The sequence below is a fragment of the Odocoileus virginianus genome, chromosome 7, assembly GCF_023699985.2.
Source record: "Odocoileus virginianus isolate 20LAN1187 ecotype Illinois chromosome 7, Ovbor_1.2, whole genome shotgun sequence".
NCBI classification, from domain to species: Eukaryota; Metazoa; Chordata; class Mammalia; order Artiodactyla; family Cervidae; genus Odocoileus; species Odocoileus virginianus.
In genome coordinates, this window is record NC_069680.1 from 47,272,132 (window position 1) to 47,415,553 (window position 143,422).

A 143,422-nucleotide genomic window follows, 5' to 3' on the forward strand; every position below is an offset into this window, starting at 1 on the left:
ATTGATCTTTCTCCTGGCAATCTTGATTCCAGTTTGTGCTTCATCCAGCCTGACATTTCACATGATGTACTCTGCATATAAGTTAAATAAGCAGGGTGACAATATACAGGCTTGGCTTACTCCTTTCCCAATTTGGAACAGTCTATTGTTCCATACCCAGTTCTAACTGTTACTTCTTGACTTTCATACAGATTTCTCAAGAGGCAGGTCAGGTGATCTGGTATTCCCATCTCTTTAAGAGTTTTCCACACTTTGTTGTGATCCACACAGTCAAAGGCTTTGGCATAGTCAATAAAGCAGAAGTAGATGTTTTTCTGGAACTCTCTTGCTTTTCCAATGGATGTTGGCACTCTGCTCTCTGGTTCCTCTGCCTTTTCTAAATCCAGGTTGAATATCTGGAATTGAACATCTGTAATTCAATCCTATACCCCAACACTAATGCCAAAGAAGCTGAAGTTGAACAGTTCTATGAAGACCTACAAGGCCTTCTAGAACCAACACCCAAAAAAGATGTCCTTTTCATAATAGGGGACTGGAATGCAAAAATAGGACGTCAAAAGATACCCAGGGTAACAGTCAAGTTTGGCCTTGGAGTACATAATGAAGCAAGACAAAGGCTAACAGAGTTTCGCCAAGAAAACATATCGGTCATAGCAAACGCACTTTTCCAAAAACACAAGAGAAAACTCTACACATGGACATCACCAGATGGTCAACACCAAAATTAGATGATTATATTCTTTGCAGCCAAAGGTAGAGAAGCTCCCTGCAGTCAGCAAAAACAAGACTTGAAGCTGACTGTGGTTCAGATCATCAGCTCCTTATTGCAAAATTCAGAGTCAAGTTAAAGAAAGTAGGGAAAACCACTAAGCCAATCAAATCTCTTATGCTTATACAGTGGAAGTGACAAATAGAGTCAAGGGGTTAGATCTGACAGATTGCCTGAAGAACTATTGACAGAGGTTCTTAACACTGTACAGGAGACAGTGACCAAAACCATCCCCAAGAAAAAGAAATGCAAAAAGGAAAATGGTTGTCTAAGGAGACCTTACAAATAGCTGAGGAAATGAGAGAAGCTAAAGGCAAAGGAGAAAAGGGAAGATGCACATCTGAATGCAGAGTTCCAAATAATAGCAAGGAGAGATAAGAAGGCTTTAAGTGAAGAGTGCAAATAAATAGAGGAAAACAATAGAATGGTAAAGGCTAGAGAGCTCTTCAAGAAAAATTAGAGATACTAAGGGAATATTTCATGCAAAGAAGGGCACAATAAAGGATAGAAACAGTATGGACATAACAGAAGCGGAAGACATTAAGAAGAGGCGGCAAGAATACACAGAGGAACTATACAAAAAAGGTTTTAATGACTGGGATAACCACAATGGTATCATTACTCACCTAGATTCAGACATCTTGGAGTGTGAAGTCAAGTGGACCTTAGGAAGCGTTACTACATACAAAGCTAGTGGAGGTGATGGAGTTCCAGCTAAGCTGTTTCAAATCTTAGAAGATGATGCTGTTTAAGTGCTGCACTCAATACGCCATTGGAAATTTGGAAAACTCAGCAGTGGTCAGAGGACTGAAAAAGGTCAGTTTTCATTCCAACCACAATGAAGGGTAATGCCAAAGAATGTTCAAACTACCACACAATTTCACTCATTTCACATGCTGGCAAAGTGGTGCTCAAAATCCTTCAAGCTAAGCTTCAACAGTTTGTGAACAAAAAACTTTCAGATATACATGCTGGGTTTAGAAAAGGCAGAGGAATCAGAGATCAAACTGCCAACATTCATTGGATCATAGAGAAAGCAAGGGAATTCCAGAAAAATATCTACTTCTGCTTCATTGCTAAAGCTTTTGACTGTGTGGATCACACCAAACTATGGAAAATTCTTAAAGAAATGGGAATACCAGACCACCTTACCTGCCTCTTGAGAAATATATATGCAGGTCAAGAAGAAACAGTTAGAACCAGACATGGAACAATGGACTGATTCAAAACTTGGAAAGGAGTATCAAGGCTGTTTGTTGTCACCCTTCTTACTTAACTTATATGTAGAGTACATCATGTGAAATGCTGGGCTGGATGAAGCTCAAGATGGAATAAAGATTGCCAGGAGAAATATCAATAACCTCTGATATGAAAATGTTACCACTCATACAGCAAAAAATGAAGAGGAACTGAAGAGCTTCTTGATGAAGGTGAAAGAGGAGAGTGAAAAAGCAGGCTTAAAACTCAACATTCAAAAAATAAGGTCATGGCATCCAGTCCCATCACTTCACAGCAAATAGATGGGGAAAGAAAGGAAACAGTAACAGACTTTATTTTTTTGGACTCCAAAATCACTGCAGCCATGAAATTAAAAGATGCTTGTTCCTTGGAAGGAAAGGTATGACAAATCTAGACTGAGTATTAAAAAGCAGGACATCACTTCACCAATAAAGGTTCGTGTAGCCAAAGCTATGATTTTTATAGTAGTCATGTACAGATGTGAGTTGGACCTTAAAAACGGCTGAGTGCCAAAGAATTGATGCTTTCTAACTGTGGTGCTGAAAAAGACTCTTGAGAGTTCCTTCTACTGCAAGGAGATTAAACCAGTCAATCCTAAAGGAAATCAACCCTGAACATTCATTCACTGGAAGGACTGACACTGAAGCTGAAACTCCAACACTTTGACAACCTGATGCAAAGAGCTGACTCATTGGAAAAGACCCTGATGCTGGGAAAGATTGAAGGCAGGAGGAGAAGGGGATGATAGAAGATGAGATGGTTGGATGGCATCACCAATTCAATGGACATGAGATTGAGCTGACTTCCAGAAATAGTAAAGAACAGGGAAGTCTGTTGTGCTGCAGTTCATTGGGGTGCAAAGAGTCGGACGTGACTGAGCGACTGATCAGCAATAGCTGATGAACAATATTGTGATAGTTTCAGGCGACCAGTACAGGGATTCAGCCATAACATACACATGTATCCATCCACTCTCCCCCAAACCTCCCTTCCTATCCAGTGCTGCATAACATTGAGCAGAGTACCATGTGTTATACAGTAAGTCCTTGTTGGTTATCCATTTTAAACATAACAGTGTGTACAAGTTCATCCCAAACTCCCTAACCAGCCTTTCCCTCAGCAGCCATGCCTCATTTTCTAAGTGAGTCTCTTTCTGTTTTGTAAGTAGGTTTGTTTGTATCATTTCTTTTTAGATTCTGCATGTAAGGGATGTCATATGATATTTCCTCTTCTCTGTCTGACTTACTACACTCAGTATGAGCTTTCTATGTCCATCCATGTGGCTGCCAATGGCATTATTTCATTTTTTTTAATGGCTGAGTAGTATTACACACACATACACATACCATATCTTCTTTATCCATTCATCTGTTGATAGACATTTATATTGTTTCCACATCTTGGCTGTTGTAAACAGTGCTCCAATGAACATTGGGATGCATGTATCTTTTCAAATCATGTTTTTCTCTGGATATATGCCCAGGGGTGGGATTGCAGGGTCATATGGTAGCTCTCTGGAGAAGTGAATAGCTACCCCCTCCAGTATTCTTGCCTGGAGAATTTCATAGACTGGTAGGCTACAATCCTTGGGGCTTCAAAGAGTTGGACATAACACCTTATCTAATGGTAGCTCTATTTTTAGTTATTCAAGGACCACCATATTGTTCTCTATAGTATCTGTACCAATTTACATTCCCACCAACAGTGTAGGAGGGTTCCATTCTCTCCACATCCTCTCCAGAACTTTTTGTGGATTTTTTTGAAGATAACCATTCCAGCTGATGTGAGGTGATATCTCATTGTATTTTTATTTTCATTTCTCTAATAATTAGTGATGCTGAACATCTTTTCATATGCCTATTGACCATCTGTATTTTTTTAAAGAAATATCTATTTAAGTCTTCTACACATTTGTTGAGTGGATTGTTTGCTTTGATGCTGTCCTTCTAAGCTGTTTGTAAATTTTGGAGACTAATCCCTTACCAGTCAAATCATTTGCAAATGTTTTCTCCCAATCAGTGGGTTGTCTTTTCATTTTGTTTATTGTTTCCTTTGCTGTGCAAGAAAAATTTTTGAGTTTAAGTAGGTCCCTTTTGTTTATTTTTCTTTTTATTTCCATTGTCCCATTAGATGGATACATATCCCTGATGGCTCAGACTGTAAAGCATCTGCAGTTTGGACACTGGACACAGATGATTTTGCTGGTTTCTCTGTAACCAGAGCTGGTATCCCCTCATCAAGACATTCCGGTTGGACTTGAGTGAGTAAGGGGCTAGGGACCAAAGGCAAAATTCTGGGTAAAGTATGAACCCCCCCCCACCTCCCTGAACCTCAGGTACTGGCTTCTTCTGAGGCAATAACTGCCCCAGTACTGTGATTTCCCAAATTCTTCCCCCAGTAGCTGAGGAAGCTGTTGAAACCTCTCTTTTCACACTTTCTTCTTCCTCCTTATGATTGTACCAGTGCTGGCCAAGGGTGTTGGTGACCAGCGCTTCCCTGCAGAGCGCCCTCGGTCTCTCTCCTCAAGGAGGAAGCCTGCGCTCAGCCTTCAGTGTGGCCCCCACTGGCCCTCACCGTTGCTTGGTTGGGTTTGCATATGATGGCCATTGACTACTTGTGAGTGGCTGTTCTCTGCCTGGGGTGTCTGGCTTTCCTTGCCCCTAGGGTGCGGTGTGTTGAGCTGCTGCCTGACTATGGTCTTCTGACTATGCTGCCTATGTGTTAGCCTGTGGGTTTGAGATTTTTGGAAGAGTCGTGTTTGAATCGTTGCTGTTTCCCCAGGTCTTCCATATATGCCTTTAGACCCCCCAGAACCTGATGTTCCTGCACTACGTCAGCCCTCTGAACCTGAGCACGGTTCCAGCCTTGGACAAGATGCTTCATGCCAGGGCAAAGCTGATGGGCTTCACCCCAACCTTCTGGACTGGTCCAGTTACTACAGTTGTATAGGGGGGTGGTTGTGCCAGCAAAGCAACCTGAGGAGCCTGGTGTTCAGCTCCTCTTGCAACTCTGCACCTGGAGTTGAGTCTCCAAGGCCCCTTCAGCCCCAGCACCTGAGCAAGGCCCAGGGCTGTTCCACAGCCCACCTCCCGAGCCCTCCCTGGCGGCTAGAGTTGGGCTTCTTGCGTCTTTCCTCATCCAAGCATTCTGTTCTCAGCCTTGGGCAGCTCTGTCAGCAGTCCCGTTCTGCTCTTCCTGGGCTGCCTTAGTTTACTTGAAAAATAAATCTTTGGTTTGAACCTCACTGTCCTCAGATGTGACAATTTACAGAGGCTATCTGAGCACTGTTAGTTCAAAACTTACCCTGAGGAAGTCAGAGAACCAAGGGTGGGAGGTGACAAAAGGTATGCCTAGGTCAGAGCCTGGTGAGAAGGGTGGTCCATTCAGGATATGTCAGGTTCTGCTCTAGGTCTCTCCTTGAAGACTCCGCTTTCCAGTGGGCAGCTTCCAGGGTATAGATGACTGCATGTGAGGCACGGCCCTGGATCTGACCTGTTATTCACTGGCTCAGAAGCCTTTGGAGAGAGCACTTTTCCTGGTAACCTCCACTCAGGTGTTAGTCCCAAGACGCACACTAGATGGCAGCAGAAAAGAGCTTTTCCCTGCCTTAAAGGCTCTGCTCACGGAGAAGACAATGGCAACCCACTCCAGTACCGAGCCAGACACGGCTGAAGTGACTTAGCTGCAGCAGCAGCCAGTACTCTTGCCTGGAAAATCCCATGGACGGAGGAGCCTGGTAGGCAGCAGCCCATGGGGTCGCTAAGAGTCGGACACGACTGAGCGACTTCACTTTAACTTTTCACTTTCATGCATTGGAGAAGGAAATGGCAACCCACTCCAGTGTTCTTGCCTGGAGAATCCCAGGGACAGGGGAGCCTGGTGGGCTGCCGTCTATGGGATCGCACAGAGTTGGACACGACGGAAGTGACTTAGCAGCACAGGCACTCTGCTTTAGAATGAGAATCCAGACCCCCTGCTACTAAGCTCTTTTGCCAGATGTGTGCACTCAGTCATGTCTGACTCTTTGTACCCTTTGGATTGTAGCCCTCCAGGCTTCTTGTTTATAGGATTTTTCAGGCAAGAATACTGGAGTGGGTTGTCATTTCCTCCCTCAGGGGATCTTCCCAACTCAGGGATCAAAACCTTGTCTCCTGAGCCTCCTGCTTTGCAGGGAGATTTTTTACTCCTGAGCCACTGGGGAAGTCCTAGTTGCCAGATGAGTCTGGGTCAATTATTACCCTCATTGTACAGGTATTTAAACTGAAGACTTATTGTAACCCAGTTCTGAGACCAGAACAAAGGCTCAAGTCGACCATATGGGACAGAAGGGCCTGCGCGCACAGTGTGCTGGGCAAGTGTGCGTGCTTAGTTGCTCCAGGCAGTTCAGTTCAGTCTGACTCTTTGCGGCCCCATGGACTGCAGCACGCCAGCCCTCCCTGTCCAACATCAACTCCCAGAACTTGCTTAAACTCATATCCATCGAGTTGGTGATGCCATCCAACCATCTCATCCTCTGTCTCCCCCTTCTCCTCCTGCCTTCAATCTTTCCCAGCATCAGGTTCTTTTCCAGTGAATTAGTTCTTTGCATCAGGTGGCCAAAGTATTGGTGTTTCAGCTTCAGCATCAGCCCTTCCAATGAATATTCAAAACTGATTTCCTTTAGGATTGACTGGTTGGATCTCCTTGCAGTCCAAGAAACTCTCAAGAGTCTTCTCCAACTCCACAGTTCAAAAGCATCAATTCTTTGGTGCTCAGCTTTCTTTATAGTCCAACTCTCACATCCATACATGACTACTGGAAAAACCATAGCTTGACTAGATTGATACTGTTGGCAAGGTAATGTCTCTGCTTTTTAATATGCTGTTTAGTTTGGTCATTAACTTTTCTTCTGAGGAGCAAGTGTCTTAATTTCATGGCTGCATTCACCATCTGCAGTGATTTTTGGACCCCCCAAAATAAAGTCTGTCACTGTTTCCATTGTTTTCCCATCTATTTGCCAAGAAGTGATGGGAACAGATGTATGATCTTAGTTTTCTGAATGTTGAGTTTTAAGCCACCCTTTTCACTCTTCTCTTTCACTTTCATCGAGAGGCTCTTTAGTTCTTCTTCACTTTCTGCCATAAAGGTGGTGTCATCAGCATATCTGAGGTTATTGATATTTCTCCCGGCAAACTTGATTCCAGCTTGTGCTTCTTCCAGCCCAGCGTTTCTCATGATGTACTCTGCATGTAAGTTAAATAAACAGGGTGACAATATGCAGCCTTGGTGTACTCGTTTCCCAATTTAGAACCAGTCCATTTTTCCATGTCTGGTTATAACTGTTGTTTCTTGGCCTGCATACAGGTTTCTCAGGAGGCAGGTCAGGTGGTCTGGAATGCCCATCTAGTTAACAATTTTCCACAATTTAATGTGATGCACACAGTCAAAGTTTTGGTATAGTCAACAAAGCAGAAGTAGATGTGTTTCCGGAACTCTCCTGCTTTTTCGATGATCCAACAGATGTTGGCAACTTGATATCTGGTTCCTCTGCCTTTTCTAAATCCCGCTTGAACATCTGCAAGTTCATGGTTCACATACTGTTGAAGCCTGGCTTGGAGAATTTTGAGCATTACTGTGCTAGCGTGTGAAATGAGTGCCATTGTGTGGCAGTTTGAACATTCTTTGGCACTGCCTTTCTTTGGGATTGGAATGAGAACTGACCTTTTCCAGTCCTGTGGCCAATGCTGAGGTTTGAAAATTTGCTGGCATATTGAGTGCAGCACTTTCACAGCATCATCTTTTAGGATTTGAAATAGCTCAACTGGAATTCCATCACCTCCACTAGCTTTGTTTGTAGTGATGCTTCCTAAGGCCCGCTTGACTTCCCATTCCAGGATGTCTGGCTCTAAGTGAGTGATCACACCATCGTGGTTATCTGGGTCATGAAAATTTTTTTTGTATAGATCTTCCATGTATTCTTGCCACCTTTTCTTAATATCTTCTGCTTCTGTTAGGTCCTTACCATTTCTGTCCTTTATTGTGCTCATCTTTGCATGAATGTTCCCTTGGTATCTCTAGTTTTCTTGAAGAGATTTCTAGTCTTTCCCATTCTATTGTTTTCCTCTATTTCTTTGCATTGATCAGGGAAGAAGGCTTTCTTATCTCTCCTTGCTATTCTTTGAAACTCTACGTTCAGATGGGTTTATCTTTCTTTTTCTCCTTTGCCTTTAGCTTCTCTTCTTTTCTCCACTATTTGTAAGGCCTCCTCAGACAACCATTTTGCATCTTTGCATCCCCTTGGGGATGGTCTTGATCACTGCCTCTTGTACAATGTCCTGAATCTCTGTCCATAGTTTTTTGGTACTCTATCAGATCTAATCCCTTGAATCTATTTCTCACTTCCACTGTATAATCATAAGGGTTTTGATTTAGGTCATATCTGGATGGTCTAGTGGTTTTCTCTACTTTCTTCAATTTAAGTCTGAATTTTACAATAAGAAGTTCATGATCTGAGCCACAGTATCTCCTGGTCTTGTTTTTGCTGCCTGTATAGAGCTTCTCCATCTTCGGCTGCAAAGAATATAATCAATCTGATTTCAGTATTGACCATCTGGTGATGTCTGTGCGTAGAGTCCTCTCTTGTGTTGTTGGAAGAGGGTGTTTGCTATCACCAGTGCATTCTCTTGGCAAAACTCTATTAGCCTTTGCCATACTTTAGTTTGTATTCCAAGGCCAAATTTGCCTAGGTATCTCTTGACTTCCTACTTTTGCATTCCAGTCCCCTATGATGAAAAGAACATCTTTTTGGGGTGTTAGTTCTAAAACTTCTTGTAGGTCTTCATAGAGCCATTCAACTTCAGCTTCTTTGGCATCAGCGGTTGGGGCATAGACTTGGATTACTGTGATATTGAATGGTTTGTCTTGGAAACAAACAGAGATCATTCTGTCATTTTTGAGATTGCACCCAAGTACTGCATTTTCAACTGTTGTTGACTATGATGGCTACTCCATTTCTTCTAAGGGATTCTTGCCCACAGAGGTAGATATAATGGCCATCTGAATAAAATTTGCCCATTCCAGGACATTTTAGTTCACTGATTTCTAAAATGTTGGCGTTCACTCTTGCCATCTCATGTTTAACCACTTCCAATTTACCTTGATATATGGACCACTTACCTAACATTCCAGGTTCCTTAGCAATATTGTTCTTTATAACATTGTACTTTACTTCCATTGCCAGGCACACCTACACCTGGGTGTTGTTTTCACTTTGGCTCCATCTCTTCATTCTTTCTGGAGTTATTTCTCCATTCTTCTCCATTAGCAAATTGGGCACCAATCAGTTGTTCAATCATGTCCAACCGAGTGCCTAAGCACACACTTTTGTTCAGGATACTAATCCTTGAAGCTAGTTCTTGAAGCTTTGGGTTGAATCTTGGTCATTCTATTTGAATAAAATCTGCATAATTCACTTAACCCAATGGTCCATTTTGTCGTGCCCTTACCCACAGCTGTTTTTGGGGCAGGACTCAGGGAGGCAGTTAAGGATGGAGACAGGTAGGGGGAGAGATGAGCTGACTCTTTGCATGGGTACAAGCAGCACCAGATCCCTTGGGACAGTGACTTCCCCTCTATTCCCTGCCTGTCTTCAGGCCTTCTGAAATCTGCTCTTCTTCAGTCCAGAGCACAAGTCTGCTTTTGCCCGTGTTCCTTCCTCTGAGGTCTCAACTGAGACTTAACTACCTGCTCAGAATGGAGTGTAGAATGGAAGTCTCCTCATGGCAGGGGGAGCACCCGGCAGGAGCAGAGCTGACTTCCTGCCCCACCACCTACTAGTCGTGGGGGTTTAGGCGAAGAAATGGGAGCTCCGTGTCCATGTCCGTCGGGTGGGGACAGCCTCCTCCTGTCCGGGTGGGTGAGGTCAACGTGATCAGCACCGCCTCCCCCCAGTCTTCACACTGGGCTCTCTGCTTCTCGTACTTCTCCCAGCCAGTGCAACCTCCGCACTGCGACTAGCTGATCTCTCTAAATTAGGAATCTAACCCTGTCATCTCCCATGCCCAAGAACTACAAACAACTTCTTCCTGTCTAAAGAATAAAGTGTCAGGTGCCAAGACCTTCCATCAGGCAGCAGTCTCTTCTCCTGTTCTCACATCTATTGTTCCACTCCAGTTTGGTTGCCATGCACCCCAGCAGTCAGTGCTAGCCTCAGACATGCCAGCTTCTCATACGGGGGCCCCAGATGTCTACCATCATATGTCTATGTCTTCCTAAAATCTGAGCCGTTGCCCCATAGCAAATATTGCTTTAAGCAAGACTGTCTGTTGATCCACCAGTCTGCCCCACCCATCCACCCCTAATTTTATAAACTAGGTGATGCATCCTTGAATGGAGCAGGCCTTTGAAGTCTGGTGCAAATGCTGCCTGAAATGTTAGAATTTGCTTGTCTTTGAGCAACACAGCTTGTATGAAAAGGAATTTGGGTCACTTATGCTTTAGTGGCTTAGCCCATGAGTTGCTGTTAGATCACTCCTCCTAACAGCAGTGACCACTCTGAGCCCCTAGAGGAGTTCCTCTGGTCTTCTCTCTGAGCATACTCTGAGCATTCACCACCACATCTAATACGTCTGCTGGAACAGGTAAATCCTCAACCCCTACCCAACCGGGACCCAGCTCTTGGTGGGCCCACAGTATTGTCCCAACATTATCTACTTCTGACTGTACCACACCTTACCTGGACCCACGGAAACTGAAGCACTATTGTCTTTATTTGGTTCAAATTATGAAATTTACCACATGAGCAAAAGAGTGTTTAAAATATGAATGTTAGTATCTTCCAGAAATCAATCACAGGAGGTAAGGAAACAACATTACCAGGAACTTTGAAGCTGCTCTTGTGCCCATCTTTAGTACCACACTCTTCTAGCCAGACTTTGGTTAGTCATTCCTTCTTTTTTGTTACAGTTTTACCAACTGTGTTTATGTTCCTAAACAAGATATTGTTTAGTCTAGCCATTTTTGAACCTTAAATAAACAGAAACACAGGTGTGGTAGCTTCTGTGGCCCACTGCTGATGCTTCCCAGAGCTGGAACCCAGGCTTCTTCACTGCTCTGCAGTATTCCATTACGTAACTATACCACAACTTACACACACTGCTGTCAATCGGCACTTTGGGTTGCTTCCAGCTTTTGGCCAGTGTGGACAATACTGGTATGAACACTCTTGAGCATGACTTGTGATGAGTGTGCACAGGGTGTGTCCAGGACTTAATCGGACATGAAGCATGTTGAGCATGGCTTTTGATGAGTGTGTATAGGTTGTGTCCAGGACTTGACAGCACCTGAGCCATGTTGAGCATGACTTCTGATGAGTGTGTATAGTGTTGTGGCCAGGACTTGATAAGACTTGAGGCATGTTGAGCATGACTTTTGCGGAGTGTGATTAGGGTCTGTTCAGCACTTCATAGGACCTGAGGCATGTTGACCATGACTATGGCTGAGTGTGTATAGGGCATGTCTAGGACTTGATAGGACCTGAGCCATGCACAAGTTCATTTTTACTGGGTGCTGGTGAATGCTTTTCTAAAGTGATTATACAAGTTTTTCCTCCCATTTCATTTACATTGCCTTCAATCCTTTCTACCAATCCAAGAAGTGCAAACAGGTATCTCACTGTGGTTTATATTTGCATTTTCATGACTACTCATTATTTTACCATATTTTCCTGTGTCGTAAGCTATTTGTATTCGTTCTTTTGTGAATAGAGTGAGTGTCTCTTGCCCATTTTTCTGTTGGGTTGTTTATCTCTTTCTTATTAATTGTAGGAATTCTTTACATATTCCAAACACGGATCCATAAATCTTTACAAATTCGACTATATTTTTCTCCCAGTTTGAAGCTTGGCTTTTCATTCTTCTTGTGTTTGCTGGTTGCTCAGTTGTCCAACTCTTTTGACCCCATGGACTGTATTAAGCTAGTCTCTTCTGTCCATGGAATTCTCCAGGCAAGAATACTGGAGTGGGTTGCCATTCCCTTCTCCAGGGTATCTTCCTGACCCAGGGGCCGAACCCGGGTCTCCTGCATTGCATGCAGGTTTTTTAGCATCTGAGCCACCATGGAAGCTCCATATCTTGGTCCCCCATCTCGGTAGATGGAAGAGTAAATCCTTCTGTTTTCTGTTTCAGGAGTGTCTTGGCTATTTTTAACTCTTTCCATGTACATGTTAGAATCATTTTGCCAAATTTCATTAAAAATTCTGTTTAGGTTTTATTATGAACTACATTGAATTTATAGGTTAGTTTAGGGAGAATTGGTATTTTTATTGTTTCCTATTCTAAAGACATAGTATATCTATTTAGTTTTATCTTCTAAAACATAGCTCAATAAAATTTTGTAATTTTCTTCATAAATATCTTATACATTTAATATGATACTTATTCCTAGGTTTTTAATTTTTGATAACTTTTATCCTTTTTAAAAATTAAAAATTTTCATTAATTGTTGCTAGTGTATAACAATGTCAGTGATGTTTGAATATAGATGTTGTGCTCAGAAACTTTTCCAATCTTCTTATTAATTTCAGTGAAAGTTCTATGTGGACAATCATATCGTCTCCATGAATGTTTTGTGTATTCCAAACCTTATGACCTTTGTTTAATTTTCTTGTTGTCTGCACCTCCAGTACAATGGTGAATAAGAACAGTGACAGTGGGCATCTTTATTTTGTTTCTGGCCAGATAGGAGGTGTTGGCAACAGTCAATCTTAAGTATGCTATTTATTGTAGGGTTCTTGTAGATCCCTTTTATAAGACAAAGGGAGTTTCTTTCTATTCCTAGCTTCCCAAGAGTTTTCATAAAGAAGGGCTGTGATGCAAAATAAATGAGTCACCAGTATAAAATGTACAGTGTCAATAACAATGTTTTATCTTTGTATGGTGACATATCATAATGACTTATTATATGATCATTTTGAAATATATAGAAATATCAAATCACTATGTCACTTAATGGGAACTAAATTAGTGTTGTAGGTCAATTATACATCAAAAACACCCAAACAAACTCACAGAAAAAGAGTTCAGATTTGTGGTTTTCAGGGGCAGGACCTTGACAAGATGGTGGAGTAGAAGGATGTGCACTCATCTTCTCCTGCGAGAACTTCAAAGTTACAACGCACTGCGGAACAGCCATCAACAGGAGAATGTTGGATCCCACCAAAAAAGATACTCCATGTCCAAGGGCAAAGGAGAAGCCCCAGCAAGGTGGTAGGAGGGGCAAAATCGAGTTTAGAATCAAACCCCATACCCACCTGAGACGTTCAGAGGGCTCAAACAAAACCTTGTGCTCACCAGGACCCCACAGAGACCGAGCCAGACCTTCCTTTGAGTGTTTGAGAGTCTCCTGCAGAGGTACAGGTCAGCAGTGACCTGCCACATTGGCAGGGGCTCTGGGTGGATCAGATCTGAATCACACAGCGTGTGGTACAAGCCCTCTTCAAGGAGGTCACCATTAACCCCACCATAGAGCTGCCAAGCAGATAGTCCACAAACTGCAGAACAATTATGCCAAATAAATTCTCACACTGTTAAGAAAGTTCTAGGACCCACAACCAGTTTCCCAACCTGGAGATCTGGCAAAAGGACTGAAAATCACCAGGGAATTTGACATTGGAGGCTGGTGGGATTTGATTACAGAACTTACACAGGACTCGAGAAACAGGCTTTTAGAGGGCACAAACAGAACCTTGGGCACACCAGGACCCAGGAGAAAGGATCGGTGAGCTCACAAGAGACTGACCCAGACTTGCCTGTGAGTGCCCAGGAGTCTCTGGCAGAGACATGGGTCGGCGGTGGCTTGCTGCGAGGTCGGGGGCACTGAGTGCCGCAGTGGGTTCACGGAGCCTTTTGAAGGAGGTCACCATTATCTTCATTACTTCCATCATGGTTTGATCTCAGGTCAAACAACAGGGAGGGAACACAGCCACCCATCAATAGAAAATTGGATTAAAGATTTACTGAGCATGGCCCTGCCCATCAGAACAAGACCCAGTTACCCCCTCAGTCAGTCTCTCCTATCAGGAAACTTCCATAAGCCTCTTATCCTGATCAGGGGGCAGACAGAATGAAAACCACAATCACAGAAAACTAATCAAACTGATCACATGGCCCACAGCCTTGTCTAACTCAGAGAAACCATGAGCCATGCTGCGTAGTGCCACCCAAGAGAGACGGGTCATGGTGGGGAGTCCTGACAAAACACGGTCCACTGAAGAAGGGAATGGCAAACCACTTCATTATTCTTGCCTTGAGAAACCCATGAACGGTATGAAAAGACAAAAAGATAGGATACAGAAAGATGAACTTCCCAGGTCAGTAGGTGCCCAATATATTGGAGAAGAGTGGAGAAATAACTCCATAAAGAATGAAGAGAAGAAGTCAAAGTGAAAACAGTGCCCAGCTGTGGATGTGACTGGTGATGGAAGTAAAGTGTGATAGGAACCTGGAAAGTTAGGTCCATGAATCTCACGGTAAATTAGAAGTGGTCAAACAGGAGATGGCAAGAGTGAACACCAACATTTTAAGAATCAGTGCATTAACGTGGACTGGAATGGGCAAATTTAATTCAGATGACCATTATATCTACTAGTGTGGGAAGAATCCCTTAGAAGAAATGGAGTGGCCCTCATAGTCAACAAAAGAGCCAAAAAAAAAAAAAAAACAAATGCAGTAGTTGGGTGCAGTCTCAAAAATGACAGAATGATCTCTGTTCATTTTCAAGGCAATATCACAATAATCCAAGTCTATGCCCCAACCAGTAATGCTAAAGAACCTGAAGTTGAATGGTTCTATGAAGACCTACAAGACCTTCTAGAACTAACACCCCCAAAAGATGCCCTTTTCATTAAAGGGGACTGGAATGCCACAGTAGGAAGCCAAGAGATACCTGCAGCAACAGGCAAATTTGGCCTTGGAGTACAAAATGAAGCAGGGCAAAGTCTAATAGAGTTTTGCCAAGAGACCCCACTGTCATAGAAAACACCCACTTCCAATAACATAAGAGACAACTCTACACATGGACATCACCAGATGGTCAATACTGAAATCAGACTGATTATATTCTTTGCAGCTGAAGATGGAGAAGCTCTATAGAGTCAGCTAAAACAAGACCTGGAGCTGACTGTGACTCAGATCATGAACTCCTTATTGTAAAATTCAGATTTAAATTGGCAAAAGTTGGGAAAACCACTAGACCATTGAAGTATGACCTAAATCAAATCCCTTATTTGATATAGTGGAAGTGAGAAATAGATTCAAGGGGTTAGATCTGATAGGCAGAGTGCCTGAAGAACTATGGACAGAGGTTCATGACTTTATAGAGGAGGCAGTGATCAAGACCATCCCCAAGGGAAAAAAATACAAAAAGCAAAATGGTTGTCTGAGGAGGCCTTACAAATAACTGTGAAAAGAAGACAAGTGAAAGGCAAAGGAGAAATGGAAAGATATACCCCTTTGAATGCAGAGTTCCAAAGAATAGCAAGGAGAGATAAGGAAGTCTTCCTAAGTGATCAATTCAAAAAAATGGAGGAAAACAATAAAATGGGAAAGACTAGAGAGCTCCTCAAGAAAATTAGAGATACCAAGGGAATATTTCATGCAAAGATGGGCACAATAAAGGACAGAAATGATATGGACCTAACAGAAGCAGAAGATATTAAGAAAAGGTGGCAAGAATACACAGAAGAACTGTACAAAAAAGATCTTCACAACCCAGATAATCACAATGGTGTGATCACTGACCTAGAGCCAGACATCCTGGAATGGGAAGTCAAGTGGGCCTTAGGAAGCATCATTACAAACAAAGCTAGTGGAGGTGATGGAATTCCAGTTGAGCTATTTCAATTCCTAAAAGATGATGCTGTGAAATTGCTGCACTCAATATGCCAGCAAAATTTGAAAACTCACCAGAGACCACAGGACTAGAAATGCTCAGTTTTCATTCCAATCCCAAAGAAAGGCAGTGCCAAAGAATTTTCAAACTACCGCACAATTGCACTCATTTCACACGCTAGCACAGTAATGCTCAAAATTCTTCAAGCCAGGCTTCAACAGTATGTATACCATGAACTTGCAGATGTTCAAGCTGTATTTAGAAAAGACAGAGGAACCAGAAATCAAATTGCCAACATCTGTTGGATCATCAAAAAAGCCAGAGATGTGGATCACAACAAACTGTGGAAGATTCTTAAAGAGATGGGAATTCCACACCATCTTACCTGCTTTCTGAGAAATCTGTATGCAGGTCAAGAAGCAACAGCTAGAACCGGACATGGGACAATATGCTGATTCCAAATAGGGAAAAGAGAACATCAAGACTGTATACTGTAACCCTGCTTATTTAACTTATATGCAGAGTACATCATGCACAATGTTTGGCTGGATGAAGTGGGAGCTGGAATCAAAATTGCTGGGAGAAATGTCAATAACCTCAGATATGCTGATGATGCCACCCTTATTGCAGAAAGCAAAGAAGAACTAAACAGTGTCTTGTATGAGAGTGAAGGAGGAGAGTGGAAAAGTTGGCTTAAAACCCAACATTCAAAAAACTAAGATCATGGCATCTGGTCCCATCACGTCATGGCAAATAGATGGGGAAATAATGTAAACAGTGACAGAGTATTTTTGGGGGGTTCCTAAATCACTGCAGATGGTGACTGCAGCCATGAAATTTAAAAACACTTGCTCCTTAGAAGAAAAGTTAATGACCAAACTAGACAGCATATTAAACAGGAGAGATATTACTTTGCTGACAAAGGTCCGTCTAGTCAAAGCTATGGTTTTTCCAGTAGTCATGTATGGATGTGACAGCTGGGCCATAAAGAAAGCTGAGTGCTGAAGAATGGATGTTTTTGAACTGTGGTGTTGGAGAAGACTCTTGAGAGTTCCTTGGACTGAAAGGAGACCAAACCAGTCAATCTTAAAGAAAGTCAACCCTGAATATTCACTGGAAGGACTGATGCTGAAGCTGAAACTCCAATACTCTGGCCAACTGATGCAATGAACTAATTCCCTGGAAAAGACCCTGATGCTGGGAATGATTGAAGGCAGGAGGAGAAGAGGAAGACATTGGATGAGATGCCTGGATGGCATCACCTACTCGATGGACATGAGTTTGAGCAAGCTCCAGGAGTTGGTAATGGACAGTGAAGCCTGGCGTGCTGCAGTCTATGGGGTTGCAAAGAGTCAGACATGATTGAGGGACTGAACTGAACTGAGTGAGGCAGGGATGGGGGAAGAGGGAATTAGATGAAGACAGCCTAAAAATATAAACTTCCAGTTATAAGATAAATAAGTACTGGGGATGTAATGTACAACATGATAAATATAAATAATACTGCTCAATGTTATATATGAAAGTTTAGAGAATAAATCCTGAGTTTATCACAAGGAAAATATTTTTTGTATTTATAGCTTTGTACCTGTGTGAGATGATATTCACTAAATTTTTTGTGATAATTATTTCATGATGTAGGTCAAATCATTATGTTGTACACTTGTGTACAATGCTGTATATCAATTATATCTCAAAGTTGTAAGAAAAAATCTAAGGAATAAAGCTGAGACATTGTAATAATCTAGAAAATAAATAGAAGGGCTGTGAGTTTTATCAGATGGTTTTCATTCATAACAGCTTTTTGCTTTTATTCTGTTAACTGTTAACATAGTAAACATATGACTGTTAACATAGTAAACAACAGTCCTCAATTGCATCACTATTAAGTTTATCTTGAATTCTCAGGGTAAATCTGAGTCGTGATAGGTTATAGCTTTTATATACTGCTGGATATGGTTAATATTGTCTCATGTTTTTGCACTTACTTATTAAAAAACTAGGTGGGCCTGCATGTTTTCTTTCTGACATTCTAGGATGTCCTTGCCATCTCTTGCTGCCTTCTAGGCTTACAGTAAACTGAATTTTGCTAAACTTATAAGATGAGTTGGGGAGGTTCCATCTTTCCACTCTCTGAGTTTTATTGAAGGACTCATCTGTTTCTTGAATGCTGGCTCCATACTTTCATAGAGGATGATTTGTAACTGCTAATTAAATGTCACTTTGTGGTTACAGGACTGTTGAATTTTCTAGTTTTCCTTGAGTAGATTGATGGCTGGAACTCTATTACTCTCTGGGCCAAAGTTCTTCCCTTCCTCCTCAGTGAATCTAAGGGTTGTATCTGGTGGCACTAGAACCTGCTTTTATTTACTCAGAATTCAGTGTCCTTGTGCTCCTGGTACAGCCTTTATTTGAGATAAAGTTGGGGAGGCTACTGGTTCTCTCTTCCCATCTGTTCCAAGCAGCCCTGGAGAGGATTCGGTCAGGTTGTGCACCCATAATCTCAGAAGTCAGTGGAGTGGACTCAGATTGTTGAAGGTCCCATGGATAGTTACAAGCCTCCTGGAAAGGCAGTTAATCTAGAGGCACCATCCTTACCTTCTCCCATAAGGAGTTCTCAGATACCCCCCAGGGATATCCAGGGGGTTCAGGTTCAAAGAACTAGTTTGTTCCATGCCTCTCTGCCTCCTTCCTTTGCCCTGACCCCAAGCCCCACCCACAAGGCAAAAGCCTCTGGATGCCACTCTCCCTACAGTGTAAGACTCTCACCTGGGAAACAGCTGCAGTTCCCTTGACCCTAGGGCCTGTTATTGCTGAGTTTGGGGAAAACTGGAAGGGACTGTGGCTGAGGGATTGGCGCCATGAGAATTACAAATGGAGAGGTATGGAAAGGCATTTTAGATAAAGCTGCCTCTAAGAGGCTAGCGGAGGGCATATCAGGAGTTGGGGGCCGCTAAGGGACCCCTGGACACCCCTGCCATGTCACGCTGCCCGGGCAGCTATTCAAACAGCACTTTTGCTAAGCATCTTCACTGGATGCCACCATGCAGGTCAGTGTGGAATCCCTGCTAACAAGCCCTCCTGGAGTTCATTCCACCTTCCCCTGCTGTTAAAAAAACCCATTTCCTCAGGATGGGGAACACATGTAGATCCATGGCTGATTCATGTCAATGAATGAAAAACCACTACAATATTGTAAAGCAATTAGCCTCCAACTAATAAAAATAAATGAAAAAGAAAAGAAAAGAAAAGAAAACCCATTTCCTCATGTTCAGATCTTGGTGCAAAGTGAAAATAGCCAGTCATATATTAATTAAGTCAGTAATTAGCTCAGTCATTCAGACAAAAAAGTGTTTTTTAAATACATCTCAAGTAGAAAAGCATAGCTTCTGAAAGCTGACTGACTGTTCAAATTCTCTTGGGCCTTACCTCATTTTATTTGGCACAGGGAATAGGGAGAAGCAAACATACAGACTTTCCTGGCACTCCCCCTCTCCTCCTTGGCCCCCGCCATATGGCATGTGAGATCTTGGGAGTTTAGGATGGTCCCAACGTCATCCACTTCAGAGTGTCTTTGCTATTTCCAGCTGTTGACCGAGCCAATAGCAAACTGACAGCTCAAAGCAGCCGGGAGCCCAGCCTCAGCTGAGGATGTCCTCCCAGTCCTCCCATCCTCTCAGCCCCTTCATTTCCTGGAGACCACACTCCAAGAAAGGACACCGAAGGGGCAACCTCAGAAGGAGAGGTACCTAGACGGAAAGGACAGAAGGACTCAGTGTCCATAACTTCCATCGTCACTATGACTTGCCCTTGGCTTTCCTCTGAGACAAAACAGCTGTGGTACTGAGGAGCCAGACCAGTCTAAACCAGCTCAGACCACAGGCCTTGGGTCTTGTTTTCCTTAAGCTCCTTCCTAGCATTAAATATGAGAGCCTGGAGCTATAGCAATAATTCAAGTGACCTTTTTTGGACCTCTGTAGGTTTGGAAACCTTCACCCTCAATTTGCTTCTCCATGTCCATGTGTAAGTCTTGGGTTCTCTTCCAGTGTACAACCCAAGGCTCCTTCACTCACCCTTGCCCCACTGAAAGGCAGACTTCAACTATGAGGAGCTCAGACTGTGTAATATGAGCCAGGGCAGGATCTGGATCCAGACGTCTGGAACCCCTAAAGTCAGAGTACGGAGAGATTGCTCCCCCATCCTGTTCCTACCACCGTCACCCTGAAAAGTGACTCGATAAGGAAGAACGTATACTAGGCTTTACTTCGGCCTCCCTGTGTGGCCTTGTGCAAGCCACCTCTGATCCTGAGTCATTAGTGTCCTGCTGTATGGCCGGTGGGTTAGACTTACTGGTCACAACCAGCCACCACCAACCACTGCACACCTCTTCCCAGGAAACATCATGGGGAGGCCAGAATCTCCTTTTGGCTTAAATATTTCCCCCTCACCCTGTTGTCCCAACTGAAAGGCCACTTTTAATATAAGTCTTGAGCTGAATGTTAGGGGTGTGCTCTGTGAATTTCCCCTACACACACACACACACACACACACACACACACACACACAGGAAATTTGTGCTTCCTTGGCCAAGCAAAGGAGCTACAACATAGGATGGGGATTTTCCATTACTCTTCATGCCAGAATCTGTCTTTACATATTTCTCAGGGTCTCCATCTTCACTAGCAGACTTCAACCAGGCCTTCCTTGCCCTTGCCTCTGCCCTGTTCCACATCTGCAGGAGCAGCCTCAGAGCCAAAGCCAGCCAACAGCTGAGCATAATGTTCTGGATGTTTTCCAGAGCATCCTTGGAGTGATTCTGAGGTCACTGGCCTCTGGGGGACATCCAGATCTCCACTCCCCAGTGGTGGAGAGATCTCTCAGCACACCAGTCCTCAAATGCCTTGAAACAGTCTCTGTCCAATCCTTTAATCCAGTAGGTTGGGCCATTTTCTATTAAGAGACAGTGACCTCAGTGGAAAAAACAAAACATCCGTGGGTCATATAATCAAATAAAATTGCTTAAGTTAGGTGAGGATGCTGCTGCTGCTCCTTTTTAACTTAAACAGATGTATAAGCATTAAACACACCTACTTTTAAAAGGTAAACAAAGCTATACTAAATAATCAATATTTTAAAATATGTCTTTAATCCAAAGTTTGGTCAGTTGAGATGATATGACTTGAAATAATGTGAAAGTGAAGTGAAGTCACTCAGTCGTGTCCGACTCTTTGAGACCCCGTGGACTGTAGCCTACCAGGCTCCTCCGTCCATGGGATTCTCTAGGCAAGAATACCAGAGTGGGTTGCCATTTCCTTCTCCAGGGGATCTTCCCGACCCAGGGATCGAACCCAGGGATTGAACCCAGGTTTCCCGCATTGGAGGCAGATGCTTTAACCTCTGAGCCACCAGGGAAGCCCCGAAATAATGTGAAGGAAAGCACAAATAAGAAATTTGTGATGGAAGAAAAGAAAGAAAGATAAAGGGTAAGAAAAAAGGTGAAGGAGTGAGAAAAGGCAGGGAAGAAGAGGGAGATGGAATTAGGAGAGAGCAGGAAAGACTTAGGGCAGCTGTTAACGCGTCACCTTCAGAGCTTCATATTCCTGGTCGTCCCTAATCTTATTAAGCTTGTTTCCAAGTTATTACCCAGATTATAACTTACCATTTGTAAAGAGTCAACATGGTAGATGCTTGTTTCTCTCATATCATTTAATTTCACAAAAACTCTAAAAATGAGATCTTTTACAAATGAAGAAATTAAGACCCAGAAAACTTGTCCAAGTTCAACACCACTCATAATTAGAGCCAGGACTCAAATTCATCCTTTGTTCTAAAGCTCTAAATACTGTGCTGTCATTTATGGGCTATCTCACTATCACCTCCCTACTGAACACTTGTTTCCCATGACCCAGTCACTCTCCCCTCCTTCCAGTCCCCACACCCTTTAAACTCACTCCATCTCTCTTCCCACCTTCCTCAATCTCGAAGCTTTGTGTCCCCTCACGACTGCTCTCGCTCAGCCTTTCTGTGGACACTTGTGCTCATCCTTCAGCTCTTTCCTTAAGACCCACTTCTTCAGAAAGCCCTGTCAATCATTTCCCAGTCACACTATCACATCATTCTGACTTATTTTTTATCATGGCACTTACCACTAAGTGATGTTTTCCTTGCTTATCACCTGTTTTGCTGGGTTAGAACAGAATCTCTACCTGAGTAAGAACTTACCAGTCTTATTACTCTATTTCCAGTATCTAACATTATTTCTGGCACATGGCAGATGCTTGATAATTGTTTGTTGAATGAATGAATGGATGTTATCCCTTTATATACTGCTTTTAGCAGAGGCAAATTTTCCCCAGAGAACCAATAAAATTAAGTCCTAGGCTTCATTTCCCACATCATTTTAAGTTTCCTCCTACAACTTTAATCAAAACTCATTCATTCCACAAACTTTACAGGATCTTTGCTGAGACTGTGGATGGAGACAAATGAGATTTGGAGCTCAGACTCAAGGCTTGATCTCCTGGAGTTTATAAAGTGTAGAAGGGGCAACATGCATGCCTGAAGCATTATTCAAGATTAAAATGCCAGAAAGCATGAAAGAGGAACAAACTAAATATGTTCAAAGGAAAGAAATTTTCTTTGGTAGGGTGATGGGTGAGGGCTTTAACAGAGGTGCCAGCACTGAGACTGAGCCTTGGAAGTGGGTTCAGATCCTCCTCAATCTCAGAGGCAGAGCATTACCCAGGCAAGGACTGAGTGCCAAGATCCCCAGGGCATAGCCAGCCTGACTGGACATGGCCCACGCGAAGGAGGCACACACGAGACAATGATGGGTAGAGGTTGGGGCCAGACTGTGCAAGTTCGTGTACTGAGCATCGCCAAGGGAGAGTGTGCCATGCGGGGCCTTGACCCAGAAGCAAAGTGAGCAAGTGCAGCCAGGCTCCCTTCCCCCAGCAGCGGATGGGTGGGGGGCGGGCAGAGGAGGGTCTTCATCTGCAGTCATGCGGGGCTGAACCGGCTTTTTTCTGAGTTCAGTGAGACACTTTTCTCTTTTCTTCAAGCAGTGTGAAAAACAAGTTGGTCAACATACACAATTTCTCAACAGTAGGATATTAAGCAACAGTTTTTGAGACAACATCCTGCCTTGACAGAGGGCAAGGCACCAGAGTAATTTTGATCTGTAGTCAATCCTGTTTTTGAAAGCAGTTTTCGTAAGGATGCTAGCCTGTCTGGGAAGGGGTGGAGACCTGGGGGCTGGAGACAGGGGTGGAAACTAGGAGTGATCTGTATGGACTTGGCATGGACAGTGGATATTCTGGTGGAAGAAGACTAGGCTGTAGAGGGCAGGGGAGAGGTGAAGTTGAAGGTGAAGTTGAAGTTCAAGGAGACTCAGGGAGTCTCATGGGAGATCCACCAGATCGGGAATAATTCCAAGTCTGTACATCCTTTCTCTTCATCTTCCAGAGGCTCACGGCCCCTCCCATAGACTCAGTCATACTCCCCGTTTCAGAGACCAACAGACATTTTCAGCTCCTTCTCCTGGGTCCATCTGTGACTATTGTACCACACTGTACTGCAATTACAGCCTCATACACACGCTCACACACACTGTGAGCTCCTTGACGGCAGGGGCCTTGTCCTACTCCGCTGGTGTCTCTAGCATCTGTGCAGCCGAGCCTGTAGGATGGATAAGGTGTTTGGCTGAATGGAGCAGCTCCAGCTGCACCTGCCTGGCTCCACCATTTCTACCTGATCTCTAACCATCACAGGGCTTGGACAGGGGCTTGCTGCCCTTCCATCCCTGGAAGATCTCATCCATCCTCATGGCTTTAAATAGCATGTTTATGCTAACGACTCTCATACTTCTATATCTCTAGTCCAAGTCTCCCCTCTGAGCTCCAGACATATATATCCATAAGCCTTCTTGTTATTTCCACTCAGAGGAAGTATAAACAGCTCATCTTTACTATGTCTGAAACAGAACTCTTTACTCTAAAACCTATCCTCACCCCAAGTATTCCTCACTTTAGAAAATTACTACAATCCTCTCCAAGTTGCTAGAAGAAGTCCAAGGTGGTTCCTTCCTGATTCCTTCTTTTTCCTCATTTGTTTACATCCAACTCATCAGTAAGTTTGTTAATTCCCCTCCAATAAATGTCTAGAATCTCCCTGCTTATCTCCATTTCCATCTCTACCAGCCTGTTGCAGGCCTTGACGTCTCTTGCTTGGACTCTTTAATAGCTATTTATGTTCTTACCTCTTTCCACTCTGCATCTATTCTTTACAGAGCAATGAGAGTGGCTTTTTAAAACACAAACCCTATCACACACCTCCTTGCTTAAACATTCAGTGTCATCTGATTGCACAGAGTAAAATACCTCCAAGGGCTACAAGGTCCCCCTGACCCAGAGCTTCCTCTCTCTCTCCACTGGGCCCCCTGCCTCTCTGCCCCTCGGCTCAGTCTACCCTAGCCACAATGACTGTCTCTTTCTCCTACTTTAAAAAAAAATATCCAAAGCTGTTTCTCACCCCTGGGACTTTGCATATGGTATTCTTTATCTAGCTCACTTTCCCATTTCTTGGCATGGCTAACTTCCTATCCCTCAGATTTAAGCTTAAGCTCACCTCTCCAGAGAGACCTCCCTGGCCATGCAAAGTAAAGTAAGTTCCTCCACACACTCATCACTCCCACCCACACTGCTTAGCCCAGGATTTGGCACCTAATAGGGCTCAGTAACTACTTCCTGAAAGGATGGTAGGTGCAGCCCTGTGTCCCATCGCCTGTGAGATCTTTTCTTCCTCCTTCCATACCAACAGGGATTCAGCACTCTCCCCACATCTTTACAGTTTCTCAAAACTGCCCACACAAGCACCATATTGTAGGATTTCTTTCTCCTCCAAAATTAGCTGCAAAATTGGACAAAGACTCCTTTGCTATCTGCTTCCTGGGCGTCACCTTCAGTTTCAGGTTTAAAAACTAGTCACTGCAGGGGAACAGTGGGGAGAATGGAAAATCACCAACAGGGAGAAGTGGCTGAGTCCAGAGCCTGAGGCAGTTCCCGGAGACGTGGTCGTTCTCTATAGTTAGCTCCTGACTGCCTTTCTTGGCAAGATCTTACCAGTTATCTAGGACAGCCCTGATTTCCACCATTCTGCTCTAGTGTTGGACTATGTGCCATGAGTCTCTTACCATATGGTCATTCTAACCTTCTCTTCCTGCTCTTCTCCCAAGACAGCAGCTTTCTTAAACCAGCCCCACTCTCAATAGTTGAAAGGCCACAGTCTCGTCCAAGTCCTTGTTCTGCCACATAAAATCTGAGTGACTTTGGGAAAATTACTTATCCTCTTCATGTCTCAGTTTGCTTATTTGCAAAATAAGGATAAGATCAACACCTCCTTTCCAGAAACTGCCAAAGTGGTGACTGGCTTATTATAAGTGTCAAGTATTTGGAACCCATTAAAAAAATCCCCCCATTTCCCTCGGAATGGATAAATAGTATGACAGAATCCTTGGCTCCAGTGAACAATTTAGTGCTTTAACCAGTGTACACATGAAACTGTTATGGCATTGGGTGACCGGTGCATTCCTGTGGGCTGGACTGTGAGCCAGGTCACATCTGTAGGGCAGGAGCTCAGTCTCCCTGAGGAGAGGAAGAAAGTGCAGGGACTTTTTCTTCTAGGGACTCAGGTTTTGCACTTTAGTGGGGAAAGGGCAAATCTTTAATGGCAATCAGAGCTCCTAAGACTGGTCTTAGGCAGAGAGTAGAGGCTCTCCAGCCTCTTGGGTCTGGTTCTCCTAACCCCAGCTCAGGAACAGGAGTGCATCCCTGAAAAGCGGTTGTGAGATGGCAGCCCTCATGCCGCATCAGCGGGAGACCGTAGCTGGAAGGTCTGCTTCTTCTGGTATCCACTGCGTGGTGCGCACTTCCCTTTGACACCCCGGAGCTGCCCCTAACGTCTTAGTTGAATGCAGTGGCTCAGACCCAACCGCAGAGGGAAGGTGTGCCACCTCCTGGGCTAGAGTATTTACTGAGGGACAACCAGTGTCGCAAGGCCACTTTGGTGATAGCCTCTCAAGCTGGGATCACGTGTGCAGCTGCCCTTCCCGTGTACTAATCCTTCTTCCAGCGCCAACCTGCCTGAGTTTGTTTTTATTAAGGGAGCTGCAATGGCCCCCTCAACATTCCAGGGGTCTTCATTTCACACCGTGCAGGTTTTACCTCCCAAGGCTTTGCAGGAGAACCCTCACTTTCAGGCACGGCCTCACAGCCCCTGAGCTCAGGTCTGCTTTAGGCTGAGCCTGTCGAAACAAAGCCGGTCTGGGCTCTAGGGCAGGCTCTGTCAGGAAATTCACCTATTCTCAGCTTCCTTGTTGCTAGTTGGAGAAAACAACCTCTGTGTTAGTTTCCTACTGCTTCTGTAACAAATTACCATAAACTTTAGTGGCTTAAGGTAACACATATTTATTCTCTTATAGTTCTAGAGGTAAATTTTGTGAAGCTAAAATCAAGGTGTCAGCAGGACTGTATTCCTTCTAGAGGCTCTGGGGTAGAATCCATTTTCTTGCGTTTTTACCGTCAAGGAGCCACCGCATTCCTGGATCTGTGGCCCCTTCCTCCATCTTCAGAGCTGATCGCTCCAACCTCTGCTTCCATCACCAGATCCCCTTCTCTGTGTCTGAAAGATTATTGTGATTACATCAGGCCCACCCAGATAATCCAGAGTAATCTCCCCATTGCAAGATTGTTGACTTAGACACATCTTCAAAGCTCATTTTGTATGTAAGGTGCTGTATTCCCAGGTTCAAGAATCAGGACATGGGTATGTTTGGGAACCCATATTCTGTCTATTGCAATTGTCTCAGTGTATAAGCTATTCTTTTCAAATTTCATCTATTTCCCAGGCTCCAAAAGAGACTTTGTTATCTCAGTCCAAAGTGCTTGGCTGAAGATTCTAAGAATGGAAGATCTATAGATGTTTCTAGTTGCCTGTTTTAGTGTTGAAAGCCCTTAAAGGAACCATCTCCCGGCTATGGTATAAGAGATCCCTGTAGCTCTGCATTCACTCTCTCACACAAATTGATTGAATATTACACTTAGGTAAAAAAGGCTCCAGAATCCTAACCCATTTTTGATTAACCAGAACCATGTAATCTTATTATTACAGATGATTTATTAATCATAATTACAAATTAGTTTTCCTTGCATCTTCTAAAGTCCCCTGCTATAAGCCGAAAAATCAGAAATTCAGTCTTCTGAAAGAAATAACTAACAAAGGAACATCAATTAAAAAAAAACAAACCTGAATCTGGTACTCTTGACTTGAATACCATAGGATATGCACTGACAGGTACAGACCTCCCTAAATAAATGGACATCCTTACCATGGACCTATCAGACTGAACCAAGTCACTGAGTCAGACTCTCTGGAGTGACTTTGGTCTAGATTTGAATAAGGGTCAGCAAACTGTGGCCCTCAGGACAAATCCAACTAGCTGTCTATTTTTGTTAATAACACTTTTTAGGAACACAGTCATGCACATGGAGGGGTTTTCCTGGTAGGTCAGTGTTAAACAGAATCCCCCTACCGTGCAAGAGGCACAGGAGATGCAGATTCGACCCCTGGGTAGGGACGATCCCCTGGAGGAGGAGATGGCAACCCACTCCAGTAGTCTTACCTGGAAAAATCCCATGGACAGAGCAGCCTGGCAGGCTACAGTCCATGGGGTTGCAAAAGAGTTGGATAGGACTCAGTGATTAAACAACAACATGCTCATTGAGTCACTATTGTCTATGGCTCACTTCCCACAACAGCAGAATTCAGTGGTTACATACAAGGTATGCAGCTCACTTAAAAGTATAAAACTTTGTAGAAATAGACTGCTGCTGTGGCTAAGTCACTCGGAGTAACCAGCTCTTTGCAGTCCTATGGACTGTAGCCCATCAGCGGTCCATGGGATTCTCCAGGCAAGAAAACGGGAGTGGGTTGCCACTTCCTTCTCCAGAAATAGACTACCTAACCCCAGATCAATAAAATCAAAATGAACTACCTACAACTAAATGGACTAAAGGGACTGATTTCATATGATTAATATTTATATTAATTGGCATAAGGATAAAACCTTTCTTTTTAATCTATTTATTACCTTCAACTTAGGATATACTTAATTTTTTAAATAATATATTTTATTTAACCTTATTTAATCCATAATATTAACATTCCAACATATAATCAATACAGAAAAATATTACAGATAGCTTATATTTTAAATTCTTTGTCTTCAGTTTTATTTTAAATCTAGTGTTTATTTTTACACTTTAGAGCCTACTGAATCACATTTTGAATGTCATTTTGTCCCAGTTGAACTTTCAGATTTCAAAAGGAAAAAAAAAATAATCCCTGAGTGATCTTAAAATATATTATAAGCTGATATATCATTAGCACAATTTAAAAAGAAAAATTCCACTTAATTAGGTGTGATAAGCCCTTTTTAAAGGAACAAAGATTACATTTTACATGTAAGGATGGCATCTATGAAGTCTTCCCAGGAAAACTTTTCTGGGACAGCTTTATGACTTGTGAAATTCCAAAATTTCATTTACTGGCAGACATATTAACAAATATGGGAATTTAAGAGAAAATAGTGCTAATAAGGATGGTAAAATTTCTCTGACACAGAAAAGTAATTCCCAGCCCAGGAGTTTCACAAGCCTCCAGACAGAAGTTCATTATATGGCAATAAATCAAAAACAACAGGCTATCCTGACTGGTGTCAGACTCCAAAGTAATAAATTCTGACTATTGCTCATAAATATGGACTCTTTGACAAAAACTATTTTCTCCTTGATTTTTACCATGCTAACAAGTGAAGATAAACTGAATATAATGGACATGTAGAAAGCTGCTGACTTCTACCATGAACATGGTAGCCTTAGTCATCTTTTTTCACTTTTAAATACGTATTGCGATTTGTATTTAACAAAGCTTTCTTTCTGAAGTTACTTTTGCAATTGTTTATTTGTCCAAATGTTTCTGTCTCTGAGTCTTTGACAGCATTTACTATGTGCTGGAGCTGAGGATTTGGAAATGAATTTGAGGAAGAGACCTCCCTGTGAATAAAGAACTTCCCCTCAAATATTTGGTAGGATGTTAACATCACCTTCATTTGTTCTGATGCTCCATGCAAAAGGAAAGGACCTCAAAACAATTATGCCTGAGAGGCTATCCCTGGGATCCAGAAAGTTGTCCTCTGACCTGGTTCTGTCTGCCCACAGCCTCCTGATCCAGCCTTATCTGTGCCTCCCTTGCCCTCCTTTGTTCTTCAAAGTGAAAGAAAGAAAGTGAAAGTTGTTCAGTAGTGTCCTACCCTTTGTGACCCCATGAACTGTAGCCTGCCAGGCTCCTCTGTCCCTGGAATTCTCTGGGCAAAAATACTGGAGTTGTTATGTTAGCCAATCCCTTTTCCATGGGATCTTTCTGTCCCAGGGATCAAACACAGTTCTCCTGCATTGCAGGCAGATTTTTTACTGTCTGGGCCACCAAGGTGCCTCCCTCACCCTACTTCATGCTTCAACCTCTTAAATCCATCCGGACCCTGAAACATGGCAGCCTCGTCCCACCACGGGCTTTTTCTGTTTCTCCTGCCTCATATGTTTTTGCCAGGTTAGCACCTGTTTTTCCCCTTTCAACTGAAACATCATTTCCCAAGGAAGACTTCCCTGACCACCCACAGCATTTATAAACTCTCCTAACCCTCAGAAGTACTTTGTTGAACTTTTCACGGTTGTAATAAATTACTGATTTATATGAGCCATTGTTTAACGTCTATTCTTTGCCAGCCCACGTACTTCATGAGGACAGGCACTGATTCTTTGTTTGCACTCAGTTTTCTGCCTCCAGCACCTCCCACAGCACAAGGCAACTGTGAGTGTTCAGTTAGCACTGATTGAATGAGTACATGAATGATAAGAGCAGACTGAGGGATTACAATGATTGGATCAGTAAAAAACTCTCAGGGTGCTTTCTTTGGGATTTCATTGTACCTCCCGAGTTGGTTATTCACAAGGGGACATAACTGTTGAAAAAGACGAAATTTCTAGCACCTCAGGTTCCAAACTCAGAGCAAGAGAGTTTGGAGTTTTGTACCATCCTGAGATCACGTCTTCATTTATTCAGTCACTTAATAAATACTTTACTAAGCATCTACTATGTGTTAGGCACTAGGGATGAACACAAAGGTGAGTAAAACAGGACCCCGTCTTTGCCTTTACTGAGTTTATAGACTAGTGAGGGAGGCAGACATTAATGACATCCTCACTCACACGCAAGATGTAAAATTATAACAGAATCATGTGCTAGGAAGAGAGGTACAAAGTACTCTGACAGTCCCAGTAGGGATTTTCCCTCACAGGGGAGTCTGCCTTTTCTGAAGGTGCTTGCTGAGCTGCAGTCTGAAGGATGAGTAAGTGTGTTAAGTTGAGAATATGCAGGTTATGACCTGCAGAAGGAAGAGGCACAAACCATACGCACGGGGTGGGCATGTGGCTCCTTCATTATCAGCTTTGACTTTGGGGAAATGAAAACCCTGGGGCTGTTTTGATTGAAGGCACAGTTTCAATACACAAAGAAAGTAAAGTGACAGGATTACATACAGAGTCCAGAAACAGAGGAGGGAATTGTGCAATGAGCTGGGGGTAGGAGCAGTGCTCTGTCCTAGGTCACAAGCCAGCAGGAGACAGAGAGCAAGCATCTTTTACTTATAAGGTGGTTGAGGAGCACCACTTAATTTTCAAGGACTCAACTTTAAAAATGTATTTTAAAAGGTGCCCGGGGAAATGCGAAGCAGGACCTTGTGGCTGGAATCCTAAACTCAGGTTCTTATCTAAATTGCCAGATTCTGGGTATGAGTAGAGTTGTCATACTGTAAAATGCTTAGGCAGCAACTCAAAATAGCTGCCTCGTCACAAGAAATGATGCAAACACGAAGTTCATGCTTCTTGTTGAGACATGAAAAGTCCTTTGTCTCTGCCCTAAAGTTCTGTGTTTTCTGCCAGAATCCATGAGGCTGTGGCTGTCTATCTCATTATCTTGCAAGGAGTATAAAATCTCAGGCCCTTCATAGTTATTGACAGGCAAGTAGACGGCATATACAAAAGCCGTGTGGTGGAACAAAGCAGAGCAAATATAAGAAAGTACAAGAAAGAAGGCATCGGGACTTCCTTGGCGATCCAGCAGTGAAAGTTCTGTGCTTCCACTGGTTTCAAACCCTAGTCAGGGAACTAAGAGCCCACATGCCACGTGGTGCGGACAAAAAGTTAAAAAAGAAAGATGGAATGAATGGATGGGTTATGAGGGGTGAAGGGGACAGGACATAAGATGAGGTTGGGAGGTGCCTTGGGACCTCAGCCAGTCATGCTGGGGCAGCCCCAGGGAATGTCTTGGCCACTTTTTAGGACAGCCACTTTCATGCAGGACATGTGGAACTAATAAACTGGGCTTAGGGGAGCACAGGATAAAGCTTGGGCCAATCTAAGCCGATGAAATAATTTTTAACAAAGGAAAAGATTGAAAGTAGGTGTTTTCTTAACATCCTGCACCCTGTTATGAAAATTTTTACATACCTGCCACTGTAATATTTCTATTAGACATTAGAAGAAGTCTACTTCCCAGTGCCCCAAACAAAGAAAGGTTATTATGAACTATCATTTCCGTCAATTATCTAGGGTACAAAAGAAGGCTATTTGCCTTAAAAGGGTGAAGCAATGACCCTTTAGGGCTTCCATTATAGCTCAGTTGGTAAAGAATCTTCCTGCCATACAAGAGACCTGGGTTCAATACCTGGGTCAGGAAGATCTCTTAGAGAAGGAAATGGCAATCCACTCCAGTATTCTTGCCTGGAGAATGCTATGGACAGAGGAGCCTGGCAGGCTATAGTCAGTCCATGGGGTCGCAAGTGTTGGACACAACTTAGCGACTAAACCACTACAGTGATCCTTTAGTATTCATGAGTATGACTCTGGACAAACTGCTCTCTGACCGTTTCTTTCAGTGAAGCGTTATTTCAGTTTTACAGGGAGAGGAAGGAAGAAAAAGGCACAGAGGGACAGACCTCACCAAGCCAGTGTGGCTAAGATCGGATTAGTACCTAATGTTAGTGCAAAAGTAAAGATATCTATCCAGAAGCCCTCTGACCTATTCCAGCAACTGGAGTTCTGAATTTTCACTCCCTGCCTATTAATTAATTTATAGCCTACGAAGAATGGAGTCGTCCAGGATCTTTGGCTCAAAATGTATCCACAAGTAGGACAAATCATGCAGAGCCTTGTTAAGAAGTTTTGTTCTTATCTGAAGAGTGACCAAAAAAAAAAGAAAGAAAATCACCGACGTATCTAGAAAGGGGTGGTATCATTACACTTGGGCTTCAAAAGAGAGGAGCTGAGGGAATGGAGATTATTGATCTTCTGAGATTATCTGCTCCCTGGGGGAAATTGAGCTGTCTGCATTTTTACTTCTTGGTAATTCACCGGAGCCGCAGACTTGCCAAATTCTTTCTCATTCATTGTAACTGGCATTTTGAAAGGATGGAAAGCAGCAGCAGGCCTCAGAGTGCCGCTCAGCTTCCCACTCCTCTCTAGCTTTTCTTGTTAAACAATCCTCAATTGGTGAAAGGCTCTCTGGCCCTCACCTTGACCTTCAGGCTGCTATGGGAAACAGGCTTGGAGAGGAGGAGAGGAGGTCGGGCAGGGTGATGCTGGAGTCGGGAGAGAAAAAATAACAGCCTTGTGTGGAGGTGCTGTGGGTTGCAGAATTCAATTGTGCCCGGTTTCAGCCTGGCCAAAGGCCTGGAGGGAGGGCTGGAGAGGCAAAGGTAGGGGTTGCCAGAAAAGCTGGGGAACTGCTGACTTTTGGAAAAAAGTGAGTGGGAGGCTGAGTCACTGGCCCCAGGAGCCCCCAGATCATCCCTCTAATGGCTGTTCTACCGGCAGATGCCTCAGGAAGACCTGGCCCAAGTTTTCAAGACTGTCCACGGTTTCCCAATCCGCCTCTAGTGGCCCACAGCGCCCTTCCCCCGCCACTTCACAGTCTGCCAGCTCCTTCACTGACACGCAGCTCGGTTCCTGTAAGCGGAGGATTGCGGTGCAGGGGAGTGGTGTGGGGTCCGTATAAGAGGAAGCTGGAGGCGCAGGAAGCGTCCTGCTCAGGCAGCTGGGAACCTGAAGGCAGAGGAAGAGGCCACGCCATGCCCTCCTCTGCCGCGGCCAGGATGGGGCTGAGGGCGGCTCGGACAGGTCTCTGGGTTGGCCACAGAGCTAGTGGCCTCCACTGCTGAGGGGAGAGGCAGTGGGCGGGAGAAGGGGCGGTGCCGAGCCAGGGGACAGAGAGGAGGTGCCTGGTGTGAGGAGGCCCTGGATTCCGGGGAGGCGGCGGGGGCGGGCGCAGGGAGCAGGAGGGAGGGCCCGAGGTGCTCGCAGGGGGTCTCATCCTGGATTTACCCTCAGGTTTTGTGGTCCTGGTGCTGCTCCAGAGCTGTAAGTAACCTTTTAAGTCACGGAAAGTGGGGGCGTGGTGGGGGCTGTATGGAAGGGACCTTGGCACTTTTCCCCAGTTTCTTCTATGATTCAAATGTCTCAGAAATATTAGCATTTGTTAAACCAAGGTGATGAGTATATAGATGTTTATTATACTACTCTCTACTTTTCTGTATATTTAACATTTTTCAAAATTAAAAACTTTTAAAGGTTTAGCTTCAGTGAAGGCTTCAACTCATAGCCTAGTGGGAACCACTAACGGGAGCCCAGGAACAGCGTGGATGAGTGATGCCCGCTCGTCTTCCTCCACAATCAAAAGGGCAAAAGAGGCCTGCTCCGAAACAGCAGAAATTAGAAAAAGAAGAGAAAGGGAACTTTCTGGTCCACTGGGTTATTGTGTGCCAGCTAGGGGGATGGACTGAGGGGCCCGGAGACTGCCGTTCTGGGTGGGTTACAAGTTAGGGGTACCTCCCCCATGAAGGCAGAAAAGAGGCAGGCCAGAGCCTCTCAGATCAAGGGCTCCGTAAAGGCAAAGGTCTTCTAATACTGGCTGTTTGGGGCTAGGTCACTCCTCTCCTTCAAAGCCTCCAGGAAACCCTCCTTACTTGCACCAAGCCCCATCTCATCTTTATTCATCAGAGCCCCCTCCCTCCACCCAGTGTTCTGTTCTTAGTCTGCAGTATATTTACCTACCATGTTTGATCTTTCCTAAGCATTTTCAAAATAGGTTTTATTTTCACCAGACAGAGAACTCCCTTGAGCCAGTCCTTTCACTGAGAATTTTCACTTTGCTCACGATTCTACCCATCCATCCCACCTCTCCCCCAAACCCCACTGGTGCTCAGCTTAGGGCTCAGCCAGAGGGTCCCTGGCTCAACCTTGACCCAGGGCCCACCCTAGCCTTCTCCTCAGGTGCTGCATACAAGCTGATCTGCTACTACACCAGCTGGTCCCAGTACCGGGAGGGTGATGGGAGCTGCTTCCCAGATGTCATCGACCCCTTGCTGTGCACCCACATCATCTACAGCTTTGCCAACATAAGCAACAATGAGATCGACACCTGGGAGTGGAATGATGTGACGCTCTATGACACGCTGAACACACTCAAGAACAGGTTGGGCCACTGACTAGCTAGGGCAGGAGACAGATGGGGGATTAGGAGGGCTGGTTTCAGGGTAGAGTACGCCTGCTCAAGGGGATGGGCAAGGTCCCCGGGACTCACTTCTGGGTGGAGAATTGGAGGGCCTTGGCTCAAATGGGAGGAAGTGATGAGGGCAGAGGTCAGGGTATAGAAGAAGCCTGCAGAAAAAGGCATAGCTGAACTCCCCTGGGAGAAGGAACTCTCTCTGTCCCCTGAAGGTGCTGCTCCACAGAGAAAATATTCATGGTTCTATTTTGCCATATCATGGCTTCCCCACTGGAGGGAAGAAAAATGGGCAACACCTCTCAGGATAAGTGCCACAAATACTTAGAAAATCTTAGAATAGTGAATTTCAAGGTTGGGAGGGCTTTGCAGGCCTGACTCAGCCTCTATCCAAAGCTAGCAGCCTACTACGGCTTCCTAAACATGGGGCCGCCCCATGTTACAGCAACTCCACTCAACCCCAGCCTTCTTGCCTCTTTGTGCCCCATAGGAACCCCAACCTGAAGACCCTCCTATCTGTTGGAGGTTGGAACTTCGGTCCTCAAAGGTAGGACGCATCCTCTAGAGGATTATGGGATAAGAGGAAGTATAGGTTTCTCTACACCCATGGGATGAAGGTCACAGGGACCCCAGTATGGTCAGGCACAGGGACATGAATGGTTGTCAGGAGTTTGCATCATGTGCAATCATGAAATCGGAGCCCAGAAAGGGGAAGGAACTTGCCAAGAGACACACAGCAAGATGGCAGCCAATGTTCTGATTTCTTGCCAATGCTCTTTTTACTACTTCTCAGACATGAAAAAGAAATTTGAGGGGATACTGCCTTAAGGGTTGGAAGGAGCAAGATGGAACGAATGGGAATTTGGGAGTGGAGACCCTGGGAGGACTTCCTGGAGTGGGTAGAGTTGGAGCAGCTTTAAAAAGAGTTAAAGTAATGGCTATAACAGCTCTCATTTATTGAGTGGTTACTGTGTGTCAGGCATCCTGTCCAACCACTATCACTTGCAATCCTCATAATAGCACTGTGAGATATTACACTTATGCCTGTTTTCCAGATGAGGAAACTGAGGCTCAGGTTATAATCTGCTCAAGATGGCTTGGCTGCTAGGTGATAGAGCCAGGAATAGCTGATTATAATGCATGTGTTCTTTCTATTAATAAGATGATTAGAAGTGGGTCCTGTCCCAACCATGCCCTCCTATAGCTGTGTGGGTTCAGGCTCCCAGCTGCACATGCCCCAGAGACCCCTCCAGAGGGCCAAGGCACCCAGCATTTTGGTGCTGATTACTGTGGTTTTGGTTCTAGATTTTCCAAAATAGCTTCCAAGACCCAGAGTCGCAGGACTTTCATCAAGTCAGTGCCACCATTTCTGCGGACCCATGGCTTTGATGGACTGGATCTAGCATGGCTCTACCCTGGGTGGAGAGACAAGCGGCATCTCACTGCTCTGATCAAGGTGCTGGTCGGGTTGGGAAAAGGGGCAGGGAGGTGGGGAGCACCAAGGAGTGGGGAGGGCAGAAGCTATCTTCGGGCATGTTCTCCTGAGGCAGGCAAAGGGAGACTAAAGCCTCCTTGCTGCAGAGTCCTGAGATCTGGACCAAAGGTAAAACAAACAGGCCTGTGTCCTGAGATCTGACACAGCAGGGAAGACATACTCCGAAAACAGTGGGAGGTGGGCTGGGGTTCTAAGAGGCAGCATTCACTAACCAGAGCACCTACTCCTCACTGCCACTTAGTCGAGCATCATTGTCGTCTACTCATTCTCAAACTGACACTGCGCACTCCCGAGCATGCAGTAAATCAGGGATACTCGACTCCATCTGGGGGCAGCCCAAGCATCTCTAGTTACCTTAGGGGCAGAGCAATCAAACAAGTTGTTCACAGTATCAGTAACATTTGCTGGATCATAGAGAAAGCAAGGGAATTCCAGAAAAACATCTACTTTTTTTTTCCATTGACTACAATAAAGCCTTCCACTGTGTGAATCATAATAAACTGTGGAAAACTCTTAGAGAGATGGGAATACCAGACCATCTTACCTGTCTCTTGAGAAGCTATGTGGGTCAATAAGCAACAGTTAGAATCTGAACAACTGAATGGTACAAAATTGAGAAAGGAGTACGTCAAGGCTGTATATTATCACCCTGCTTATCTTATTTATATGCAGATCACATCATGCGAAATGCTGGGCTGGGTGAGTTACAAACTGGAATCAAGATTGCCAGGAGAAATATCAACAACCTCAGACACGTGATACCACTCTAATGGCAATAAGCAAAGAGGAACCAAAGAGCCTCTTGATGAGGGTGAAAGAGGAGAGTGAAAAGGCTGGCTTAAAACTCAACATTAAAATAAAATAAGATCATGGCATCTGGTCCCATCACTTCATGGCAAACAGAAGGTGAAAAGGTGGAAGCAGTGAAAGATTTCCTCTTCTCGAGCTCTAAAATCACTGTGGATGGTGACTGCAGCCATGAGATTAGAAGATGGTTGCTTCTTGGAAGGAAAACTATGACAAACCTAGACAGTGTATTAAAAAGCAAAGACATCATTTTGAGGACAAAGGTCCATGTAATTAAGGCTATGGTCTTTCCAGTAGTCATGTACAAATGTGAGAGTTGGACCGGAAAGAAGGCAGAGCACTGCACTGAAGAACTGATGCTTCAAATTGTTGTGCTGGAGAAGACTCTTGAGAGTCCCTTGGACTGCAAGGATATCGAATCAGTCAATCCTAAAGGAAATTGATCCTAAATACTCATTAGAAGTACTGACACTGAAGCTGAAGCTCCAATACTTTGGCCACCTGATGTGAAGAGCCAACTCGTTGGAAAAGACCCTATGCTGGGAAAGATTGAAGGCAGAAGGAGAAGGGGGTGACAGAGGATGAGATGGATGGATGGCATCACTGATTCAATAGACATAAACTTGGGAAAACTCCAAGAGATGGTGAGGGACAGAGAAGCCTGGCATGCGGCAGTCCATGGGGTCGCAAAGAGTCAGACACAACTTGGCGACTGAACAGAGTAGAACAATAGACTGAACAACACTCAATATAAATCACTTTAATTTTGTGTCCTCATTTACTAGCTTAAAGAAAGCACAGACCAACCGGCAAATGTCTTCCAGCCCTATCTGTGTACTAAGTGGGGTCACTATTCTCATGGTCCCTCCAGGATAAAGAAAAACTGAATATTGATGAGTATGCATGGGGTGTAGGGATGAGATCAGCCCAAACCTTTTTTTAAGGAAAAGGATGGGTGAGCCTGCGGATGGGACCACTTTATCATTCCCACTAAGCTCCCATCTGGTTGGAGATTACAGCAGACAGGGAAGGCCAATGACATGCTCAAAGATCTTTCTCCACAAGGCTTGCTGTCACTTACCTGCCTCTCTCCCAACCAGGAAATGAAGGCTGAGTTTGTAAGGGAAGCCCAAGCAGGCACAGAGCGACTCCTGCTCAGCGCAGCCGTGCCTGCAGGGAAGATTGCTATTGACAGAGGCTATGACATCGCCCAGATATCCCGGTGAGTCTCCTGACCTACTCTGCCTTAGCAGTCTATATTCAATCAGAAGACTGGGCTTTTGGTCCAAATTTCTCCTGAGATGCATGACCTTGAGCAAGTCACATTGCCTCTCTGTGCCTCAGCCTTCCCATCTGTCAAAAGGGGCATAATAATCCCTATCTTTCCTTTTCACTTGGGATGTTGTGCTGACCAATTGAGAAAATTGTTATGAATATATGTTTGTGGGAAAAGAAGTAGAGAAAGTTATACAAACGAGCCAGTCACTAGTCTCTGGAAAGGCAAACCAGCAGTTACCAATACCTTTCATTTCTAGGCCGCTGGAGAGTCCTCAAGGGACTCTGTCTTGCAGAGACTCCCCTTTCTTGTCCACCTGTCCCTTCTCCTCACCTTGCCTCCTTATGTATGTGGCGATGAGCAGTTTCCAGTCAAGCAGCTTGATTTCTTGGTGGAACAAGACATGGATCTTAGGAAACCCAAGAGTAAGAAACAAAGACTCTTCACTCTGACTAGAATCTTTTTTAGGGTCTCAGGCACATGTAGACTCATTGCTTTAATTGCTTTAATTGATCATTTCAGTTCAGTTGCTCAGTCGTGTCTGACTTTTTGCAACCCCACTGACTGCAGCATGTCAGGCTTCCCTGTCCATTACCAAACTCAGGTCCATCAGGTCGGTGATGCCATACAACCATCTTCTGTCACCCCCTTCTCCTCCTGCCTTCAATCATTCCCAGAATCAGGGTCTTTTCAAACGAGTCAATTCTTCCCATCAGGTGGCCAAAGTATTGGAGCTTCAGTTTCAGTGTCAGTCCTTCCAGGGAATATTCAGGACTGATTTCCTTTAGGATGGACTGATTGGAACTCCTTGAAGTCCAAGGGACTCTCAAGAGTCTTCTCCAACACCACAGTTCAAAAGCATCAATGCTTCAGCACTCAGCTTACTTTATAGTCCAACTCTCACATCCATACATGACTACTGGAAAAAACAGCTTTGACTAGATGGACCTTTTTGGCAAAGTAATGTCTCTGCTTTTTAATATGCTGTCTAGGATTGGTGATAGTTTTTCTTCCAAGGAGCAAGCGTCTTTTAATTTCATGACTGCAGTCACCATCTGCAGTGATTTTGCAGCCCCAAAATATAAAGTCTGTCATTGTTTCCATTGTTTCCCCATCTATTTGCCATGAAGTAATGGGACCAGAGGCCATGATCTTAGTTTTTTTAATATTGAGTTTTAAGCCAACTTTTTCACTCTCCTCTTTCACTTTCATCAAGAAGCTCTTTATTTCTTCTTCATGGGTGGTGTCATCTGTATACCTGAGGTTGTTGATATTTCTCCCAGCAGTCTTGATTCCAGCTTATGCTTCATCCAACCCCACATTTCACATGATATATTCTTCATATAAGTTAAATAAGCAGGGTGACAATATAGAACCTGACATACTCCTTTCCCTATTTGGAACCAGTCTGTTCCATTTCATGTCTGGTTCTATTGCTTCTTGACCTGCCTATAGATTTCTCAGGAATCAGGTCAGGTGGTCTGGTATTCCCACCTTTTTAAGAATTTTCCACAGTTTGTTGTGATCTGCAGAGTCAAAGGCTTTAGCATAGTCAATAAAGCAGAAGTAGATGTGTTTCTGGAACTCTCTTGCTTTCTTGATGATCCAACAGATGTTGGCAATTTGATCTCTGGTTCCTCTTCCTTGTCTAAATCCAGCTTGAACATCTGCAAGTTCACAGTTCATGTACTGTTGAAGCCTGGATTGGAGAATTTTGAGCATTACTGTGCTAGCATGTGAAATGAGTGCAATTGTGCGGTAGTATTAACATTCTTTGGCATTGCCTTTCTTTTGGATTGGAATGAAAACTGACCATTTCCAGTCTTGTGGCCACTGTTGAGTTTTCCAAATTTGCTGGCATATTGAGTGCATCACTTTCACAGCATCATCTTTTAGGATTTTAAATAACTCAACTGAAATTCTATCACCTCCACTAGCTTTGTTCATAGTGATGCTTCCTAAGGCCCGCTTGACTTCATATTCCAGGATGTCTGGCTCTAAGTGAGTGATCACACCATGTGGTTATCTGGGTCATGGAGATCTTTTTGTACAGATCTTCTGTGTATTCCTGCCACCTCTTCTTAATATCTTCAGCTTCTATTAGGTCCATACCATTTCTGTCCTTTATTGTGCCCATCTTTGCATGAAATGTTCCCTTGGTATCTCTAATTTTCTTGAAGAGATCTCTAGTCCTTCCCATTCTATTGTTTTCCTCTATTTCTTTGCATTGATCACTGAGGGTGGTCAAGTGATCAGTGATCACTTAGAGGGTGGGAATGAGGTGGCTGTCAATCATTTGCCCCAAACACCTAAAGCTCATAGTCATGCAATCCACCTGGAGACCCCTAATCTGTGTGTGTAGAAACCTTACTCCCTCTTACAAGGAATCATAGTTTCAGGCCATCCTTTGGTCCTGCTCTTTCCCCACAAGGCTAGTCACTGATGACATTAATCTGCTTTCTCAAAGATGACTATGGTTGGAGAGTAGGGATTGAGGTGTGCTGGAGGGCAGCTCCCGGCTGTGTCCTGGGAGCAGATAGCAAGAGCCCTGTTTTGCTTTGAATGCTCCTGTGGGACCCTGAGCAGGAGCCGAGGTCCAGCAGCCTAGTCTGCTCACTGGGTTCTACCAGATTTTGGATTAATGGCTGCCTGTTTTTCTTGCTCACATCCTGTTGGGGTGGTGTGCTTTTAAGCTTTTCTCCTGCATCCACTCTTCTATAGGCACCTGGACTTCATCAGCCTTTTGACCTATGACTTTCACGGAGCCTGGCGTCAGACAGTAGGACATCACAGCCCCCTGTTTCGAGGCCAGGAAGATGCACATTCTGACAGATTCAGTAACGTTGTGAGTGTCCCAAAGGAGGGGAAGCTGAGAGGGGGCCACAGAGACCTGCCGCCTGCTGGAGCTCACACACCAACCTCTCCACTCCTTGGTAATCCTGTAAGGGAGGGGTTAGGGGCCCACTTCACAGATGAGGAATCTGAGGCGCAACGTTCATGCATTCTCCATGGCTCTGGGAACTGAGGAGGTGATGCTTACATAAAGAATCAAGATATCTCCTGACGGGCCTATAGGGTGAAGGCACAGGGCAGATGGGAGACAGCAAAAGAGAGATGGGGGCTGAGAAGCCAAGAGTCTAGTCCAGCCCTGCCATTTGCTTGCTATGAAACTTGAGCCAGTCACCTGATTTCTGCAACTACCAAACAGCAACTTCCTAAACCTAAGAGGATTTCTTTGAGATGGAAACTGTACAGTGCTTTTTAGACTGACATTATAAGTTCCCAGAAGGAAGGGAATTCCAGATGCATCTAGATCTGGAACTCTTTTCAAGGCAGCAGTGGGAATTGCATGACCTTTTCTCTCCTAGACTAACTGATCAAACTGTCCTGCCCTTTCCACACCCAGGACTACGCTGTGAGCTACATGCTGAGGCTGGGGGCTCCAGCCAATAAGCTGGTGATGGGTATCCCTACTTTTGGAAGGAGCTTCACTCTGGCCTCTTCCAAGACAGATGTGGGAGCCCCCATCTCAGGGCCAGGAATACCAGGCCAGTTCACTAAGGAGAAAGGGATCCTTGCCTATTATGAGGTATGAGCTAGGAAGAAGGTAAGATCTCCCACAGCATCAGCAGCCCTGGGGAAATTGACCCTCCAAATCACCCCAAAACAGTTTACTCCTTTAAAAAAAAAAATTCCAGCAGACCTAGCACTCTGGAGAAGTGGGAGGAGGAGGGCAGGCACATCACGTCTTCATCCCCTCTGGCCACCAAATTGGGGCCTTCCTTTTAGCCAAGGAAAAAGCAACGGCCAAGAGGTAGGTTCTTTTGTTTTGACCCAACCTCTGATGCTCTGAGTTGCCTTGGCCAGTCCTCAGTCTCAGTGCAGAGCAGCCACAGAACCCCGGAATATTTGCATCTGTTTTAAGTAAATTTGCATGAAACCTGCAGGTTCTAGGGGCAGGTGCAACCTGCAGGATGAAGCAAGGGTCAGGAATAGATTTGGGGAGTAGCATCCCCCCAGTGACTGGCAACCTCTCAGCACAGCTCCACAGCCACCCCTGCCTTGTTCTCTGTTCAGATCTGTGACTTCCTCCATGGAGCCACTGTCCATAGATTTCGTGACCAGCAGGTCCCTTATGCCACCAAGGGCAACCAGTGGGTAGCATATGACGACCAGGAGAGCGTCAAAAACAAGGTATGTTCACAAGGCCACACCCCCCAGATGAAGAGCGGGAGGGACGCCCCCTGCACTGAGGGTGGGGCTTGGCTACAGGGGTGTTTCAGGTCCCGGGTGTCTGCTTTTCTCTTCCCTGCGGAGGCATCTAGATAGCATGCCCTGCCCACGTGCACCCTGGCACAGGGAACCCAGCCACACCGGCCTTGGGTCTCCCTACCAGGCGCGGTACCTGAGGAACAGGCAGCTGGCTGGCGCCATGGTGTGGGCCCTGGACTTGGACGACTTCCGGGGCACCTTCTGTGGGCAGAACCTGCCCTTTCCTCTCACGAGTGCCATCAAGGATGTGCTTGCTGGGGTGTAGCCGTCTGCCCTTGGGCTCACGGTGGGCAGAGATGCCGCTCACACTTGGCCCTGACTGACCGGAAGCCTGACCTCCTGCCCTGCTGGGGCCCCGCTGAGCACCCCCCTTCCTTGGGCCCGTGTGAGGGCCACGGCTCTGCCATCGGAGCTCAGCTCTGGTGCGGGGGCAGGCTGGGGTGGGGGCTGCGGGGCAGCACAGTGCACGGTGCAGGGTCAGCAAGCAGGTGCTGACGAACGAGAATGCTCAGCAATGCCAAGCCCAACACTGGGAGATTTCTTCCCCTCGCTTACTTCTGGGGCCTGATGCCTAAGGACGCCATTTTGGCAAGCTCTGCCGACACACAGCTTTACGAGAAGCAGCAGCCACACTAATTACACCGTCTGCAAAGCCCAGCTTGAAACCTTTTCCCGGGAACATAACTGTGTCCCCATCCCACTTCCCCTTCCTGGTTCTGCACCTGCTCAATAAAGCAGCAGGGCTCACCTGTTAATGGCGCTTGCTTCAGCATCTGTGGTCCCACTGGGCTCACCTCCCGCCTCTCTTCAGGATTCCTTTCTCTCAGACTTGGGAGCCCTGAGGGGCAGAAAGTGAGACCACCCTGTCCTCTGCTGTCTCCAGGGCATCCCCCGAAAGGGCAAGCATCACCAGATCCATCAGTTGTGGACTTAACCCAAGAGTGCTGGAGGCCTTCTAGATCTTAAAGTCATTGTCATCCAGACTTCTCTATACGGTTCTTTGTTGAAAGAAGCCTTTTCTGTTTCCAGGAGCTAGCAGGAAGGAAACCCTTTAATCCCAGCCCTTCATCTCTTCTCACTCTGGGGAGGGATAGGAGCCAATATAGGGCCAAGTTAGACAGAGCCCTGACCCGGGACTCAGAGTTAGAAGGAGACGCCAATGTTACCTCACACATTTTCCCACAATCTCAGATCTAGAATCTCTGCAGACCTTGAGAACTGGCCTTCCAAGCTCCCCTAACACTTTCAGTGACCAGTTGCTTATTACCTTAGAGGAGCCTTTTTCATTGCTGGACTGAAATTGGTCAGATGTCGTAGGGATGTAGCCTAGCCCTCTTGTCTCTCCCCTCTCAGGACACACTCAGCCCTCAGCCCATGCAGAAATCAAGGCTCCTTGGCCCAGCCTGGGACATGGGGTGGGGGCTGGATGGGACAGTGTGGGTCAGACAGGACGAGCTCAAAAGATCAGCCAGGCTTCCAGCCTTCATGAAGTAGAGATGTTCTTAACAGTTCCTGCACACTCCAAGAGCCTCAGACAAGCTTTTGTATCCAAAGAGAGTTCATCTACATGCTCCAAAATCAAATAGAATTTATTTGTGGATTCCCAGATGTTTGAATTATCTGAGACTTGGCCCAGTGGTTTGTGGCACTAGTGAGGTGTGGGGAAAGGAAATACCTATCGGCCTCCCTGAAATCTGAACTAGCTGGAGCAGGGCAGGAGCAACTAATCCCAAGGTCACTGCCAAGCTAAAGGCAAAGAGAGTGAGAACTTGGCCAGAGCTTCAAGGGTGCCTGGCATTTCACTGCTGGCCAGTGGACCCAGCATTCCCAATCTGTGCCCACAGCCCTCCTACCACACGGGGGGCTCTGAAATCCCAGGAGCTGTGAGTCCTCCAGTGCAGCTAACCCCCTCTCCACCTCCCCCCAGCTACCCTTCCCCCATCCTGGGACAGGCTCTGCAGGGCTGACTCAGGGTCCTGCTGTGTTAGTCACATTCACTTATAGCTGCAGAGTCAGAGGCCAGGGATGGGGATCGGGTCTCCAGGACCTGCATCTCGCCTGGCAGGACTCTGACTCACCCAGCAGAGGGCTCGGGCACCCGAGCAGGGCAGGATCAAGAGGCTCCTGAGGCCCTCCACTGCCCTTCCCAGCAAGGACAGCCACCGTGGGACGTGGCCACATTCCTGTGCCCCCGGCCCTGGGGAAGGGGCAGAGTGTGAACGCGACTGATGGCTTGAAATAAATTACACAGGCATTGTTTTTAAAATGGTAGGATATAGCATACATGCTGAAGAGCGCACAAAATGTATTTTTTTTTTATTTAAAGAATTACTATATAGTGAAAGCCTGTATAACTACTACCCAAGGACAGGAAACAAGACCTCATTTGTGCCTCTGAAACTCCATATCTCTGTCCCTCCACCCAGAGGCAAGCATTATCCTAATCTTCCTTGCCTTCTTTTGTGGTCTCATCTCCTAGAGATGCCCCTTGAAGAAGAGAGCTGTTGCTGCCCATGTTTGGATTGAGTATGAGTGGGGTCACATCACTCTCTGTGCCCAGCTTCTTTGGCTCCCCGTTATATCTGTTAGACCAACCGTGCAGCTGAAGTTTGCTCATTTTATTCCATTTTTGGTTTATAGGTACACATACACGCCACTTATTTATGCATTCCTCTGTTGAGGCAGAGCTGTGTTCTCCAGGTTTAATGTTATAAACAATGTTGCTGTGAATGTTTACATGCATGTTTCCGGGACCAACTGCTGGGTCACACATTTTCAGTTTGACTAGATACCATCTCACTTTTTTCAGAGATCGCTCCCATCTACACTCCCGCCAGCAACAAATCTTAATGTTTTATTGGATGAATAACTCAATGACTAGAAATTTGGCCACACCTGCCTCATTTCCCCCATGGCATGCAAATGTCCATGCCATATTCTGCTTCAAGGACTCTAGAAGTCTCCGAGTGCTGTCCTCCTCCAATATCTCTTCCAGATCTGTCTTACGACTTGATTTCACCCCAAGGACTAGGGGACTGTCATAGTGCCCTCTGTAACAGATGAGGAAACTGAGGTCCAGAGCAGGAATTTGAGAGGCTGGGTAACCTGGGGCCTTGGACTCCCTTTCTGGGGTCCCATTGCTAGGAGACTTCCTGCAATCCAGCCCACTTTGGGCATCTCAGTTCCCTCTTTCTCTAGGCCCTCAGCCTCATACAGCCCAAATGAGAATTCCCAAGGAATGTGAGGACTAGGGGAGTGTGCGACCCCAGGAACAAAGTTGGGAGTGCTCTAAGAGAAGGCTGCTTCGGGCTGTGTGCACCCAAGCGAGAAGCCCTGAGCACCAGTGGCCCCACAGAGGCCAAACACACACAGCCTGATCTGGGTTCATTATCCAGATGGAAGCTCTTGTTCCCAATGCCCTGACCCTTGGCACAGGCTCCTGGCAACATCCCATCTCACTGATCTGTGCCCTCCTCCCATCTGGGCACAAGAACCCTGTCTCTAAGATTCAATCGGGATGATGGACAAGGTTGTGCGCTCCTCAAGGGACCCTTGCAGTTCCTCCCCCAGAGCTATTCCTGGCCTAGGCGCCTCCCTCTCCCTTCAGTCCCCCTGCCTGACCTGACCCCACAGCTGGGAACATTTGCTTGGGGGTGGGGCAGCCCCCTGACTATATAAGACTGGACCTAGGTAGTCCCGGGCACCCTGGAAGCTCAGCTCCTCCAGTGCTAATACCTGCACACTCCAGCTTGACCCTCCAGCAGGCACTGCGATGACAGAACAAGCCACCTCGGAGGCCCCTGCCTGTGGTCTGGAGGAGACCGCCTCTGAATCTGCACATGTGCCCCCCACAGGGCCCTCTGGAGACACGGCAGCTCCGCAGGCTCCTGGCGGGAAGCAGGCTCCCGGGGGAGAGCGGGCTTCTGAACCACAGGAGTCTGCCCCTCAGCCTCCTGAGCCCGAAGCGTCTGCAGCCCCCGCAGCCCCCACAGCCACTGACCCTGCACTTCCACGTGAAGGTGATGAGAGCTGGGGCGGGTGGAGGGGGGAGGCAGTCATGCCAGGGAGCGGTGGGGGGCGAGGGCTCGGCTGCAAGCCCCTTCACCACCACCCCCGCCCCCGCTTTTCCCTCAGATGTCCCCAGTGCCCCGCTGCTGCTGGCCGTGGAGGATGTGAGTGACAGCTCTGTGACTGTGAGCTGGGAGCCTCCAGAGAGCCTGGGGAGGCTGGGGCTCCAGGGCTATGTGCTGGAACTCCGTCGAGAGGGAGGTGAGCTCCGGGTTAAGCCCTCATACACGGAGGGGAGGTGGGCCTGGGGGGCAGTAGGGACAAGCCCTCCAGAGGGAGATGCAGAGAGGGAGTGGAGGCAGTCTGCTTAAGCCTCACGGACAGCGTCTTGCTCACCTACACACCTCTGAAAGCAGAAGGGTATCCAAGGGACCTCAGCAGGTGCCTTGTCCTCCAGCTCCAGGAAGCCTCTGTGTAACGAGAATAAAAGGGTCGGTGACACTGGGGTTCTCCTCTGTAGGAACTAAGAAGGTGCTGAGTCTCAGAGGACCCTGCTTGTAGAGAAGCTGGGGAAGAGGGCTAAGTTAGAACAAGAGACAGTGAGGAAAAAGAGCCAGGCTGTGGCCAAACTCCTGATGCCGCCACCTCGTCCGCCGCCGTCTTGTCCACTTCCGCAGCAGGCAAGTTCAGGCTGGCTCCTGCCTTTGGCTCTGCCTTGCTGTGCGACTTGGCGAATGTGTCCAAGCCTCTCTGGGCTTCAGCAACCCCATCTCTGGCCACCATTCAAGGGTTCTGACACAAAGTGTCACTGATGCCATTTGACACATGAGAAGTCAGGGAGGGGGAGCAAAAGGAAAATAAGGCCTGGAAAGGGAGGCCCTCTTCCTCAGACCATCAGTGAGAAGGGAAGCTCCACTGAGAAGGGTGCCCGCAGCCACGGGGCCAGGGCCTTGTACTGTCTTCATTCCTCTCAGCCTTGGACTGGGAGCCTGTGAATGTCCGGCCCATGATGGTGACCCAGCTGACTGTGCGGAACCTGGCTGTAGGTGACAAGTTCTTCGTGCGCGTGGCTGCAGTGAGCTCTGCAGGGGCTGGCCCACCAGCGGTGCTGGAGCAGCTTGTCCACATCCAGGAGACCATCGGTAAAGCCAATCCCTGCTCCCCAGCCCTTCCCAAGCACCTTAGCTAATGGACGGAGAAAAGGAGGCCGAGGGGTAGTCGCTTCCCCACACTCACATGCACAAGCCACCTGCTAGTGCCATCTTGCCTTAAGAAAGTTCCAGGTTCCTCAGCAGCAAGGAGTCTCTGGAGGTCAAAGAGGCCAATTTTCTGGGTGGTCCAGCTCGCAAGCATTGGAGGAAGGGCTTCACGACCCCCAGAAACAAAAGCTCACGCTGCCCTGGTCACCTGCCTCAGAGTCCCAACACTTAGTCATTTCATTCTTCCTATCTAATCATAATCCCTTCAGCAGCCATAGAAGCTCATTTTCTGCTCATTTCCTATGACCTGGGTTCCAGATTCTCCCAAAGGGTCTGGAACAGAGAAAAGTCTTTGTTTGCCTCTTACTGTACCACGTCCCTAGTGGAAAGAAGATGAACACCCTGCAAAAGACCTGTGAAAGTTTCTCCATCCCCAGAAGCCAGTGCTGAACTGGAAACCTGGGAGCCCAGCTGCTGTCTCCTTGCTAAGATTTCTATTTGTAGGGTGCATTAGCCTCAAGCCTACCCTTGCTCCCCTCCCGGGGCTGATCGGGTTTCAGTCTGTTAATGGCAGTGAGTCATTTGGTCTGATCCAAGATCTCTGGGGACAGCCCAGAGCCCCAGAGTGACAAGAGACATGGGCCAGCAGGTGGCCCGAGGCCTCTTCCACCTTCCTGCTTGTCCTGCCCTCCTATCTCCCAGAGGCAGAGGGGCACCCCACAGCTCCGGACAAGGCCTCCAGAAAGAGGGACTTCATGGCCACAAAAGGGAGTCAAGTTTGAATTCAAGGAAATACTTTCACCTTTAAGGCCTGAGAGATGTGGGAACCACAGGGCTAAGCAATACAGAATTATTGTCACGGCTGGTCCATCCAAGCCAAGGCACCCCAGGACTCCCTTGAGGTCACCCAGACTATTAGTGGCAGTTTCAGAACTGACTCCCACACAAGACCATTCCTGTCCCACCAGGTGGCAAGCAATCTTTTCTGGTGAATTTCAAAACTAGAGGACATGTCCATCCTTTGAGTCTAGGTGAGACATAGTCCCACCTGGCAGCTCAGTATGATTCTAGCCTGGAAGTGGCAGGGAGCCCCCCTGGTGGGGAAAGGGGCGTTGGCAGGCATCCTGGACCCTCCCTGACGGCACAGGGAGCTTGGACTCTGAGAACCTGCAGGGGCCAGGACCCTCAACCGCAAGGCCTAACATTGGAGGAGTCAGCTAGACTCAGCACCCACTACTCCATTAAAATGCCTCTGGCAAGAAAGAAGGGGATTTCCTGGAGAGAGGAGAGCAGGAGGAGGTCGTGAGTAAACAGGGAGCAGCCAGGCCCTTCTCAGGGGCAGGGCAGGGTGGGGACCCTGTCTAGAGTCCTCAGCTGCTCAGCTGTCCCTCTTCAGCCACCTGGAACTGCCAAGCATTCCTGGCCCCCTGCAGCTGCCTCTGGAACATTCCACCCCTGGTGCTCCCAGGGCCAAGTGCCTGCACAGCTAATCCTCAGAGACACCGTGTTCCTTCTCACTGCCTCCTCCCTTCCTGCCCTGCACGCCACTAACCGACTGTGGCCACCTGCTTGCCACGGAGGAGCCTCAGCCACCCCACCCCGCCCGCCTAGGCAGAGAGCCGCGGGGCTGTTCCAGCTCCCCGGGGACACCCAGCAGCTCCAGCGGTTGCACCCAGTGAGGCGATGGTCGGGAAGGTGGTTCTCCACCAGAGCATGGGTTGGAAGTTAGGTGTCAGGAAGGAACTCCTAACCGCAGACTGAAAGGTAGTGGGAGGGAAAAGAGAAGGAAGGGGGTGTGCCTGCTCTGGCTCCCTTTAGCAAGGGAAAGGCCCCAGTCCTCTCACCTGGTTTGGGGACAGGGCAATGAGCAAACAGGTCTCAGAGGGGCCTCTCTGAAGGCAGAGGCATTAGGAAGGAGACAGAGTTGGGCACCCTTCCTGGGAACGCGGGCGACAGGTGCACACGCGCTCCCCACCAGGGGGAGCCAGGGAGCCAGCAGGGACCATCTGGAGTCAGGAATGCCAGGGCTGCAGGACAAATCCCAGCCTGGCAGGGTTGGGGCACCAAGGGAGTGCCTAGGATGCCTACCAGTTCACACCGTGGAGGCCCTGCCCTCCTGGAACCTCCTGTCTCTCAACTCCTCAAGGGCCTCAGGGGATTCTGGCCCTTGAACTTTGGAAGTGAGCTTTGCCCTGCCCACAAGGGGGCAGCCTCAGAGCGTCCCAGGAGTCCTCCTGCAGGGCGCAGCCTCACTGTGTGTCCAGTCCCCTGCTGTACTAAGCCTAGACTTCGGTTCTAATGCAGAGGCCCCCAAGATCCGTGTTCCCCGCCACCTTCGTCAGACCTACATTCGCCAGGTGGGAGAGTCGATTAACCTGCAAATCCCCTTCCAGGTGGGTATGCCTCCCTCCCAGGTTAAGCACTTGGGTGGAAATACAGGGCCCCCCTGAGGTGTATCAGAGGAGCCCAGGAAATGTCAGGGTTCCCTTGGAGGTCTGCTGAGACCCACCCATCAAGATGCACATGACTCAGTCGATTCCCCAGCCGGCAAATAGGACAGGTGGCCCCGGGGCCAGCTGGACAACCGGACAGTGAGGCTCTAGGAGGCACCTGTGGCTCTAGCCACTGCTGCCCTTCCTAGGCAAGGCTAGTGTGGCCAGCTCCCTTGAGCACAGCTCCAGAGAACCCTGGAGCAGTGGGAGTGGGGGCCTGGCACCTTCTGCTCCCACTCAGCGAGTTCCTCCCTCCCAGGGGAATCCCAAGCCTCAGGTTTTGTGGACCCACAATGGTCATGCCCTGGACAGCCAGCGGGTGAGCGTGCGCACCGGGGACCAGGACTCCATCCTCTTCATCCGCTCAGCCCAGCGCTCCGACTCGGGCTGCTATGAGCTCACTGTGCAGCTGAAAGGCCTGGAGGCCAAGGCAGCCGTCAACATCCTGGTGATTGGTATGGGACCAGGGGAGGCAAGGGCTGAGCTTCCTCCTGCCCCAGGACTGATGGTCAAGAGGGTCAGGCCCAGAGAGAGCGATAGGAGCCCGATCGTGTTGGGGGTGGGGTTGCCGCGAGCCCAGCCCTCCTCCTCACTCTCTGGTCCTGCAGAGAAACCTGGACCCCCCAGCAGCATCAGACTGCTGGATGTCTGGAGCTGCAACGCTGCCCTCGAGTGGACACCGCCCCAGGACACAGGCAACACAGAGCTCCTGGGCTACACAGTGCAGAAGGCAGACGAGAAGACGGGGGTGAGGCTGGCTTGAGCAGGGGGGCGGGGCTGGGGGAGGAAGCGGCCGAGCGGTGGGGAAGGCCTGCCCGCAGAGGGTGAGGGTACGGGGACCGAGGACTGCTGGTCTGCCCGCTGCCAACCGGACTCGCTGTGTGGGTTTTGGCAAATCTCTTTCATCTCTGGACTTCGGTTTCCTTCTGAAGACTGCAAGGGCAGTTCTCTGGGGCACTTCAAGCTCTAAAGCAGTGCTTCTGGAAATGTAATGTACATGTGAATTACCTGGGAATTTTGCTAAAATGCAGGTCTTAATTCAGTGGGTCTGAGGTGAGGACTGAGATCCCACACTTCTCTGAAGGTCCCAGGTGATTCTTACTTTGCAGGTCATCTGGCCACACTTTGACCAGTAAGGTTCTAGAATTCTCTGAGGTCCCCAGAGAGATCACCTTCTCCCAGGAGTTCCTTCTCCGCATTCCAAGTCCCAGGGACGGGACCTGGAGCAAGCCCCTCGGAGGAGGAGGCCCCGGGGGCGCAGGGAGGGTGAGGGCGTGTGCAGGTGGGGATGACGGGGCCGGCTCTTGCAGCGATGGTTCACGGTGCTGGAGCGCTACCACCCCACCACCTGCACCGTCTCCGACCTCATCGTGGGCAACTCGTACTCCTTCCGAGTTTTCTCAGAGAACCTGTGTGGGCTCAGCGCCTCAGCAGCCGCCACCAAGGAGCTTGCCCACATCGTAAAGACAGGTGGGTCTGGGCCCAAGACCAGAAACCGAGCCAGGCATCGCCATGCTGACGCTTCTGCCCATCTCTTCCCTTCCCCTGGAGTGTCAGCTCCGCTCCCTGTGTTACGTCTCACGGGAGTCCACTTGCCAGAACTTTTGCTGCTTCTCCACACCCAGGCCACCGCTACGCACACACACACGTTAATAGAGTGACTGAGAAATGGATGTGGTTGATTGATTGTAACAAACACATCAGAGTAAACCACGCAAATGAGCAGCACCCCTTGGGAGACTGCACTTATACTAAAGATGCCACATGGCTGCCAACATCATAGCAGTCACTGGGTCTCACGTACAGTGTCCCAAGAACCACTCTGAAGGACAATGTGTGTGGTTAGGTAGACTGGTGAGTTTGCTAAAAGCAAACTCCCAACCCTAATATAGCACCACATAGATGGACAACAGAGATATGGGTATTTACTGCTTCTACATACACACATGGTCCTCTTGCATCAAATGTGAAATTACCAGTCCTTTCTCCCCGTCACCTTGCATGTCACCTGGATGTTGGGCCTAAGGGCCGCACATAGTCTGTGTGGGCCGCAGAAAGCACACTTTTAAACACCAGCCTAAGTTGCACAGAATTAAGAAAAAGCTTTTGTTTAAAAATAGAAAGCCAGTAAAGTCTCCAAAGACAAAGAGAAATAAAATGTGGACTCGCTGGGTTTTTAGTCTCCACCCTCAGTCAGTATCACTCCCCTCCCTGCCTCCCTCTGTGACTCACCCAGCCATCGTTTTGGCTTTTCTATGCCTCTCTGAGATACTCTGTCTCTAAGCTCCTGCATGTTGGCTGTGCCTGGCTTCCCAAAGATCTCAGGAGTCTGGGGTCCTGCCATGGGGCTCCAGAGGTGGAGGCAGGGATGAAATGGATAGTCACCTGCCCTCAATCTTCCTCCAGACCACCAGCTCTCTGCTTAAAGAGCCATGATCATCATGTGACCTTCCACCTCTTAAGCCACAAACTCACTATGTGAGATTGGCAAGTCCCTCATCCATGAAAGGTCTTAATTTTCCATCTGTTAGCTGGGGTGATAAATGTATCCTTCCAAAGGAATGCTGTGTAGATTAAATGGGATACCTAGGTGTAAGCTATAGTGATTATTTCAGGAAAACAGATGAGGTCAGTCTTAAGAGGTCTTCTCCTGTAACCTCAAATTCATCCCCTTTTTCTCCCGAAACCAGATGTTGTTGCCAAACCCAAAAGCTTTGTTGAGCGAGACTTCTCAGAAGCGCCCTCCTTCACTCAGCCCCTGGCCGACCACACCTCCACACCCGGCTACAGCACGCAGCTCTCCTGCAGCGTCAGAGCTTCACCCAAGGTGAGGGCAGGGGCACTGGGGCTGCAGTCTTTCCAGACAACTCTGCCTAAGCCTGAAGGTGGCCTTTGGGGGCTTCATCCTGGCCCACACCCTTCCCAGCTCTCTCTGACCTTGCTCCCCCAGCCCAAGATCATCTGGATGAAAAACAAGATGGACATCCAGGGTAATCCCAAATACCGAGCTCTCTCTGAGCAAGGTGTCTGCACCCTAGAGATCCGGAAACCCAGCCCCTTTGATTCCGGAGTTTACACCTGCAAGGCCATCAATGTGCTGGGGGAGGCGTCTGTGGACTGCCGGCTGGAGGTGAAAGGTGAGGACTAGAGAGGTTGCTTTTTAGGAATCTTCTGATGCATGGGAGACCAGGAGAAGCCATGTTTTCTCCTTCTGGACTAGATGAGGCTGAGCACTGAAAATCAAGGCAAGATGAGGGTAGTAAAGATAGAGGTCAGGCTCTTGGGAGGACTTTCCAAGAGGGAGGATGGCCCAGTGCGGGAAAAGGAGGGCTGGAGTCTGCCTCGCAGACACACAGCTCACTGGGGTGAGGGTGTGAGATTCACTGTCTCCCACCCTGCACTTGGGTCCCCAGCAGACACCCGCCCCCTCCCTGAGTTCTAACCTTCAGGTTTGTCCCAGCCTCAGCCACACACTGAGGAGCCTCTGGTGGAAGCTGTGAAGAGGAGAAAGGTAAGTAACTGCTTGCACCCCCTCTCCTGCCTCTGGGGGTGGAGGCCTGGGGCAGGGGTGGGCTTAAGAAGGGAGGGTGGCAGTCAGCTCTGAGCATAAATCTGCAGCCACAGGCAAAGGTACCTGCGCAGTCCCGGTGGTGCTCTGAAGACCCAGCACAGTAGGGTGATGCTGGCAAGGCCTGGAAGGCATGGGCATCCAGGGGACGGGCACAGGGCAGGCTCTAGTCCTGACTCTGAATGGCCTCAGGCCAGGGCATCCCCACGGGGTAATTTCCTCAGCCAGAAAAGTAGCAGCAACAACCGTGCCCTGACTGCCCTTCCCAGGTGGATCTGAGGTTCTGAAGGGTGAGGGTGTACCCTGGAGTTGCGGGGGCAGAGCTGGAGCCTGGGCCGCGGGTCTAAAGCCTGAGGGGAGGGGGGCGGGGAAGGGAGGTCTTCTCCCTCATATCACCTCTTCAGCAGGCGCATGTCGCCGAGCTCTGTCTGACAGCGGGGCTCATGAAATGTTCTCTGCCAGGTGCCGCAGGCCTGAGGGGTCAGGGCCCCAAGGCCCAGAGTCGAGCGCCTCAGAGGCCCGAGATCTTCACGTCATAGCGACAGCTGATGGCTTTGCTCCTTGGTACCTGCCTCGCCTCTGGGAGCAGGCCTAGCAGGCCCCTGGACAGGCTTCCTAGACACTAGGAGCCCTGGAAGGTGCAAAGATCGGAGCCCTCCTGCAGAGTCATATGCTGGGTTGGAAGCACTTGAATAAAGGTGTTTGGTGTTATGGTGCAGTGCCTCTGTGACAGTGAGGTCAGCGTGATGGGCACTGTGTCCCCAGGAGGGTGGGCTGAATATGTCCCCATGGGGGAGTCTCCACCTCTGACACCATGAGGAAGGTTCAGTGGGAGGGGACCCATGATCTCATGGGGGTTTTCCAGATATGAGATCTTTTAGGATCTTGTTTCACATTCAGAGTTTGCTGCCCTTAGAGGATAATTACAGGAACAGACACCCTCTTCTCTGGAACCCTCCTTGCTCCAAACGCCTGCATGCCCTTCCCATCCCCTTCATTTCTCCCCGGACACCACCACTGATTTCTCTCTGTTAAGGTTGTCTGTTTCCCTCAGTGGTGGGGTGCATTCTCCATGAGGGCTGACAGTCTTTTATTAGTCAAGTGACCCTCCCTGGGAGCCAGGGGACATCCCGCCTGAGAGAGGGAAGGGCCTGGAATCAGCCCTGGAGCTACTGTTCACACTTAGAACCTGGCCCCTCACTCCTCTGTATGAGGAGCTTTGGTTTGGGCCAGGAGGAGACCCTTTCCGAAAGGTCTAGTGTAAAGGCCTAGACTCTGCAACAGATCCTCAAAGCCCGTGAATATAGTGCTAAGTGCCAGGGGTGCTGAGGGTACTTAAAATCTGGTAAGACCTTCCTGTCCACGCACTCCAGAGGGGAATCTCCTCCGGCCTGAGCAGCCTGTCACACTCATCCCACAGTGCCCATGGCAGCTCACCTTCTCTTGTTTGCCTCCTCCCCAGGCAGGCAGCATGTTCCCAAGAGTTGACAGGTCTGGAGTTCCCCTCGCTATTTGGCCCAGAAGCAGCAAAGAAGGGTGTCACCTAGGAGGGTGCCCAGCACAGAGGACTGGTAGGGCTGGTGGCCCAGGTGACAAGCCGTGACACTTCATTCTCTTACTTGGGATGCTCAGGGCAAGAATCAGGGCTCAATGCTTCTGCCTTGTGGCTGTTTGAGACCCACACCTACCATTCCACACTAGCTCCAGGGGGCGTGGAGCCCCCACTCAGGGCCCAAGGGCTAGTGGAGAATAAAGCAAATACTGGAAATTGTTTCTGGACCCGTTCTTTCTGCCTCTCGCAAGTATAACCTTGGAATCCCTGTGGTGAGGAGAGCAGGCCTCCTGGCAAGCATCATGGCCAGGAACACAGGGTTGTGGGAGGTGGGGACTAAAGGCGTCTTGATTCCTGCCTGTCAGTGGCTCTGGCCACCTTCTCCTGCAGAACAGGAGAGAAAACAAGGCCAGGACATCCACTTTCTCTCTTTCTCTCCTCTCCGTCTTGGTAGGGAGCTTCTCTCCTTAAGCTAGGTCCCAGGGCTGCAACCCCAGCACCTAAGTCCGACAAGCCGCTGTCCTGCCTGCTGTGGGGGTTGAGCTTGCTCTTCTGGCCTATGTGGTCCCAGGGCAGTCTCAGGGTCTCAGGCCGGCTCAGGCTGCCTTGGGTTGATCTTGCAGATGGGGAAGCACGAGCCACTTTCCTCTTTCCCTCAGGTTACCTGGCTCTTTCCCCATGGACTGACCTCCCACACCTCCCCCAGGACCGTGAGGGGCGGGTCACAACCACAGCCCACAGCCCGCAGCAGGGAGAGACAAGGGGGACGAGTGGGATAGCAGGGAGGGGAGCCCTGGGCTGAGACGCCCCAGACACGGGCAAGGGGGGGCGGGAGGGGGAGTCTAGTCATCGGGCCTCTCTGCTGGGGCATCCTCGTCAACAGGGGGTGCAGGCTGGCAGCGGAAGTGGTCATTCCAGATCTTAAGGAAGGTCACTCGAAACTTCTGGATGCGGAAGGCGTAGACGATGGGGTTCATGGCCGAGTTGCCGTGTGAGAGGAAGATGGCGATGTATATGAGGATCCTGGGCATGCGGCAGGAAGGGCAGAAGAGGGTGACGCAGTTGAGGATGTGCAAGGGCAGCCAGCTGAGGGCAAAGAGGAAGAGGATGAGGGCCAGCGACTTGGCGATCTTCAGCTCCTTCCCATAGTACTTCTGCGGGTCTCCAGAGGAGGCCGACACCTTCTTGTTGAGCTGCTTGCGGATCAGATAGAAGACCTCCATGTAGATGAGGACCATGAGCAGCAGTGGGGGCAGCACCCACACAAAGAAGTTGAAGTAGACCATGTACTCCATGCTGATGACCTTCTCGAACTGGCACTCGATCACAGGCTCGCCCACGCTGCCATTGGCCAGCCAGTCCCGCTCCACCACACTCAGGTTGTTCCAGCCGAACATGGGCGTCAGGCCCACCACAAAGGAGAGAACCCAGCAGCCAGTGATGGCCACCACAGCCCTTCGAGGAGTCACCACTGTCTTGTACCTGAGGGAGAGGAGGGCAGAGTGTGAGGGCCCCTCCTCGGTTCACCCAGCCCCGGGGGTCTCTAAGAGGAGCTCCTTGCCCAGCCAGGGCCCAGTAAGTGGGGAGGTGCATGTCTTTGGCTAGAAGGCAAAGTCTTTGGGATCTAAAATTTAGGCCAGGACTTGCAATGCATTGGCTCATGTCGCCTGCTGAGGATGGGAAAAATCTAGAAGAGAATAACAGATGAACTCCTTTAGGAGTTTTACTAAAATTGCCAAAGTAAAAATTGTTCATATGCACTTGGCACACCGCCACTGGTGACCTTATCATTGCTTCATGACAGTCCCCATGTGGTAGAAAAGCACCATCAGAATGAGGGCCCGTTTGACAGCTGAGAAAATGATGTGCGAGGTATGTCCTTCCTGAAGCCACATGGAGGGTGCAGGCTATCCTGTGCTTGCTACTGACCACACAACAAATGATTAACAAACCACCTCCCTCCCTGGACCAGCTGACTCACTATCATAAAAAGCTCCCCCACACCCACCTCCCATGGCTCCGTACCGTCTCCCCCACCTCCATCCTTACCTCCCCTCCTTTTTCAGTCATTGTACAATGCTTATCTCCTGAAGGGTTCATCTCAAGAACCAGCTCTCCCATCCAAGTACTAACCAGGCCCGACCCTGCTTAGCTTCCGAGATCAGATGAGATCGGGTGCGTTCAGGGTGGGGAATACATGTAACTCCATGGCTGATCCATGTCAATGTATGACAAAACCCACTGCAATGTTGTGAAGTAATTAGCCTCCAACTAATAAAAATAAATGAAAAAAAAAAAAAAAAACTCAACAGTCAAAAAACAACAACAACAAAAAAGAACCAGCTGTCCTCCCCCAAACTAATTGGGAAATATTCTCAAGAAAGAAAACTGATGGTCACCGAGGACTGCATGCAAGGGACTCCAATTCAGGTATGCTTGCATGGGTGCATTCATTTGTTTGTTGAGTGCTTTCTGTGCCAGGCATTGGTCTCTGTGTTGGGAGTAAGATAAAGAATCCCTTCCTCTATTGCAGCTCACATTTTGAGTGAAGAAATAGAAAACATAAAAGTAAGAAATAAATAATACAACTACAGGTTGTGATATGTCCTTTGAAGAAAATAAACAGGACCATGTTAAGGGGCAGAGTCCCCAACCCTTTTCAGGCCATAACACACACAGATATGAAAACATTAGGATGGCACAGAAAATGGATGTGGCTGCCCGTGGGCCATGCCTCTCTCCACCGCTATCCCCAAGGTTGAGGAGATGCAGTCTAGAGGGGCTCCCCGCTTCCCTTTAAACCAATTCAGCCAGCAGCCGGCATGTCCTTGGCCCACGCACTGGCCTTGAAGTGAGTGCCAAAAGCTGGGGCCTGCCTGGCTCTGGGCCAGCAGCTTGCCCAGTTGTTATTTTCCAATGCCGCTTCTGAGATGGATGGAGTGGCCTCCTGAACATGTAAACAGCTACTGAGGCCCATGGGTATGAAGGCGGAGGCCTCCTTCTAGCTCCGTTTTCTTCTGTCCTGTGCCTGGAGAATCTGCAGCTTTATCCTCCACAGCAATATTTAAGGACTCTCTCATCTTGAACCAAAGCCCCCCTCTCCTTAAAGACTTTTCTGCAGTGGAGAAGGGAATGATTTGGGGGATGCGAGAAGCTGGACCCACCTCCACCCCAAATAAAAATTGAGCACTAGAAGGGAACCTCATTTCCAACCTCATCATTCCAGTGGGGAAACTGAGGCCCTTGGAAGACTCCAACTCCACAGCGTGGTACCCCTCCCCTACTCTGTATTCTTGTGTCCCCAGAGCTCCAAGGAGTCTTGAAAGCTGCCCAGATTGCTTGTGCCTATCTGAAGCTATGGTTTTTCCAGTAGTCACATATGGATGTGAGAAAGAACTTGGACTAGAAAGAAACCTGAGCACCAAAGAATTGATGCTTATGAACTGTGGTGTTGGAGAAGACTCTTGAGAGTCCCTTGGACTGCAAGGAGATGCAACCAATCCATCCTAAAGGAAATCAGTCCTGGGTGTTCATCGGAAGGACTGATGCTGAAGCTGAAACTCCAACACTTTGGCCATCTGATGGGAAGAAGTGACCCATTTGAAAAGACCCTGATGCTGGGAAAGATTGAAGGCGGGAGGGGAAGGAGACGACAGAGGATGAGATGGCTGGATGGCATCACAGACTCAATGGACATGAATTTGAACAAGCTCTGGGAGTTGGTGATGGACAGGGAAGACTGGAGTGCTGCAGTCCATGGGGTCATAAAGAGTTGGACACGACTGAGCGACTGAACTGAACTGAATCCTTGCATTCTTGCTGTAACTAAAGCCCATTTCCGCCTCTTGAATCCCCAGCAGAATAGCAAGCCTGGTGCATACTTTGGCGTCAGAGATCCATATCTGAGTCCCGGGCCTGCAACCTACTAGGTCAATTCTTCCTCTGTAAAATGAGACTATGGGCCCTGCTTCAGATGAGTTAATATATGTGAAATGCTCTGTAAGCACCCCACCAACATTCCTGTGCCTGAGTTCCTACCCCTCCAAAGCCCCTGAAAACACACACACCTTGGAAACCCTGCTATCTCTAGATGTTCAGCAAACGTAGCCCAATGTGTCTGCAATCATCTGGCTCAGGATTTGTTTCTGATGAGCTCAAATTGCTTTCCCACGTGTCCCATGGTGAAAGGAGTTCTGGGAGAGTCTGTGGTGTGACTAAAGGAGTGCAGATCATTCTACAAAAGAGAAAGGCACTCTGTCACAGCTGTCACAAGTTGGGGGCAGGGCCCTAGGGTGAGACTCAGCAGGGCCAAATGGGGCTGCAGCTGCAGAAGGAAGGATGGAGGCAGGCATCCCCTGTCACAATCTGTCACCTCTATGGTTCACATCATGTGTATCATTTATAAAGTCCTTTCACATTCATGTCTCAGGTAATCCCCACGACCACTCTGCAGGTTGACTATGGGTTGTTTAGTTGTGGATGATAAGCAGATTGGGAATATCCCTTTCCTACAAACTTTAAAATGGGAATGCCTACACCCTGTCCACAGGCGTTACTACCAGGAGAAAGAAGGGTAGACACGGTGAGCTCTGGTATTGCCATCCAGCCTGAGGACTGGAGGAGAGGGTGCCTAGCCCAGGACCCACATCTGGGCAGTGATGACCCACCAAGAGAGGAGGTGAATTCTGACAGTGTCCCAGCTGGGAGACAAGGAGGAGGCAGCTTCTGGCTAAAGAGGTGCCCCCCTTTCCTCCTCCCCTCACCCTTCTCAACTGCCGGGAGCCCTGGGGTTAAAGCTTTCCTGGGGTTTCTCCAGGACCAGGTCCCAGCAGACCCTGCAGCCTAGGGTATCAGTTCTCATCTGTTTTTCTTGCTATTTTTTCCGTAGTGGGAAAGAATTAGATTCAGAACCTTGGTGGGGTAGGGGCAGGCATTCACAGGAAGGGCTACCTCCCAGGGCTGGGAGAAAAACTCACCTCTCCTTACACGTGGGAAAGAGCAGCAGAGGCTGCAAGTTCTGGGGTGCACATGGGGTGGGGCTTGTCCCCCCCAAGTCACGGTCTAAGGCCTCATCACCCCTGGGGCTATGCTGAGAGCCAGTCAGAGAGATGGCTGCCCTTAGCGTGCAATCTCACACGGACAAAGGGGAAGCAATAGCACGGAGGCAGTGAAACACCATGTGGAGCTCTGTCCGCAGGCTCGCAGGGCAGGCAGCCCTTCGGAGGCATCACTGAAGGACCCAGCGAGAGCCCTGCCCGCCCCTGTAGCCTAGTGAGGGCAAGACTCAGGGCAGGGCAGTCAGAGCTGTGGCCTGGGGCGGCCCCCTGGGCCGGGCAGGTCACAGGAAAGATTTCAAGGTTTTGTTCTTGTGCAGGGAAAGCAAAGGAAGAATATAATCCAATTTCTGTTTTTAAAAGATGCCTCAGGCTGCGGTGTGGAGTGGCTTTGTACAGCGGGAAGCAAGACCACAGGGGGCCGATTTCAGCCGTCCAGGCGGGGTTCCCTACGCTCTGGTGGCTCAGTGGGAAGGAGCTCACCTGCTAATGCAGGAGACACAAGAGACATGGTTTGACCCCTGGGTCAGGAAGATCCCTTGGAGGGCATGGAGCCCACTCCAGTGTTCTTGCCTGCAGAATCCCACGGACAGAGGAGCCTGGTGGGCTACAGCCCATGGGGTCGCAAAGAGTCGGACACGACTGAAGTGACTTACATGCAGGAGGGCAAGAGGTGAGGCAGTGACCTCGGGTAGGTGACGGTGGGGGGTTGGGAGGAGCTCCTGGCTGTCTGAGGTGTTGGGAGCAGAGCCCACAGGACCTGCTGCTGAGTTTGGATGTCCAAGTGAGAGGGTACCATCAGGCCGAGGCTCAGTTTCTGATCCCAACCACTGAGGGGACAGTGGCACCCTCCCTGAGCCTGACCCCTCTCTCACCAGGGGCCCTTCTCCTCTCCCAAGTCCTCAACGTGAATAAATACACGTAAAAACGGACACATGAATGCATATATCCATTGATTCAATCTTTATGATTTATGCAATGGCAACCACATTTTATTCAGTGATAAATAAAAATGACTTATTTGACCGTTCATGATTGGTTGAGGATGGGGGCCTCTTCTGAGCAGTATGAGTGAGTGCCACCAGGCCGCCGGCCAGGCTCCAAAACACACAGCAGCCCTTTTCCCAACACACAGTGAGACCAGCAGAGGCTTCCCCAGCCAGAACCAGCCTCCCCAGAGCCTCCCAGGGCAGAGGCATTTCCATCTCAGGCTAAACTCCAGCAGGAGCGACGAGTGTGCCTGAGCTCGGCATTGGCCCTTTGCATTGTGAATGAGCCCTCCTCATGGGTTAGAGACCCGACTGCACAGAGGGCCGGCCTCTGCCTGCCTACAGCGTCATGGGACGACTCTTCAGGGACACCACTGTGGAACGATGTTTAGGCAGACTCCGAGACCATGAACAATAAGCTCCTTAGAACAGGAAACGCTCAGAATGCCACCAGGTGATAAAGAGACCAGGGGACCTAGGCAGGAAAGACGCATTTGACAAAGAAAAGAGAAGGGAGGGAAACAGATCCTCAAAAACTCTTTGGTGGACAAAGAACTGGTCAGCAGAGCAAGGTGCTCAGAGAAGCTGCTCCATCCCTGCACAGACAAGACTGGGGGTGCTGGTCCTCAAGCTGGGCACTCCCCCGCCAACCCTGCCCTGCTCTGAGTCACAGGGGACCGGGGGTTCATTCCTGCAGCCTGCATCTCCCAAGGTCCTGGGTTCATGGAAGGCATTGGACTGCTGGAGGGAGGAGACAGAAGGATGTTTTCACCCCTCCTGTGTCACAGGCCGGTCTCAGGCAGCGGTTAAATCGCTCCCTGGGCTCTCCCTCCCACTATCACGCCCACTGGGTTCCAGCTTCCACTAACCGCCCGCAGCCCCTCGGTTTCAGGACCACCTCCTGCTTTTATCCTTCAGCCTAGGGGTAGCTTCTTGTTATTGCTAATGTCTGAGTTACCTCACTATCCCCTCTTTGACTTTTCAGATGCTTCATGACCTATGTTACCAGTTCCTAATGAGGGGATTAAAAGCCCTCAGTTGTTATTATTATTATTAGCCCACACCTAATTATTTCTGTGTTCTGAGTTAGATCCCAATGGTTCAGGAGTGAAGCTGGAGCAGGAACAATTGAGTGTAGTTATCACAAAGAACTCCCTGCTGGAGAGACAGGAGACCTGACCAGACTTTTAATAAATATGTGTTAACTCAAAAAAAGAGAGAGATAATCCACAGAATGAGTGTGGAAAAGGCTAGCATGGTTCTGTTTGGAGGCAGGGGTTGATGAAGTGTCCTGTGAACCGCTGAGACCAGGGCAGGGTCCTCAGGCCTGGCCATACCTGTTTACCTGCCACCTGCTTCTCACCAAGGCCCTGGGCATGCAAACTGAGTAGGGGACTGGAAGGGGCCCACACCTTTCTGCAACATGCAGTTCGGATAGTCTGAGGCTGAACCCTCCATCTTCTCTTCCCTTTCTTGCCGTCTGAGAAGGAGTGATATTCCACAGCTCGGGTTACCTCCTTCCTTGCCTCCCTTCTTATCATAGATCTCAGCTATTTATAAATGGAAACTTGGGTCTCAAAATCAGGGACGTAAGACTTTCAGACTATTAAACTACTTCCTGCAGAGAAATTCTCCCTTTCAAAGGAAACAGGAAACCATATACAATCAAAAGCACACTCCAGGGGCAAAATATTTAATAGCAACATTCCCCACGGGAGTCTGGATCAGAAGCCCCAGGGAAGGACCAGGAAGTCTCGGTCCTAATTATCCTGCCTTGAGTATTGTGGCATTACCCACTACCTCTGAGTATCAGTGTCACTAATCCCTAAAAGGGGGATCCATCTGACACCCTCTGGGCTACTTTGCAGAGCTACAGACAGTGGGGAGGACACTAAACTCCTTGAAAGAACAGAGCTAGATAAATTAATTATACTGGCAGTGTGATGGGCCTTGGAAATACTCCTGGTCATGTTCTGGGAACAAACAATTCAACAGGCTAGTAGGAAAAACAATTATATCTACTTATGTGACCCAGTAACGTCCTCTATTCTGAACAACTTCCCCACCCTCTCTGCTTCAGATTCAGAGCTTCCTTGAATCTGGGAGTGAGTGGAAGACACACGCTGTTCTCTCTGCCCCAAGGGAGCTCCCCTTCTGATAGGGGAAGTATAGCTCCTGAGTCTCTGATGGAAGAGCAGTCCGGGCGAAATAAAGCATACGAGGCCACAGTTCCTGGCCTCAACCCCAAACTCAAGAGTAGTCCAGGTAACTGACATCACAAGCTCCTCTAGAGACCTATGAGCCTGTGACAAAGCCCCTCTCCTCTCTGGCTGTGTCCTCTCATCCTTACGAAGAGGGTTTGGGATTTGTTCAGAGCATCTGATGCAGAGGACGCTTCAGGGGGTGGGATGTAGGCAGGGAGGTTCGCAGATTCAGGGAAGGCATGCTCTCAGAGTATGAAAGTGAAAGTGTTAGTCACTAAGTCGTATCCTACTCTTTGTGATCCCATGAACTGTAGCCCGCCAGGCTCCTCTCCATGGGATTCTCCAGGCAAGAACACTGGAGTGGGTTGCCATTCCCTTCTCCAGGGGAGTCTTCCTGACCTAAGGATTGAACCTGGGTCTCCTGCAGTGCAGGCAGATTCTCTACTGTCTGAGCCCCCAGGGAAGTCCCAACCTTACCTACATCCCCAACCCTTTCCCCCAGTCCCAGGCATATCAGAACATCCCCACACAGGCAACAGGAGACCCAGAACTGTGCTCTGACACAGTTCCCTGGGTGACTTTGAGATGCCATCACTTCCTCCCCAGCCCAGTACTCTGACTCCTGAGACCAGTGAAGCCCCACATCCCAGGAACAGGGTGGTCTTCAGGGAGGAGAATGTCTCACCTGAACTGCAAACTCAGGAAAACAAGACCTAGACCTCAGCATTCCTGGCCATTTCCTGCTCTCAGATTTGATTCTCTCCAGTTCTTGGGGTAAGGCCAGGATGGTGAAAACACCAAGGCCAAATAACTTGACCTACTGTGGGAGACTTTCTGACACATTTGGTGGCATGGGGGAAAAAAAGAAAGAAAAAACATCCTGTCTGCATATAGATTTAATAACCTATGAGTGGTTGGCACGGTGCTAAAGGGTGTCGAATTTCTTTTCCAACGGAGTGGAAAGACCTGACGTTATAGGAAAACAGAGCTGAGTTCTGATCCAGGCTTTGCAGCAGGGAGTGAGCTTGGGTGAAACTCTTCTCCAATGAATGAAGAATGCTATGGAGTCAGATCTGAGTTTAAGCTTTGGCTCTACCAGTTAACAGTCTGTGGCCTTGGCCAAGTAACAATTCCTTGAGCCTTGCTTTGTCCTCAGCACATTGGCATGAGAGGACCTACTTGGCAAGCTCACTGTGACCACAAGGCCCCTCTGTGAATAGTAGCAACTGGTGCCTCCTCTCCCAAGGACACCCCTGACTCCACCAGAAAACACAGGCAGCTCCTGAAGAGAAACAAAACAGGTTGCAGCAACTCAGACAAACAAAAAGTTGCTTGTTTCATGTCAGCTCCCCTCCTGAATTCAGCCTTGGTACAGAACTAGTCTGTGTCCCCTGATCTGACTAGTGTCTGAGTCTTTGGATGCGGAGCAGATAGAGATGGGGAGCTTGCTGAGCCCAGCACTACACCCCACACAGGACCCTGGAGAAAGCTTACTTCCTGGCTAAGTCCAGCAATGCTCTCACGAGTAAGTGGCCAGTGCAGCGTGGAGACGGGGGGACAGTCTCGGGGGGCTCCAGCGCTGTCTCCCACCTACCTCTGCTCGTCTTCTAGTCTGTCTGGAACCGTGGCGTACTCAACATCCGCCTGAGGGCTGGAAGGTTTCCCTCAAGGGGCCATGACCCACTCTGGGTAGAGAGACAGTGAGCAGAGCCCAGAGCAGCCCGAAGGTGGTAGCCCACTGAGATCAGAGAGCAGACCAGGGCGTGGAGTCACAGGGGCGCCCCCCAGGCCTCCCCTGGCCTGGGAGGGGGGTGCCCGCCCCGCAGAGGCCGCTGCTCTCAGAGGACTGGGGTCCTCACTCTGCTTTAGCCCCCTGGGCCTTGCTGGTGTTGTTAAGTTGTTTAGTCAGTAAGTCGTGTCCAGCTCTTTTGTGACCCCATGGACTGTAGCCCACCATCCTCTGTCCATGGGATTTCCTGGGCAAAATTACCAGAGTGGGTTGCCATTTCCTTCTCCAGGGGATCTTGCCAACCCAGGGATCAAACCCAAGTCTCCTGCAGTGCAGGCGATTCTTTACCATCGAAACACGAAGAAAGTGCTTGGGCTTTCAGGGTTCCCTAAAGTCACAGCATCAGCCCTCTACTCTAGGAAAGACACAACAGACATGGAGGAGGACGGGAGAACAGGGAGACCCCTCCTCTGTGGAAATCTTTCCAAAGAGAGGGCCCGTCTCACCTGCAGGCCTCTATTCCATAGCTTGTACTTTTACACCAGAAAGTCCTACCCAGGATCTAATTTCAGTCCCTCCTGCTGTATCCCAACCCAAGGAAGTACTGTTCTTGGGACCTGGAAGAAGCTGCAGTCATATTTTCCCAGGTCCTGTCCTTGCTACCATCTCCCGTTCAGGTTGGTGGAAATTTGGAGCCCAAATCACAGTGGTAAGAACTCCAGCACCTAGCAGCTTCCCATCACCCCTCCTTTGCCTATTCCCCTGACCTCACCACAGGCCTACTCACTGACCCCCACGTGGGCAGGACCGCCACATGAAGCTGCAGGCCAGGCCCAGGCCAGGAACCAGCGCAGCCACCCAGGCAGCAGCACACAGAAACGTTTAGCAACAGCTGTCAGCTCTGAACCCTGCCCACCCTGCCTTTCCAACTTCTTGGATTTGAGGCTTTTCTCCTCTTTTCTGTAGCACCTCCAGAGATGGGCTAGGGAGAAGGAGGGTCCTGATGCAGTGCGAGATGGGGAAGCACCCAGCATTGCCCAGGTAGGCGCAGGCCAAGCATAGAGGCCCCTTCCCAGGCCTTCTCATAGTCGGCTCACCTGGGTCAAGGTGGAGGCTGATTCCCTCCTCTTCCCCATGTGGGACAGTCACTAAAACTATGTTTTCCTCCCTAAGCGCATAAGTGCAAGTTCCCCAATGGCGGGAGTCAGGTCCGGTTCAATGTTGTGTTCCTAGCACCTGCCATGGCACCTGGTACACAGTAGGCACACAATAATATTTTTAGAAAGGAAAATGGATTCACATAAAATGCTCAATTAAAACCAGAGAAGTCAGAAAAAAGAGAAAGTGGGAGAGAAACAATTAAATCCAATGAATAGAAAACAGTCACTAACATGGTAGATGGCCAGTGATATCACTGACCATTTTAAATGGGAATAAAGCAGGAAGGCGGGGAAGAGGAAGCTGCTCTGAGGCTTTCTGCTTCTTGCCACAACATCCCTCCTGGAAGGAGAAGAACAGAACATGCACCCAGCCCACACAGCTGAGGAACCTCCCATAGACTCCGTGAGATTTCCAATCCTAAATTTCTGCCCCAGTTATCCAGCCCACTTTCCATTCTAGGTCACCCAACTTAGTACATTAAGCTACTTAATTAGGTAGTTCTAGCCTATTTAGGGCTTCCCTCATAGCTCACTCAATAAAGAGTCTGTCTATGGTGCAGGAGACCCGGGTTCAATTCCTGGGTCAGGAAGATCCCTGGAGAAGGAAATGGTAACCCACTCCAGTATTCTTGCCTGGAAAATCCCATGGACAGAGGAGGCTGGTAGGCTACAGTCCGTGGGGTGACAAGAGTCGAACATGACTTAGCGACTAAACCACCACCACCAGCCTATTTAGAGTCTAACTACACTTCCTCCCACTGCAAGACTAGACTTTCTCCTCACAGCTGCTCCTGGGTGGAAGTAGGGGACAGTCTGTTCTCAGCAAGCTGGCCTACATCCCCGTGACTTGCATCAGGATAATGGAGCAGCATGGAGCCACGGGCAGCATCCCAGAGCAGGGACCTGGTGAGGCAGCTTCTCAGAGCCTTGATCAGTGACCTCATTTTCAGTCACTTCTGCCACTTCTGCAAAGCCTAATAAATCACACATCTGCCACAACCCTGGATGAGGGAACCTCACATTATGATGTATGTGGGAGAGGAGGAAGTTTATTAAAAATCAAAGCCTTTTTCCCCATCTACCATTCACAAAAACTTCAAAGTGCTGGGCTCAGAGCCGCAAAAAGTAAAGGCAGATTGTGGGCAATAATGGACCCTGGGGACTCAACCGGGCAAGAATTAAGTAGGAAAGGCATACCAGGCATGTGCTGGGAACACCAAAGTGGCTTTCCTCTCCCAGCTAATACTAATATCAGCAATCTGGGCCATTTGGAAGGTCTAACTCAAGCGCCCCCGACTTTCAAATCCCACAAAGGCCTGACCACCCACCACTCCTCCTCTCCTGGGGGAGCCGGTACCAGTATCCGCAACAGAGTCACACCAGTTGGCCAGGGAAGCAAGAAGCTCAAGGTAACAAAGCACTGGCAGGCATGCGACAGGCGTCACGGGGCCTGGGTTCGAATCAGACTCAAACTTGCTGTATTAGCGGATTACATCACCTTTCAGAATCTTAGCTAGGCAGATATCAAATGGAGCTGAGAGCTGCCTAGCCCACCTTCCAGTGTTTCCATGGTAACCACTTGGCACTGAGCTTTCCATGCAGTCTGTCCTTTCCTCTTTTCACAGTCCTGCCAGGAAGAAGGCAGCGTCTCCACAGATGAGACTGGGTAACTCTTTCAGAGTCACACCACTGGTGGCCAGAATTGGGACTGCAACTCCGGTCAGCTCCTTCCAAGACCAGGGTTTTGTGTCTCACACAGTAACATCCCCATGAGGCAATGCGGACCTCGAGAACAGGGACTGTAGCCTTACGTCCCCAGTGTCCCTCACTGTCCAAGCTTCTCAGACTTCACTGTGTGTCGAAGGAGCAAGGCCCAATGGCATTCAGCCGAATGGTTGGCACAAAAGTAACCCTTCCCACCCTTGTTTGCACAAAAGCCTGTCTGAGGAGCCCAGGAAAAAGAAAGGCATTGTCTTGAATCCTGTAGGAAATAGGAACTCAAGTCCATGCCAAGTCCTTGCAAACCACCTGTGTGACATGCTTCTCTTTATGGAGAGCCACCTCCACCATATGGAGGCAGGAAAGGCAGGGAGCCAGAACAGGAGAAAGAAGGGCAAGAGGCTTCCACCTCAGCAAATGACAGTGGGGCGGAACCTTTCTCCTCACAAAGCACTTCCAACCAAGGATCCTCCCTGTTGCACACATTATCTTGCCTGACAGAAAGAACAGCATTTGTTGTTGACATTTCACAGGTAGGGAAACTGAGGCCTAAGAGGGTTCAGCCATGCAAGACAGGTATAAACATCATTTCGACAAATAAGTACTTAACCAGGTTCCTCTGACTGTGGCCCAGTGCTTTTTGCAGGGTGCATGCTACCAGCGGGTGGCAGAGAAAGTCTCCCGGAACCTCTCACAACACTACACCCTAGGACCAAGCCCAGCGCCTGCTGTGCTGCCTCTTTAGCCCATCACCTCCATTCTCGCTTCCACAGACCTCACTGGACTGTTTCTACTGCCATGATGCTAGCAACACCTCCTGATTTAGCTTCCTTGCACTTGTGACTGAAGTAGCTGTGCAGATGAGCGCATGCAGGCTCTGGAACCTGAGAGGAAGCAGACAGGGCCTAAAGGAAGCCAGATGGCAGGGCAGGCCAGGCCTGTGTCCACTGCTAGCAGCCCCTGTCCTGGAAGTCTCAGTCCTCTTACCAGTTTCTCTTTTCTGAGAAATCTTGTGTGTTCTAGCTCCATCTCAGCCTAGAAGCTCTCTGAGGACAGGGACTGCGGTTCCCCATGACCTGGAAATCCCTGAGGACAGTGCCCGGGTGAGTGGGTGTATCATAAACAGCATTCACTTTGGCGTCTGGCAGGCAGGTGTTCAAGCTCCACTTTTGCTAATTACTAGTTGGATAACAATTTTCAAGCTCCTTTACCTCCTTGGTTCTCTATTTCTTTATTTGTAGAAATGATGTTTATACCAGCCTTGCACGGCTAAATAAAATTAAATATGCTGCCAAAGAAGTCACTCAGTGCTGCTCCTGACATACTCAGCACGCAGCTGCCTCCCCTTCCCTCAAGACCACATGCCTCCTTCCTGGGGACCCTTTGTCAGACAGCCTTGGGGCTCATGGAGGAGCTTCGAGCAGAGGGAGGAGCCCCGGGCACTGTACCCAGGACAGTGACAGGGTACCACACACTCAGCGCGCCTCCCGGCCTGCTGCAGCCACCTCCCCAAGGTAAACACGGCAAGCTTGTGAAGGAGCCCTCAAGACACATTGGAGCAGGCATGTGTTAACTGTCCACCCCGTTTGCAACAGAGAAAGACAGACAGACAGACAGACAGACAGACACACGCACACACACACACACACACACACACACACACACACACTGCTATCCGTCCATTCTCCTCCCTTCCATGAAACAGCAGGAAAAGGGAAGAATGAGCCCTGTGGTACCAGAGAAAGATGGTGAGTTTACATTATTTTCAAGTGTAATCTTCTCAACAGTTCAGTGAGATAGATATCCTTATGTTCATTTTTCAGATGTAGGAACTGAGGCTCAGAGCGTTCTGCCAAGATCCCAGAACAAGTGAGCCACAGAATCAGGATGGGGAAACCAGCCCTGCCAGCCTGACTCCTGAGACACGCAGTTCTGCGCCCCTCAGCCTGCCTTCTTTCTTTAGACTCAGCACACACGCTGTCCCCTGGGTCCTTGCAGCCACTCTGAGAGGTAAGTAGGGGTGGCAAGTCCCCACTCCTGTGGGGATATGGGGCCAGAGAAGCAGGGTGGCTTGTCCAGATGGTGCAATCTGATGATGGGTGCAGTCTGATGATGGGTGCAGTCTGATGGTACAGTCTGATGGGCGCAGTCTGATGGTACAGTCTGATGGTACAGTCTGATGGGTGCAGTCTGATGGGTGCAGTCTGATGGTACAGTCTGATGGTGCAGTCTGATGGGTGCAGTCTGATGGTACAGTCTGATGGGTGCAGTCAGATGGTGCAGTCAGATGGTGCAGTCTGATGGTACAGTCTGATGGGTGCAGTCAGATGGTGCAGTCTGATGGTGCAGTCTGATGGTACAGTCTGATGGTGCAGTCTGATGGTGCAGTCTGATGGGTGCAGTCTGATGGTGCAGTCTGATGGGTGCAGTCTGATGGTACAGTCTGATGGGTACAGTCTGATGGTACAGTCTGATGGGTGCAGTCTGATGGGTGCAGTCTGATGGTACAGTCTGATGGGTGCAGTCTGATGGTGCAGTCTGATGGGTGCAGTCTGATGGTACAGTCTGATGGGTGCAGTCTGATGATGAGTGCAGTCTGATGGGTGCAGTCTGAGTTCCAGCCTCAGGGCTGCTGGCTTCCAGTCTTTCTCTGCCCTGGGAAAATAAGGAGATCAAGTCTCCTTGGTTGGGGAGAGGTTCCCCTGTCCTTGATTCTCCTCCCAAGTGTATCCTTTCTTTTCTTCAAATCAACAGTAGGCTGAGCTCAGACTCAGGCCGTGTTCTGACCAGAAGACGGGGGCCTACAGAGTGTCCCCTCCTTGCCTCTGTGGATAGCAGCAGTGACGGGTGGGGGGTGACAACTACTCCTGTGCAGATGCTTGAGGCCCTAGAGCTGCTCGACACTGAGGACCTCAGGCTCCATGCTGGCCTGCACGTCCCGTGGCTGAGCCCCCCACCAGCCCCACGTCGCCCACCGACCTCGTGTGGTCGGGGCGCTGTTGGTGTGGAGCTGCCAGTCCACGGCGTGCTGGAGGCGGATGGCCGTCTCCCAGCAGTCAGAAGCTGTGTGCACTCTGGCAAGGGGGAGACAGCACGGCAAGACACCCGAGAAGGAAGAGGTGCTCTTTCTAAACGTTGACTCCAGAGACACACGAGGCCCCTCAGCCAGGCGCGGCAGCACCTGCCTCCTGAGCCTTCTCGCCGCCCAGTGCAGCTGCGTCTGCCTGTCTGCCTCGCGGGCTCCTGTCTCCTCTCACACCACGGGCCTGCCCCCAGCGTTAGCTCCTCCTGCCCCTTCTGCGCGCCCGGCTGCGCCAGCTCATGGGTCTTCCTCTGCGCTGCAGCCAGAGGACAGGTGGGGCTGGAGCACTGGGGGTCCTGCCTCCCCCAGACACACTCAGAGCCAGCTCACTCCTGAGCAAGGAGCCTGTTCCTCTTCTGTTCTGAGAGCACCTCTTACAGACAGCTCTCTGCAGTACGGTTAGCAGTTGCATCCATTCTATACATGTGGGAACTGAAACCCAAAGAGGTAAGTGATTTATCCAAAACCACCCAGCACTGACGGTGGAGTCAAGGCTCAGAGACAAGTCTTTTCATTCATCTGTTCAGTTGCTCATTCAACAACCCCAGTTACACTTTGCTGCTGTGTGACTCATATCAAGCTGTTTAACCTCTCTGACCCTCAACTGCCTGAGAAAAGGAGGAAAAGCAGAACACATTATAACTATTACTATAAAATACTATTAGCTCCTCTTCATAAAATTGTGTAAGGACTTAAATAAGAGAATCCATTCAAAGCATTTAGCACAGGGCCTAGCAAATATTAGGTGTTCAAGAGTCACTTGCTACTATTACCATTCATTTATTGATCAGGCATTGGATACCAAAAATGGGCAGAAACTATGCTGGACACTGAAGGAGAGATGAATAGGCTTGGACCCCACCCTCAAGTTGCTCACTAGCCAATTAAGGAGGTTACCTCAGCGCAATCTGACAAGGGCTGTGTAACAGGGGAGCATGGGGAGCTATAAACATGACAAAACAAGGAAGGTGTCATCTGAGTTGACTATTAAGGAATGAGCAGGAATTAAAAAAGAGAAGGGAATAGTTTTCTGAGGGGTGTGTGTATTTGTTTAAGACATGGTCTTATATGTTAAATATCCTTTTATATTTCTCCTCAACTCCAAGGCTTGGACAAATTAAGCTGTAACTGGCTAGGAGGCAAAGAAAATAAGTTTTGAGCACAGGTAAAAAGAGGGATGGGGCTGAGCATCCTAGGCTGGGGGAGTAACCTTGGACCTGTGTGCTTGTGTGTGAACCAGGCTGCTTAGGCCTCCTGCTGTGTGCAGCTGGCAAACTGCCAGTCTCACCCATGAGACTATGGGGCTGTGCCCTTGAGGGCAGGACTTGTGTTGTCAGAAAACATTTCTTGACTTGAACACATTGTATTTACAGATCAGGAAGGTGGGGGTGAGGCATGAGGATTGGGTGAGGGCACAAACAGAAAGGAGATTAGCTTGCTGGGCCTCTTCCCTAGGCCTTGAATGGAGGACTAGAATGGGAGGGAGCAGGGGTGAACAAGGAGAATTGAATGAAAGGGCTGCAAATCCAGAACATAATTCCTTGACCATAAAAAATAAAAAGCTATAGCTCCCTACACACACACACACACACACACACACACACACACACACACACACACACATACACCACTAAGAGCCTAAAACCACCGTGGCCTCTTGTCATGACTAATGGTGATGATGGCAGGGGTGTCATGCCTTCACACCCCTTGCTGGCATGCTGGTTGCTCCCAGACTGTCAGCCCCTGGGCCTGAGTGGTGACTGCGGCTCTCCCCAGCCCTGCTGGACCATCCACATCAAGGCGGCACCAGCAGCCCAGAACACGGGGTGCGGGGTTGTGTTTATTCCTCAGAGGATAGGGCACCACATCAGGTGTGTCTGCTGAGCACAGTGGGACTCTAACACACTGAATGTTTTCCTCCCCAGAGAGGATTTGTGGACCTGCCAGCCCTCAGGGGAGCCGTTGCTGCAGCTCTCTCAGAGGCCAGACCTCCAGAAGGGGAAGGATGAGGACTTGGGAAGGTAAATGGAGCTCAGGAGGGACTCTCCACACCCTTTCCTCATAGAAACAGGAGCATGGAGACCAACGCAAGCTGAGCTGGGGATCAGGATGCCAGAACACTCCCCCTAACTTGCCAGATAAGTTTGATGAGACCCTTTACTCCTCTAATCTCCTGGGGATGTTTTAATAAAATAACACTTCACTCTCCAGTACCTGCATTTGCACTCTGTGGGTGAATATAAAATATCCAACTGACTTCTTCTCAATCTAGCTACTCGAAATGCCCCACTAACGCTTCCTCCCCCGACCAAACACTGATTCAGCCACCTACTAAGTGCCAGTCAGGCATGCGTTGTTAGGTCCTGAAATAATCAGTGAGGCAGGTGAAGAGAACCACATCCTTCTCTCACAGAGCAGGCAATGCATCTCAGCAAGAGCTTCCTCCCTGTGGGGCCACAGTGGCCACAGAAGAGCAAGTGTAAGTGAAACCAAGTTTGGGTTATTTGACAATAGTAACAGCCACCATTAATCAGAAAGGTTGAGTAGTTAACCTTAATTAAAGTTAAGTAACCTTAATCAGAAAGGTTAAGTAGCTACTCCAAGAAGACTAGTTTAAGTACCTGAACTATCTGTCTGGGGATACTGCTCTTGCCCCTCATTCCACTCATGTACCACCATAAAGCAGAACCCGAGAGATGTTTCTCTGAAAAGGTGATCATTAAAAATATCTGGGATAGAAGCTGTGGTGCATATATACAATGGAATATTACTCAGCCATAAAAAGGAATGCCTTTGAGTCCATTCTGAGGTAGGTGAACCTAGAGCCTACTATACAGAGTGAAGTCAGAAAGAAAAAAACAAACATCGTATATCAATGTGCACATATGGAATCTAGAAAGACAGTAGTGATGAATCTATTTGCAGGGAAGCAGTGGAAATGCAGACATAGAGAACAGACTTATGGACATGTGAGGGGCAGGGGAGGAGAGTGGGAAGAATGGAGAGAGAAACATGGAAACATACACATTACCATACATAAAACAGCCAATGGGAATTTGCTGTCTGACTCAAGGAACTCAACCCAGGGCTCTGTAACAACCTAGAGGGATGGGATGGGGCAGGAGGTAGGAGGGAGATTCAAGAGGGAGGGGATATGCATATACTTATGGCAGATTCATGTTGATATATGGCAGAAACTAACACAATATTGTAAAGCAATCATCCTCCAATTAAAAATTAGTAAAATTTAAAACAATACAATATTATAAAGCAATTATCCTTCAGTTAAAAATAAACAAAATTTTTAAATATCTTGGGTAAAAATAAGTCATGGGAATGTAATATACAACACAGGAAATATCATCAATAATAGGGTAATAATTTTGTATGGTAAAATATCAACTAGATTTATCCTGGTGATTATTTTATAATGTATAAAAATATCAAATACTATGTTGTACACCTGAAAGTAAGAGAATCTTGTAAATCAATTATACTTCAATAAAAAATGAAATATATCTGGGCTAAGAGATGCTTTTCCAAGAGACCTTTCCCTCTGGTGCCCCTAAGAGAATCATGGCCTGATACGTTCCCACTCCAACTGGGTAGGTATGCATCAGAGCACTTGGTTCCACTGGGCTGGAAAAACAAGGGCTAGGAAGTAACTCTTGCCCTCCTGTAGTCTTTGTCCCTGCTTCCCCAGAGGTGGGAAGCAAAGAACTGGAAGTCTGTGGACTCTAAGAACAAGCTGCATGGTGAGAGCTACAAGGTCTGGCCCTCAGGGCCAGCACCAACCCAACAAACTGTACTGCAAAGCTTTCTCTGCTACACAAGGCTAAAGGAGATTGTTTCTGCATAGAAGAATTGACAGTGCTCCACCAAGCAGCACATGGCAACAGAGACCCTGTCCCTGTGTGACCTATGCCAGCCTTGGGGTTTCCCCAGCCCTCCTGCTCTGCCCATCAGGGCTAGTCTGGAGCTGATAACTGCCTCCTTACTGGTTGACCATCTCCTTTGCTGTGTTAGCTAAAACCAGGCCCCCAGTGCCCAATATAGCAGCTGTGAGAGGACCCTGCTGTGGAGTGGGAGAGGAACAACCGTTGTGCAGAGGATTAGCACAATCTACAGTGCCAGACCTGGAGAAGAAAGTGGCAACCCACTGCACTATTCTTCCCATGGACAGAGGAGCCTGGTAGGCTACAGTCCATGGGGTCGCAGAGAGCTGGACACGACTGAGCGACTGAGAACCAGCAGCACAGTGCAGGTCACTGGTGGGCTCCAGCGATGAGGGTGGGAGTGAGGCCATGGGGGCGCACAGTATCTACGGAGAGCGCCCACCTGACTGAGGATCAGTAGAGACTTGAGGTGCCTTCGCTATCACAGAAGCCTCTGTGCCTCATTCTAATAAAGTCTGGAAGGAGGACAAACCCCCAACTCTGCCATCTCCTTCTGGAAGCTTTAGGGAGTCCAAAGTCACATGTCCTTATTTCTGGGGTTTCAGCCTAAGAAAGCCACCCCCCCCCCCAAGAAGTGAGGCGGGAACAATAGATGCAGCAGCTGGAGGCACCCAGGAAGCTTGCTCTATGTTTGAGGAACTCCTTAAAGAAGGCTGTTTGAGGCCAAAAGGCTGTTTGTTGGACCACATGAAAAGGACAGAAGCTGGTGAATCAGCAAGAGAGAGACCACCACTAGACCTGCCATTGCATCAATTCTACTTGAACACCTGCTAGGATCTGACTCACCCCCGCAATTCCTCCCTTCCTCACCATTCACTGTGTCCAGAAATGGCACCACAATCCACCCTGTGGCTTTAGCCTTCATCTTGGGGAGTGACACTTGATCCTTCCCCCACTTTGCAATCCAGTTCTTTACCAGTTGGTTCTAAAGCTAACATGCCTGCAATCTCTGCAGTTCTCTCCATCGCCACTGCCTCCTTGGCTGCCTGCCTGCCCCAACCCCCGCCTGAGATGTGCTCTCTTACTGTTTCCTCTTATCCGCTCTAAGCCATTCTCCACACACCAGGCAGAGTGACCTTACATTAATGTGGTAAAGATATTCATATTTTTCAAATGTTAAACCAAACCTGCATACTTGGGATAAAACCTGTTTGGTTGTGATATATTACCCTTTTTATGTATCACTGGATCTGATTTGCTTCTCTTTTGTTAAGGACTTGACATTTTAAAAATGTAATCTGGATTATGTCATTCCCTGCTTAAAGTACTCAAAAGCTTCACTGTGTACCTAGAATCCAAACCGAACTCTTGACCATGAACCACCTGGGGCCTACAAGATCCTGCCTTAGTTCTTGGACCCCAAGAGAGCTGCACTGACACAAAGTCTGCAGAAGCCAAAGACAAGTGCCAGCTACAGTGAACTCCAGGATGGCTTCCTTCCTCAAATTCTTTTCAAGTTGCAATTGTAGCCACCTGCTTGTTTTTGCTTTTTAAATTTTTTATTGGCATATAATTGCTTTACAGTGTTGTATTTATTAGTTTCTGCTGTACAACAAAGTGGATCAGCTATGCAAGTGAAAGTTGCTCAGTCACATCCAACTCCTTGTGACCCCATGGACTATACAGTCCATGGAATCCTCCAGGCCAGAATACTGGGGTGGGTAGTCTTTCCCTTCTCCAGGTGATCTTCCCAACCCAGGGATCGAACCCAGGTCTCCTGCATCACAGGCGGATTCTTTACCAGCTGAGCCACAATGGAAGCCCAAGAATACTGGAGTGGGTAGCCTATCCCTTCTCCAGAGGATCTTCCTGACCCAGCAATCGAACCAGGGTCTCCTGCATTGCAGGTGGATTCTTGACCAACTGAGCTACCAGGAAAGCCGAATCAGCTATATGTATACATATATCCTCCCTTGAATCTTCCTCCTACCCCTCTAGTTCATCACAGAGCACCGCGCTGAGCTTCCTGTGTCATGCAACAGCTTCCCACTACCTGTTTTACACATGGTAGTATATACATGTCAGTGCTACTCCTCACTTCGTCCCACCCTCTTCTTCCCCGACCCATACCCCATGTCCAGAAGTCTGCTCTATACATCTTTGTCTCTATTCCTGCCCTGCAAATAGGTTCATCTGTACCATTTTTCTAGATTCCATATATATGCATTAATACTATCTGGGTCTTGGTTCACTCCCACTAGTCTCTAAATTCCACAAGGGCAGGGATCAGGGCTGATGTCTTGGCCACTGTAAGATACACAATGCCTGGCAAGGAACCTGGCACTTCTGATTAAGTGAAAGAATGAATTCTTCACCTGCTCTATGCCTGCGGCCATGCAGCTGAACACTCAAATTGATCACCATGAATTTCAGGTGGGCCCTTAACACTGCCTCCAATTGTACTAGACTTTCTGAATCTGGTCATTTTCCCATTTCCTAAAGAATTATTTCACACTTTCAACTCTCTCCAACACCTCCTCCCTCTCAGCTGATGACCTTGCTTCCCACTGTACTAAGAAAACTGAAACACTCAGAATAGAACTTCACCTACCAGCACCCACACCCTGCCTTCCTGCCTGTTATATGACTTCCATGCTCCTCTATAGCCAACCCCTCTGAGTTTGCCTTAGGTCCCAGCTCTGCTCGCCTAAACAACATCAATCCAGAAATTCTCTTCTTTGTCCTATTGTTAGTTTTGCACTCTCTACTAAATTGTCTCAATAAGTACACAGACATACCAATGTCCCTCCTTAGCAAAAACATAGCAAAATGCCTTGCTCCCATTTCCCCTGGCAGCTCCTGCCTCCTGCCTTTGCACTCTGCTACAAAATTCCTCAAAGGAGTAATCTATGCCAGCTGCCTTCGATTCCGTTCGTCTTCTCTCCAGAGTCCTCTTCAGTTAGACATCTTTCTCCCACCGTCTATTAACATTGCTCCTGCTAATGATAGTTCTGTCTTCACCTCCCTTGCCGCACTGGCAACGTGTGGCAGCCGGCCTCCTGGTCCCCCTTCACCTGCTGTCTCTAGCTGGCCTTTGGGACACCACGCTAGGGACTTGAGGTTTCTTCCTATATCTGTGGCTCTCCTTTAGTCTCTGCTGCTGGCGTCACATCTCCCCAATCTCTTAATGCTCAATCCTTGGTCCTTTCCTCTTCTTTTTTGAATTAAAAAATATATATATTTATACAATTTTGAAAGGTTGCTTTCTATTTATAGTTATTACAAAGTGTTGGCTATATTCCTTTTGCGATGCAATACACCCTTAAGTCTATCTTATGCCCAACAGTTTGTGCACCCCACTCTCCCACCCCTATGTTGCCCTCACCCCTCGTGCCTCCCACACTAGAAATCACCAGTTTGTCCTCTGTATCTGTGAGTCTGCTTCTTTTTTGTTATGTTCACTAGTTTGTTGTATTTTTTAGATTCCACATATAAGTGATATACAGTATTTGATTTTCTCTGTCTGATTTATTTCACTTAGCATAATGCCTTCCAAACCCATCTATGTTGCTGCAAATGGCAAAATTTTGTCTCTCTTTTATGGTTCAGTAGTATTCCATTGGGTTTCCCTGGTGACTCAGACAAAAGAATCTGCCTGTAATGCAGGAGACCCAGGTTCGATTCCTGAGTTGGGAATTTACCCTGGAGAAGGAAATGGCAACCCACTCCAGTATTCTTCCCTGGAGAATTCCATAGACAGAGGAGCCTGTCGGGCTACAGTCCATGGGGTCACACAGAGTCAGACACCACAGTGACCAACACTTTCACAGTATTCCAGCTTATATGCAATACTGAATGTGAATACTGAAAGTGAAAGCGTTTTGTGTGTGTGTGTGTGTGTGTGTGTGTGTGTACCACATCTTTATCCATATCTGTTAATGGACACTTAGGTTATTTCCCTATCCTGGCAATTGTAAATAATGCTTCTGTGAACTTTGGGATACATGTATCTTTCTGAATTAGTGTTTTTGTTTTTTTCAGGTATATACTCAGTAGTAGAATTGCTGGTTCAAATGGTAGTTCTATTTTTAGCTTTTTAAGAAACCTCCATGCTGTTTTCCACAGTGGTTTCACCAATTTACCTTCCTACCAAAATGTAGGAGGATTCTCTTTTCTTCACACCGTTTCCAACATGTGAAAATCCAACATCAACAATTGCTTTTTTGATGAAATCCATTCTGACAGACAAACAATTTAACATCACAGTAATCCAAGTCTATGCCACAACCACTAATGCCAAAGAAGCTGAATTTGAATGGTTCTATAAAGACCTACAAGACCTTCTAGAACTAACACCAAAAAAAAAAAAAAAATCCTTCTCATCGTAGGAGACTAAAATGTAAAATCAGGAAATCCAGAGATACCTGGAGTAACAGGAAAGTTTGGCCTTGGAATACAAAATGAAGAAGGGCAAAGCTAACAGAGTTTAGCCAAGAGAATGCACTAATCATAGCAAACATGCTCTTCCAAACAAAAGAGATGACTCTACATATGGACATCACCAGATAGTCAATACCAAAATCAGATTGATTATAGTCTTTGCAGCCGAAGATGGAGAAGCTCTATACACTCAGCAAAAATAAGACTTTGAGCTGACTGGCTCAGATCATCCACTCCTTATTGGAAAATTCAGGTTTAAAATGAAGAAAGTAGTGAAAACCACTAAACCACTCAGGTATGACCTAAATCAAATCCCTTATGATTATACAGTGGAAGTGATGAATAGATTGAAGGGATTAGAAGTGGTAGACAGAGAGCCTGAAGAACTATGGATGGAGGTTTGTAACACTGTACAAGAGATGGTGACCAAAACCATCCCCAAGAAAAAGAAATGCAAGAAGGCAAAATGGTTGTCTGCAGAGGCCTTACAAATAGTTGAGAAAAGAAGAGAAGCAAAAGGCAAAGGAGAAAAGGAAAGATATACCCATTTGAATGCAGAGTTCCAGAGAATAGCAAGGAGAGATAAGAAAGCCTTCTTCACTGATCAATGCAAAGAAATAGAGGATAACAATAGAATGGGAAAGACTAGAGATCTCTTCAAGAAAATTAGAGATACCAAGGAAACATTTCATGCAAAGATAGGCTCAATAAAGGACAGAAGCAGAAGAGATTAAGAATAGGTGGCAAGAATACACAGAAGAACTCTACAAAAAAGGTTTTAATGACCTGGATAACTACAGTGCTGTGGTCATTCACCTAGAGCCAGACATCCTGGAGTGTGAAGTCAAGGGGGTGCTTAGGAGCATTGCTATGAACAAAGCTAGTGGAGGTGATGGAATTCCAGTTGAACTATACTTCAAATCCTAAAAGGCGATGCTGTGAAAGTGCTGCGTTCAATATTCCAGCAAATTTGGAAAACTCAGCAGTGGCCACAGGACTGGAAAAGGTCAGTTTTCATTCTAATCCCAAAGAAAGGCAATGGCACAGAGTGTTCAAATTACTGTACAACTGTGCTCATTTCACATGGTGGCAAACTCAAAATCCTTCAAGCTAGGCTTCAACAGTACATGAACAGAAAACTTCCAGATGCATAAGCTGGATTTAGAAAAGGCAGAGGAAACAAAGATAAAATTGTCAACATCCACTGGATCATAGAAAAAGCAAGGGAATTCTATAACAATATTTACTTCTCCTTCACTGACTACACTAAAGCCTTTGACTGTGTGGATCACAGCAAACTGTATATAATTCTTAAAGAGACTGGGAATACCAGACCATCTTACCTGTTTCCTGAAAAACCTGTATGCAGGGCAAGAAGCAACAGTTAGAACCGGACTTGGAACAATGTGCTGGTTCAAAATTGGGAAACGAGTACAACAAGCTGTATATTGCCACCCTGTTAATCTAACTAATATGCAGAGTACATCATGTGAAATGTTAGGCTGGATGAATCACAAGCTGGAATCAAGATTGCTGGGAGAAATATTAACAACCTCAGATATGCACATGATACCACTCTAATGGCAGAAGGTGAAGAGGAACTAAAGAGCCTCTTGATGAGGGTGAAAGAGGAGAGTGAAAAAGTTGGCTTAAAACTCAACATTCTAAAAACAAAGATCATGGCCTCCAGTCCCATCACTTCATGGAAAACAGATGAGGAAAAAGTGAAAACAGTAACTCATTTTATTTTCTTAGGCTCCAAATCAGTGTGGAAGGTGATTGAAGCCAGAAAATTAAAAGACGCTTGCTCCTTGGAAGTAAAGATATGACAAACCTAGACAGCATATTAAAAAGCAGATACATCACTTTGCTGACAAAGGTCTGTCTAGTCAAAGCTATGGTTTTTCCAGTAGTCATGTATGGATGTGAGAGCTGTACCATAAAGAAGGCTGAGCACCAAAGAATTGATGCTTTTAAACTGCTGTGCTAGAGAAGACTCTTGAGAGTCTCTTGGACAACAGGATATTAAAACCAGTCAATCCTAAAAGAAATCAACCCTGAATAGTCATTGGAGGGACTAATGCTGAAGCTGAAACTCCAATACTTTGGCTATCTGTTGCGAGGAGCTGACTCATTGGAAAAGACTCTGCTACTGGGAGAGCCTGAAGGCAGGAGGAGAATGAGTAACAGATGACGGGATAGTTGGATGGTGTCACTGACATGAATTTGAACAAATTCCAGGCGACAGTGAAGGACAAGGAAACCTGGCATGCTGCAGTCCATGGGGTCGCAAAGAGTCAGGCTTGACTTAGCAACTGAACAACAACAACAACATTCTGACAGGTGTGAGTTGCTGTGTCATTGTGGTTTTGATTTGCATTTCCCTGATAATTAGTGATGTTGAGTACCTTTTTATGTGCCTTTTGGGCATCTGCATTTCCTCTCTGGAAAAATGTGCATTCAGTTCTTCTGCCAACTTTTAAACCTTTTTTTTTAAATGTTGAGTCATGTGAGCTGTTTATATATGTGGAATATTAATCCCATATTGTTTCATATTGCTTATAAATATTTTCTCCCATTCAGTAGGTTGCTTTTTCATTTTGTCTATGGTTTCCTTTGCTGTGTAAAAGATTTTAAGTTTAATTAGGTCCCATTTGTTGTTTTTGCTTTTATTTCCATTACTCTAGGAGATAGAGCCAAAAAAATATTGCTGTGATTTATGGCACAGAGTGTTCTACCTATGTTTTTCCTCTAGCAGTTTCATAGTATTCAGTCTTACATTTAGGTTTTTAATCCATTTTGACTTTATTTTTGTATGAAGTATTAGAGAATGTTGTAATTTCATTCTTTAACATGTAACTGTCCAGTTTTCCCAGCACCACTTGTTAATAGATCATCTTTTCTCCATTGTGTATGCTTGCCTACTGTGTCACAGATTAACTGACTGTACATGCGTGGGTTTATTTCTTGGATCTCTGTTCTGTTACATTGCTCCGTGTGTCTGCTTTTGTGCGAGTACCATGCTGTTTGATTACATAAGACAAGGACTGTGATTCCTCCAGCTCTGTCCTTCTTTCTCAAGATTGCGTCAAGATTATATTCTGGGTCTTTCGCCTTTCCATACAAATGTGAAAAGTGACATTGGTATTTTGACAGGGATTGCACTGAATTTGTAGATTGCCTTGGGTAGTATAGTCACTTAAACAATATCAATTCTTCTAATCCAAGAACATGGTGTATCTTTCCATCTGTTTGCATCATCTTCAGTTTCTTTCATCCAGGTCTTATAGTTTTCAGACTACAGATCTTTTGTCTTTTAGGTAGGTTTATCCCCAGGTATTGCATTCTTTTGGGTGCTATGGTAAATGAGATTGTTTTCTTAATTTATCTTTCTGATGTCTCATTGCTAGTGTATAGAAATGCAGTAGATTTCTGTATGTTAATTTTGTATCTTACAACTTTACAAAGTTCATTGATGAATTCTGGTAGCTTTTTGATGGTGTCTTTAGAATTTTCTATGTATAGTATCATATCATCTGCATCCTCTTGTTTATTTCCACTTTCTCTCTTGGTGATCTCCTCTAGCCTTATGGATTTAAACACTATCACATGCCAATGGCTCTCACACTCACATCCCCAGCCCAGACGTCTTTCCTGAATGCCATCCTCATATATCCATCCAGCTGCCTGCTCAACATTCCACTGAGGTATTTAATAGATACAGACAATTCAACATGTCTAAATTTGAACTCCTTTTATTGTTCCTACAACTCGTATCACCTATAGTCTTTCCCACCATGGATAATGCACATTCCATACTTCCAGTTGCTTAGAACTAAAATCTTAGTTATTCTTGACTCTTCTTTCTTTCACACTCCACATTCAATGCACAAACAAATTTTTCTTTCTTCCAAATATATCCATAATTTACACAGATCATGGCATATTCATTCAATGGAATTCTAATAACAACAAGAAAAAAAGCAGGCAAAACCTACTATTTCATTCAATAGTACAGATAAATCTCAGACATAATTTTAAGCTTCAGAAGCCAGACAGAAAGGAGGATACACTATTCAATTCCCTTTATCAAAGTTCAAGAACAGGCAACATCAATCTATGGGGGTAAAAGTCAAAATAGTGATTATCTTTTGGAAAGTACCTTCTAGAGTGCTGAAATTTTTCCAAATATTGATCTGGTGGTAGTTACATAGATACATCCATAGGTGAAGAAGTTTATTGAGCTGTACATGTAAGACTATGTACTTTATTGTGTGAATATTTTATCCCAATAAAAAGGATGTGCTTAGTCGTTCAGTCATGTCTGACTCTGAGACTGTATGGACTGCAGCACACCAGGCTCCTCTGTCCATAGGGATTCTTTAGACAAGAGTACTGGAGTGGATTGCCATGCCCTCCTCCAGATCTTCCCAACCCAGGGACTGAACAAGGGTCTCCTTCATTGCAGGCAGATTCTTTACCATCTCAGCCAACCAGGGAAGAATACAGTAAAAACAATACAAAAAGTTAAACTTTGAAAGTGCACACCCAGAATTAATCACTTCTTACCATCTCCTCTGTTTGCTCTTTTATCATTCTAATTCAAGTCACTTCCCTCTTCTCTTGCCTGAATTTCTGCTTTCCACTCTATTTCCATACAGCAGTCAGAGTGGGCGTTGAAAACCTTAGTCATTAATATCATGTCACTTCCTTGTTCTAAACCTGAAATGGCTTCCCATTTCCCTCAGAGTGAAAGCCAATGTCCTTCCAGTGGCTTCCAAGCCAGCAATTTATAAACTTTTCAGCCTTATCTTCAACTACTCTCTCCTTTTATCTCAGCTGCACAGACTTCCTTGCTACCACTTTGGGTACATTTCTTCCCCCAGAAACTTGGCTCTAATTATTTCCTCAGCGTGGATTATTCTCCCAATATCTGCATGGCAGAGTTCCTCATCCCCAAGTTTGTGCTCAAATAGCACCTTCTCAAGAAAGCCTCAATTATCACTCCATTTATAATTGCAAAACATCACCCCCACCACCCAGTGACCCTTATCCTGGCATTCCCAATTTCATTTGCCCTGCTCTGTTTTCTTTTTTAATTAGAGGAAAATTGCTTTACAGTGTTGTGCTGGTTTCTGCCATAGAGCAATGCAAATCAGCCATAATTCTATACATAACCCCTCCCTCTGGAGCCTCCCTCCCTCATCCCGTCCCACCCCTCTAGGTTGTGACAGACTGCCAACTGGGCTCCCTGTGTTTTACCTTCTAACACTCTACATATTAGGTTATATGTTTACTATTTAACATCTGTCCACCAACCCAACTAGCCTTCAAACCCCATGAAGATCTTTGTTCTATTAATGAATGTATTTCAAGTGACCATAAAAATGCCTGGCACATAAGATGCCTCCAATGAAGGAATGAACAGGTATCTCTAAATCAGGGCCCCGTTTGGAGACAAATTAGGGTCAGACAAATCAGTTACCCTCCTCTCCCAAAGAACAGAGCTCTGAAAGCAGGTGGTAGGAGGATAGTTCCACAGACCCTCTCCACCACGACCAGGGCTGCGGACAGTGGGTGTGAAGTCAGGCCAGACCCCCAGCCCGAGCACCGCACGGGCTCAGGGCTGATTCCAGCTCTTCAGCCACCCCTACTCCCACCATGGACAGGTTGGGATTTTCTACTTGGCCACCTTGGTATATAGGAATCCACACCTTCAGCAGTTTCTAAGCACCCCCAGACAGAGATAGAGACCAAACCAGCCCACCCATCTCTGTATCCTCAGGCCACACAAACTACCCAATAAATGGTCAGTGCAAAAAAGTATGTTTATGAAATAGATAAATGGATAGAACCAGCTCCCTAACTGAACAGCTCCCTGCGATCTTGCTAAAGAAAAAAATTCCAAGGTGAGGAACATCGCAAGATAAGATGTCTGATCTCTTTTTTGGGGGAAGGGGTCAGGAAAGCCCACTGCCAGCTTCCCCACTCTCTCTGCCCACCCCCAAGCCAGTATTTCCAAGGAGATGTGAATACCAAGGCCCACCTACCTGTCTCTCCTTTGTATCCCACCCCACTTTCAGCTGCTAGCCTTTTCTTTCTTCTGCAGCAGCTGGTAGCCTCCTCTGGGCTTGAGTTGAGAGACTGAGGCTGAAGAGATGACTCATGCAGTTCACGGGGCAAGGTGTCCTTCTTCCTCTCTGTCCTGTGCCCACCTTGCTGGACGAGGCCAACCAGGAAGTGCCACACTCCAAGCACCTCTGCTCTCGGGGTTGTTCTCCTCACCAAGACACAAACAGGATGCCCAGGCCTCAGGGAATAGAGAACTAGGCAATGTGGCCTAGACTTGGGGCCCAGTCATTCCTGCCTTACCTAGCCCAGAAGGGTAAATGAGCAGATAAATGCCAGATGCAGCGAAGGAGATTTGCAGTTTTCATGAAACTGGGCAGGAGGAGCAGGGAGAGTAGGAGGAAAAGGACCTCGGGAATATTTAAACTTGTAAAAACTCTTACAGATAGAAGCTGTGCCATTTACTAGGAGGCACAATCCAGAGTTCTAGGCTTGGCCCTGATCCTACAAACAATGTGAACTATGGATATCACTGCAGTGTCATTTGTAAACATTTAAAAATCAGTAATAATCTAAATAGTCAAAATTATAAGAATGAATCAATAAAATGTGATAATCATTTATTAAAAAATGTTTCCAGCATGTCTACTCCATGCTAGGCAAGGGATACATGTCAGTATGTGAGCAGATGTGTTCCTGCCCTTTCGGCGCTTACTAAGTCCAGAAGGAACTACCTGGGCCAGGAGAGATGGGAAGTAGAAACATATCCAACCCAAGTAAATAACAAAGGAAATGAAACTGGTTTAGCTGAGGAGGGGGTCAGAGAAGGCTTCTCTATGAAGGTGCTGTTTTAGCTAAGACCTAAAAGATGAATAAAAAGTCAATCCAATATTATATCATTATAAAAATCTTTAGAAAATATTTTTATTGACGGGGGAAATGTTTATATCATTAAGTGAATAAAATAGGATATAAAAATCATCGATGTACTCAACTGCATAAAAAAATATCTATCTATCCATCTATCATCTATATGGGAAAATTTTCTGGAACACCAGGAAGTTATCAGTAGTGATGTGCAGGTGGCAGAATTCCTGGTAATTTTGGAGACCTGAGTGGCTCAGATGGTAAAGAATCTGTCCACAATATGGAAGACCCAGGTTTGATCCTTGGGTCAGGAAGATCCCCTGGAGGAGGGAATGGTTACCCACTCTAGCATCCGTGCCCAGAGAACTCCATGAACAGGGGAGCCTGGTGGGCTACAGTCACAAAGAGTCAGACATGACTGAGCTACTAACACTTTATCATTTTATTCTTTTCTATATTTCTCAAAATTTTTACAATAAATATGGATTGCTTTTATGCTTGGAAATAAATATAAAATGGCAGGGCACAGCCTTTAAAACTCTATCCCATGATCTCTGGGTAGAGGGGTTCTCCAGAAGGTATCTTGGCTGTTCTCTTGCTTCCAAGCAGCACTTACACCAGGGTATCTTGCTCCTAAAGCACTTGGAGGCTTCCTAGATGCCATTCCAATGCCAGCTAGCGGAAGCTTTCACTGAATCTAATCCAGAGTGCTTAGCACGCTCTTTAATATAACCCATCTGAAGGCTAGCCCCAGTTCAAACAAAGAAACTACTTTTTTAACCACAAAGCTGACATCTCTCCATCACTTTTCCCCTCTAGACCTATCATTAATTTGCTGACAAGCTGTAGAGGCTGAGTTTCTCTGTTCTATTCCTTGAGGATGATTGTCTTTTACATCAGAGGCTGGGGAGCAACAGTCAGAATTAGGAGGAGAAAAGAGCCTGTGGTTGAGTGACCTTGAAAACGCTGGAATTCTGTGCTTCTGTTTCCTCTTGTCCAAATGTGAGGGAGTTGGGCTTCAGGGCTTGCTATCACTCCTCTTCTGTCTCAGACACTCTAAGCCTGTGACTAATTCATCCTTAGACAGAGGAGCTAGAGCTGACCTATGTCTGCTGGAAGCAGATGGCACCACTGAAGAGCAATTATTCTGGGACCCTGAGGCCACAGATGAGCACCTGCTGGTACAAGGACAGGAGGCACTTAGCCTGTCCAGAAGAGCCCAGGGTAGCTGGAGAGCTGGGGTTACCTAAATTGACGCCTAAGAGCAAACATACCTTAATCTGCCAATCTTTCCCTGTCAGAGCTCTGGTCCAGTAGTCTGGCCTCCCCCACTCTCTGCTGTACTTCCCTGGTCAGCAGCCCAGTTGGGCAGGCCTCCAGCTGTGGACAGAGGCAGGGCTGCCAGGGGCTCAACTGCCCACTGGAGAGAAGGTGAGGAGGGAGGGCGAGGAGTCAGCATGGGCTGGAGCAGAGTGCAGAGTCCATGGCAAAAATAAGAGGAGAAAATCACCCCCACTGACAGCCTTGAGGCAACTCCTCCATAAATCCTACAGCTTCTGGAGGCTGACTCAAAACACACATGGGCTCACTAGTTAAGGGCTTCCCAGGTCATGCTAGTGGTAAAGAATTGGCCTGCTAATGAAGGAGATATAACAGACAAAAGTTGGATCGCTGGGTCAGAAGATCTCCTAGAGGAGGAAATGACAACCTACTCCTGTATTCTTGCCTGGAGAATCCCATGGACAGAGGAGCCTGGTGGGCTTCAGTCCATAGGGTCACAGAGAGTTGGACATGACTGAAGCAACTTAGCAGGCATGCATGCAATAGACCTGGATTCAAATCCTTTCTCTGCTCCTGATAAGATATTTGGGCAAATTACTGAAACATTCTGAGCTTTAGAATCCAGTTTATCTATAGAAGTATCTAGAATGGGGATAATAATCTCTACCAGCAAGAAACTATGAGCATTATGCTTTATCTCATTTAATAAAAAAAATATGACTACTTCACAGGGTGCCAGTGGTAAAGAATCTGCCTGCCAATGCAGGAGATGCAGGTTCAATCCTTGGGCTGGGAAGATACCCTGGAGGGGAAAATGGCAACCTGCTCCAGTATTCTTGCCTGAAAAATCCCGTGAACTGAGGAGCCAGGCGGGCTACAGTCCATGGGGCAGCAAAGAGTTGGACATGACTGAGCGGTTGAGTGTGCACACACATGCACACACACACATAAAAATATAGCATTGTGTCTAGCTCATCACCACTAGGAACTAAAAAACAACACAATCTTCCCAGGATTTCAACAAAGTATTGGAAGGAGTCATGATAAGAAAGAACCATAGAAAGTTAGAGCTGAAAGGAACCTCAGAGACCTCAAATCCAGAACGCAGGTAGCAGGGGGCAGGGTGGCAAAGAGGAGGCTCAGAGAGATCAAATAGCTTATTAAAGGTTGCACAGCTAGTTTGTAACCAAGTAAGGTTCAAACTCATGTATTCCTTACTCCCAAATATGCATCACCCCTTCCCACCACACCAACCCATCTGATGACAGGCAGATCATGCTCAGATCCCCTTTCCACAGAGAGGGCTTTGGTGGTTGGGGTGTGGCACCGCACCATAACAAGCCCCTGGTGTATGTATCAAGATGACACAGTGCAACCAAGAAAGTCCGGGGTTCCCTAGAAGCAGGAGATGAGGGGGATAGGGTATCTATTGTCAAGCATGTGGAGGTGCTACGCAAATAACCTGTACAATACATGTAAATAACCACAGGTTATTGATGAATCAACAATTTAAACTTTTAAAAATTGCTGTTACTTCCAAATGGAAGGAAATAAAAGTTGTGGTTGACCAGCCCAATGATGCCTTGCTTAGTGAGGGGTCCAGCTAACTCCTGTCACGGAATGCCCCGTACATGCTTCACCAATGCCTGGGCAATGCTACTGCCTGGCTCCCAGGGCCCCATGTGCCTCAGATTGGCTTGTCAGGGCAAGGAATCAGGCGCCCGGGGGCCTCTGGCTGAGAGGTGTCCTCCCAGCCCAGCAGCCTTTTGACTCCAGCTGCCCAGAGTGGAGCCACGCATGCTGTTCCTCCTGCAGGAGGGACCCGGGCAGTGACCAGCAAGGGCCTGGAGGGGTCTGTCACCTCAGCCCAGCCTCTGGGGTCCCAGCTTTGGCAGCCAGGCCCGGCAGTCTTTCTCACAGGCACTATCGATACGTGGCTCTGAAGCAGCTGCCTGAGCTGATATGGGCAGCTGTGGTCCTGACCCTGAGGTGGAAAGCCGGGAAGACAGGCCACAGCAGGATGGTTAGAGGTCAGACCCCTGGAAGCCTGCCTGAGGCTTCACCGTGTAACTCTGAACACTCATCCCATTCAATCGACTTTTATTGAGTAGACATTTGCTATGTGCCAGACACTATGCCAGGCATTTTAGAGAAACTGTAAGAATTAACAAAATGTGGTCACTGCTAGGTTACCGCCCTTGAGGCATGACAATCTAGCAAGGGAGAAGAAACATGTATAAATATAATTTCGTAGTAGTTTGACACCTCCCGGGGAATGTACTGTGTTGTGTGTGCACATGTGTGTATAGGCATATGTGTTATTATATAAGAGCATGAGTGTGTGGGAGGTGGGAGTACAGGGCTTGCCTATTCAGACCCATATGTTAATAATGATAATAAAGCAACAAAATAAACCTACCACTTAAGGACTGCATATAATGCTAAGTGTATAATACAGTACTAAGTGCTTTATATGTAGGAATTTATTATATTCTTCCAAGCACCCTAGAAGGAAGGTACTATTATTAATGTCTCCTTTCATTGACATGGAAATGAAAAATGAAGGAGGCGAACAAGTGACTTTCTTAAAGCTAGGAATTCATAGCAAGGATTTGAACCCAGGCCTGTAGTCTTAGCCTCTATGCCAAAGCCTCTGCTTTGGCCCTCCAATGATAGCTCTTAAAGGCCACCCGCCTGCCACCTTGCCGCCTCAAGGCTGACGCAAGGAGTGACAGAAGCTGCCTTCTGCAGGAATGAGCCTGCAGTTCCTGCCAGCTCAGCCATCCCCACCCCCACAGGACAAGTCGGGCACATTCTGTGAGTCTGTGATCACTGTTACATCATGGCCAGGCCTTTGTCTCACCTTGGCACCCACTCAGTAGGCCACATTTCTTAAGCAGCTTTCTTATATTCACAAATCTGTGTGACTTTCTGATTGTGGCAACACTTTGTTGTAATGGCCAGGCTCAGAGGCCCAGCCCACTCTAATGGACTGAAACCAGGTTCGTCAGCACAGGCCAGCCGTGACCTGGGGCTAATAGCAGCAGGAAGGCCCCTCAGCTCACAGGCTCTCTGGACTGCCTTCCCTTCTCCCTTGAGCAGCAGTCTTCACCTTCCCTGGGAAACTTGGATGTTGTGAGAGGGGTAAACAGGGCAGAGAGACCGGCACAGAGGGGCTAGGACACGGGGGAATCAGGAAGGAAGGGAAGCTGTGGGATTAAGGCTGTGTTCCCAGCCAGCCTCAGGAGATTCTCTGGATCTGTTTCCCCTTGACCAGGTTCCACTTCACCTCCCTTATAGAATCATGTTGAAAAGAGGGGGGAAAATGGTGCATTAAAGAAGCTTTGAAAAAGTAAATGTACAAACAGGACAAATTTGGGTGCCTAGGCTTGCTTGGGCAAATCATCAAGTGAGACCAGGGGCCCCATATTCCAGGTATGGAAGCTACTCCAGGGATGGCTGGTGATAAAGATGGCTAGAACTTCACAGTAGAGAGAGAATCTACCAGTGAGAGGATTTAAAGAGGAGGCAAGCGTGCCTCACAAGAATGTCCCAGCAAGGCAGCACTGGCCGTGTGCCCAGGCATTTGCTGGCACTTGGTGGCCCAGGCACTGCCTGGTGATGAGCCTATGGCCTGGCAGGCCCGGTGAAGGAACCGCAGTGTGGGCTCGACACCTGCCTGAGAGGATTGCCGTAATTAGGCCACCCATTCTGGTGCTGCCTGGACACAGCATAAGGACCTCTGCTGTGACTGGAGAAACACCGGTTTCACAACAGAACGGGATCATTAAGAGCCTATCTCCTCCTGCCTGCAGCAGAGATTCCATAAGCGGGAGTTGGGCAGAGGTAATCAGGCTGCTTGGGTTCAGCAGGAGAGCCGTGGAGCTTGGAGCGGGCTAGCACGGGGGATCTGGAGAACAGAACTATGGAGTACCTTTAGGAAGTCTTCCCAGGTCTGGCTAGAGAAGAAGCACCCCTGTCTGCGGTGCGTCACCCTCAGCCCACCCGAGCAACCTGCTTTCTACTTGCCTCAAACTGGGGGAGCTCAGCTCCACCATCCAGCCCCTCCCCACCACCGCCTCCACAGGCTGCGCAGGCAGGCTCAGGTGCCCTGGCCGGATCAGGAGAGCAGCAGCAGCCTCAGCTCTGGGGGCCCGAGCACTGCTAGGTTCACATTCTTCCAACCACCCAGCCCCTTCCTGCTTCAACTTCAGTTCAGCTCGGTGCTGCAGAGTGAGGGCTGGAGCATAACGGCCCAAGGAAAGTCCGGCTCATGTGGGGTTTTATGCTCTGCTTTTTATCCTCTTCAGAAGTCTCCCGGCATGGGGTACCTGCAGCTGCTGTAGACTCACCTGAGTGGGATCTTGACACGGAGGTAGCGGTCAACAGCAATTGCCAGCAGGGCCAGGATGGAGCTCTGAGTGAGGATGAGGACAGGGCAGGCGACCTTGAGGCAGGTGTGGAAGTAGGTCCGCGGGCCAATGTTGATGAGGATGGCGAGCGGGATGACCAGCGCGCCCACAGCCACATCAGCCACTGCCAGTGACACGATGAAGCAGAAGGTGGCATCCCGCAAGGCCTGATTCACCTTCACCGCCCAGATCACCAGCACGTTCCCAGGTATAGAGACCAGGGCGATGAGCACCTCGATGCCAATATACGCGGCCTGGAAGGCCGAGATGGAGGGCGGCATGGTGGGCACAGGCTGGGCACATCAGCAGACAGGCGCCAAAGGGCAGGAGGCAAGCACCTGTGGTCACGGAAGCCTAGGGTGGGAAGGCCTGCCTGGGGGGAGGGGACCCAGGCAGCGCTGGAACTCCGGCTGCCCTTTGGAGATGTGCCCCACTTGGCACATCTAGTGCCTACCCAAGCTGACAGGGTACGCTAACCCTTTCTCTGCCTAATCTCTGCCCCTCCCCCTGTCAACCCCAGAGGATCCATTCAACAACTTAAAATAGCAGCACTCACTCCTCCACTGGCTTTTTTTTTTTTTTATCAGGTGTGAGGCAGCTCCCAGCACACACACAACCCGCAGGGCTCCGGGTGCCTGGCTCTACCTACCCATGCTCACGGAGCAGGACGTAGGGAGCTCACCATCCTGTCTGCTGGTGGCCAGCGAGTCCCAGAGGCGGTGCCCAAAGTTCTGGGCACCTGGCGCCTCCGGAGGCTGGAGGCTGCGCCAGGCAGGGCTGGGCTCCGCGCAGCGGTTCACCATCCTCCAGGCTCCCAGCCCTGCCTTTCAAGCAATCACATGGTGCAGCAGAGGCTCAGACTGGACGCGTTTAAAGAGGTAGCGCCCCAGTTTCGCACCTGGGACTGGTCTGGCAGACGCGGGTCTGGAGTACTGAGCCCAGCAGCGGCCAGGGTGCAGAGATCCCCGTCTCCCACCTTGCCGCGCATGCATGCCATACGCCCACCCACCTGAGACACGCTGGCTCCTGCTTCCTAGCAGTCCCCAATCCCGGTCCGGCTCTGCCAGGGACCCTCGTAAACACCCGGTCCCGGGGGGATTCTAGCAGTCCCTGTCAGCCCTTTCCTCCATCCCCACTGGGGATGACCGCAGGCGAACAAGGTACCGACTTACCAAAGCTGGCGGAGCTCCGAGCCACCTGAACGGTTCTGTCCAAGCGCCCTCCTAGCCACACACCGTGCGCAGTCGCTCGCTCCAGGGATGCTTGAAGAATCCAGAGGGAGAGTAACTGGCTGAGACTCAGCTCTGGCGCCCGGCGCCTCCGTTGCCCCAGCCCGGGAGCGGAGCGAGGCTGCCCGGCTCCGCAAAGCCGGAGCGGCGGGGGCGGCCCCGGCCCCTCCCTGCTGGGCCTCTGTCTCCTCCCTCATCCCCTCCTCTAAACAAAGGCCGTGATTCTGGGGGAGAGAAGCTGGGAGATGTGACCTTTCCGTAGGGTCTGACGTGGGAGTCCAAGTCACAGCAGGCATCGCACCTGCGAGTCTCTAGGACGCCCCTTCTCCATTTCCCTCAATAGTCAGTTGGAAGCCCTGGAACAGCTCCTACCCCTCAGCCCTGAAACCCTCCTTTCCCAGGAAACCAGCCCCTGCATTTTCTAAGGCGCTAATGTTCTTCCAGCATACGTTGCTTTGAAGGCTCTATCCTGAGTCACCACGTTCGCTTTACCTCTATCTTTCAGAACACGTTTTAATCTATTAGCAATTCCCATTTTTCAGATGAGGGCACTGAGGCTCAGGGAAGTGACCTGGCTTCACAAGGTCACTTCCATCAGTTCCACCTCCTCTGTGCCTCCTTTCTTCTCTCTCTCTCCCTCTTCGTAGCACAGTATGTAGGCCACAGGTATCCAGTGCAATGTCCACCTGTTATTGATAAAGAAGCCAGCCCAGGGAAGGAAGAGACTTTCATAAGTTACCATAGCAAGTCCTAATAGAACCAGAGTAAGAAGCCAGGCTGCTGACTCCCCACACAGTGCTCTCTCCACTGTCCTCCATCCTGACCCCTCTCTTGGCGATCTCCTGCCACAGTTTCAGTTTAGGTGGGCCACCGGTACTGCCTCAGGACCACCCCAAGGAAGATGCTCCCTCAGACCAGGTGCCTTACAAAGATCCCAACCTGAGACGTCCTTGCTCATGAACATTGGAAAAGAGATCTGGAAGGGCAGAGAGTCAAGTGGGGGGAGCCCAGTGCCGCCTGGCTACACCCCAGTCCTTGAGGTCACTGTACTCTTGTTGGGTTTCAGGATGTCAAGAGAGGGGTTCTGTTGTGAGGTGGGTGCCAACTAAAACTGCTATTTGCCCTCTGCGTCTATGAGGGTTAGGTCACTAGCCACTGCAGTCACTGACTTTCAACGCTGGAGTTCAGGGCAGAGATCAAGAACAAGGCACTCTAATAAGTTTTATATTGCAATACTTGATTCATGGCTAAGTGTTAAAATGAAGCTATGAGACCTCTGGTTGTATCTGTCTATATGTCTGTTAATATCATCTAACTTTGCATGATATTAGCTCTACTTAATTGGCTTAAAGAAGATTAAGAGCTTACATAAATTTTTCAGAATAAAAAACTTGCCAGAATGAATTTTATATTCATATGAACTGGGAAATTTTTAGTATTAAATTAATACCTGGTATTAAAGTTTTGAGCCACCAGGGAAGCCCAAGACTACTGGAGTGGATAGCTTATCACTTCTCCAGGAAACCTTCCAGACCCAGGAATCCAGCCAGGGTCTCCTGCATTGTAGGCAGATTTTTTACCAGCTGAGTTACCTAGTATTAAATTAATACCATCCAAAATCACTGCAGATGATGACTTCAGCCATGAAATTAAAAGATGCTAGCTCCTTGGGCTTCCCTGGTAGCTCAGACGGTAAAGCGTCTGCCCACAATGTGGGAGACCCGGGTTTGATCCCTGGGTCGGGAAGATCCCCTGGAGAAGGAAATGGCAACTCACTCCAGTGTTCTTGCCTGGAAAATCCCATGGACTGAGGAGACTGGTAGGCTGCAGTCCATGGGGTCACAAAGAGTCGGACAAGACTGAGCGACTTCACCTCACCTGCTCCTTGGAAGAAAAGCTGTGACCAACCTAGGCAGAATATTAAAAAGCAGAGACATGACTTTGCTGACAAAGGTCTGTCTAGTCAAAGCTATGGTTTTCCCAGTAGTCAGGTACGGATGTGAGAGTTGGACGATAAAAAGACTGAGCACCAAAGAATTAATGCTTTTGAACCGAGGTATTGGAGAAGACTCTTGAGAGTCCCTTGGACAGCAAGGAGATCCAACCAGTCAATCCTAAAGGAAATAAACTCTGAATAGTTATTAGAAGGACTGATGCTAAAGCTGAAGCTCCAATACCTTGGCCACCTGATGTGAAGAGTCAACTCATTGGAAAGGACCCTGATGCTGGGAACGAAGGCAGGAGGAGAAGGAGACAACAGAGGATGAGATGGCTGGATGGCATCACTGACTCGATGGACATGAACTTGGGGAAATTCTGAGAGATGGTGAGGGACAAGGAGGCCAGGCATGCTGCAGTCCGTGGGGTTACAAAGGGTCAGACATGACTGAGCAAATGAACAACAATAAAGCTTGTTGATTTAATTAATATGGACAGGTCTTTAGAGACATCAATATTTTAGTGTAATACTTATGTTGTACCTAGGCTTGAAAGTGAATGTGAAGTCGCTCAGTCATGTCCAACTCTGCGACCCCACGGACTGTAGCCTACCAGGCTACTCTGTCCATGGGATTTTCCAGGCAAGAGTACTGGAGTGGGTTGCCATTTCCTTCTCCAGGGGATCTTCCCAACCCAGGGATCGAACCCAGGTCTCCTGCATTGCAGGCAGACACTTTACCCTCTGATCCACCAGGTACCTAAGCTTGATAGAAGTCAAATAAGATCTTAACATCTATTGCAAGTTTGTCAGCAAGAGAAATAACTTGATATGATGACATTTCTTATAAGTAAAATATAAACAAGATAAGAGCTTTTGGGTGAATTCTTTAGGAGTAATTATATTTTAGGAATATCTGTGCATGTGTATGTGTGTTCAGTCATGTCATGACTGTAGCCTGCTAGGCTCCTCTGTCTATGGAATTTTCCAGGCACAATACTGGAGGAGGTTGCCATTTCCTTCTCTAAGGGATCTTCCTGACCCAGGGATCGAACCCACAACTCTTGCATCTCCTGCATTGGCAGGCAGGTTCTTTACCAGCTGAGCACTGGAAAAGCCCCCCCAGGAATGTTTACTTAAAAATAATCTCTCCAGATATTTGGTAACTTAAAATTTTAGAGTTGTGCAAAGTTAAATTAAATGATAGAAGTTTATCATTCCCAAATAAAATAAGGTACTGAAACTTTAATTACTAAACATCAGCCTCCTTTCACAGAGAAACCAAAGGTATTCAGTACTATTAATAAAAATATTTGGTGCCATACTGAGATAGTTGATATAAAAAAGCACATGTTTTTAGCAATTGTTATCGGTGTTTATGCTTTCCAGTCTACAGAATGCTAATGTAGTAGACAGTTCACAATTGCTTACTTTTTAGTTTTCACTAGAAATTAAGGTTTTTAAGAGTTGAAGATTCTAATTTAAATGTCATTAAAGCTACTAGAAATAATAAAAGTTTCAGTATGCAGTAAGAAAGTAGGATATATGTTTTCAATAAAAGAAGATATGAGGAATGGAATTGTATTTCATTAAGGGAAAGAAATTTTATCCTAGAGCTGGTTGTTTCTAGATGGAGAAAATAAGGGACAAACTAATATGGATATAGAAAGTGATAGATAAGGAGCCCTGAGAAGAGATTTGTGCATGATTAGGATTGACTAAATTTTGAATTAATTTGAGTAAATCAATTTTAAAAGTAAACTGTGGAAATTTAAATTTGGCTTTTCTCTCTGTTAAGAGAACAATGTTTTCTTAAAATGTTGATCTGCTTTGCAGCAAATTTTAAGTTTCTTTACTTTTTAAGTGATTTGCCTCTGTATTTGCCTCTGATATATTTTATTGTCACATTGGTTAAGTGAATAACTGTTTTTTAACAGTGACCTATGATCCTATTTGACCAAGAGTTTTAAAACTTCTTGATATTTTTTGACAGACTTCCCAAATAAAATTCTAGTGAAGTTTATTTAACATCCAGCTTACTTTGGGATGCTTTAAGGGACCCTGAAACATCCCAAAGAAAGATATTAAACTAATTAAGTTCATTTGATATGTTAATTAATGGGAAGTATTGTCAAATGTGTAATAAATCTTCTTAGGTTATATTGTATGGGTAATCCTTTTTTAATGACGGAAACCTCATCTTTTAAAAATTTTATTATTATTATTATTTTTATTTTTGTCTACGCTGAGTCTTTGTTGCTGCGCATGGACTTTCTCTAGCTGTGAGCGAGGGTTACTATCTAACTGCGTTTCAAGGGCTTCTCATTGTGGTGGCTCCGCTTGTTGTGGAGCATAGGCTCTGGAAGAACGGGCTCAGTAGATCCGGCACATGGGCCTAGTTGCCTCCAGCATGTGGAATCCTCCCAGACAAGGCATCAAACCCATGTCCCCTGAATGGGCAGGCAGATTCTCAACCGGTGGGCCACCAGGGAAGTCCTGGGCTACTGTTTTTAATCTAGATATTTAAAAAATTATATGGAATTTCTAAAAATATGGTATGTTCTGATAAACTATTATCTGTCATAATTCTAGTTATTATCTTAAAACATTGTATGTCATAGCAGTAACCGAGTTTCTTTGTCAATGGCATTGTATAATCAGGCACTTAACTGTGCCTTAAGTCTTTTTTGTCATTCATAGATAGTCATAGTTTTATACTTAATGCCTTTGCAAAAATGTTTCCTCTTCAAGAAGACTCATAGCAATAACTTTTTAAAATATTTATCTATTTATTTATTGACTGCATCAGGTCTTAGTGTGGCATGTGGGATCTTAATCCCCTGGGTTGGAAGGTGGACTTTTAACCACTGACAATCAGGGAAGTCCCTAGCAAGAACTTTTGACAAGTACCAGCAAAGCCAAATTTTTAAAAAGCCTATATGATCAATTATATAAGTAATCAGGCCACATTTATTGAAACCAGACTTATTTTGCAAACAAATTAGTCAATTTGGCAGTATTTGTTAGAAATGAGGGTAATTTTAGAGACAAAGATGGTGTTTCAGTCGATATTAAATTCTAGATTTGTTAATTGAGGTCTGTATTTACTGCCTAAGACTCATTTCACACACAGCTCTTTGCTATTATGTTATATTCTTGTAAAGTTTAATTGAATTATTAAAAAGGACACTCTAGGTTTGTTTCTGAAGGTTATCTCATTAATCTATCTCTGGATGAAGATCAGAGGCCCTGTGACCTAGGGGAGTATGCACACTTGAAAAGATGTCATTTAAAAGACTATCTCCAATCTAGATGGAAGGACCCTTATCAGGTACTCTTAACTAACTCATACACAGGAAACTGAAGAGAATTGACTCTAGGATTACTATTTTCTCTTAGAAAGTGCCCCTGCATTGGACTGGCCTATAGAGAGGACTCCTGACCTTAAAATTACCTTAAATCAATGTTCATACAGAGAAGAAACTACCAGACCAGGATAAGAGGAAGACAACATTTGAAGTAGACAGCTGACCCAAGATGCTAGACCAGGCCTGTACATCAGTTACTTTGATAATTGCTCACACCTTTGCTTATGAACCAAATGTCTATCACAATCTTATGCAGAGTTAAAGCTCATCCAATTATTAGGTTTATGGTCAATTACCTGTAATTGGGTTACATTTGTTGATTTCTCTACCCCAAGGCTCTAATTGGAAGGCCCGTAGGAAATTATTCTAGAAGAAAGAAATCATAGTTCTGTTCAAGCCACTATTCATATTATTAGGTAGGTTCCTCTCACCTGGCCATTTAATAATACCTGTTCTGACTCTGATCGTAAATAGGAATTTTCTTCTAAAGTCAAACTTGTCAGAGTAAAATTTTAGCCATGGAATATAACCTCCCTCAGTTGTGGAATAGATTTATATGACTAACATCAAGATATAATAATTTAAGTTCAAGGTCCCCCTTAAGTTGGGAACAATTAAACCCTACTAAGGATTAAAAAGTAAAATAACAGTAGGACATTGGGTTGGGTGCCTTATGAATAATGACAATACGTAATTTCTATTAAAGATATGATTGGTACAGAATAGAATAAGTCAGATGACCTAGGGATATACTGGGCCACACCTAACGGAAGTTCTTGGCATTTGTATTTTGCCTGATTTACAAAATTGTTGTTTCTTGCACTACCAAATGTATGACTGAGCCTCTGATAAAATAATAACTAGATGACTTGAAGCAGTTGACCACTTATGTAGTAACATACAAACGATTGTAATAGTGTAACTTTAATGTAGAAAAAAAGCAATAGGGAATGGGTTCCTGGACAATAACGGACTAGTAAGACAAACTGTCCAGAGATTTTTGGCTACCATTAATAAGGTCTCAATTCAGTTCTGTCGCTTAGTCATGTCCAATTCTTTGTGACCACATGGGCTGCAGCACACCAGGCTTCCCTGTCCATTACCAACTCCTGGAGCTTGCTCAAACTCATGTCTATCCAGTCAGTGATGACATCCTCTGTCGGCCCCTTCTCCTCCTGCCTTCAATCTTCCCCAGCATCAGGGTCTTTTTCAATGAGTCAGTTCTCCACATCAGGTGACCAAAGTATTGGAATTTCAGCTTCAGCATCAGTCCTTCCAATGAATAGTCAGGGCTGATTCCCTTTAGGATTGACTGATTTGATCTCCTTGCAGTTCAAGGGACTCTCAAGAGTCTTCTGCAACATCACAGTTCAAAAGCATCAATTCTTTGGCACTCAGCTTTCTTTATAGTCCAACTCTCACATCCATACATGACTACTGGAAAAATCATAGCTTTGACTAGATGACTTTGTCAGCAAAATAACGTCTCTGCTTTTTAGTATGCTGTCTAAGTTGGTTATAGCTTTTCTTCCAAGGAGTAAGTGTCTTTTAATTTCATGGCTGCAGTCACCATCTGCAGTGATTTTGGAGACCAAGAAAATAGACCTTCACTGTTTCCACTGTTTTCCCATCTACTTGCCATGAAGTGATGGGACCAGATGCCATCATTTTAGTTTTTTGAATGTTGAGTTTTAAGCCAGCTTTTTCACTCTCCCCTTTCACTTTCATCAAGAGGATCTTTAGTTCTTCGCTTTCTGTCATAAGGGCTTCCCTGGTGGCTCAGATGGTAAAGTGTCTGCCTGCAGTGTGGGAGACCTTGGTTCAATCCCTGGGTTGGGAAGATCCTCTGAAGAAGGAAATGGCAACCCACTCCAGTACTCTTGCCTGGAAAATTCCATGGATGGAGGAGCCTGGTAGGCTACAGTCCATGGGATCACAAAGAGTCAGACACGACTGAGCGACTTCACTTTCACTCTTTTCTGTCATAAGGGTGGTGTCGTCTGCATATCTGAGGTAATTGATATTTCTCCTGGCAATCTTGATTCCAGCTTGTGCTTCATCCAGCCCAGCATTTCACATGATGTACTCTGCATATGTTAAATAAGCAGGGTGACAATATACAGCCTTGAAATACTCCTTTTCCAAATGGAACCAGTCTATTGTTCCATGTCGAGTCCTAACTGTTGCTTTTTGAGCTGCATACATATTTCTCAGGAAGCAGGTCAGGTGGTCTGGTATACCTATCTCTTTAAGAATTTTCCATAGTTGGTTGTGATCCACACAGTCAAAGGCTTTGGCATAGTCAATAAAGCAGAAATAGATGTTTCTTCAGGAACTCTCTTGCTTTTTTGATGATCCAGCGAATGTTGGCAATTTGATCTCTGGTTCCTCTGCCTTTTCTAAAACCAGCTTGAATATCTGCAAGTTCATAGTTCATGTACTGTTGAAGCCTGGCTTGGAGAATTTTGAGCATTACTTTGTTAGCATGCGAGATGAGTGCAATTGTGCAGTAGTTCCAACATTCTTTGGCATTGCCTTTCTTTGGGATTGGAATGAAAACTGACCTTTTCCAGTCCTGTGGCCACTGCTGAGTTTTCCAAATTTACTGGCATATTGAGTGCAGCACTTTCACAGCATCATCTTCTAGGATTTGAAATAGCTCAATTGGAATTCCATCACCTCCACTAGCTTTGTTCATAGTGATTTTTCCTAAAGCCCACTTGACTTCACATTCCAGGATGTCTGGCTCTACGTGAGTGAGTACACCATCATAGTTATCTAGGTCATTAAGGTCTTTTTTGTATAGTTCTTCTGTGTATTCTTGCCACCTTTTCTTAATATCTTTTGCTTCTATTAGGTCCATACCATTTCTGTCCTTTATTGTGCCCATCTTTGCATGAAATGTTCCCTTGGTATCTCTAATTTTCATGAAGAGATCTCTAGTCTTTCCCATTCTATTGTTTTCCTCTATTTCTTTGCATTGATCACTAAGGAAGGCTTTCTTATCTCTCCGTGCTGTTCTTTGGAATTCTGCATTCAGATGGGTGTATCTTTCCTGTCCTCATTTGCCTGTAACTTCTCTTCTTTTCTCAGCTATTTGTAAGGCCTCCTCAGACAACCATTTTACCTTTTTGCATTTCTTTCTCTTGGGGAAGGCCTTGATCACTTCCTCCTGTACAACATCACGAACCTGTGTCCATACTTCTTGAGGCACTCTGTCTATCAGATCTAATCCCTTGAATCTATTTGTCACTTCCACTGTATAATTGTAAGGGATTTGACTTAGGTCATACTGGAATGGTCTAATGGTTTTCCCCACTTTCTTCAATTTAAGTCTGAATTTTACAATAAGGAGTTCATGATCTGAGCCACAGTCAGCTCCTGGTTTTGTTTTTGCTGACTGTAGAGAGCTTCTCCATCTTTGGCTGTAAAGAATATAATCAATCTGATTTCAATATTGATGGTCTGGTGATGTCCATGTGTAGAGTTGTCTCTTGTGTTGTTAGAAGAGAGTGTTAGCTATGACCAGTAAGTCCTCTTGACAAAGCTCTGTTAGCCTTTGCCCTACTTCAGTTTGTACCCCAAGTCCAAACTTGCCTGTTATTTCAGGTATTTCTTGACTTCCTACTTTTGCATTCCAGTCCCCTATGATGAAAAGGACATCTTTTGGGGGTGTTAGTTCTAGAAGGTCTTGTAGGTCTTTATAGAGCCATTCAACTTCATCTTCTTTGGCATTAGTGATTGGGGCATAGACTTGGATTACTGTAATACTGAATGGTTTGCCTTGGAAACAGAGATCATTCTGTCATTTTTAAGATTGCACCCAAGTACTGCATTTTGGACTCTTTTGTTGACTATGAGGGCTACTACATTTCTTCTAAGGGATTTTTGCCCACAGTAGTAAATATAATGGTCATTTGAATTAAAGTCTCCCATTCCAGTCCATTTTATTTCACTGATTCCTAAAATGTTGGTGTTCATTCTTGCCATCTCCTGTTTGACCACTTCAATTTACCTTGATTTATGGACCTAACATTCCAGGTTCCTATGCAATATTGTTCTTTACAAGTCATACTTTACTTCCATCACCCATCACATCTACACCTGGGTGTTGTATTTGCTTTGGCTCCATCTCTTCATTCTTTCTGGAGTTATTTTTCCACTCTTCTATAGTAGCATATTGGGCACCAGTCAGTTGCTCAGCTGTGTCCAACTGAACAACTAAGCATACACATTTTTTCCAGAATACTAATCCTTGAAGCTACTTCTTGAAGCTTTGTATTGAATCTTGGTCATTCTATTTGAAGAAAATCTGCATAATCCACTTAACTTAATGGTCCATCTTGCCATGACCTCACCCAAGGCTGTTTTTCGGGCAGGACTCAGAGATGCAACCAAGGATGGAGATAAGGTAGGGAGAGAGATGAGTTGACTCTGCATGGGTACAAGCATGCAAGCATGGATACAAGTCATTAAGATCTTTTTTGTATAATTCTCCTGTGTAGTCTTTCCACCTCTTCTTAGTATCTTCTATTTCTGTTGAAAAGTGAAAGTGAAGTCGCTCAGTCGTTTCCAACTCTTTGTGACCCTGTGGTCTGTAGCCGACCAGGATCCTCTGTCCATTGGATTCTCCAGGCAAGAATACTGGAATGAGTTGCCATTTCCTTCTCCAGGGGATCTTCCCGACCCAGGGATCAAACCCAGGTCTCCCGCATTGCAGGGAGACACTTTACCCTCTGAGCCACCAGGGAAACCCTACTTCTGTTAGCTTCATACAGTTTCTGTCCTTTATAGTCCAGTAATATCACATTGAGTGGCCTATCAATGAAGTCCTCACCTGACCCAGCACCATGGGACAAAACGGTCATGAAATGCCTCCAAAAATCATGGCTGAATTTATAGCCATGAGGGAGTCCCTGCCAACTAAAAATTGCCACTTGCCCTCTGCCTCTGCAAAGATTAAGTCACTAGCCAGTGCAGTCACTGACCTTCAACTCAGGAGTCCGGGCAGAGATCAGGAATGAAGTACTCTGTGCTCTGGGAAAAACTGGCCGAACATCCCTTCAGATAGTCAGATATTTTCAGAAGAAGATTCTATGAGCCCAATTTCTTGCATTTTCTCATATCTAGAAAATCACTAAAATCATTAATGGAGACATTTGCTCCTTAAAACTAACAGCAACCCTCTATCAAAATGTGTGCTTGTTTGCACATATCCCCCTTCACCAAAATCACATGTATACTGACTTCCCCTCATCCATCTCTTTGAAGCAGTTCCTCAGAGCTATCTGTCCCAGGATATAGTCCTCTTTTTGCCCCAAATAAAACATAACACACAATTTTCATGTTGTACATTTTTTTCAGTTAACAAGCGTGAGCCCACAGCTTCTTCTGGAATTCTGTGCTGAATCACAGTGAGGCGAGGTGGGGCTAGAACCTGAATAGCTTGGAGGAGAAGGGTAAGGGTGGATTGAATCTCCCTGGAGGAGGAGGAAGCCCAGCATGGGGAAAGTTAACTTCCATTTCTACCTTCAGGGGGAGCAAGGAATCTATGCCTCAAGAGCAAAATTGCAATCTTCCCCTAGAACCTAGCTGGAGAAACTGGAACATGTCAACTTTCCTACCAGCATCCCCCTCCACTTCCCCTACAGATTTTTTTCACATTCCTGAAGGTCTGCTTACTCCCCATGCCCTGTGAACATACAAGCCTTGTGTCCTGTCTCTCAGCCCTTTCCTTGACTTAAATTCTTTTTGATTCAAGGCTTTCTCTTAATTTTCACTCAGCTTCCTAATTTTCATTAATCTAGCTGTCATAAAAACCTGCAAAACCCTAGCTGGGCTGGCCTAGCTTGGGGGTGGATGGTTGGGTCACCCTATCAAGACTCCAGCAGTCGCTTCAGTCCTGGAGGTGACTGAGCTCCCCTGCCCCCTCACCCACGCCCCCACTCTCATCTGCAATTCTTCTCACCTCACCATGAATTTTTGACATGTAATAGATACATTTGCATAATACCTGTAGGTAATTTGTTTGTTTTTCAGTTCTGGGTAAAATAAAACAAAATAATTTTCCCTTCTTTCCTCCCCCCACCCTTCCCTCCCCGCCTCTACTCCTGCCTGTTTCCAGGGTCAAGCGTCCTGGGGGAATAGACTGGCCTCTTTGAGAACAGAGCTGATTCAGTTAGGGTCCATCCTGGAGAACTGCTCTGGGAAAAGCACACGATCTCAGAGTCTCCTAGGTGGGAGAGGGTGGGGGCGTCAGTGGTGAACTGTCTTTGGCAGCAGGTCCATTTGGCGCACTGAAAAGAACACTTGAGGGTTAGCAGAGCTGGAAGCTGGCTTCTAGACCATACTCTGCCACTCACTGGCTATGTGGCCTCAGCCGAGTTACTTTTCCTCTCCTGGCTTCAGTTTATCCATCAGTCATCTCAGACGATTGACACCTACCATCCTGTCCTGCTCTGACAACTGGTGAGTACATTCTAAGGTGGAAAAGATGCCAAGATGGATACGGAACCCATGGGCACTTGGATTTTTCATCTAAGTGAAAGTGAAAGTGGCTCAGTCGTGTCTGACTCTTTGTGACCCTATGAAATTCTCAGCCCATGGAATTCTCCAGGCCAGAATACTGGAGTGGGTAACCATTCCCTTCTCCAGGGGATCTTCCCAACCCAAGATCAAACCTAGGTCTCCCATATTGCCAGTGGATTCTTTACCAGCTGAGCCACCAGGGAAGCCCATTTTCCATCTGGAAAACTACTAAATCCAAGCTACTTAATCTAAGGCAGATTTCAGGGCTGAGAGGAGGGGAAGTTTGTGGTGGGAGAAGTAGAAAAGGGGGACAGAGGTCTATAGTGGGCAGAGGATGGTGTAGAGAGGTGTTAGATGAACAAGTTGAACCAAGGTGTCTGGAGTTTACTCTGAGCCAAAAACTCTGGTTTTCATAGTATGTCCAGGGCACCCTGACTAGATGAACATCCCTATGACCAGGGTCCACTTATGCTTTGCAGACCTCCAAAGTATAAATGACCTCCATGCTTACAGCAGCCTTGAACAGCTTAGCCTTGGTTTCCTTATCCATAAAACTGGCATAGAAATATCACCTCATTGCATGGTTGTGAAGGCTTAAAAAGCTGAGTTTCAGAGTGTCTAGCACAGACATTTTATCAACAAGGCAAGTAGATAGCACTAAGCAGGTGGAGTAGTGGGGGTAGAAAGAGTAGAAAGTGAAAAATTCTGGAATCTGCTCTGTGCAGCCAGTCATGCTAAAGTTCCACAGGTACCAGGTTTGGGTGTCTTTAAAATACCCTATGAAAAGCTTATATTTGGCATGTGGCTCTGGGAGCAACATAACATTACCACGAGTGTAGAAGTCCCTGGGGCCTGGCCCTCATCCCCTTTACCTCTTGGTCCTGCTTCTGTCCTCCCAAGGCCCCTCTCCTGGGTTTCTCCCTGACCCTTCATCCTCACAGTCTCAGCAGCGGGGAAAAGGGTGGATAGAGGAGAGGGAGGGCTGAGGTGGAAGCACTCCTGAGGGGGCAGCTCTGCTTGTCTTCCTTCCTGGAGTTTTCCAGACTGGGTTAGACACCCCAAGTCAGGAAGGGCCCTCCAGGGAGGCTGAAGCCATCCCAGTCACCCTCCCCCCTCCACCAGGGCACCAGCAGGGAAGGGGGCTGTCAAGGCTCTGTTTAGCTCTGAGGGGACTGGGTGGGTAGATGAAGTTTTAGGATTCTCCTCTTCCCAACAGCAGGAGGTTATTTCAGTTTTTGCCTCATTTTTTAGGATTGTTCTGAGTATCATGTGTACAAGGAGTAGGAAAAGGAGCAGGACTGGGCAAGGGCAGGCAGTTTGGAAGGAAAAGACTTCTAGATGGCAGGGAAGCCCCTGGCCTTTCTCCAGTGGGGCCCACCCCGAGCCAAGCCTGCCTCTGCAGGGCTTTCCTGAAGCTCCCTTCCTCTCCTTCTTTCTCCTACCCTCCCCCCTTCAGATCTGGAATCTAGGTCTCCCTGCCTCCTTCTCCCTCCCTCCTCCTCTCTCCCTTCTCTGGGATCAGAGGCTCCATTGTGCAAGATGCTGGGTCTATGGGAAGGAGTGACAACACAGGCGGAGAATTCCCTGTGGCTCGGTGTGTTTGCGATGAGAGGGAAGTGTGGGGTAGGTCAGGGCCAGTTAGTCCCTCCAGACAGCATGGAACTGTTTCTAAACCCTGAAGTGAATATGTCACTTCCATTTCTTAAACTCATTGCTCATTCATTCATTCATCCATCCATTTGATCTATTCAAGAGAGTTTTATTGAGCTCTTTTTGTTGTATCAGTGAGCTGAGCACTGCAGATATAGAGATAAGAAAAACTGCCAGTCGGGGGTGGGGGGAACAGAAGGCATAAATGACCCCCAATACATAGGACTTGGCAGAAGAGGCTCCAAAGCCTGGGAAGGAGGCTCAGCTCTTGGGGCTCATAGAGCTGCCCCTGCTTTAGCTTTTCTGACTTATATCGCATCAGGGTTGCTGATACAAGATTTTATTTAAACATAAGATTTTACTGCCATGTGACTTTAAAAAAATTGAAAATCTGAGCTTCAACTCAACTTGTCCAGAGCGAAGGAGGTATGCTTTGGGCAAGGTAGGAGACTTAGAGGGAGCACCGACCTCCAGCCGAGCCGACGCGTGGCAGTGAGGGGTCCCGTTTCCGAAGGCTTCTCAGGGAGGTTGGGAAGACTGGAGTGGGCGTTGCTCCCAACTGAATCTGGAAGGCCTCAGTGCCTATCCTGGCTCCACCCTTCAGCCCCGAGTGAACCCCAACAATTCACCACATCTCTGAGCCTCAGTTCTCTTATCCATAAAGGAGGGTGATCACATTACCTATTTTACTTATTTGAAAGTGTTTTTCAGGTTGTAAATCACTAAATAGATATCCAGGTCTCTTCTATTGGTGACGGGAAGCTTTTTTTGTAGGTTTTGAGCAGGAGACTGACAGATCTGAATGAAGCTTTGAAAGATAATTCTATGACCCTGTGCAGAGGGAACTGGAGGAGGGAGAGGGTAGAAAGCAGGGACACCTGTTAGAGGTAACAGCGGTTAAACATGAAAGGAGGCAGTGCGTACAGAGGAGAGGAGCAAGAGAGACGTGTGGGGCTCCTGGGCTTCCCGGCTTGTCAAGCAGAGCAGCCAGGCAAAGACGGCTCTTGGATGTCAAGCGTGGGCTCCTAAGGAAATGCTGATGCCTGTACAGGAGAGAGGGAGTGGCAGCCGCGGGTTATGAGAGCTGGGGAAGGATGGGAATTCACTCCTGGACAGGTTGGTGGGATGTGCCAATAGGGGCACTCAGGTGCAGGGTCCAGCGAGCTTGTGGGAAGGGCCAAGGACACAACTTGAGCTCCATCTGAGTCATCTCAACTGAGGTCTGGTAGAGATGAGATCACTCAGAAGAGTAGCTGCAAGAAAGCAGGGCTGTGCCTATAGCACCAGGGAGGGGGAGAAGTCCAAGTGGGGAGCAGGCCAGCAGGCATTTCAGGAAGAAAGCTTCCGGGGGGTTCAGGCCTGGAGAGTAGCTTGAATGGTCTGAGGGGGCAGTGGTAAGGTTTGGTGACAAGGAGGAGGAGGAGGGGGTAGAAGTACCATCTCACAGGTTAACACTGGCACAGGCAGGGAAATACGGGCTGGAGGTGCAGATGAGGCTTTGAAAGAGTTTTGCAGGGAAGAGAATAAAAGATGGACTGCCAGCTGCAAGGCAGTAGCTTCAAAGAGAACTTGGTTTCACATGGGGAGACCTGAGCATGCTCATAGCTGGAGGGAGGGAAGCAGTGGCAAGGAAGAGATGAATCAGAAACTGAGAAGACACCCTACTTGTCAAACTCGAGTGATTAATGACTTAGGACTGCTGGGCATGAGGTTCTAGATACTCAGAAACCTGGAAGCACTAGTGCTCCAGGGCCCTCTCTCCCACTGCCAGTGAGTCTTGAAGGGAAGCTCCCAGGCCTTCTGCCCCAGCCCAGTCTCTCTGCAAAGCCCCTCCACTCTTCCACCCCACCTGCACCTGACAGGAGGCCAGCAGTTTGCCTGGCCTGTTGCACATCAGTTAAACAATCAGTCTTCTCCCAGCACCAGCTCCTCTTCATCTGGGCCCATGGCAAAGCCTTCACTCCTGACCCCAGCCCACACAGCACTGGCTATGAATTTCTTGACTTCTCTGGTCCTTGAATGCAGCCAAAAAGGTGCCTCTGGGCAATCCATCTGCCAGGCTGGAAGATGTGGTGTTGAAACTTCCATGTACTAGACTCATTAGCACTCATACCTCCCTGCACAGCCTATCTTATCCTGGCCAGAATATTCACGCCCACCTACCTGGACCCCTCAAACATCACCTCTAAGGGTGCAAGAAGGCAATGGCACCCTATTCCAGTACTCTTGCCTGGAAAATCCCATAGACGGAGGAGCCTGGTAGGCTGCAGTTCATGGGGTCGCTAAGAGTCGGACACGACTGAGCAACTTCACTTTCACTTTTCACTTTCATGCATTGGAGAAGGAAATGGCAGCCCACTCCAGTGTTCTTGCCTGGAGAATCCCAGGGATGGGGGAGCCTGGTGGGCTGCCATCTATGGGGTCGCACAGAGTCGGACACGACTGAAGTGACTTAGCAGCAAGGATGCGAGGCAAGGATTCTCTGCTTTCCCTCCCCTCAGTGGGCAGAAAGGAAGATCAAGACTGTGGAATTATGTGACTTTTGTTGGAGATTAAGCAGACTGGTATCCAGATTCCCTGATGCCTCCCTTACTCCTCACTCATCAAACAGTGCTCTTGTCCCCTCAAGAAAGGAATATGCCCACTACCTTCTGCATGTTCTGAGGAAGAGAAGAAGGCCATAAAGACTGGGGCAAAGAGGAAGGAAGGATAATACTAGAGTTGCCAGATTAACTTCAGGAACAGTTAAATTTTTTGACAGCTTTCAGTTTAGTCAGTCAGTTCAGTCTCTCAGTTGTGTCCGACTCTTTGCAATCCCATGAATCGCAGCACGCCAGGCCTCCCTGTCCATCACCAACTCCTGGAGTTTACTCAAACTCATGTCCATCGAGTCGGTGATGCCATCCAGCCATCTCATCCTCTGTCGTCCCCTTCTCCTCCTGCCCCCAATCCCTCCCAGCATCAGGGTCTTTTCCAATGAGTCAACTCTTCGCATCCGGTGGCCAAAGTATTGGAGTTTCAGCTTTAATGAGATAATTTACATAACATAAAGTTCACCCATATAAAGTGCACAATTCAATGGGTTTTAGTGTATTTACAGAATTGTGCAACCTTTACCAACCTGGTGGCTCAGCTGGTAAAGAATCCGCCTGCAATGCGGGAGACCTGGGTTCAATCCCTGGGTTGGGAAGATTCCCCTGAAGAAGGGAAAGGCTACCCACTCCAGTATTCTGGCCTGGAAAATTCCATGGACTGTATAGTTCATGGGGTCATAAAGAGTTGGACATGACTGAGCAACTTTCACCTTACCATAATTTAATTTTAGAACATTTTTCTTACTCCCCCCAAAACTTAAAACCCTTTATCAGTCATTACTTAACCCCTCCCCATCCCTACCCAGCTCTAGGTAAACACTAATCTACTTCTGGTCTCTATGGATTTTCCTGTTTTGGACATTTTTTATAAATGGAATCAAACAATATGCAGTCCTTTGTTACTGGCTTCTTTCACTTAGCAAAACGTTTTTAAAGTTTGTCTGTATTGTACCATGTGTCAGTGTTTTATTCCTTTATATGGCTGAATGATATTCTGTTGTGTGGATGTCTCACATTTTGTTTACCCATTCTTCAGTTGATGTTCATTTGGGTTGTTTCTATTTTCAGACTACTTTAAATAATGCCAATATGAACATACATGTATTGATATTAGTTTTTATTTTTAGTCTATCCAGAGAGAAGGAAAAGTAGAACCATGTGCCTGACCCTTTCTCACATTTATGTCCACATATCATCATGCTGCCTGTCTGGAAGGCTATTGTATGATCCCATTTAACAGATTAAAACACTGAGGCTCAGATGGAGGCCTGAAAGCACCAAATGCTGGAGCTGAAATATGAACCCAGTCTAGGGTTCTTTCCAACACAGCACAGTGAATACATCTCAGATAGTCAGCAACGACTCTCCAAGAACTTTGAAACACATGAATTTTGAAAAGAAACAGAAAGTGAAGAGTCAGTCTAAACTCCTAGTTAGGTGCTGGCTAGTGAAATGGCCCCTCTCCTCCTATGGGACCCTGGGAGCCTGTCAGAGAGACTTCCACACACAGGTTTTCCTACTGATTTGTCTGACTGAAGCCCTGCCCAGCAGGGATGGAACCAGAGTCAAAACACTAAGCATGCACTCCATCACACTGAGGAGAAAACATTCCCGGGAAATAATTCTAGGGAAAGAATGGACAGGAGACCTTTTTCTGACTTCAGCTCATTCTCTCAGCTCCAGTTTTATCCTAAAGCTAATTCCCTGATCTTAAGCAGAATCCTAATATTCTATTCAAATCTGCCTTGACTGTCTATCCTGAGTCTAAGACACTTTCACCAAAGAACCCTGGGTGTGTGAAAAGACTGCACTAAGTGCATTTTCTGAAGTCAGGATGTATGGAGAGATAGGCTGTGGCCTGGGTTCCTGGGCCCCTCAGTGAGCCCACCCAAAAGTTCCCAATTCCAGGCCAGGAGAACAAACAGGAGCTTGCCAGAGGTATCCAACTATACTTAAGAGCCATCTACTCTATCCAGCTGATCAGATGGAGTGGGAGACATAGTGGAACCCTCCAGTTGCTGGATTTTTCTATTTCAATCACTGCCCCTGACCCAAGGGTTGAAGAGATTCCATCTAGGGCTTAAAATTACACCTGGTGAATAATAGAGCTCAAAAAACATTTTTTGAATGCTGAATTTTCAGCATAATATAGTAATTGTATAAGAATACAACAATAGGAAAAAGTCTAGCAATGTTTTATTATTTAGAACTCATTTAACTCTCACAGCATTGCTGATGAAGTAAGCATATTTCCCCTTTTTTCAAAGCAGAAAACTGTGGCTCAGGGCAGCCTGCGGATCTGCTCAGAGAAGGGATTCAGATCCAGAAGAAGCTGCCCAGCTCAGCCCTGTTGCCTGAGGCTCAGGGTCCCCCTGCTGGCAGCCCAAAGCCTGGGTGTTAGTTGAGGAGTTGTGGAAGGCCAGCTTCCACTCAGCAGAGGCTTCCTTGCTGGGCCTGCTCTGAGCTAGGGTTCCTAAGGCTGGGAGGAGGCTCAAGGCTAGGGGGACGATTGAATGCACTATAAAAGGCTTCAGGTGGGATACTCCAGGGTAAAACAGATCAGACTTGTGGGAGACAGCCTGGGTCTAGTCCCTCCTCTCTGCAAGCTTTGACCAGGATCTCCTCTGGAGAGCCCACCCAGAGGGAATGAAGAGACTGCTATCCTTTATTTTTCTTTCTCCAGGCAGAGGCGTTTAAAGCAGCCCCAAAAGATGGGATGGTTCCTACTTAGCAAAATCTCTATAGAGGAGGATTTTCTAGCTTCTTTCAATTTCCCACCCCACCTCATCCAGCAGCTGTCAGTTCCAATGGTGAGCAAGGCTAGCTTAGATGCATCCACCTCTTATTTCTTCTGGAGATGTGGGTCTTCTGGCTTTCTGCTGGATATTTTGTTAATTCAATCCTCCTCAAAGGTTGTGAGTTTATCTGTAATGTTTAAAAAATTTGGCATCAAATTTCACTTCTGTCCCTTCTTAGTGTCTGACCTTGAGCACATTACTTAACCAAGAAGCTTGATTTTTCTCACCTATAAAATAGGCCTTACTTTCATAATGGGCTGTTGGATGATTCAGTGATATATCATAAAATCAATAACACTATGCATATAGTGACTTCAGTAAACATTATAAATAATAACTATTATTTTCATAATTCTTTTACCTTTCTTATTTTGTCACTCTACTTAAGAGGAATGGGGTGAGGGGTACAGTAGGCAGGTAGGAGTTCTGTAAAGAAAAGTGTGGAGAGCCCAGTCATGTGCTTGAAATGTCCGCGATCCAGCCACCTCCTTGTGCTCCGACCCCTTGTCTGCCAGGGGTGGGGTGGCAGCTGCTCCATCCACCTGCCCAGGCCCTGATCCAGCCAAGGGAATGGCTGCTGCTGGAATGGCCCAAATGTCCTGGGTTTAGAGCTAGGTAGAGGACAGCTGAGGATGGGGGAGAAGGGTGAAGGGGCAGATAAGGAACACTTTCATCTCTCATTATGTCCACCTACCCTGCAACTTTGTAAGCTTTCCCGGTCAGCCTAGGACCTCTGACCACAAGCCTACTCCACCCTGGGGGTAGGACCAGAGGAGTTCCCCCTCTTTCCCTCCCTTGTTCTCTGCGCTCTCACACCTCCTCCCCCATGGCTAAACCCACTCACCCCACTCCCACGCCCCTGCTCCCTCCCCTTCCCATGTGCTGCTCAGCTGTCACTGGCCCTAAGCTAGGCACTCTGCCTGCCTGTACCCCTTATGAATCGCCACCATTCACACGCTGGCTCCAGAGTCTCCATCTGTCTCACTGGGTCTGAACAGTAGGCTATGTGGCCTCATCTGTTGTCCTCCATCTGGAATCCAGGGCAAGAGACTAAACTTCACAATCCCCAACTTTCACCTGCCAGGATTGGGGTAGGGAGCACTGGCTGAAAGGCAGAGTCTGAGTTAGGGGCACCCTCATCTCCTGGAAGAGCAGGCCTGGTTCCTCTCTATCCTAGACCCACCAGCACTGACTGAAACAAACTGCAAATGCAGTGTGGAGAAAAGCAAGAAGCCTACTCTTCTCAAAAGGATATTTGCATATTTAATAGAATTCTTTTATTACATTTCATTTATTTGTAGCCAGGACCTGAATCAGGGGTTTCAGTGTACAATGTAAACAGAAAGACACACAGTGGCAATCTTTTTAAATTAATTTTTTGTTATATAAGCAATATATAAATGCTCTTTCTTTGAACAGAAAAATGAAACCATTCCATTTCAGATTCAAACTCCCTTTGATCAGTCTCCTAAATCCAGACTATTTCCGCTCAACCTGGAGGTAACCACTGTTACCAGCTTGATTATATATTTGCCTAATATATACATAGAAAATATATAATTCTGTCATGTGGACCTGGATTTTGCTGTTATTTTTTCCATAAATTGTAAACCACAAATATTTCACAACTAAATTCACTAAAAAAAGATTTTATCTAAATCAGTACATATAGATTTACATCATGATATTTTGTAATGCCAAATGATACTCTTAGAATAGACATATTACGGTTCATCTAGCCACCTCCTTGTTGACAGTCATCCAAGTTCTGTCAGTTTCTCTCATTATAAACATTGTGTTCTGTCACATGCTTGAGCCTTCTCCAATCTTGTCCTGCCTGGTCCTATGTTCCTACCCATTGTGAAGGGGAAAATTTGTCATCTATATTGTTTTAAGGGTGCAAAAATAGTAAAAGTGTCCTTAAGAACTCTTTATAACACATTTTTAGTAATTTAAAAACCCTGGGTCCCAATATGATGATTTCTACATCCAGTTGGGAACAAATTATTGCTCTAGGAAAGAGAGCGCACCCAAGGAGTAGAAGGAGATGGAAAAGAAAATGAAGAGAGTAGAAAGGGAAAGAAAGGGAACGGGAAAGAGTAGGAAAAGAAAGATGTAGAATAACATGTATACAACAGCACTCTCTGCAACAGAGAAAAACTGGAAATGTGCAGAAAAGAAACAAGTAAGACTTGTCATATATATTCACCAGAATATTATTAAAATAATAATTATGAAGGCTGTGATGAAAAAGCTGCTGATATTAAGTTAAAAAGTAATCTATAGGACATTTCACCCCAAAACAATGAATTTAACCTTTTTCTCAAGTGCACACAGAACTTTCTCCAGGATAGATCACATCCTGGGCCATAAATCTAGGCTTGGTAAGTTCAAAAAAATTGAAATCATTCCAAGCATCTTTTCTGATAACAATGTGGTAAGATTAGATGTCAACTACAGGAAAAAAAAAAACTATTAAAAATACAAACTTAAAGAGGCTAAACAACATGCTTCTGAATAACCAACAAATCACAGAAGAAATAAAAAGAAATCAAAATATGCAAAGAAATGAATGAAAATGAAAACACAACAACCCAAAACCTATGGGAGTCAGTAAAAGCAGTGCTAAGGTGAAGGTTCATAACAATGCAAGCTTACCTCAAGAAATAAGAGAAAAATCAAATAAATCAAGTAAACCTAACTTTACACTTAAAGTAACTATAAAAAGAACAAATGATGAACCCTAGGGTTAGTAGAAGGAAAGAAATAATAAAAATTAGGGCAGAGATAAATGAAAAAGAAACAAAGGAGACCATAGAAAAAATCAACAAAGCTAAAAGCTGGTTCTTTGAGAAGATAAATAAAATAGACAAACCATTAGCCAGAGTCATCAAAAAACAAAGGGAGAAGAATCAAATCAACAAAATTAGAAATGAAAATGGAGAAATCACAACAGACAACACAGAAAGAAATGGATCATAAGAGACTACTATCAGCAACTATATGCCAATAAAATGGACAACTTGGAAGAAATGGACAAATTCTTAGAAAATATGACTTTCCAAAACTGAACCAGGAAGAAATATAAAATCTTAACAGACCCATAACAAGCATGGAAATGGAAACTATAATCAGAGATCTTCCAATAAACAAAAGCCCAGGACCAGACAGCTTCACAGCTGAATTCTACCAAAAATTTAGAGAAGAGCTAACACCGATCCTATTCAAACTCTTGCAGAAAATTGCAGAGGAAGGTAAACTTCCAAAGTCATTCTATGAGGCCACAATCACCCTAATACCAAAACCAGACAAAGATGCCACAAACAGAAATCCCTTGCATTCCTATACACTAACAATGAGAAAACAGAGAAATTAAGGGAACAATTATGTTCACCATTGTGATGAAAAGAATAAAATACTTAAGAATAAATCTAGCTAAAGAAACAAAAGACCTGTATATAGAAAGCAATAAAACACTGATGAATGAAATCAAAGATGACAAATCAAATAAATGGAGACATATACCAAGGTCATGGATCAGAAGAATCAATATAGTGAAAATGCGTATACTACCTAAAGCAATCTATAGATTCAATGCAATCCCTATCAAGTTACCAATGGTATTTTTCACAGAATTAGAACAAATAATTTCACAATTTGTATGGAAATACAAAAAACCTCGAATAGCCAAAGCAATCTTGAGAAAGAAGAATGGAACTGGAGGAATCAACCCGCCTGGCTTTAGACTGTACTGCAAAGCTACAGTCATCAAGAGAGTATGGTACTGGCACAAAGACAGAAATATAGATCAATGGAACAAAATAGAAAGCCCAGAGATAAATCCATGCACCTATGGACAGCTTATCTTTGACAAAGGAGGCAAGAATATACAATGGAGAAAAGACAATCTCTTTAACAAGTGGTGCTGGGAAAACTAGTCAACCACTTGTAAAAGAATGAAACTAGAACACTTTCTAACACCACACATAAAAATCAACTCCAAATGGATTGAAGATCTAAACATAAGACCAGAAACTATAAAACTCCTAGAGGAAGACATAGGCAAAACACTCTCCGACATAAATCACAGCAGGATCCTCTATGACCCACCTCCCAGAGTAATGGAAATAAAAGCAAAAATAAACAAATGGGGTTTAATTAAACTTAAAAGCTTTTGCACAAGGAAGGAAACTATAAGCAAGGTGAAAAGACAGTCTTCAGAGTGGGAGAAAATAAGAGCAAATGAAGCAACAGACAAAGAATTAATCTCAAAAATATACAAGTACCTCATGCAGCTCAATTCCAGAAAAATAAACGGCCCAATCGAAAAATGGGCCAAAGAACTAAACAGACATTTCTCCAAGGAAGACATACAGATGGCTAGCAAGCACATGAAAAGATGCTCAACATCACTCACTATCAGAGAAATGCAAATCAAAACCACAATGAAGTACCATCTCACTCCAGTCAGAATGGCTTCTATCAAAATGTCTATAAACAATAAATGCTGGAGAGGGTGTGGAGAAAAGGGAACCCTCTTACACTGTTGGTGGGAATGCAAACTAGTACAGCCACTATGGAGAACAGTGTGGAGATTCCTTAAAAAACTGGAACTAGCACTGTCATACGACCCAGCAATCCCACTGCTGGGCACACACACCTAGGAAACCAGAATTGAAAGAGACACTTGTACCCCAATGTTCATTGCACCACTGTTTACAATGGCCAGGACATGGAAGCAACCTGGATGTCCATCAGCAGATGAATGGATAAGAAAGCTGTGGTACATATACACAATGGAATATTACTCAGCTATTAAAAAGAATGCGTTTGAATCAGTTCTAATGAGGTGGATGAAACTGGAGCCTATTATACAGAGTGAAGTAAGCCAGAAAGAAAAACACCAATACAGTATACTAATGCATATGTATGGAATTTAGAAAGATGGTAATGATGACCCTATATGTGAGACAGCAAAAGAGACACAGATGTACAGAACAGTCTTTTGGACTCTGTGGGAGAGGGCAAGGGTGGGATGATATGGGAGAATGGCATTGAAACATGTAAATTATCATATGTGAAATGAATCGCCAGTCCAGGTTCAATGCATGATACAGGGTGCTCGGGGCTGGTGCACTGGGATGACCCAGAGGGATGGGATGGGGAGGGAGGTGGGAGGGGGTTCAGGATGGGGAACACATGTACACCCATGGTGGGTTCGTGTCAATGTATGGCAAAACAAATACAATATTGTAAAGTGAAATAAATAAATAAATATAACTGCAAAAAAAAAAAAAAGAAAAAAGAGAAGAAAAGAAAAACACCAATACAGTATGTTAACACATATATATATATGGAATTTAGAAAGATGGTAATGATGACCCTATATGCAAGACAGCAAAAGAGACACATGTAAAGCACAGACTTTTGGACTCTATGGGAGAAGGCGAGGGTGGGATGATTTGAGAGAATAGCATTGAATCATGTATATTACCATTTGTGGAACAGATCAACCAGTCCAGGTTCGATCAATGCATGAGACAGGGCACTCAGGCCTGGTGCACTGGGAAGACCCTGAGGGATGGGATGGGGAAGGAGGTGAGAGGGGTGTTCAGGATGGGGAACACATGTACACCCATGGCTGATTCATGTCAATGTATGGTAAAAAACCACTACAATATTGTAAAGTAATCAGCCTCCAATTAAAATAAATTTTTTAAAAAGCTAAAAAATAAATTATAAAATTAAAACTACATTGTAATAACAACCATGCAAAATGATGCAGATGTATAAAGATGGAAAGGTACTACCGACAAATAAAACAACTTGATTTGTCATAGTAACAGAATTGTGGGTATACTATTGTTATTGCTTACTTACATTAATATTGTCATAATATTGTTTTGTGCAATATTTAATGTTAAATAGCAACAAAAAGAAGAAAAGAAAGGAAAATAAATAAAATTAAAATGGTGAAGAAGAGAGGGAGAGAAGGGCATGGAAGATGAAATAAGAAAGGAGAAGAGAGGCAAGGAGGGAGAGATTGGAGTCATGTTTTGAGGACTGGGCCATCTTTAGCCACAGAAGCAATGTCAGCGATAGTGTTGACTCAGCTTCTTCCTGGACTGAAAACAGTTTCCACTGTACACAGATGTTTACCTTCCACCCTATTTCCTTCAATATTTTTTAAAGCCAGTGAAGAAGTTAGGGATACTAAGCACAGGATTTTAAAGAACTCAGATTCTAGTGTCTAGAGAGAGATGAGGGCACAGGTGTGTGAGCAAACATTATAGCCAGTCAACAAAAGCTCAAATAGAGGTCTGATACTCTGTGGGTGGAGGTTGTAGTGTCCCAGAAGGCTTCACAAGCAAGGGATATTTGAGCTGCATTTCAAAGACTAGGCAGGAGATTATCATATAGAGTAAAGGGGGCAGCATTCTAGGCAGAAGGCACAAGTGCAAAGGCATCAGGGTGTAAACACACACACACACACACACACACACACACACACTATCATTCAGTATAGCTAAACATAGGGTTTGGGAGAAAAATAGGTAGGAGATGAGGCCTTGAATTTATTCTAAGGGCAATGAGAAGCATTAAAACATTGAATCAAAGCAACAGCATACTCTAACGTGTGCTTTATAAGATGACCATTGAGGCAATGAGGAAACGGGGTGGCAGTTGGACAAAGTGGAGAGAAGGAACATAAATTAGGACATTATTTTATAATGACACAATTAGGATAAGGAAGAGTAAGACCCTAAACTGGGGCAATTAATGGGATAAGGGTAGAGGAATTAACTCATGAAATTTTTATGTAGAAATAATAAAACTTTATTCATTAATTCATTCAGTGAACATATTTTGAGCACCTGCTAACAGTTCAGTCGTGTCTGACTCTGTGACCCCATGGACTGCAGCATGCCAGGCCTCCCTGTCCATCACCAACTCCCAGAGTTTACCCAAACTCATGTCCATTAAGTCAGTGATGCCATCCAACCATCTCATCCTCTGTCAGCCCCTTCTCCTCTAACCTTCAATCTTTCCCAGCATCAGGGTCTTTTCAGATGAGTCAGTTCTTTGCATCAGGTGGTCAAAGTATTGGAGTTTCAGCTTTAGCATCAGTCCTTCCAATGAATTTTCAGGACTGATTTCTTTTAGGATGGACTGGTTGGATCTCCTTGCAGTCCAATAGACTCTCAAGAGTCTTTTCCAACGGTGCAGTTCAAAAGCATCAGTTCTTTGGTGCTCAGCTTTCTCTATAGTCCAACTCTCACATCCATACATGACTACTGGAAAAACCATAGCTTTGACTAGATGGACCTTTGTTGGCAAAGTATTGTCTCTGCTTTTTAATATGTTTCTAGGTTTGTCATAGCTTTTCTTCTAAGGAGCACGCATCTTTTAATTTCATGGCTGCAGTCACCATCTGCAGTGATTTTGGAGCCCAAGAAAAGAAAGTCTGTCACTGTTTCCATTGTTTCTCCATGTATTTGCCATGAAGTGATGAGACCAGATGCCATGATCTTAGTTTTCTGAATGTTGACTTTTTCGTCAGTTTTTTCACTCTCCTCTTTCGCTTTCTTTCTTTTTTTTTCCATTTATTTTTATTAGTTGGAAGCTAATTACTTTTCTATATTGTAGTGGTTTTTGTCATACATTGACATGAATCAGCCATGGATTTACATGTATTCCCCATCCCGATCCCCCTTCCCACCTCCCTTTCCACCCGATTCCTCTGGGTCTTCCCAGTGCACCAGGCCTGAGCACTTGTCTCATGAATCCAGCCTGGGCTGGTGATCTCTTCCACCCTAGATAATATACATGGTTCGATGCTGTTCTCTCGAAACATCCCACCCTCACCTTTTCCCACAGAGTCCAAAAGTTTGTTCTGTACATCTGTGTCTCTTTTTCTGTTTTGCATATAGGGTTATTGTTACCATCTTTCTAAATTCCATATATATGCATTAGTATACTCTAATTCATTTGAGTCGGTTCTAATGAGATGGATGAAACTGGAGCCCATTATACAGAGTGAAGAAAGCCAGAAAGATAAAGTCCTCTTTCACTTTCCTCAAGAGGCTTTTTAGTTCTTCTTCACTTTCTGTCATAAAGATGGTATCATCTGCATATCTGAGGTTATTAATATTTCTCCTGGCAATCTTGTTTCCAACTTATGCTTCATCCAGTCATAATGCTCCAACTATCATACAATTGTGCTTATTCACATGCTAGCAAGGTTATGCTCATAATCTTTCAAACTAGACTTTCAGCAGTCCATGAATTGAGAACTTCCAGATGTACAAGCTGGGTTTCGAAAAGGAAACCAGAGATCAAATTCCATTAATTGCATCATGGAGAAAGCAAGGGTATTCCAGAAAAACCATCTACTTCTGCTTCATTGACTACACTGAAGCCCTTTGTGTGGATCACAGCAAACTGTACAAAATTCTTAAAGAGACTGGGAATACCAGACCACTTACCTGTCTTTCAAGAAACCTGTATGTGGGTCAAGAGGCAACAGTTAGAACCTGACATGAAACAACTGACTGGTTCAAAACTGGGAAAGGGGTACACAAGCTGTATATTGTCACCCTGCTTATTTCACTTATATACAGAGTACATCATGTAAAATGACAGACTGGATGACTCACAAGCTGTAGTCAAGCTTGCTGGGAGAAATATCAACAACCTCAGATATGCAGATGATACCACTCTAATGGCAGAAAGTGAAGAGGAACTAAAGAGTCTCTTGAGAGGGTGAAAGAAGAAATGAAAAATCTGGCTTAAAATTCAACATTCAAAAAACAGATCATGGCACCCAGTCCCTTCACCTCATGGCAAGTAGATGGGGAAAAAGTGGAAACAGTGACAGATTTTCTTTTCTTGGGCTCCAAAATCACTGCAAATCATCTATTCTGCTTTACTGACTATGCCAAAGCCTTTGACTGTGTGGATCACAACAAACTGTGGAAAATTCTTAAAGAGATGGGAATACCAGACCACCTGACCTGCCTCCTGAGAAATATGTATGCAGGTCAAGAAGCAACAGTTAGAACCAGACATGGAACAACAGACTGGTTCCAAATAGGGAAAGAAGTATGTCAAGGCTGTATACTGTTACCCTGGGTATTTAACTTACATGCAGAGTACATGTAAAATGCCAGGCTGGATGAAGCACAGGCTGGAATCAAGATTGCCAGGAGAAATAACAATAACCCCAGATATGCAGATGACACCACCCTTATGGCAGAAAGCGAAGAAGAACTAAAGAGCCTCTTGATGAAAGTGAAAGAGGAGAGTGAAAAAAACTGGCTTAAAACTCAACATTCAGAAAACTAAGATCATGGCTTCTGGTCACATCAGTTCATAGCAAATATATGGGGAAACAGTGGAAACAGTGACAGACTTTATTTTGGAGGGCTCCAAAATCACTGCAGATGGTGACTGCAGCCTTGAAAAGACACTTGCTCCTTGGAAGAAAAGTTATAACCAACCTAGGCAGCATATTAAAAAGCAGAGGCATTACTTTGCCAAGATTCATCTAGTCAAAGCTATGGTTTTTCCAGTAGTCATGTATGGATGTGAGAGTTGGACTATAAAGAAAGCTGAGCACCAAAGAATTGATGCTTTTGAACTGTGGAGAAGACTCTTGAGAGTCCCTTGGATTGTAAGAAGATCCAACTAGTCCATTCTAAAGGAAATCAGTCCTGAATATTCTTTGGAAGGACTGATGCTGAAGCTGAAACTCCAATACTTTGGCCACCTGATGCGAAGAACCGACTCATCTGAAAAGACCCTGATGCTGGGAAAGATGGAAGGCAGGAGGAGAAGGGGCTGACAGAGGATGAGATGGTTGGATGGCATCACCGACTTAATGGACATGAGTTTGGGTAAACTCTGGGAGTTGGTGATGGACAGGGAGGCCTGGTGTACTGAAGTCCATGGGGTCACAAAGAGTTGGACACAACTAAGTGAATGAACTGAAAATCACTGTGGATGGTGACTGTGCTGTACTAAGTTGCTTCAGTTGTGTCTGACTGTTTGGGACCCTGTGGAGTGTAGCCTATCAGGCTTCTCTGTTCACGGGATTCTCCAGGCAAGAATACTGGCGTGGGTTGCCATGCCCTCCTCCAGGAGATCTTCCTGACTCAGGGATCGAACCTGCATCTCCTTCACTGGCACTAGCACCACTTTACCACTAGCACCACCTGGGAAGCCCCATGGCAGTGTCTACAGCCATGAAATTTAAAAATTCTTGCTTCTTAGAAGAAAAGCTGTGACACACCTAGACAATATATTAAAAAGCAGAGACATCACCTTGAAGAGAAAAGTCCATATAGTCAAAGCTATTATTTCCTCCAGTAGTCATGCATGGATATGGGAGTTAGACCATAAAGAAGGCTGAGCACCAAAAAACTGGTGCTTTCAAATTGTGGTCCTGGAGAAGATTCCTGAGAGTCCTTTGAACTGCAGGGAGATCAAATCAGTCAATCCTAAAATAAATAAACCCTGATACTCACTGGAAAGACTGATGCTAAAGCTGAAGCTCCAAATACTTTGGTCATCTGACTCATTGGAAAAGACCCTGATGGTGGGAAAGACTGAAGGCAAAAGAAAGGACAGAGGGTTAAATGGTTAGCATCACTGACTCAATGGACGTGAATTTCAGCAAACTCTGGAAGATAGTGGAGGTCAGAGGAGCCTGGCATGTTGCAGGTCATGGGGTCACAAAAAGTCAGACCCAACTTAGCAATTGAACAAGTCAGTCAATGATCAAATAGAGTGTCTGTCTTAAGAGAGAAAGTTGGACAGGTAGACAGCTGGTTACAGATCAGTGAGGAAGAAGCCTTGAGAGATGAGGAATAAATGGGGATATGAGAAGGGAGGGAGGAGAGTTCTAGGATGACTTCCCAGTTTCCATCTCAGATGTTGAGTGGATCCAGTGGCTAATATGAGGAGCACAGGGTAAGGGTGTGTCTGGAAGCACATGATCATTTTGATTTGGGTCTCTCACTTCTTTTGCCTCCATCTCCTTGAGAAAGGCCAGTTGTGGCTTGAGGAGCCTGTTGTTGCCTTCCCAATTATATGAATTTATGGAAGGCACCTAGAAAAGTTCCTGTCACACAATAAGTGCCCAATAAATGTTAAATGAAGAAAACAAGTAAGAAGTGCAGAGACTTAAAGCAAGATTCATATATACCATGCTACCTCTGTTCATAAGATTAAGATCAGTGTGTGGCCCACTGACTCTGAAAGGCAGTATAGTAGAAACTTCTGACAGAACTAAACCTCAGCCTCCCAAAAACAGGTTATTAAAGAGAGTGTGAATATAAACATGCAAAAATAGAGCTCACTGTTTGTAGCCTGGTCTCCTACAAAGAAAAGTATAGATGGGGCAGAGGGATCTCAGCAGTTTATTTCCATCAAAAGGCATTTGCATTGCATCATTTGTTTGAAGAATGTGTACTGTGAACTTTGAAAATCACCTCATTGCTTGATACCATGGAGGAAGTCACCAAAGTTGTTAATTTTCTTTGTTCTTATGTTTTTATTATTGTTGGTTTACTGAAATTTTAGAAGATGAAACATAGTATGGAAATATTATTTATATTGATGCTGTTGGGTAGTGAAGTCATGGGAAATTTTCTTGGTTTACTGAACTGCTCCTTGGTTTACTGAACTGCTTCTCCACTACAGGGAATTAAAAAGCTTTGAAGGACTCAACTCTTCAGACCTCAGGCAACTCATGCCTCTGTATGTGACAAGACTTGTAAACATTCTGATCCTGAAAGTGAAACTCTGCTGATGTATTGGATGGAGGAAGTACTCATGTTGAGCTTAAGCTGGATGTGTGGACTAAGTGACTGACCACTGGAACCTGCTTTCATTTCTCACTGCTTCAGTACTCTGAGCACAATGAAATCTTTACCAGCTGAGCCACAAGGGAAACCCAATGAAATCACCAACAATAAAGAAATGCAGTGCTATCTGATGGACATAAAATCGCATTTCAGGAGACATTCTCAGATTTTGATATGAATGGTATGAATTTTGGTATGAATTTTGTTGTTATATATATATACATATATGCTACATATATATATATACACATATATATGTATACACACACACACATATATATATGTATATGTATATATATATATATATGAGACCTCCTTTTAAATTTGTATAGAGAAGGGGAAAAAATCTAACACTTGTTTGTTTCCTCCTGCCGCTTAAGAGAGAGATAAAAATGTCTGACACTTCAGCCTATTTCCTCTGTTTGGAGACCCCTGGCCTTCCTGCCTGTTACCCTCTCATATATATCTACATTACCATTTTGAAATTAATATCTATTGAGTGCTTATACGTTCCAGGCACTAATCTAGGTGTTTTACATGTACTAATTCATTCAAGCCTCACAACAAACCTATGAGATAATTTCTAGCATTGTTCTCAATTCACAAATATTACAATGGAGACACTGTAAGGTTAAGAAGAAAGATTTTTAAGTAAGTAGGGGAATCCAGACTATAACTCTGGCAGTCTGACTTCTGTGCTCTTAATCACTCTGTGCAAACTTGAAGATGTATCTAAATCACCAAGCATCAACCCTATCAGTGGGACTTCATTTCCATGGAACTGATTATAGTGAAAGTTAATCATACTCACCAAGAAAATAAATTTTCCTAGAATTATAGAAAACACTGGATAAATTCCAGAACTTAAAATATCCTACTATGTGGTCTGACTTAGCAATACTTGAATGCATTTTCTTTTTCTCAAGAAACCACTGAGGTCAGTGCCGAGAACCCTCACTAGTGAGAAAATCTGGATCCTGTGTTGAGATATGACCTGCTGGAGCACCCTCCACAACTCCATTTGTTATATACCTGTCCTCATGGACTTCATCAATCCTCTTAAAATCAACCCACATTTAGCATAGGCCCATAAGAGTGAACTTTGTATAAATTATTAATCTACCTGCTTTTATATTGCTTTTGTGTTGTGTTAAATTGTTCAGTCAGCTTCACTGTTGTTGTAATCTTTTAAGTTATGGACTTCATGTTCTGAAGTATAGCATAGTAGTTTAGTGATTGGTCCTCTCATTAAAGAAAACTAAAAATACTGGACAAAATAATTGAAAACTCTTTTTAAATGAACCAATAGATTGGGGGAAAATTACAGGTAAATTCAGAAGCTTTAAAATCACATAAAAACCAGAAAGATAGACCTGCACTAATGTCAGCATTTATAATGAGTTTCAATTTTCACATATCTTGCAAGACACAGAGGGTTTGTTAAAGGTAAAGAGGCTAATAGGAGTCCACACTCCCAGAATAAATCCATAAACCTAGAGCCCAAAGGCTACAATTCATTACAAGGGTGAATTAAAAATAAATCCGTGTCATGCCCAGCTGCCTTAAATCTGGCACTAAATAGAGAGAAGAAAAGCATTTCTTTTGAGAATCAGTAACCACCAGCTAGACCTTGTGCAGATTTGTGACCCACAATTCACACTATCCTAGAGGTTCAAAAAATCTAAAGCCAAATGTTTATTTTTTGTATGATCCTGAGCTAGGAATGTCCTCAGGTGCTTGGCAGTAGCAAATAGAAAACATCCCAGAGGAAAGCAATTTCAATCCAAGCATCAGAGAATTCCCACAGATACAGGTTTAAGAAACACGAGCTTACCAAAAAAATTACAAAACACAAGGAAACAATGATACCATGAGTGAGGTCACATAGGGGAAAAAGTAGAGGGCATATGGTGGTTCACAACCTAGGGCAACTTTGTCCTCCAAGAGACATTGTTGGTTGTCACAGCTAGAAGGGGAATGTGTATGCTCTTGACATCTAATGTGCAGAGGCCAGTTTCTGTCAAACACCCTCTAATGTGCAGGACAACCTTCTACAATAAAGTCTTCTCTGGCTCAAGATGTCAATAGTGCTAACATTGAGAAACCCTGATAGAGCAGAATTGTGCCTACAAGGCTTCTATTTTGGATCTGAAAAAACATATATAATATGTATAAGCTTAAGGAAAATTAAAATATCCAAAAACAGCAAAGGAATATATTATCAAGCAGATTTGAAGAGCCAAATAAAATTTTTCTAAATGAATTAAGTAAAACAATTGAACTAAAAAATTCAATGGAACAAACATTTTGAAGAATAGCCTGGAATTATGTAGTAAAATTAAAGATATACATAATCTGTGACCCAACAATTCCACTCCTAGTACGTAGCCTTGAGAAATTCATGCACGTGTGTTTCGATATACATATGCAATAATGTTCATAGCAGCATTGTTGAAAACAGTGCCTCCATAAAAAGGGGAAAAGACTAATCCAGATATCCATCAAAAGCAGAATAAAAAGTGTAATATTTTCATGAACTGTACTGCCTCAAAACATGGGAAATAAGTGAACTACAGGTACAAACATGGATTAATTTTCAAATATTATGTTGAATAAAAGATGTAAGACCCTAAATACAGAGTATTACATTAAAACAGACAAACAAAAATGGATATAGCTGGTAAAGCTGTAAAGAAAAGCAAAGAAATTATTAGACTAAAGTCAAAGTGATGATTTTCTCTGGTGGGGGAAGTGGTGGTTGAGGATCAGGAACAGAAACACAAATTCTGGACTTTGGTAAAGTTCCATTTCTAAAGTGATTACTTAGTATTTGTTTCATAATTAATTGTTAAGCTGTGAAAGTGAAAGTGTTAGTCCCTCAGTCATGTCCAACTCTTTGTGGCCCCATGAACTCTAGCCCTTCAGCTTCCTCTGTCTATGGAATTCTCCAGGAAAGAACACCTGGAGGGGTTGTCATTTCCTTCTCCATTTATATTTTTGCACCTTTCTGAATTGTGCTACATTTTCTCAATTAAAGCAAACTTTTGAAAAAGACACTTGAAAAATGAAATGGTTAAACATCAGCTTAGGAAAAGCTGAAGTGAGATTTACAATATTGGAAGACAGATCTAAAGAAACTCTTCAGAACACAGTTCAGAGAGACAAAGCGATAAAAAGTAGGAGAGAAAGATTGAACTGGAATTCTAAAGACTGAGACAAAGAGGGGCAGTATTTGAAGAGCTAAAGGCTTAAAATTTCTCAGAACTGAAGAACAAATAACTGACAAAATTGGGAAGCCCAGCTAATCACAAGCAGTTTAAATAAAAAGTATATACACCTATAACATATATTGATAATTTCATAATGTATAAATTTTTTAAGATGGCTCCACATAGCTCTTGGTACTTGGCCCAGCTTCTGTCAAAATGTCTCCTGTTCATGAATTTCTGTGCAAACCCAGCATGAAGGGTAATCACACTACACCTTTAAGTACAGACAGGTCAGTCAAAGCATAGAACAACTCTGATGCTGAGTAGAATGCTTTGAACATTGAAACAGTCATCAAGAGCAAAGGTATGAATGAGGTTACCATCATCCATATTTTGACCAAATGCAGCAATGAAAAGAGACAGGATATTGCCTACCAGAGAAGGACAAAAAAGAAACTTGCATCAGCACTACAGTCAGCCTTGTCCAGCCACCTAAAGATGGTGATTTGAGAACTATTGAAAACCCTTGCTCAGTATTATGCTTCTGATTTGAAAGCCTCTGTAAAGGGGCTGGGGTGCAATGAGGACTCCCTGAGATTATTTGCTCAAGGACCAACCAGAAGCTACAGAAAATTAACAGAGTCTACAAGGAAATGTACAAAATTGATCTGGAGAAGGACATTATTTCTGAAACATCTGGTGACTTCTGCAAGTAGTCAGTTTCCCCTGTAAAGGGTAGAAGAGGAGAGGATGGCTCTGTCATTATGTACTAACTGACCAAGATACCTTCAGTCTCTATTGTACTAAAGAGAAGAGGAGAGAACTGATGTTCTTAATGGATAAACATCATTACCCAGGGGAGTGTGTGTCACCTCCAGAAAGTGCTTGAAAGGTACAAGAGTTATGTCCCTTAGAGATTTATAAACATATTAGCTAGCGGAAAGAAAGAGGTCAGAGGAGACTGGGAAGATGTTTTCCTAAACCTGGACCAGAGTATTCATAATAAACTCCTGTATTTTGCTGTATATGACTCCATGAAGAGCAAGCCCTCATTATAAGGGCTTGATTAGAATCATGGTCTCCCACAATTATAAGCTGCTGTACTGCTACATCCAGCAAGACACCAAGAGTGACTACCAGAAAGTGCTCTATACCTGTGGATTGGGGATGACTTAAGCATGAGATAGCATGAGCATCCAGAAGTGGTGTTCCTATGCTTCCAGGTAACAGTCCTAGGAAATCAGCTTGCCACAAACAGCCCCTTGTGCCCATTTCCTGTGAGGATGATGTTAGTATTGCTCCCCTTGGCCCCAACCTTATTTTAGTTACCCAAGCATTTCCTGCCTTTCCTGTCTAGTCTTCCCTTTTATCAAAAACAAAAAACAAAAAACAAATAGCATTCCAAGGAGTTGGAAGTGCAATCTCTGATGTGAAACACTTTGCTTCTTGTGTACTATGTCATAATGTCATAAACAGATGGATAAAATAAATTTTTATTTTAAAAATTAAAAATATTAAAATTAAAGAGAAAAGATAGTAAAAGCAGTCAGCAAGAAAAAATATATAACCTTCAAGTAAATGATACCTAGACTGACTCTTTTTTTCATCAACAGTGAAAGTTAGAGGAAAGTACAATAATATTATTTAATGTGATAAAGAAAAATAAATCTATTATATTATCATATGTATGAAAATAACATCCATGAATGATATAAAAACATTAAATAACTCATGGATTAAAGACATTTTAAATTGAAGTTAAAAATATTTAGAAAGGCTTACAGACAAAACATTACATGTCAAACTTGTGAAATATAATTAGAGTGGCACTTTAAAGAAAAGTTACAGTCTTAAATGCCTATATTAGAAAATAAATCAGAAGGGGGATCAATATGGGTAGAGGTGCAAGACATGGAGCTTACCTCCTGCCACAAATACATCAAAAATACATCTATGTGTGGAACGATTCTCGTAAAACATCTACTGAACACTGGTAGAAGACCTCAGACTTCTGAAAAAGCAAGAAAATCTCCATGGAACCAGGTATGACAAAAGAAAAAAAGGAGAGAGAGAGAGAGAGAAAGGAATCAGGATAGGACCTGTGCTCTTGGGAGGGAGCTCTGAAATAAAAATGTTCCCGCACCCTGGGAAGTCCCCCCACTGGTGGGAAGACCAGCCAGGATGGAAGGGGAGCTTCAGAGACTTGGAGGAGAGCACAACAGCTGGTTTGTGTAAGGCAAAACAGAGAGAGACTTGCCCAGATGTTCAATACCATCACCATGCACTCCCCAGTCTGAGATGCTTGTCTGCCAGGGAGGGCAGGGACTGAGTGCCAAAGCTGGGGCTTCAGAGGTCAGACATGGGGAGACAACTGGGATTGGCTGCACAGAGACAGCCTGAACGGAGAGGGGTGCGGTTACAACCAAGGGTATATGCAGAAGAAACGTGGGCCAGCCGGAGAGACAAGGTACCATTATTGGGGGTTGTGCTGGGAAGTGGCAGGATCACTACAGAAACTTCTTTCTCTTCCGCATGCTCTCAGGCAACAGGACAGAAGCTCTCAGGGTGAGCGTGAGCCCCTGTTTCCACAGTGGGTTCCAGAAGTGGGTGCAAGCCACCCCCACCGCCGAGAGAACCAGGAGTAAGTGCCAATCACTGCCCCCTGCCATGGGACCAGGAAGCATGCACAGACTGCCGCTGCCGCTGAGAGACACAAGAGCAGTAGTCAATCACTGTCCTTGCTGGTGTGGCCTCCAGGAGTACATGCAAGACCCTACATCTGCACATCCCCTGTGAAGGGGATAACGGCCAGGGCATGCTGAGGAAAGAGGCAGAAGGCATTCAAACTAAAAGCAGTCCTCATGCCAAAAATATTAAAGCCACACAAGTTACACAAGGACACTGCTGCATGTAAATAGCTGTCTAAGACTACAGTCGATAACTTTCTCCTAAACTCACAGAGTAAGAGAAATAGAAGTAAAATGAAGAAGCAGAGGAACCACTCTCAGTTAAACGGCAATGAAACAAATGTCAAATTTTCATTCTTTTTTATGGTTGAGTAATATTCCATTATATATATTTTACACACACAGACAGACACACACACACACCCCACGTATTTTTTAATCCATTCCTCTCTTGATGGGCATTTAAGTTACTTCCTTATTTTGGCTATTGCAAATAATGCTGCTATGAATATTGGAGTACATACATCTTTTCAAATTTTTTTTTTGTTTTTTGTTTTCTTCTGATAGATACCCAGAGTAGAATTGCTAAATAATGAAACAGTTCTATTTTTAGTTTTTGAGGAAACTCCGTACTGTTTCCCAAGTGGCTACCTAAATTCACATTCCCACCAATAGTATGCTAGGTTCCCTTTTATCCACATCCTTGCCAGTAATTTTTATCTGTGATCATTTTGATGATAGCCACTCTGACAGGTATATATAATGATTTTAATTTCTTAACTAGAATGCTTAACACATCAATTTTAGTCTGATTTCTTTTTTTATTCAAGTGTAGTTGATCTATAATATTGTGTTTATTTCTGCTATACAGCAAAGTGATTAAGATACACACACATGCACACACACATATATATATGCTTGTGTGTTCAGTTGCTTCAGTTGTGTCTGACTCTTTGCTGCCCTATGGACTGTAGCCCACCAGGCTCCTCAGTCCATGGGATTTTCCTGTAAGAATACTGAAGTGGGTTGCCATGCCCTCCTCCAGGGGATCTTCTCGATCCAGAGATTGACCCCACATCTCCTGTGTCTCCTGCATTGCACGCAGATTCTTTCCCACTGAGCCATTCTTTTTTTATATAACTTTTCCATTAAGGTTTATCTCAGGACTTTGATATAATTCCCTGTGCTATACAGTAGGATTTTGTTGTCTTTCTATTCTATATGTAATAGTTTACATCTACTAACCCCAAACTCCCAGTCCAATCCTCTCCCATCCCTTTCCCTTGGAAACCACAGATTTGTTCTCTCTGCCTGTGATTTTGTTTCTGCTTTGTATACAAGTCCATATTTTAGATTCCACATGCAAGTGATATCATATGGCACTTGTCTTTCCTTTTCTGACTTACTTACTTTACTTAGTATGATAATCTCTACTTGCACCCATGTTAATGCAAAACGTATTACTCCACCCTTTCTTATGGCTCAGTAGTATTCCCTCATATATATATCTTCCTTATTCATTCATATGTCAATGGACATTTAGGTTGTCTCCATGTCTTGGCTATTGTGAATAGAGCTGCTGTGAACATAGGGGTATGTGTATCTCTTTAAATTATAGTTTCATTCACATGTATATCTGGGAGTGGGATTTCGGATCATATGGTAAATCTATTTTTAGTTTTCTGAGGCACCTCCGTACTGTTTTCCATAGTGGCTGCACCAACTTCAATTCCCACTAACAGTGTAGGAGTGTTCAACTTGCTCCACATCCTCTCTAGCATTTGTTACTTGCAGACTTTTTAATAATGCCACTCTGAGTGGTGTAGAGAAATGTAAATCAAAACTATAACCTCATTGTAGTTTTGATTTGCATTTCTCTAATCATTAGCAATGTTGAGCATCTTTTCATGTGTTTATTGGCCATCTATATGTCTTCTGCCCATTTTTCAACTGGATTGCTTGTTTTTTCATTGTTGAGTTGCATGAGCTCTTTGTATTTGGAAATTAAGTCCTTGTTAATCACATTGTCTGCAAATATTTTCACCCATTCCATAGGTTGTCTTTTTGTTTTGTTTACAGGTTCCTTTGCTATGCAGAAGCTTGTAAGTTTGATTAGGTGCTTTTTGTTTATTTTTGTTTTTAGTTCCATTACCTTGGGAGACTGACCTAAAAAACCTTTAGTATAATTGCTATGTTCTCTTCTATGAATCTTATGGTATCTTGTCTGATGTTTAAGCCATTGTTTATTTTTCTGCATGCTGTGAGGATGTGTTCTAACTACATTGATTTACATGCAGTTGTGTAACTTTCCCAGCCCAACTTGCTGAAAAGACTGTCTTTCCCCCATTGAATATTCTTGCCACCTTTGTCAAATATTAATTATCCATGTGTGTGGGTTTTTTCCTGGGCTCTCTATTCTGTTCCATTGATCTTTATGGTTGCTTTTGTGCCAATACCACACTGTTTTGATTATTGTAGCCTTGTGGTATTGTCTGAAATCTGGGTGGGTTATGCCTCCTGCCTTGTTCTTTTTCCTGAGAATTGCTTTGGCAATTCTAGGTTTTTTATGATTCCATACAAATTTTAGGATTATTTGTTACAGTCTGTGAAAACTGTCATGGGTAATTTGATAGGGATTGCATTAAATCTGTATATTGTTTTGAGTAGTATGGTCATTTTAACAATATTAATTCTTCCAATCCAAGAGCATGGAATATCTTTCCATTTCTTTAAATCATCTTTAATTTCCTTTATTAATATTTTATAGTTCTTAGCATATTTCTTTCACCTTCTCAGGTTTAAGGGCTTTTTTTTAGTGTAATTTTAAAAGGTATTGATGCTTTTTTTAAACATTCTCTTTCTGATATTTCACTTAAAGTTAGTATAAATAAATGGAACTGATTTCTCCATGTTAATATTGTATCCTGCTACCTTCTGAATTCATTTATCAACTCTGGTAGTTCTGCGTGGAATCTTTTGGGTTTTCTCTATATAATATATTATCACCTGCATATAATGACAACTTTACCTCTTCCTTTCCAGTTTGAACATATTTTATTTCTTTTTCTTCTCTGTTTTCTGCGGCTAGGACTTCCAATACTATATTGAAAAGAAGTGGTGACAGTGGCCATCCTTGTCTCATTGCAGGTTTTAGCAGGAGGGCTTTCAGGTTTTCATTGTTGAGTACTATTTGGCTGTCACTTTCTCATAATTAGCTTCCATTTTATTTTAAGTTTTTAATTATAGTATAGTTGCTCTACAGTGTTGTGTTAGCTTCTTCTGGAGATCAAAGTGAGTCAGATACACACACACACACACACACACACACACACACACACACATCAACTGCTTTTCAGATTTCCTCCTCTGTTATGTCACCACAGATCACTGAGTAGAGTTCCCTGTGCTATACAACAGATTCTCATTAGTTATCCATTTTATGCATAGATCAGGTTTCCCTGGTAAAGAATCTGCCTGCAATGCAGGAGATCCAGATACAATCCCTGGGTGGGGAAAATTCCCTGGTGAAGGAAATGGCAACCCACTCCAGTATTCTTGCCTGGAAAATCCCATGAACAGAAGCGCTTGGTGGGCTACAGTTCATGGGGTCGCAAAGAGTCTGACACAACTTAGCAACTAAACCACCACCACCATATATGTCAATCCCAATCTCCCAATTTGTCCACACCCCATCCCCCCGTGGTAACCTTAAATTTGTTTTCTACATCTGTAACTCTACTTCTACTTTGCAAATAAGTTCAACTCTACCATTTTTTTGTCTCAATCTCTGGGGTCTCTGGGTCCTGCTGCGCACAAGGCTTCTGTGAGCCCTCTGAGCATCTCTGGCGGGTATGGGGTTTGATTCTAAACGTGATTTCAGCACACCTACAGTCTTACTGGAGCTTCTCCTTTGACCTTGGGCATGGGGTATCTCCTCACAGTGGCTCCAGTGCCACGTAACCACCATTACAGGGTCATGCAGCCACCGCTGCAGTATCAACCATCTTGCTGGGGCTTCTCTGCCTTTAACATGGGTTACATCCTCACTCCAGCGCTGTGCAGCTGCCACTCCAGAGGAGGTACTGGTCAGCAGTGGACTGCTGCGGAGGCAGGGGCTCTGGGGGCAGCATATTTGAGTATGACATAAGCCCTCTTGGAGGAGGTTGCCATTAACCCCACCATAGAGCTACCAGAACTTATACAGGACTGGGAAACAGACTCTTGGAGGGCACAAACAGAACTCTGGCTGCACCAGAACCCAGGAGAAAGGAGCAGTGACCCCACAAATGACTGACCCAGACTTGCCTGTGGGTGTCCAGGAGTCTCTGGCAGAGGCGTGGGTCGGAGGTGGTCTGCTACAGGGTTGGGGGCACTGAGTGTAGCAGTGCATGCATGGGAACTTTGGAAGGAGGTCCCCATTGTTTTCATTACCTCCACCATAATTTGGCCCCAGGTTAACAACAGGGAGGGAACATAGCCCCACCTATCAACAGAAAATTGGATTAACGATTTACTGAGCATGGCCCTGCCCATCAGAACAAGACCCAGTTTTCCCCTCAGTCAGTCTCTCCTATAAAGAAGCTTCCATAAGCCTCATTTTTTTAAAGTTTAATTTGCATTTTATTTTTTAAATTAATTAATTAATTTTAACTGGAGGCTAATTACTTTACAATATTGTAGTGGTTTTTGCCAAACATCGACATGATTCAGCCACAGGCGCACACATGTTCCCCATCCAGAACCTCACTCCCACCTCCTTCTCCATCCCTTCCCCCAGGGTCATCCCAGTGCACCAGCCCTGAGCATCCTGTCTCATGCATCAAACCCTGACTGGTGATCTGCTTCACATATGATGATATACACATATCAACACTACCCTCACAAATCATCCCACCCTCACCTTCTCCCACAGAGTCCAAAAGACTGTTCTTGACATCTGTGTCTCTTTTGCTGTCTCACATATAGGGTCCTCATTACTATCTTTCTAAATTCCATAAATGTGTGTTAATAAACTGCATTGGTGTTTTTCTTTCTGACTTACTTCACTCTGTACAATAGGCTCCAGTTTCATCCACCTCATTAGAACTGATTCAAATGCATTCTTTTTAATGGCTGAGTAATATTCCATTGTGTATATGTACCACAGCTTTCTTATCTATTCTTCTGCCGATTGACATCCAGCTTGCTTCCACGTCCTGGCCATTGTAAACAGTGCTGCGATGAACATTGGGGTGCAAGTGTCTCTTTCAATTCTGGTTTCCTAGGTGTGTGCGCCCAGCAGTGGGATTGCTGGGTCGTATGACAGTGCTAGTTCCAGTTTTTTAAGGAATCTCCACACTGTTCTTCATAGTGGCTGTACTAGTTTGCATTCCCACTACCAACAGTGTAAGAGGGTTCCCTTTTCTCCACACCCTCTCCAGCATTTATTGTTTATAGACATTTTGATAGCAGCCATTCTGACTGGAGTGAGATGGTACTTCATTGTGGTTTTGATTTGCATTTCTCTGATAGTGAGTGATGTTGAGCATCTTTTCATGTGCTTGCTAGCCATCTGTATGTCTTCCTTGAAGAAATGTCTGTTTAGTTCTTTGGCGCATTTTTTGATTGGGTCGTTTATTTTTCTGGAATTGAGCTGCATGAGGTGCTTGTATATTTTTGAGATTAATTCTTTGTCTGTTGCTTCATTTGCTCTTATTTTCTCCCACTCTGAAGGCTGTCTTTTCACCTTGCTTATAGTTTCCTTCCTTGTGCAAAAGCATTTAAGTTTAATTAGATCCCATTTGTTTATTTTTGCTTTTATTTCCATTACTCTGGGAGGTGGGTCATAGAGGATCCTGCTGTGATTTATGTCAGAGAGTGTTTTGCCTATGTTTTCCTCTAGGAGTTTTATAGTTTCTGGTCTTACGTTTAAATCTTCAATCCATTTGGAGTTGGTTTTTGTGTGTGGTGTTAGAAAGTGTTCTAGTTTCATTCTTTTACAAGTGGTTGACCAGTTTTCCCAGCACCACTTGTTAAAGAGATTGTCTTTTCTCCATTGTATATTCTTGCCTCCTTTGTCAAAGATAAGCTGTCCATAGGTGCGTGGATTTATCTCTGGGCTTTCTATTTTGTTCCATTGATCTATATTTCTGTCTTTGTGCCAGTTCCATACTGTCTTGATGACCGTAGCTTTGTAGTACAGTCTAAAGCCAGGCGGGTTGATTCCTCCAGTTACATTCTTCTTTCTCAAGATTGCTTTGGCTATTCGAGGTTTTTTGTATTTCCATACAAATTGTGAAATTATTTGTTCTAGTTCTGTGAAAAATACCATTGGTAACTTGATAGGGATTGCATTGAATCTATAGATTGCTTTAGGTAGTATACTCATTTTCATTATATTGATTCTTCCAATACATGACTATGGTATATGTCTCCATTTATTTGATTTGTCATCTTTGATTTCATTCATCATTGTTTTATCACTTTCTATATACAGGTCTTTTGTTTCTTTAGGTAGATTTATTCTTAAGTATTTTATTCTTTTCGTCGCAATGGTGAACATAATTGTTTCCTTAATTTCTCTTTCTGTTTTCTCATTGTTAGTGTATCAGAATGCAAGGGATTTCTTTGTGTTAATTTTATATCCTGTAACTTTACTATATTCATTGACTAGCTCTAGTAATTTCTGGTGGAGTCTTTAGGGTTTTCTATGTAGAGGATCATGTCATCTGCAAACAGTGAGAGTTTTACTGGATTGCTTTTATTTCTTTTTCTTTTCTGATTGCTGTGTCTAAAACTTCCAAAACTATGTTGAATCGTAGTGGTGAGAGTGGGCACCCTTGTCTTGTTCCTGACTTTAGGGGAAATGCTTTCAATTTTTCACTATTGAGGATAATGTTTGCTGTGGGTTTATCATATATGGCTTTTATTATGTTGACGTATGTTACTTCTATTCCTGCTTTCTGGAGGGTTTTTTTTTTTATCATAAATGGATGTTGAATTTTGTCAAAGGCTTTCACTGTATCTATTGAGATAAACATATGGTTTTTATCTTTCAATTTGTTAATATGGTGTATCACATTAATTGATTTGTGGATATTAAAGAATCCTTGCATCCCTGGGATAAAGCCCTCTTGGTCATGATGTATGATATTTTAAATATGTTGTTAGGTTCTGTTTGCTAGAATTTTGTTAAGGATTTTTGGATCTATATTCATCAGTTATTTCCATAAGCCTCTTATCCTTCTCCATCAGAGGTCAGATATACTGAAAACCACAATCACAGAAAACTAACCAATCTAATCACATGGACTACAGCCTTGTCTAACTCAATGAAACTATGAGCCATGCCGTGTAGGGCCATCCAAGATGGAAGGGTCATGGTGGAGAGTTCTGCAAAACGTGGTCCACTGGAGAAGGGAATGGCAAACCACTTCAGGATTCTTGGCTTGAGAACCCCATGAGCAGTATGAAAAAGCAAAAAGATAGGACACTGAAAGATGAACTCCCCAGGTCAGTAAGTGCCCAATATGCTCCTGGAGATCAGTGGATAAATAACTCTGGAAAGAATGAAGAGACAGAACCAAAGCAAAAATAACACCCAGTTGTGGATGTGACTGGTGATGGAAGTAAAGTCCGATGCTATAAAGAGCAATATTGCATAGCAACCTGGAATGTTAGGTCCATGAATCAAGGCAAATTGACAGTGCTCAAACAGGAGATGGCAAGTGTAAACATCAACATTTTAGGAATCAGTGAACTAAAATGGACTAGAATGGGTGAATTTAACTCAGATGACCATTATATCTACTACTGTGGGCAGGAATCACTTAGAAGAAATGGAGTAGCCATCATAGTCAACAAAAGAGTCCGAAATGCAGTATTTGGATGCAATCTCAAAAACGACAGAATGATCTCTGTTTATTTCCAAGGCAAACCATTCAATATCACAGTAGTCCAAATCTATGTCCTGACCAGTAATGCTGAAGAAGCTGAAGGTGAACGGTTGGTTCTAAAAAGACCCACAAGACCTTCTAAAACTAACACTCCCCAAAAGACTACCTTTTCATTATAGTGGACTGGAATGCAACAGTAGAAAGTCCTGGAGTAACAGGCAAATTTGGCCTTGGAGTACAGAATGAAGCAGGGTAAAATCCAATAGCCTTTTGCCAAGAGAACACATTGATCATAGCAAACACCCTCTTCCAACAACACAAGAGAAGACTACACATGGACATCACTAGGTGCTCAATACAGAAATCAGATTGATATATTCTTTACAGCCAAAGAAGGAGAAGCTCTATACAGTCAGCAAAAAAAAAAAAAAAAAAAAAAGAACAGGAGCTGACTGTGGCTCAGATCATGAACTCCTTATTGTCAAATTCAAATTTAAATTGAAGAAAGTGAGGAAAAACTCTAGACCATTCAGCTGTGACCTAAATCAAATCCCTTATGATTATACATTGGAAGTGACAAATAGATTCATGGGATCAGATCTGTTCAAGTGCCTGAAGAACTATGGATGGAGGTTCATGACATTGTACAAGAGGCAGGGATCAAAATCACCTTCAAGAAAAAGAAATGCAAAAAGGCGAAATGGTTGTCTGAGGAGGCCTTACAAATGGCTGTGTAAAGAATAGAAGCAAAAGGCAAAGTAGAAAAGGAAAGATATATTCACTTGAATGCAGAGTTCCAAAGAATAGCAAGGAGAGATAAGAATGCCTTCCTCAGTGATCAATGCAAAGAAATAGAGGAAAACAATAGAATGGGAAAGACTAGAGATCTCTTCGAGAAAATTAGAGATACAAAGGGAATATTTCATGCCAAGATGGGCACAATAAAAGACAGAAATTGTATGGACCTAACAGAAGCAGAAGATATTTAGAAAAGCTGGTAAGAATACATAGAAGAACTACACAGAAAAGATCTTCATGACCAGGATAATCACGACGGTGTGATCACTCACTTAGAGCCAGACATCCTGGAATGTGAAATCAAGTGGGCCTTAGGAAGCATAACTATGAACAAAGCTAGGGGAGGTGAGGGAATTCCAGTTGAGCTATTTCAAATCCTAAAAGATGATGCTGTGAAAGTGCTGCACTTAATATACCAGCAAATTTGGAAAACTCAGCAGTGGCTACAGGACTGGAAAACGTCAGTTTTCATTGCAAACCCAAAGAATGCTCAAACTACTACACAATTGCACTCATCCCACACACTAGTAAAGTAATGCTCAAAATTCTCCAAGACAGGCTTCAACAGTAGAACTTGCAGATGTTCAGGCTGGATTTAGAACAGGCAGAGGAACCAGAGACCAAACTGCTAACATCCACTGGGTGATTGAAAAAGCAAGAGAGTTCCAGAAAAACATCTACTTCTGCTTTATTGAATACAACAAATCTTTTGACTGTGTGGATCACAATAAACTGTGGAAAATTCTTAAAGAGATGGAAATACCAGACCACCTGACCTGCCTCTTGAGAAATCTGTATGCAGGTCAGGAAGCAACAGTTAGAACTGGACATGGAACAACAGACTGGTTCCAAATAGAGAAAGGAGTACGTTAAGGCTGTATACTGTCACCCTGCTTATTTAACTTAAATGCAGAGTACATCATAAGAAAAGCTGGGTTGGATGAAGCACAAGCTAGAATCAAGATTGTGGGGAGAAATTCCAGTAACCTCAGATGCAGATGACACCACCCTTATGGCAGAAAGTGAAGAACTAAAGAGCCTCTTGATGAAAGTGAAAGAGGAGAGTGAAAGAGTTGGCTTAAAACTCAACATTCAGAAAACTAAGATCATGGCATCTGGTCCCATCACTTCGTGGCAAATAGATGGGGAAGCAGTGGAAACAGTGGCAGACTTTATTTTTTGGTGCCCCAAAATCACTGCCGATGGTGACCAGCCATTAAATAAAAAGACACTTGCTTCTTGGAAGAAAAGCTATATCCAACTTAGACAGCATATTAAAAAGTAGAGGCATTACTTTGCCAACAAAAGTGAGTCTAGTCAAAACTATGCTTTTTCCAATAGTCACGTGTGGATGTGACAGTTGGACTATAAAGAAAGCTGAGTACCAAAGAATTGATGCTTTTGAACTGTGGTGATGGAGAAGACTCTTGAGAGTCCCATGGACTGCAAGGATATCCAGTCGGTCCATCCTAAAGGAGATCAATCTTGGGTGTTCATTAGAGGGACTGATGCTGAAGCTGAAACTCCAGTACTTTGGCCACCTGATGGGAAGAACTGACTCACTGGAAAAGACCCTCATGCTGGCAAAGATTGAAGGTTTGTGGAGAAGGGGACAACAGAGGATGAGATGGTTGGATGGCATCACCGACTCAATGGACATGAGTTTGAGCCAACCCCGGGAGTTGGTGATGGATAGGGAGATCTGGTGTGCTGCAGTCCATGGGCTCACAGAGTTGGACATGACTGAGTGACTGAACTGAACTGAACTGTACCATTTTTCTAGATTTCATATATAAGTGATATCAAACAATATTTATTTTTCTCTGTCTGACTTACTTCACTTTGTATGACAGCCTCTAGATCCATCCACATCACTACAACTGGCTCAATTTCTTTCCTTTTATAGCTGAATAATATTCTGTTGCATATATGTACCACATCTTCTTATCCATTCCTCCATTGATGGACATTTAGGCTGCCTTCTTTTCTTGGCTATTGTAAATGGTGCCACAGGAACATCAGGTGCATGCATCCTTTTGAATTATTGTTCTTTTCTGAATATGCCTAGAAGTGGAATTGCTGGGTCATATGGTAGCTCTAGTTATAGTTTCTTTTCAAGGCAGTTCTATACTGTTCTCCATAGTGGCTGTACCGTTACTGTCCCATCAACAATGTAAAAGTGTTCCCTTTTCTCCACACTCTCTCCAGCATTTATCATTTGTGAATTTTTTGATAATAGCCATTCTAACCAGTGTGAAGTGATACCTCATTGTAGTTTTGCTTTGCATTTCTCCTATAATTAGTGATTTTGAGCACCTTTTCATGTGTTTGTTGGTCACCCATATGTCTTCTTTGTTGAAATGTCTATTTAGTATTTCCACGAATTTTTTTTAAATTGAGATGCATGTTGTTTTTATGTATTTTGGAGATTAATCCCATATCTGTTGCTTCACTTGCAAATGTTTTCTCCCATTCTGAGAGTTATCTTTTCATATTGTTTATGATTTCCTTTGCTGTGCACAAGCTTTTACATTTAATTAGGTCCTATTTGGGGACTTCCCTGGTGGCTCAGATGGTAAAGTGTCTGCCTACAATGAGGGACACCTGGGTTAAATCCCTGGGTCAGGAAGATATCCTGAATAAGGAAATGGCAACCTCCTACAGTATTCTTGCCTGGAAAATCCCATGAATGGTGGAACCTGGTAGGCTATAGTCCATGGGGTCACAAAGAGTCAGACACGACTGAGCGACTTCACTTTCACTTAGGTCCTATTTGTTTATTTTTATTTTCATTACTCTAAGCAGTGGATTGAAAAAGATCTTGCTATGATTTACATCACAGAGTGTTCTACCTATATTTTCCTCTAAGAGTTTTATAGTATCTGGCCTTACATTTAGTTCATTAATCCACTTTGAGATTATTTTGTGTATGGTATTAGGGAGTGTCCTAATTTTATTCCTTCATGTGTAGCTGTCCAGTTTCCCTAGCACCACTTATTGAAAAGATTGTCATTTCTCCATTGTATAGTCTTGCCTCCTTCATCAAAGATTAGGTCATCATACGTGCATGGGTTTTTCTCTGGGTTTTCCATCCTGTTCCATTGATATTTATTTCTGTATTTGTGCCAGTGGTATGCTTGTTTGATTACTGTAGCTTTGTAGAAGAGTTTGAAGTCAGGGAACCTGCTTCCTCCAGCTCTGTGCTCAAGACTGTTTTGGCTATTGGAGGTCTTTTGCTTCCATATAAATTGCAAACATTTTTATTCTGACTCTATGAAAAATGTCATTGGTATTTTGATAGGGATTGCACTGAATCTTTAGATTGCTTTGGATAATATAGTCATTTTCACAATATTGATTCTTCTCATCCAGATATATGATATATATTTCTCCTGTTTGTTTCATCTTTGATTTCTTTCATCAGAGTCTTACAGTTTTCTGACTATAGGCTTTTTGCTGCTTAGGTAGGCTTATTCCTAGGTATTTTTTGTTGTTGTCATTGTTGCAATGGTAAATGAGATTGTTTCCTTAATCTCTCTTTCTGCTCTTTCATTGTTAGTGTATATGAATACAAGAGATTTCTATATATTAATTTTATATCCTGCAACTTTACCAAAACCATTGATGAGCTGTAGAAATTTTCTGATAGCATCTTTAGGATTTTCTATGTATAGTACCATGTCATCTGCAAATGGTGAGTGTTTTACTTGTTTGTTTCCAACTTGATTTTTTTTTTTTTACTTCTTTTCCTTCTCTGATAGATGTGGCTAGGAATTCCAAAATTATGTTGAATAAAATTGGAAAGAGGGGACATTTTTGTCTCATTCTTGGTATTACAGGAAATGCTTTCAGCTTTCCACCACTGAGTGTGATGTTAGCTGTAGGTGTGTTGTTTATGGCCTTTATTACCTTGACGTAGGTGTCCTCATGGCTCAAATGGTAAAGAATCTGCCTGCAAGGAAGGAAACCCAGGTTCTATACCTAGGTCATTCTTGCCTGAAGAATTCCATGGACAGAGGAGCCTAGTGGGCTACAGTATGTGGGGTTGCAACGAGCTAGGCATGACTGAGTGACTAATGCTTTCAGGTTTCCTCTAAGCCCACTTTCTGATTTTTTTTTAAAATTTATCATAAATGACTGTTGAGCTTTGTCAAAAGTGTTTTCTGCATCTATTGAGATGATCATATGATTTTTATTCTTTAATTTGTTAATGTAGTGTATCACACTGATTGATTTGCATATATTGAAGAATTCTTGCATCTCTTGGATAAATTCCAATGAAGTTCTTGAGGAACTTCTTCAGCTTCTTGATGAAAGTGAAAGAGGAGAGTGGAAAAAGCTGGCTCAAAACTCAACAATCAAAGAACAAAGATCATGGCATCTGATCCCATCACTTCATAGCAAATAGAAGAGAAAAAAGTGAAAACATAAAGAAGGCTGAGTGCTGAAGAACTGATGCTTTCAAACTATGATGCTGGAGCACTCTTGAGAATCCCTTGGACAGCAAGGAGACCAAATTAGTCAATCCTAAAGGAAATCAACCCTGAATATTCATTGGAAGGACTGATGCTGAAACTGAAGCTCCAATACTTTGGCCACATGATGAGACAAGCCAACTCATTGGGAAAGAACCTGATGCTGGGAAAGATTGTGGGCAGGAGGAGAAGAGGGCAACAGAGAATGAGATGGTTGGATGGCATCACCAAATCAATGGACATGTGTTTGAGCAATCTCAGGGAGATAGTGATGAACAAGGAAGCCTGGCAC

The 143,422-nt window shown here is 45.4% G+C and overlaps 3 protein-coding genes and 2 pseudogenes across 16 annotated transcripts; 4 read left to right on the forward strand and 1 right to left on the reverse strand.

The window, feature by feature from the left end:
* LOC110137632 (chitotriosidase-1-like) overlaps positions 1-5,217 on the forward strand; it is a 13,758-nt pseudogene extending 8,541 nt beyond the window's left edge.
* Positions 5,218-33,020: 27,803 nt separating this feature from the next.
* Positions 33,021-43,160, forward strand: CHI3L1 (chitinase 3 like 1). 3 transcript variants are annotated; one of them, XM_020894148.2, is made up of 10 exons: positions 33,021-33,162; positions 33,373-33,402; positions 34,303-34,516; positions 35,037-35,093; positions 35,852-36,002; positions 37,949-38,070; positions 40,846-40,969; positions 41,531-41,713; positions 42,202-42,318; positions 42,521-43,160. In XM_020894148.2, exons 1-10 carry the CDS (start codon positions 33,114-33,116, stop codon positions 42,659-42,661), a joined length of 1,188 nt encoding a protein of 395 aa, XP_020749807.2. In that variant the 5' UTR covers positions 33,021-33,113; the 3' UTR covers positions 42,662-43,160. The 3 variants fall into 3 exon arrangements, with proteins under 3 accessions (XP_020749807.2, XP_020749808.2, XP_020749809.2); XM_020894149.2 differs by having other exon boundaries at positions 34,315-34,516; XM_020894150.2 differs by lacking the exon at positions 33,373-33,402 and having other exon boundaries at positions 34,315-34,516.
* Positions 43,161-46,168: 3,008 nt separating this feature from the next.
* On the forward strand, positions 46,169-54,374 carry MYBPH (myosin binding protein H). 7 transcript variants are annotated; one of them, XM_070470656.1, is made up of 10 exons: positions 46,169-46,415; positions 46,531-46,665; positions 47,379-47,546; positions 49,908-49,996; positions 50,355-50,550; positions 50,704-50,843; positions 51,406-51,565; positions 52,786-52,922; positions 53,046-53,232; positions 53,556-54,374. In XM_070470656.1, the coding sequence occupies exons 1-10, from the start codon at positions 46,169-46,171 to the stop codon at positions 53,570-53,572; spliced, it is 1,476 nt and encodes a 491-aa protein (XP_070326757.1). In that variant the 3' UTR covers positions 53,573-54,374. The 7 variants fall into 7 exon arrangements, with proteins under 7 accessions (XP_070326757.1, XP_070326753.1, XP_070326756.1 ...); XM_070470655.1 differs by having other exon boundaries at positions 46,236-46,665; XM_070470652.1 differs by having other exon boundaries at positions 50,355-50,843; positions 52,786-53,232.
* Positions 51,999-93,721, reverse strand: ADORA1 (adenosine A1 receptor). 6 transcript variants are annotated; one of them, XM_070470658.1, is made up of 3 exons: positions 93,290-93,376; positions 92,058-92,455; positions 51,999-56,697 (listed from the first exon to the last, which is right to left on the reverse strand). In XM_070470658.1, the coding sequence occupies exons 2-3, from the start codon at positions 92,396-92,398 to the stop codon at positions 56,058-56,060; spliced, it is 981 nt and encodes a 326-aa protein (XP_070326759.1). In that variant the 5' UTR covers positions 92,399-92,455; positions 93,290-93,376; the 3' UTR covers positions 51,999-56,057. The 6 variants fall into 6 exon arrangements, with proteins under 6 accessions (XP_070326759.1, XP_070326760.1, XP_070326761.1 ...); XM_070470659.1 differs by having other exon boundaries at positions 92,058-92,490; positions 93,290-93,368; XM_070470660.1 differs by lacking the exon at positions 93,290-93,376 and adding an exon at positions 92,767-93,243 and having other exon boundaries at positions 92,058-92,241.
* Positions 93,722-127,512: 33,791 nt separating this feature from the next.
* On the forward strand, positions 127,513-128,472 carry LOC110137630 (annexin A2 pseudogene; annotated as a pseudogene).
* The last annotated feature ends 14,950 nt before the right edge of the window (positions 128,473-143,422 follow it).

Bases quoted from the DNA above. Each gene is read 5' to 3' on its own strand.
- MYBPH (XM_070470650.1), top strand. From the start codon at position 46,236: ATGTGCCCCCCACAGGGCCCTCTGGAGACACGGCAGCTCCGCAGGCTC. The intron at 46,666-47,378 runs GTGAGCTCCGGG...CATTCCTCTCAG, and splicing joins GGAACTCCGTCGAGAGGGAG to CCTTGGACTGGGAGCCTGTG. The intron at 49,997-50,354 runs GTGGGTATGCCT...CCTCCCTCCCAG, and splicing joins ACCTGCAAATCCCCTTCCAG to GGGAATCCCAAGCCTCAGGT.
- ADORA1 (XM_070470657.1), bottom strand. From the start codon at position 93,642: ATGCCTGCTGTGACTTGGACTCCCACGTCAGACCCTACGGAAAGGTCA. The intron at 56,698-93,289 runs GTAAGTCGGTAC...CCTCTCCCTCAG, and splicing joins TCGGAGCTCCGCCAGCTTTG to GTACAAGACAGTGGTGACTC.
- CHI3L1 (XM_020894148.2), top strand. From the start codon at position 33,114: ATGCCCTCCTCTGCCGCGGCCAGGATGGGGCTGAGGGCGGCTCGGACA. The intron at 33,163-33,372 runs GTCTCTGGGTTG...ATTTACCCTCAG, and splicing joins GCTGAGGGCGGCTCGGACAG to GTTTTGTGGTCCTGGTGCTG. The intron at 35,094-35,851 runs GTAGGACGCATC...TTTTGGTTCTAG, and splicing joins TGGAACTTCGGTCCTCAAAG to ATTTTCCAAAATAGCTTCCA.